Source organism: Podarcis liolepis, assembly GCF_965112155.1.
Source record: "Podarcis liolepis genome assembly, chromosome: 4".
Classification (NCBI taxonomy): domain Eukaryota; kingdom Metazoa; phylum Chordata; class Lepidosauria; order Squamata; family Lacertidae; genus Podarcis; species Podarcis liolepis.
In genome coordinates, this window is record NC_139558.1 from 38318810 (window position 1) to 38456680 (window position 137871).

At 42.0% G+C, this 137871-nt stretch overlaps 1 protein-coding gene across 1 annotated transcript; it reads right to left on the reverse strand.

The window, feature by feature from the left end:
- Window positions 1-26473: 26473 nt before the first annotated feature.
- PNPLA4 (patatin like domain 4, phospholipase and triacylglycerol lipase) lies at window positions 26474-95134 on the reverse strand (the record flags this gene model as incomplete). Its single annotated transcript, XM_083500590.1, is given in 13 exon segments — window positions 26474-26503; window positions 26506-26559; window positions 26563-26597; window positions 38375-38408; window positions 39159-39206; window positions 39208-39295; window positions 39493-39501; window positions 39503-39579; window positions 42101-42287; window positions 88551-88620; window positions 89609-89744; window positions 90801-90959; window positions 94988-95134. Coding segments are annotated over 13 exon segments (1074 nt in total).
- Between the last annotated feature and the right edge of the window lie 42737 nt (window positions 95135-137871).

Sequence of the window (137871 nt, forward strand, 5' to 3'; positions counted from 1 at the left end):
GGGTTGTGGTGCTCATCTCGCTTTATTGGCCAAGGGAGCCGGCATACAGCTTCTGGGTCATGTGGCCAGCATGACTAAGCCACTTCTGGTGAACCAGAGCAGCACACAGAAACACCATTTACCTTCCCACCGGAGTGGTACCTATTTATCTACTTGCACTTTGACGTGCTTTCGAACTGCTAGGCTGACAGGAGCAGGGACCGAGCAACGGGAGCTCACCCCATTGCGGGGATTCAAACCGCCGACCTTCTGATCAGCAAGTTCTAGGCTCTGTGGTTTAACCCACAGTGCCAAATGGCCTCTAGTTCACTCCAAAAAGGAATAATCAACCAAGTGATTAAAATGGTTGGTGTCTAAATGCTTTCTGCTCTGATGTGTCTTTTTAAATGAGATGATGGCTCCACACTACAAGATCGCAACTCTGCCATTGTCCCTCCCAACCTGCAAAATTTGCCTTGCTGCCCAGAAGGGCAAATATTTGCAAACTCATCTGCTGGCAGAGCTGCACAGTTCAATTAGCAACACAGAAGCTCAAGCCACAGTCCTCAGAAGCATTAGGATTTACATGCTAACCCTCTGGCATAAATTTAACCCAGCACTTCTCCTCCCCTATGGAGTTGTTCAGCAGCTGCCATTAGAAATAACATTTGCGATACATTTAATCTATAAGCCATGCTGAAAAGACTATTTTATGGTCTTCTGTGCCTGGAGCGCTATTTCCCAATGATAAATAGAGCCTAGAAAGCAGAATAATTAGTGCATCATAATCTGACAGGAGGATTACTGCTGTGACCTGTAGGCATCAAGAGATTCACTGAAACATGTAGAATCGTTTTAATTCCTTTTTTCAAGTTCCACAGAAGAACTGGAAATGCCGGCTCAAGTGCTATTTATATTCCTGAAAGACACGAGTTCTAAATCTAGCTGTAAGAAGCCCACATATATATGCCTTCATTGTCAGAAAGCTCAGTTAGCCAAATCCTTGCTTGACTTTTCATACAGAGTCCCATGGAGCTTCACATCAATGGAACCCTATAGGAATAACGTGCACATTTATACAAATGTCTGATTGTCTGAATTATTTGAATACTTCCCTGCTGATTGGGGGGTGGGGTGGGCTTTTATTGTATTGATGAAGGCATGTGGGGCATTTGGAAACGTTATTTGATACCGTTGTGTTGTTGAAAATTTAGAAAACCTCTCAAAAATTTAAAATTATCTGCCTAAAGTCTTGTCTCTCAGTGGAGCTGGACTAGTCAAAATTGTGGAATTTGGAATGCTACCATGGAGAATAAATTAGCACTTCCCACTAATGTTTCTAAACAGGGACATTTCCTCTTCTAAAAAAACTGGTGCAGAAAAGAATATAAGGGGCTTATTTTTATTATTATTATTATTATTTATTGAATTTATATACTGCCCTATACCCAGAGGTCTCTCTGAGCTCAGACATGTCCCTGTATGTGCTTTGTTTCTGACCTTTGACTTACTCCTTGATTCTGACTCATGGGCTGCTTAAAAAAAATAAAACAACAGCAACAACACTTGTATGCCACTTAAAATTTCAACAGAAATCTTGAAGCAATTTACATATCCTCCCATTCCACCCACAACAACAGTAACAAAATGACAACTCCTGGTTCAAGCCTTCAGTCCTGACTTCTGGCATGATTGTCAACCAGGCATCGATCTGGATCTTGATTTCCAGCTTGCTTTCCCGCTAAGCCTGTCTTGTTCTTCCACATTCTGGCTTGTTCCTGGTTCCCATTTCTTGGCCTTCCTCAGACTGCTGCCCACACCCCATCCCTGATGTCATGAAACCAGCTCCACACAAATAAAATGTGGTATCTTGATTGATAGGTGGGCATAGAACTGCTTACTTGAGGGAGTTGAGAGGAGTGCTTTTCTATTTGCTTTTCTGTTTGGAACGATCTCTTTGACACATTGTAATTCATTTTTGTATATGAAGGCAGTTAAAGATACTGTACATAAAAATTGATTCAGCCATCATGAAGGCATCATTCAGAGACCATAAAAGATGATCATAATACTTCAGCAACTAAAACTCATCTCAACACATTAAAATACCACATTTCCATGGTTATATTTATAATGCATGAGAAGGTTAACTCTCAAACTAGTTTTTATTTCCACAACTTCAAGCTGAATGAGATCTCTTCCCAACAAATATCATATAAGCAATATTGAGAGTTCTCATCTTGCTTTTTTTAAATGTTCTCACAAAAACACACCAAAAGAAGACTCAGGAAACACAACCATGGAGAAAAAAGGTTATTGTTTTTGGCATCCACCTGTCTCAGGAGACAATGGAAGAGTGTGCTTTTGGAGGTGAGGTCAAAGTGTTAGAAAGTTGCAGCAACTGCTGTGGCTGTAGAGACGGATCTGGGATAGACATGTTTTGTTGCAGCTGGGGCAGATGAAGGTTGTGTTGCTGCAGATGCACCATAGCATTTCTTCTCTCTGTGCTCCTCTCACAGTCATTCCTCCTCTGGTCACTGCTATAGATGCACAACAGATGTCAGACATCTTTGTAACTCTGCCAACAGGCATGGTGCCTAAAGCCAGCTCCCTGGAGACCACGCCCTTGAGGATCTTGCCATCTTCCATTCTGTGGGCATGACCAAGCCAGAGTAGATGTTGCTGAGACAGGAGTATGAACATGCTGGGAATGTGGGCTTGGGAGAACACAGCTTTGTTTGAAACTATGTCATGCCATGTGATGCCCAAAGTCTCCCTGATGCAGAGCACATGGAATGTGTTGAGGCATCACTCCAGCGGTTGTAAGTTGCCCATGACTCCCTTCCATAAAACAGTGTTTTCAACATGCAAGCCTGGTAGACCTGCTGCTACAGTTATCATTCAGTACTTGTGAACATAATTCCCCACTGGCTCTAATGAAGGCCTCTTCTTATATATAAAGAATAGTTCAGTTCAGTTATTCACAGGCTTGAAGTTAAGCACAAAATTGGTGCAATATAAAAATCTACTTGCAGTAATTTATTTTATTCTTTTACTCCCAGTAAAAGAAATTAAAGAGTTGGGGTTGTTTGTATAACCAGTTTTGTTTTAATTAAATTTGCATATAATCCTACATGCATATAATCCTATATTTTAGATATTTCAACTAGCAAAGCTATCTGCAATACCATCATAATGTCCTTCAATGCTGGTATAACTTTGCTCTGGTGCACCAATTTATTTACACTTCATCCTGAACACTCTGCAGCTAGAACAGGAAATCAAAAGAACAGGTTGGAGGTCACAACCCATTTCCACTGAGGCCAGCGAGATGGTGAAGTCAGATCCAACAGAACATTTTTCACTCTGGCAGTAGACTAAAGAACAACTTACATATTTAGGGCATCTTTATTAATCTGAACTATCCACTATTTCTCCTTTTTCACTGGAAAGTGCTTCATTTTAAACTCCCAGAATCTGGTACATCCCTAATTAAGAAAAATTCTGCTATGAGGATTACTGATAATTCAGAGCACCCAAACACACTCACACATATATATTATCAGCAGATGCCTGTTTTCTGTTTTTACTAGCACACGTCTTTACTTTTCCTTTGAAAAAAGAACTCTGTGACTTTCTGTATTTTCAAGATATAGTTTCAAATTCTTCTGCTTGACAGAATTATTAAAGCCATTAATATTGTTAAAAGCAGCAGTGTGGAATAAATTATCTCCCTTATCTTTCACGAGCTAAAAATGGGCACATAGATCTGATTCCTCAAGGAATTAGATATATTTTCTATTATATTTTATTCTGCGAATAAATCCTGCACAAAAGAATAAGAGATTGAAGTACAATTTGTAGTTCAAACATAACCATTATTATACAGGGTGTGTGTGAAATGAGTTGGTTTGGCTGAGGTCTAGTTGGAAAAACTGGAGGCTGAATGCAGTTATCTTTCTTCCATATTCCCTAAGGCTGTGTCAGGGTTGGGCCATGAGTGCCAAGACCCAAGCTGGAGCACCGATTTTACAAAATTTGCTCTAGCTTTTTGTAAAAACCATGCCTTTTCATTTCTCACAAGGCAGTTTCCATTTCAAGAAAGAGAGGGGTTTTTGTTTGTTGGTTTTAGAACAGGGAATGTTCTTGTTTAAATCATCAGTGGCAGCTGGTAACTCACCACCACCTTCCAACATCCACTCATTTGGTGGGTCCAGCTCGGCCTATGTAATACTTTTCCTGACTCTGGGTGGATTTAAGAGCACTACCATCCCTATAATGCTTAAGGTAAGGTAAAGATAAAGGGACTCCTGACCATTAGGTCCAGTCGTGGCAGACTCTGGGGTTGCGGCGCTCATCTCGCTTTACTGGCTGAGGGAGCCGGCGTACAGCTTCCGGGTCATGTGGCCAGCATGACTAAGCCGCTTCTGGCAAACCAGAGCAGCACACGGAAATGCCGTTTACCTTCCCGCCGGAGCAGTATCTATTTATCTACTTGCACTTTGATGTGCTTTCAAACTGCTAGGTTGGCAGGAGCAGGGACCGAGCAACGGGAGCTCACCCCGTCGCGGGGATTCGAACCACCGACCTTCTGATCAGCAAGTCCTAGGCTCTGTGGTTTAACCCACAGCGCCACCCGTGTCCCTAATGCTTAAGGTAGTAAAACATAAAAAACAATTCTTAATTACATTTATATCCCACCTCTCCTCCAAGGTGGTATACATGCTTCCCCTCCTCTCCATTTTATCCTCACAACAACTCTGTAGTGCAAAAGCTAGGCTGAGAGTGACTGACCCAGTCTGTTTCCTGACTGGGTGGGGATTTGAACTCTGGTCTCCCATGTTCTAGTCCAACATTTGAACCACCACACCACACTGGCTGTGTCTACACTACCCATGTGCTCATTAAGTATCTACAGTTCTTATATTTCAACATCCCGAATACACACAAACATGGTTCTTGGAAACAAGGTGTAGGTGCTTCTCTTGCTTATGACTAAGTAGGCAATTCCCCATTGATTTTTAAGCTACTGGAAATGTGATGTGTGTGCATATATCACTGGGTAACCTTGGGTCAGTATCAATACTGACAACTGGGAAACACTGGCCTGCAAGCTCTCCAGTTGGAGAACAGCCATTACTAAAAGTGTCATGGGCTTTGAAATAAAAACATTCCTTCCAGTAGCACCTTAAAGACCAACTAAGTTAGTTCTTGGTATGAGCTTTCGTGTGCATGCACACTTCTTCAGATACACAGCACCTTAAAGACCAACTAAGTTACTTCTTGGTATGAGCTTTCGTGTGCCTGCACACGAAAGCTCATACCAAGAACTAACTTAGTTGGTCTTTAAGGTGCTACTGGAAGGAATGTTTTTATTTTGACTATGGCAGACCAACACGGCTACCTATCTGTAAATGGGCTTTGAAGACACTCAAACTCAGGATGCAAAGGAGAAACATTCTAAGAGGAAGGCATGCTTGGCAAATCCACAGTGTGATCAACTCCTGCCCAGAAACCAATGTCCCCACTGTGGAAGGATGTGTGGATCCAGAACTGGCCTCCACAGTCACTTATGAACTCATTGTTTATGGAACACAATCTTACTCGGCTACAAGTAATAGCCAAAAAAGAAGAAGAAAGAAGGCATATATCTACACAGAAGTGTTATTGAATTCAATAGAACTTACTCCAAGATAAGTGTGTATAGGATTGTAAGCTTGGTGAATACAACTGAATACAGCCCTCAGTCTCCCCTCCCCTCACTATAAAGAAAGTTGCCATGATGAATGCATACTATGGTAATTGCCAGTGGCCTGGGGACTTGTGGAGGAAAGGAGGAGATGCTAAAAACATCAACAAACAGATTTTCTTTTACAGCAACACACCAGTGGTTATGCGTAGCTCTAAGCTCCTAATAAGAATGCATAAGCATCCTACTGTTTGACCCCCAATGGTCTGTGGAGCCTTTGTGAGCATTCCAAATGAAGGCTTAGCAAGATCACACTGAGCGCTTGTAAAGCGGGCCATTGCTGGGGCCTTCCCATTTCCCCAAGGCTGAGAAACACACCTTGGGCAGGGTAAAGGAAGGCAAGAGGTGTATCCAAGTCTTTGATCTTTACTGCCACTGGGATGAAGATCCTCAGCAGAAAGCTGGCAACTATGCACATCATTTCTCCCAAGAAGGAGGCCCTCCAAGGGCCTTCTTCATGGTAGAAATGACACATAGTCCAAGGGCAATGCAAAAAAATGGAACACTACTGGAAACCGCAGCATGCCCACTCTTTCCCTTCCTTTTTGGCTAAGTTCCTGGCCTTTGGAGCAGGGAAAGGGGGAGGCCAAGATTGCTCTCCAGACTTAAGTTTGCCTGCTTGTGATCCCTGAACAGTGTGCTCACTTTTGCTGGTACTTCTACTTACCAGTATCTCTAGTATTCAGAATGCATTATATAGTATAAAAAAGAATTTCTCTTTGATATATTATATAGTAAGACCATAGTAAGACCCTTTGCTGCTGTTTTAACTGCACATTTTATTTTCATGGCCTTATACTATACTGTGCAACTGAGAGCATGATTTGGCCCAGTGAATTTATTATATTAGTGTAAAACTATTATTAACAGAGGGTCTTTTATTAATTCCCTCTGTAATCCACATTGTTCTCTAGAACAAGATGGGTCCGTACATGGTAGATGATTCAGGGAGCAGAAATATATCTGTGTGAATTTTAAATAAAGATTTTAATGCAAGGGTTTATTATGCATGATTTATTCAGCTCTGTTTTCATACATAAAATTAGCATGACTTTTTAAAGGGGGGTGTAAAAATGACAACTCCCAGTCTAATTTAAGGTCAACTCTTATGTTCTCAAGTGGTTCGTTTGCTTTTGTGTCAGGGATATCTGAATTAGAATGAGTTCTGGTTGCAATGCACTGCCCTATGCCCAGTGTTGTTTTTTCCTGGGGGGGATGCATACCCTAAACATTTTATGAATCTTTGTATTTTTGTCAATTTACTGTACCGTATTTTTCACTCTATAAGACGCACCAGACCACAAGACGCACCAAGTTTTTGGAGGAGGAAAACAAGAAAAAAAATATTCTGAATCTCAGAAGCCAGAACAGCAAGAGGGATCACTGCGCGGTGAAAGCAGCAATCCCTCTTGCTGTTCTGGCTTCTGGGATAGCTGCACAGCCTGCATTCGCTCCATAAGATGCACACACATTTCCCCTTACTTTTTAGGAAGGAAAAAGTGAGTCTTATAGAGCAAAAAATACGGTATTTATTTTTCCCAATGTCTACTATAAAATGGTGATTTTCTTGAGTCAAAATGAGAGCATCCTAAACAATTTTTAAGGGAAAAAAGCACTGCCTATGCCTATCTCTTGCAGAGTCATTATATGTGGAAATTTTGCCCAGTGCTGGTTTCAGAAATCTAAACTCCTGTAGGTCTACTTAGTGTTCCCTTTTCGGCCGGGGCTTTTCCCATGCCAAAATTCAGTGAGTGCCACAACAGAAGCAAGGATAAAAGACAGCCTGCAATAAAGTCAGGTTTCATTGCATATTAGCAGAAGGGGGTATCAGATAATATTCTATGCCATAGTTCCTTTATGATTCATGCTGTCTAGAGTGATTATAGATCAACGCAGTGTGTTCTCGTGCAATTTGTTCCAAGTGAATCAGCATGTATGAGCAAGCTCCAGGATATTCATTATAAGTTTTCCCCCCAATATCCACAATCTTGAGCTTGCCTTTTTTCAGTCCAACAATCCCATTCCTTTCTGGACAATCTTTGAGAGCGGGCGGGGGGGGGGGGACACACACATGTCAGTGTCGGGTGGGGCCAAAGACAAAAGTGGATGGAGCAATGAAGCTAAACTTCACTTTTGTACAATAGGCTAGTTTCTACAAACACACCCTGCTTTATCCTCCCTCCAGGCATTCTGAGAGTCTGAGGACACATTGCAGCCAGGCAAAAACATTTGAGGAGAGTTTGAAGCACCACCAACGTGGTGAGTGGCCTGGGGAGAATCGAAAGGGGTAGATAGAGAGTCCAGAGGGCTACAATTGGTTCTGGGACTGAGGTTCCCCAGCCCTGATTTAAAACATCAATCTTAAAGCAATACTTTTAACAATGAAATGGAGATTGGAGTAGTTCTCAGCTACTAGCAACCAAGACCCATTTCCATTTTCGAATCCTATTTGTTCCCATTTCTGTGGCACTGTTTTCCCACTTCCAGATTGATCATGTATGCTCCGAAGTAAGTCCCACTTATCTTAATTGAACTTTCTTCTGAATAGACATGGATAGGGCTGGAGACTCCTGCACAGCTATGGAAGCAATCTTGAGTGCATATGATCTTCGGCAAAGTTAAGCAATTTCAAGTCCCATTGATTTTAGTAGAGAGAGTTAAGCATGTGCTTAAAGCTCTTCAATTAAAATCAATGGGACTTCAAAGTGATTGATTTTGCCTGGAAAAAGCCCAGTATTAGCCACCTGTGATTCTCCTTTGTAGTGGAAAGCTCTCTGCTTTCTCGCATTTGTTTCAAAACACAATGTAATGTTCCCGAAATTTGAGATTCCACATTATCAGGAGTGGTGCATTCACCTCCATCCCCTTTCTAGTTATGTAACTGTAAACAGAATGCCAACTCATGTAACAAAAGAAGGTGGCGGAAGAGTTGGGCGTCCACAGATTGGTACAACAAAGCAGGGGAATTCAGCCGTCAAAGAAGAAAAGGATCAATCAATGAAGTAACGTCCTGTCTTCTTTTACAGTTTATTATCCTGGGCGTGCGCATTAAATATAACTCTGTGACCCCACAGCTCTCCACCCATTGGGAGTGAATGCTTGCCCTGGAGATGTTGGTGTACCCATGTAGGCTTCACTGCATGATTTAGAAACAGCCTACACATGTAGAAAATAAGTCCAGTCCTCATGCAGAATACAATGGGGGGAGGAACTGCAATGCCACTGAGTGGTGGGGCCAGGGAGCATGTCTCCAGCATGCAGTGGTAACTATGTGACAGGGAATGCCTGAAGAGGGCTACGGTTTTGGTTCAAGTGCAACCTTTCTGACAAGGATCATATCTGCTGTTTTGCTACATCTAATCTCCATGTAATACACATCACTGCTAGCTCAGATTCTTGTTCTCTGTTGTCTGCACTGTTGCTACTGTTGTGCATGCTACGAGTAAGAAAACAGAAGCATGTTTGAGGTTTTTTCATTGGTTGTGCGTGGGTGGGGTGCTTTTTAGTTAGGGGGCTGAATCTTCTGTTGTTGTTTTTTCTTCCTAAATTTGTCTACTGCCTGAAGAGCTCTGTGAAACCTGAAAACTTCCATTTTCTTTCATTCTTCACTATCAACAAGTGGGGAGAATAGGCTAAGCGTGAGCTGATAAATTTCAGTGCATAGATTCTTCCAGGCATGCAAAACCATAGAATAAATAAGGGGAAAGTTTACATTGTTCTTGCTAATCCAGATTGCTTCCATTTTAAATTGGGCTTTAAAATTCAACCTCTCTTCTTTGCACCAAATTTCCATATAAAATGATATTCAAGTATCCCATTTTCTTCTTACAGCATTTATTATTGCTCTAATAGCAGGATTCACTCAAGCTACATGTCTGGTGGCTTTATTTAACTCCTTGCCTTATTTATGGCTGCTCAAGGAAAAAACCCATGTGCATTGCAAGGGGAAGCACATCAGCCCCAACCTCTATTACTGTACATTAGCTGTGCCCCTATTACAAGCAGGTATGTGTTCAGCAAGCATGAGGAGAGTCCCTATGCTCATACCAACATATATAGATAGAGACCTCTCCTCATGAACGGGATCCAGATTGGCCCAGGATTCTCTTCATGTGAAAGAGCTCTACATGTGTACATCAGCATGCATGCAGTATGTTCATGGGGTCCCTTATCACACTAGTCACATAATAATAGTAATAGTAATACAGTGGTAACCCACAAGACGAATGCCTCGCAAGACGGAAAACTCGCTAGACGAAAGAGTTTTCCGTTTTGGAGGTGCTTCGCAAAATGAATTTCCTATGGGCTTGCTTCGCAAGATGACAATGCCTTGCGAGTTCCTGTGGGGTTTTTTCCCTTCCCCCCCTTTTTCTAAGCCGCTAAGCTGCTTATCAGCTGATCCAATCAGCAGATAAGCCACTAAAAGCCGCTAATAGCGCTAATCCGCTAATCCGTCAATGGGCTTGCTTCGCAAGACGAAAAAACCGCTAGGCGAAGAGAATCACAGAACGGATTCTTTTCGTCTTGCGAGGCACCACTGTAGTAATAATAATAATTTATACCCCACTCATCTGGCTGGGTTTCCGCACTCTGGGCGGCTTCCAACAAAACACTAAAATACAATAACCTATTAAATATTAAAAGCTTCCCTAAACAGGGCTGCCTTTAGATGTCTTCTAAAAGTTTGGTAGTTATTTTTCTCTTTGGCATCTGGTGGGAGGACGTTCCACAGGGCGGGTGCCACTACCGAGAAGACCCTCTGCCTGGTTCCCTGTAACTTGGCTTCTCGCAGCGAGGGAACCGCCAGAAGGCCCTTGGCACTGGACCTCAGTGTCTGGGCAGAACGATGGAAGTGGAGATGCTCCTTCAGGTATACAGGGCTGAGGCCGTTTAGGGCTTTAAAGGTCAGCACCAACACTTTGAATTGTGCTTGGAAACGTACTGGGAGCCAGTGTAGGTCTTTCAAGACCGGTGTTATGTGGTCTCAGCGGCTGCTCCCAGTCACCAGTCTAGCTGCTGCGTTCTGGATTAGTTGTAGTTTCCGGGTCACCTTCAAAGGTAGCCCCACGTAGAGCGCATTGCAGTAGTCCAAGCAAGAGATAACTAGAGCATGCACCACTAGTCAAATTTACAATTGATGGGTGACAGGGTCAATGGACATTCCACCAGCAGGGGATGGAGGCTTGCTCACATAGTCCCACAGCCCCCATACACATACTTGAAATGTATGAAGGGGTTAATCTGAACCCCCTTTTGTGAGATTTTAAAATCATAGGTTGATAGCAAGAATCTGGATCCAGTGGGGGGATTTTTATCAAGACTATTGCATGGTGAGAAGAATTAACCCCCATCCCACTTCTCTCACACATCATACATTTAATATACGTTGTAGTTTGGCCCACAACACAGTGCTGCCCAGTACACACTGGGAATTGTAGGGCAGAAGAGAGGGAGGTCAAAAGTGCAGGGTGCCAGAGCTAGTGACAGAAACGCTCAAATAATTCTCATTTTGACCCCATTCTCCTCCCTGTAGAGTCGTACGGTGGCAACACTAATGCTAAGAAGGAGGAAGGTGACAGCCAATTCCACCCCCAGGACTGGATGAAAGTAAAAATGAAGAGAAGTGGGAGGGTGGCTGAGGTTGGTGTTCTATTCATCTTAATGGTTCGGTTTCCACTGTCTTAGAGGAGGCCAGACACAAGAAATAGGGAGAAATGTTGGGCAAGGCCAACTTTGACACCCTCCCCACAGCCCTCGCAGTGCCGGCTTAAGCCTTGTAAAAAAGTTGTTGAGCTTTGGGGAGGAGGTGCAAGGCTTTGACAGGGTCCTGGAGCCCTCCCTACTCCTTCTCAAAGCTTGGTAAGCTCTTGCCCAGCTTTGGGAAGCAGAGAGGAGGACTTTAGCACCCTGTCAGAGCCCTCATGTCTCCTTCCAGAAGCCAGGCAAATACATACTGGGCTTTGAGAAGGTGCCTCCATAGCTGCTCACCCACTGCTGCTACACCACTTGCACTGCCCTAAATCTGCCACTGACAAGGACTTGTGTGGTTAAGGATAGAAAGTTTCCTATACTGTCTTATATGAGCTTATTACTCTTGCTTCTGTCCATAATATTTTAAATATTTATTAAATATTAAATATAAATTTAAAATATTTTCAAAAGCTTCTGAAAATACATTCTACAATTAGACCTTTCATTTCTCCATTTAAATAAACAAACAAGGCTGTCCTTAAAAAGATAGGTGTTGTACCAAACAGAATGTTTTTTTAAAACAGAAAGGCAAATAAATCCTAGAGAAATGCGCCAAACCGCTTTCGGATTAAAACAGAAGCTCTCTTAAAATGAAAACATTTCCGTACTTCACGGATTTCTACCGCTTTTGTTTCTAAAAGTAATGATATAATTATTTGCCTGCCTTGATTTGCTCTTTATATCCTTTATGTTCCCTTGAATGCCTGCTTTACGAGAGTGAGTTTTCATGTATCTGAGTAAGATTAGGCACAGATCTCATAAGTACATCACCATGACAACGGACTACAAAGGAAGCAAGGTTCAGGGAAAGCATCTCTGAAAAGGATTCACATATTAACCTCTCTTCAGCTAAGGAGAAACAGAGTTGCTCTGTGCATTCCGTATACAGATACGAACAGCCTGCGATATACTTGTGCTCTCCATTCCACATGCATTTTTCTTCCTGTAGGCCTTTTCTGTATTCTGCAGGCTTCACTGAGGTAGCTTTAGGACAGTTATAATATTCAGTTAGGGAAGCCACAGCTACATGCCTCAGGTTTTTATTGAGACCATTATATTAGGCCTACTTTGGTGAGTAATGCCAAATGCTTTACTTACCATTATCTCTCCTGTACAGGAAAAGAAAAATGAAAACTAATAGACTGCCAAAGATGACCTGGGGGTACCCTTTCAACATAAAAGTTCCAAACCTCTAAAAGCCTGATAAGCTTAAGCGTTTTCTCCCTCTTAGAAGTCAGGACACGTGTCATATGTTACAATGGGAAACTGAAAATCATCTGTCCCTTTGCAGGAAAATTCATATTTCTAGCCTCATGGCTACTGTTCAGATATTAAATCAGTGCAGCTTTTTTTTTTTAAAAAAAAGAAAGGTTTTATTGGCTGAAGAATACACAGAGTCTCAGGGAAGATATTGACATGAGCAGCATTTCCATACTAGATGCAAGGCAGGCAGAGGAAGAGGGATCATCTGTTAAACCACTCTGGAAATTTTAGCTCTCAGGTGAATATGCGTCTCCCAACAACTCAGCACCCTTAGCAAACTACTGTTCCCAGAATTTTGGGTTTGGGGATTTGACTGTTTTGGGTTTTGACTGTTCAAAATGGCACATTACTGTTTTATAGAGCAAATGTCCATAGCCTTTTGTTCTACCAAGAGGCATTCAAGACAAGTTGGGGCCAGCCATCCTTGTTTATGTGCCTGGCCTATTGACATATAAGTAAGAGATGAGAGGATAACATCTAGTTTGGCCCAAATATATTTTCCGGGGAGACACATAATTGTGAAACAAAAGAAGGCAAATGACTGATAGGACCACACAAGCACATTCCTGCCATAGCAATCAGTTGGGCAGCTTAGTATGAAGAAAGAAACAGACAGACTGTTCTTAAGCCTTCCCAAGATAATTTTTTGTTAGGTTCAAAGCAAAAATCAAACCCATCCAATATACTATTTGCACCACAGATCATTCCTAACCCTACTGGCCCACTGACTGCATTCCAAAATCTCTTTAATCCTTGAAAGTTATATTTCACCCATGACATGTCATGAAAATAATTAGAGAAAAGTGATTGTTTTCTTTATTACGATCAAGAAACCCAAAATAAAGTTGCAATTAAAGAATTACGCTATCCCCAGTGAAACGCTACAATTCCGCCTTAAAGGATTCCTGCCAAAAAAATGTTATACATGCCAATATATATTTATAGGTGTTTGCCAATGACTTTTCCCTCCTCACTGCAAGCCTGCTTCATTAATTTATTGGATGAGAAATAAATATTTGATGTGCAATTAACTGGAGATTAGTATGGAACTTTCCCACAGAAACAGATGTTCGGTGCTTTCCATGGCTGAAAAGCATTTTACAATGAAGAAAAATATAATGATATTGTGTCACTTCTGGGCAGGGGAAATTGTTCAAAACATTCAATTAGTGAATAAAATGGCTGCTCATTTAATACTTTGGAGGTTGATTAATTGCTGCTATAGAGGAAAGACACCAGTTGCCATGTGTTCACATAAAATGGGTGCCAAGTGCCCATCTACTGGAAATTATATTGAGGTGTCCGCCAGCTTAGACAACACCACTTTAAAGCCCAGTTCATAGCTTGAGTGCCATGGTAGTTGCCAGAAAAATGAACTCTATGAGCACTGCATTTGTGAGAAGCTGCTCCCTAGCAGGGCTGACCATATCATTCTGCAAAGTGAGGTGGCTGCCTCAATGACAGATACTGGAGAGCAGGGAGCACTGGTGAGATGTTGAAGGGCAGAGCTCTGTGAGCCCAATGGCCTCCCTTACTCTCTCTCTCTGTGCTAGTGTGTTGCTTTCAGGTGCAGTGAAGGATGCTGTCATGCCATTAACAGTCATAAAGTAAAATTCTACTGGTTTTCTTCTGTCTGTGGAATTGCAGAGAGGGCATTTCGTCTGCCTTTGGCCCAAAATGTCTTCTTGTTGTTGTTTAGTTGATTAGTCATGTCCGACTCTTTGTGACCCCATGGACCAGAGCACGCCAGGCACTCCTGTCTTCCACTGCCTCCCGGAGTTTCATCAAATTCATGTTGGTTGCCTCTATAACACTATCCAACCATCTTGTCCTCTGTCATCCCCTTCTCCTTGTGCCCTCAATCTTACCCAACGCCAGAGGTTTTTTTTTTTCTTCCAGAGAGGCTTTTCTTCTCATGAAGTGGCCAAAGTATTGGAGCCTCAGCTTCAGGATCTGTCCTTCTAGTGAGCAAAATGTCTTAGCCCAGTCTTAATTCCAACAAGGACCACAGATTTGTCCAGTTACATATATTTAGTGCTACAGCACATGATTTAAATGCTAAAGGTCCCATGTTAAGCCCCAGTATCTCCAGGCAGGGCCGGAATAGACTCCTGAGGGAAATCTTGGAAAGCTGCTGTTAATTAGGGAAGCAAGATGGATCTCCATTCTGACGCAATATAATATAGCTTTCTATGTCCCTACACTCTTTGTATCTATGCTGGATTATAATATCAATTATATAATGATTTGTAAAAGTTTTCATTGGCTGACACATCTACTGGATATCTTGGCTCTTCTATACATAAGAAAAAAATCCATTGGCTATTAACACCCTTCTGGAATTTCCTTTGCGATGCTCAGTGCTAGTTTTCTAGAAAAAGGGGTGCCGGAACTCACCATGGATGTCACCCTTGTTCTCTTATAATGGTGCCCACCTGAGAGGTGACAGAACTGAGTTCCTATGAGATACCCCTGAAAAAAAAGCCCTGGTGATGCTAAGGAAAACCAAGAGGAAAGCACTGGATTATTTGACACGGCATATCCCAACAGCATTCACAACTCTATCATTTAAAAGCCATATGCTCAATGACAATCACAATTTGGGCGAGGAAGTAGTCACTCGCAATGAATGATTTTGATCTGCATCACAAGACAGCATCTTACAGAATGAACAGAAAACCTAAATGATCTTCATTGTGTGTCAACGAGATAATAGTAGCCAAGGCAGATGTTGTTCTGACCTCTATTTACTGGAATCTGACAGCTAGTTTAGGCACCATCTGCCACCCTTTGGGGATATCCACTTGGGAGTATTAAACTGCTGATGCATCATTATGCCAGGTGTCATCACTGGTCAGGTGCATCATTTTGGGTGCAATGAATGGAAATCTCCTTTTCATTCACTATTGCAGAAGACCTTGCATTTCACCGGGCTACTCCTCATTAACTCAAGAAACCGGAGACTTTTCTAAAGGTAGAAGTGGGGGGGGGGCAAAGAAATAAATCTCTATACTGCTTACTGTATGTTCAAGTCATCTGTTGCCACGTTAAGACATGTGGTCTGAAGATACTACAGAAACCAGAACTGAGAAAACCAAAAAGCTACACCTGTGCAGAAGTCTAAGGTGGACCTTTGGATTAGATTATTAAAGAGGTATTTTATTATAAAATATACATTAAAAACCTCTGTTTTCTGAGAAAACAATTTACCTATGATGCAAAACAAAGACCACTGGTTTGTCCATGAAAATAATCCCCTTGGGGTTAAATAAAGTACCAAATAGTCACTAGGCCAACGTATTACTCTGACATGTCCATCTTTTGATGCTGCAATGGGAACCCTTTGAGGAATGACAATACAAAGGTGTCTCTGCCACACAGACTACAATAGAAAATATGGGTGAAGAAGAGATAGTAGATAAAGTAACAGTATCAGCAAAAGGTAAACAAAATGAATTGTGATACCAGGGAAGTGAAAGTTTGAAGCAAAGGAAGAGTATAGGTTGCTATTCATTTGCTTGGTCATGAACAGCTCCTTAAGAGCAGGCGCACCCAGAAGAGTTTGCAGGTTTCTATGGCTTCACCTGGACAGCATCATGGATTCAGGTGACAAAATATCGTACCTGCACAAAATAACAGGATGAATCACACATTACCCACCGTAGGATTACACCTTCCTCCATTGCATCTTTGAATACTGCTCAGGCGATATTTGAATCCAGTTCTGGGTCACTGCAGTTCTGAAGCAGTCGTTGGAGATAATTTTAAACCTTGAATTGCTGCGATAAATACTCCTTTGTTAGTGGTGTGGGTTTCATTTGCATTTAAACATTTAAAACCACACTCTCATGCAATCCAGCTCAGCTTTTGCATCGCTGAAGGACTCTGGTAACAAATTCACATGAGTCTGGTGCGCTTGAAACAGAATTAATTTAGTGACGGCGAGAGAACCAATGCATTACTCCTGTGACTAAACAATTGCAACAAGTTTGCTGTTTACATGGGCTTATATACACTCAAGGAAAAAGAGAGAGCCAAGCTATTTGCAATTTACTTAATTCTGACACACATGTTAAAGAATCTGAATTACATTCGCTTCTGGACCATCTGTTTCTTAGCTTCCTCTTGGCTTCCTTACACAGAGAGAAACTAGATATTCAATTGGTACTCCTGAACATCTGTGATTTTGTAGCTGAGGACATATTTATAGAGTTGAATGCATGAAAGGATGACACTAGTTTTCAAGGCCTCATTTATGTTAAGCTGAATTTAGTGCAGAAGAAAGGTGATAGGTTAACACCACTAAAGCTATGCCGCCGCCCCGCCCCCCATTTCCCCCAGTCATGGCAGGAGCAGGGAAAGAACCCCATTTAAAACACCAAGATTCCTCCTTCTAAGTCTCATCCCTTTCTCCCACTTTTCATCAAGTGAATCACTATTTCTGTTTATGAATCAGTCACGAGTTATTGTAACAATTTTTAGAAATTGGGCCAGTACTTGAAATGTTATGTTGATTGAAAGAATTATAGAGCCTTGGAGACACACATAAGGGTTTTTAGATGCAATTTAATTTGTATTTTATTTTTTTAAAAAAATGTTTCATCTGTTCCTCTTTTAATAGAAAGAATGAAGATGTTCTTCATCAGCTTGCCGGTGGTGAAAAGAGAAATGGTCTGTGTGTGCGAGAAGAAGCCTTAGGCTAACAGAGAAATATGGTTATTTTCATAAGGGATAGGAAAGAGAAATCTCCAAGATGAGGGAAAAATGATGTTGACTGTTATTCTGTCTCCTTTATTGGGCAATTCAAAATTCATATGATAAATTATCCAGCTTGATAAGCCTGTGTTAAGTTATTCAAGATAAGTTAAGTTACAGCTGCATATTTAGAAATATTTTTCCAATTTTCTCTAATTCTGTGCAGAGTGATGGACAAACACACACACAGAGGCACTTAATATGCTTTTGCTTCTCAAACACTTGATTTGTTTTTTTTATTTCTTGCTGTATATCAATTAATCTTACGCTTCCACAAATACAGAACAATTTATGAAGGATGCAAACAATGAGATTTTCCTAAGGACTTTAATGCAGGCAGAGATGAATTGGGCCTCAGATGAGATCGGAGACCCTCTGAATCACCCTACTAATTAGATTGCTATTACTTTACATCTGCTACTGTCATTTTAAATGTTACTGATGCTTTAAAACTGATCTTGTTGCTTCAATTGAGGTGGCTATTTACTAGCCCTACTTCTCACCTTTGCACAAATCTTTCACTTTCAAGACACACTTAAACAAAGCAGTCATACTGGATTCCTAGCATCTTGGGGAGAAGGATTCTAGGCTATATAGCTCTCTGATTAGTATATGGAGGTGAGATGGTGCCTCCTCTTAACTACAGTGGTAACTTGGGTTAAGTACTTAATTCGTTCCAGAGGTCCGTTCTTAACCTGAAACTGTTCTTAACTTGAAGCACCACTTTAGCTAATGGGGCCTCCTGCTGCTGCTGCACCGCCAGAGCACAATTTCTGTTCTCATCCTGAAGCAAAGTTCTTAACCTGAAGCACTATTTCTGGGTTAGTGGAGTCTGTAACCTGAAGCGTATGTAGCCTGAAGCGTATGTAACCCGAGGTACCACTGTACTGGTTTTTTTGGGGGGGGTTGTTTTGTTTTTTTGCTCTTTCTAAGGCTCTGTTACTTGGAGACTTAAGCAAGTTAAACAGGAAAAAAGGCTTTAATTTACAGAACAAAGTTGGTAAAACAAAAGATGTGTCAGGAGATGGAAAACTTGCAAGAAACTGTGTGTGTATGTGTGTAAATAATATGTATACACACACAATTTAGTGGATGTTACAGATATAAGACCAGGGGATCACCACACCCCTCCAACTGGTTTGGGATTCTTCTTTTTGTTCCATCCCCTCCTTATTGAAATGAGACCCAAGTAGAGTGTTACCAAAGAATTCTACTTCTCCTGTCTCCAATTTAGCTTTCCAGTTTTTCTCTTGTCTGTATACAGTGGTAGCTTGGTTTACGAACTTAATCTGTTCTGGAAGTCCGTTCTTAAACCAAAGTGTTCTTAAACCAAGGTGTGCTTTCCCATAGCAGCGGGGGACTCAATTTACAAATGGAACACGTTCCTCTTCCAAGGCAAAGTTCACAAACCAAAACACCTACTTCCAGGTTTGCAATGTTCTTAATCCAAGTTGTTCATAAACTAAGCTGTTCTTAAACCAAGGTACCACTGTACTCCCCATGGTGGCATGCAAATGGGGGTGCGGTGGGTGCGGGTCACCCAGGGTGTCATCACTGAGGGGGCGTGGCCACAGGGCCTGGCCTGCAGTGCGCCCGAGCCGCACATCTTTCCTGGGGAGTGATGTGGTGGCTCGGGCACCTGCAGGCTCCACGCTGCCCAAAACAGCACTGTGGGGCTTGTGGACTCCATGGGGTTTCCACACAGTGTGCTCTTCCCCTCTTGCCCTGCCTTGTGGGTGGCTTGCCCCACTCCCGGGTTCAGGGCATTTACGCCACCCAGGGCACCCGAACTCACTCCCAAAAGACACTAATCACTGTCTTTCAAACTAAGCTCAGAGACTTCCTTCTCTGGCTACAGATATTTTCCTCAAAGTGGATCTTATGCACAGCACTCAGGAGCTATATCCCTATCCAGCTGAACACAAAGAACCTGCCATATGTCCAGATTTTCCTGGATATTACTGGAATTTCAAAGGTGGAATTGATGACCGGGGGGGATTTCAGAAAGGCGGTGCTTTGTCCTGGATCTTAGGCAGGTCAACCAAAAAATCGTGGTTCAACAACTTTGTCTTTAAAAAGCTCAAACAATTTTGGAAATATGGCAACCCTAACCTAGACTCTCCACTGCTTTTCTTTTCACTCCCAAAGTTCTGTCTCCACCCGCTCTAACTAATCTGAGTGAGCTTTCCAGCTCAGCACTTTGCAACCTCTTCTACTCTGGTGGAATCCCATTGCACTGCATCATCAGACTCTGGTCTTTCGGAGTTTTCTGTCAAAGCAGGCTAGTATATGCAGGCTAGTATATGCAGTAAGTGTGTGTGTGTGTGTGTGTGTGTGTGTGTGTGTTTGAGAAGGAGTATTCAGAAACATTATACCTCCGCCCCATCTGTAGACTGAACAACACAGTCCAGGAAAATCCTATTTTTCTACTGCAGGTGTCGGTTAGCCATTAGGCCCTAAAGATTCATACTACAATGTATATCTGCAGCACTGACATAATTTTCATACAAAGCAACAAGTAACAACACTGTTAGCCTTTTGCACAGGAATAACTCCATCTGAAGGTTGTGTTTCATGTCAAAGCAAATATTGAGATTGAGCCTGGAGTAGTTTCAGCGGCATTTCATTCAAATCCATCCTTGAACTTTAAATGGACCTCAACTCTCTAGTTGGTTCCTAGGTTGTGAATCATTTGTGCTTGGCTTCAGTTGACTGACAATAGCTTAAGTACATCTGGCATGAAGGAAAATTATTTGCCAGTTTTGCTTTATAGCTATATACTCACAAACTGAGGGAGGTTAATTTTCTTCTGCAAGACACTCATTAATATTCCAAGTGTCTCATCCACAAATTTGACAAGACAAACATGGCTGGTCACCTACTATGCTACATGAAAGAGGCCTTCTGGAAGCTTGGGGAAGGAACCTTACTGTGAGTTCTGAAGCTTCTGACAACATAAAATGGTGACAGAAAATATATTTTGCACTTCAAAGCAGGAAGGTTCAACCTGACAGGAGATAGTGAGGAGGCCTGAAACTTGGCCAGAAAGCTTTCAATTTGCCTGACACTTCTCCTCATAAGCGGTATATGTCATTTACCTCGTTACTGTTTTTGCTTTTCTTTTTAAAGATTTTGTTTGCATGTGAGGCCAACATCTTGCTGAGTCAGACTCAGATATGTTTATGCAAAATGCTAGCATACATCTTCCTCCAGGACAAGAAATCATGCTGGCAACAAGTAACATTCTTCCTTGATTAATGACTGGAAGATGAAAGGTGACACACAGGGTTTTAAATGCTCATCAAAGAAAGGGATGTAAAATCAAATATTTATTCATCCTGCTTAATTATTATTTTTAAAGCAGAGCTTCCTTAAAAACCTATGAGCTTCCTGTGACTCAGAAACTGCACATGGTTTCCAAGATTGTTCTGGTCTCTGAACAAGCAAGTGGAAGGTAACTAGCCAGGAAATGCATTAGGAGATCATACATGAGAGATGGCCATCAAACCTCTGCTGAAAATCTCCATTAAGGAGAATCTACCACCTACTGAGGAAGTCCATTCCACTGTCAAACAGCTCTTACTGTCAGAAAGTTATTCCTGATGTTTAGTCAAAATCTCCTTTCTTTTAACTTGAATCCAATGGTTTGGGCCATGGCCTCCAGAGCAGGAGAAAGCAATTTGTTCCGTCCTCCATGTAACAGTCCTTTAGATATTTAGTTGTATTGGCTGCAATTGTGTAAGCCAATTTATTAGCAATCTCCACTGCTTCCTGCTGCCACTCATTGGTGTCTACCTCCTGGTAAGCTTTGTAGGGCACACCAGGGTAGGCAGGCAATCGCTGGAGGACACCAGACCCAGATCCTTTCAAACATGGCACTTAATTGTCTAAAACAGTAGCACCTATGGATCAGTCTCTCCAACTGCTTTGTTCATTTATAGGAATTTGAATGTCTTATAAAGAATAAGACAGTAAAATTGAAATGGGTCAGGTAGAGATGCTTTTTGAAAAAATTGGGGTTTTTTAATTCTTCATTTTTTGCAAGATTGCAGATTCAGAGTCAACAAAAATGTTCACACAATTTATCTTCCAATAAGGTTGCATGAACACATCCCCCGAATGGGCCTAAAAGCACATGATTCATGGAAAAAATAGATTGTGATTTGGCTGTTTATTCAGGGAATATGCTTTTCTATACATTTGATCCAGGCCTATTTGCACATTGGGGGGGGGGGAATATCTATGCAATTTAATTTCCCAGTAAAAGTGTCAGGATTTCAGCAAAACCAGCTAGAGGAAACAAATTAAGAACACATTTTTGTTTTCTATTTTTCCACCTCCATAACTATATTCTCCCTACTCTGACAAACAATAGACATTAGAGAGCCTGCAATTCGAGAGCAAGAGATTACTTGCCGTATTTTAGTTTAACTATCTGATTTATTGCCAAAATGATGCATGAATGCAACATTATGCTTTGTACAAAAGCTAAATTTGATGCTCCAATTGACTGCCAATCTTGAATGAGTTCAAAACGTTTCATCCAAGCTGCCACTAGATTTGCTTGTCGTCTCTTTGGATTTTGACCTGTCTCATCAAATAGAGCAAGACTGATCTCACACATGTCACTTACATTGTTGTTGTTGTTTAAATATTTTTTATTAAAGATTTCTTGGTTTACAAATATGTGCAATCTCTCTTTTTTCAAGTTACATTTTCTACAGATCAATTTCATTTGTTGAGACATTAGTGTTACATTAGGAAGAAAAGGGGGAAACATGTGGAGCCACAATCTCATGGCTGGTGTGCATGTGTGAAAGACAGTGGTTTTAAATGTGCTTCCATCAGTTATTTAAACTGATTCACAGATGTTTTACAATCACATTTCAACTGATTTGTCACCGGGAACAAGGCATAGATGTTCTTCTGTAAATGCATCTGCAATTCTCCATCTTCTCTATAAGTTGTGTGCATTTTTACAAATTTTGTTTGCTCCTCATTCTTGTCACAAACAAACTGGAATTTCAAGAGTTCTTCCTGATATCTCAAAATGCTTCAGTGAGAAAGAGGTGGCAGCATTGTTCTGATTATGAAATAAACAAGTCATCTATTTCACAAGTGGAGAAATACCCCCATCCACCTCTTAGCTCTTAGGAACCACAGCAAGCTGAGAAACAATATTCTTTTCATGAAGTAGTCAGGAAAATCCACCCTCTTGTTTTCATTTCTAAAACTGTTGTTAAGTGGAGAAACATGGTTTCTTTGTGAAACGGACTGAAATTCTGTTCAGTTACTGAACAAAAAAATGGGGTTCATTGCACTAAGAGGTTTCATTACATGAAAAGGTTTTTGCATGTCATGGGCAATTCCATTTATAGACAAGTTGTGAATGTCTTCTCCCTTACCAGCTAAAGAGGCGGTAAGCGTATGGAGCCAAAGAGATAAGAGAATATACAACCTTTGGAAGACAACTGAAGCCAGCCCTGTATAGGGAAGTTTTTAAATGTTTAATGTTTTATTATGTTTTCATATATGCTGGAAGCCACCCAAATTGGCTGGGGCATCCCAATCAGCTGGGCAGGGTCTAAATATGGTGATGGTGATGGTGATGGTGATGGTGATGAGGATGATAGAATAGGACATCCCTATTTTCATCAGAGAAATGTTGGAGGGTATGTTACTTTCAGGTAAACATGTACAAATTGCATGCACAAAGTTAATTAGCACCCTGCTTGTGAGCTCCTGAAAAGGGGCATCTGGTTGGTTATTGTGTGAAACTGGACAAAAACAGGCATTTGGTCTGATCCAGCAGGACTTTTCTTGTGATTACTTAAAATGCAGCTGCAATTCAAAGAGGTGGCTGAAAGAACTGGAATTTTTCAGCCTAGAAAAGAAGGGATTCAGGAAGCTTTGTACTGAGCAGGTATTGTACCAAATGTATAAAATCACTGGTGGATTATTTTTTTAAAAAAAATAATAATCAGTTAATAGCCATCTGTTATTTACTCTTTCAAGTGAATTTGGTAATGCACACAAAAAGCCTGATGAGATCAGTTCTCAGCAATGAGAGACTGCATGCAGTTTGACAGTGAATAATCAGGTGTGAGCATTTCCATGCAGTCCATCTTGAAACGAATGCCCTAGTCTTGGAAGACCATTGTTTTCGGACTGCAGTAGTCACCTTTTCAGTAATAGAGGTCACTGAGGATGCATGACCTCAATGATCTTCCTACACTGCTATCTGCCTATTGAAGATCAGGTCAAAATCAAGGTCTTTACAGCCTTTTTAAAAAGGAGGCCAAGCTGCTTAAAAGGAATGTCTTGCACTGAAGTCATGACCTACCACATTAGGACTATTCTTTAGAAACTATGGAACTGTCAACTACATAACAGAAATCTGAAAGAACAAAGCAGCATGAGGCATTATTGACTGCTTATTCAACACAAGTTGTCATAGTTTTATACATCACCGCTGCCACACCTCAGAAAGTCCATTTGTAAATTTGCCCTTTACATCAAATCAAATTCTCATCGTTTCAATTTTCATTTCAGCCATTTTAAGAATGCAGGATACAGCAGGGGTCGTTTCATTTCAAACATATATAGCACATATCTGGAAAAGGCAGAGGAAAAAGCTACAACCAAAGTGATAAGAGTTTGGGGCATTCCTGCCCCAAGAACGATGCAACTTCTTAATGCAGTGTCACTCCAGGTCAAGGTGGCATTCAGGGGAAACCTGCAGTCAGTTTTGCAGTTACTACAAAAAAATGGTGTGTGGGGAGTGGGAAATCTACCATGGAAACAATTCACCATTTCCAACAATAACTTTAAATACCCCTCCCAAAAAAAACTTGCCTTGGTTTTTTTTTAGGGGGTGGGGGCTGAATGCTCTTACTACAGAAATTGTTCTAGCCTCTAGCTTAGTCTATCTCCTTTTCTCTTAATCATCAATGCGCACTGTTTTACAATGTTTCATCAATCCTTCTATGGGTGCTTGCATCAGTATATTTTTGTGTGCATGTGCCCTTGCATGCATGGTTAAAACACTGCACCAAATCTGATGATAAGATTTTGTGTGGTGTTTTATCAGTACATGACAACTTGAGTAAAACGTTACCCCAAAGAATTTTGAACAGGAAGAAAGAGGTGAAGCTTTAGCAAAAATAAAAAATAAAAATGCATGCATCAATTCTAGAATTAATTTTAGAAATTCTCCTGCTTAAACGAGCATTCAAGAGAAGCAGAGCAAAACAACATGGAGATGAAAGGAATGAAATATTCCTAAAGTAAGTCCCATTTCTATCATTCCCAAAATGCTAAATTGTGGGGGAAATTAACATACATATTTATAAAAGAAATCTCTCTCTCTCTCTCTCTCTCTCTCTCTCGTGTGTGTGTGTGTGTGTGTGTGTGATAGAGAGAGAGAGAGAGAGAGAGGGAGAGAGAGAACAACCCTGGACCCAAACTACAATGTAAAGTGAAAAACAGTCCACAGCTCTACTCATTGGCTGTACACATTATTCTCCTATGTGTGTACACAGAGCATCTTTGTATTGAGTTCTTTAAGTTCAAACCAGCTATTGGAAACAACTGAATGATTGATAGAGCACAATCTGGCTAGGTTTCCCCAGCCACTCTGGGCAGCTTCCAACAAAATATTAAAATACAGCAATGCATCAACATTAAAAGCTTCCCTAAACAGGGCTGCCTTCAGATGTCTTCCACAAGTCTGGTAGTTGTTTTCTCTTTGACATCTGGTGGGAGGGCATTCCACAGGGCAGGTGCCACTACCGAGAAGGCCCTCTGTCTGGTCCCCTGTAACTTGGCTTCTCACAGCGAGGGAACCGCCAGAAGGCCCTCAGAGATGGACCTCAGTGTCAGGGCTGAACGATGGGGGTTCAGATGCTCCTTCAGGTATACTGGACCGAGGTCGTTTAGGGCTTTAAAGGTCAGCACCAACACTTTGAATTGTGCTTGGAAACTTATTCATAATCCGTTAAATTATATAATCTGAGCAAAATCATTCCTTTTGTGCCCCAAAGATGTGATGGTCAGAAGCAATGAACACACTGAGACAGGTCCTGAGGACTACCTGGGTCACAAAATGGCAGCCTCACTCAACCAAGAAGGCTGATTGGCTCCCTCCCTGCTAACCACAGGAAGCCGGGTCTTCAGACATTATACCGGGAGAACAATTGCCACTGGAAACTTAAGCCCTGCATGACTCCTACTTCAATTTGGGCAAATTCCCTCCTTTGGGGGAACTTTGTCAGCAAATATAAATAAATTTAACTGCCACCTTTTTTTCTGCAAAGAATTATACGTGACAGAATGCAAGAATTAGTCATTTGAAGCACTGCACTACGCAAATCCAAATGTAGAAAGTTATGCAGTTTATTTGAAGAACAAGATGTACTAATAGCAAAATCCATATGCATAACAATTAAAAGATATGCAATTAAGCTGTTTTGTATCCTACTGCCTCTTTATAATTAGAGTTCATGCTTCAGAGTACACAGGGGGAAAAACAATAAAAATGAAAATGATTAAGTCAATTAATGGGCACACAAACAGGATTACTTGCAAAGAACGTGAGTTTGCAACTCTGTGTAGAAAGGGTATATTTTCCAGCCACAAACTGAACATATATTTAAAATCTAATTAATGTCAGCAAATCATCTTTGAGCATTTCCATGGCAAGAAAAATAAAAACCCTTTGATTTTCTTTCTTTCTTACTGCCCTATTAAACAGATTCTCTTACTATGCAAGCACAATTCCATTGCATCCAAACCTGTTTACAAATTCCATCCAATACACCTATATATAAACACTTGTTTGACAGCGACAGATGCAATTCCTATGGCATTCATTTTAGATAAACAGAAATTGTGACAGCAATCCCTTGGGCTCTGTTGGAGTGTTTGTAGCTTTGCTCTGACAGCCATCAGACTTTGTTAATTTCTGACACACATAATCTATTCAAACCAATTTTCCTTTAGTAAAAAAAATGTATGGCATCATCATATCCTTCCTGGTATAGCGATACCATCTTCTCCTGGCTTCATGGGAAAAGAGCCTGGTGGAGTCTTGCAAAGTTCTCTAAGGAAAAAGACAAATGAAGGATCAGGACCATTTCTTTTGTTTGGGCTAGTTTTCCTTTGAGGTAAAATATCCTTAACTATAGTAAGTTTTCGTGAAGGGTGGTATCCAACACTTACTGTTTTATTATCATTATAGGAGACGGGAAGACAGAAGTGACTAGAGGGAAGTGGGAACATGGTCATAATGGTGTGTCCATTAGTGCTTCCAAGCTTCTATGGTTGGATGAGGGCAGTTGTAAATTCATAGCCCTTGGTCTTCTAATTTTAGGGTTGCTGGATTATTATTTTTTTAATGATAACCAACATCCGTAGTATACAATCCTTAAAGCTGAAACCACCCCGATCTTTCTGGATGGCCTGATTTTACTGCCATGCTGTTACTGTGGTCACCCACTTTACTTTTAGAGGGAAATATGTGATAAAGCCCATTTGCCATGACTTGAGCTACTTGGAAGAAGGACCAGATATTACCCAATCTCTCAGACAATTAGCCTTCTGAGAAGTTACCTTATCCAATCTTCTAGCCCTGGGACTAAGAGGCTGTATACTTTCCAGTGAGGGAGATTCGGCTAACTCTCTCTCCTCCTGTTCTGTCTTTTCTTGTTGTTCGCCTCCCGAGTCTGTCCAACTCCCGAACTGTGACCAGGTCAGTACTGCTCTCCTGCAGTGGAGCCCCAGGATCCTGGTTCTGAGCAGGGAGAGAGAGGGGTTCCTACCACTCCTCATCAGAATAGTACTCCCCAGCCTGATCCCTGACAATGAGTGATCACCAAAGCAGAACAGTCTCATTTGCCTGCTCATGAATGAATTGATCAGTATCCGCCAGTGTCATGACTGTAAACGAATCTGGACCTGGATTTCTAACCTTTGGGGGCCCATGGGAAGATTTGTGATGTTTAAGAGAATGCCATGAGAACCGCCCCCTCTGGTTGGTTCTTAGGCCCCTCTCCCTGGCCACTTCTTCCCCTTCAGTCCCACCCCCACCTTGCAACACACAATTTGCTTGACCATGGAATCTTGGTAAAAGCTGGGTCTGGTGGATTAAAATGGATCCTCTTAAATTTGCATGATTTTAGAAAGAGTTCTCCACCATAAAATCAAAGCTTACACTGGTACACAGTACAAGAAAATGCCACAGGTGTGCTTCTTGTCAGCACCAAAAAACCCAAACACTGATCTTCATATATCATGATTTTTACATAGGAGGACAACAAAACCACCAAGAATACAAATGTGGACACAGAAGTGAACTATAATCTGATGACTGTTTTCAGGAGGTCCTACGTAAAAATTCTGATTTATAAAGGTCCATGTCTCACATCCATGTTTTTACACTATGGCACTGGTAGAAAGCACCAGTTCTACACTTTTTAGAGTAATGTCAATGGGGGCAGATGTGATCTGTGATTTGATGATGGATGAGCAGGTGAAATCTGTGCAAAAAGATGCAATTTCAAAAACAAAACAGCCAACCCACACATTTTAATGGATTTAATCTCTCTCTCTCTCTCTCTCTCTCTCTCTCTCTCTTTCTCTCTTTCTCTCTTTCTCTCTTTCTCTCTCTCTCTCTCTCTCTTTCTCTCTCTCTCTCTCCTATCTATCTATATATATCTATCATCTATCTATCATCTATCTATCTATCTATCTATCTATCTATCTATCTATCTATCTATCATCTATCTATATCTATCTCTCATCTGTCTGTCTGTCTATCTATCTATCTATCTATCTATCTATCTATCTATCTATCTATCATCTATCTATCTATCTATCTATCTATCTATCTATCTATCTATCTCTATCTCTCATCTGTCTGTCTATCTATCTATCATCTATCTATCTATCTATCTGGTATTCCATTCTTTCTCCTGACTGGTGGGGTCATTCTTTCCTCTTCCTTCCTCCCCAAAGTCACACCATTTCCCTTCCTACAGCATCTCGGATTGCGTCTCATCTCCCCCCCCCCCCCAGGTCCTAGTCTGAGCCTTGAAAAGCACACTGAGTTGAAAGAGGAAGTAGGAAACATAATCAGTCTTCTGAGTGTCTCAGCTCTATGTACTTTTCAAATGGGGGATAAAAAAATCCTAACCATCCTTGCCACCTAATAACAAAAGGAGCAGTGAGGTGGGCAGGGACTCAGAAGATTAGCAGCATCATAGGTACCATACTGGCAAACCTTCATTATAATATAACTAGACTCTTAGGTTTTTTAATTGTCGCTGTTATTTCTAATCAGAACAGTCTGTTCCTAATAAGACAAAGTCAGCCCTTAATCACTGGTGTTGTTTTGAGTGAGTGCAACGTCTTGGCTTCAAATTAACATCAAACTTGTAATGCCATGAACATACAGAGTGCAAATATAGCAATAATATTTCAAAGATGAAGACATTGTTTTCTGCCCAAACTCTTGATCTTTTTGGATCCAGCTCATGGCTTTAGGTACCCTTTGGGATTATTTCACTTCAGTTCTGTGTATATAGTCAGTTCAGAACACCACACACCAAGCCTTGCATCTTCCTTGTGCCAGCATGTGAGTGACTGAAGGGGCTTCCAGAAGGAAGTTCATGGTAGAATCAGTACTGCCTCACGTATGCAAGTTTTTTTTGTATACAAATCTAATAAATAAAACAATAATAATAAGGTAGAACTGGTACTGCCTCTTGTTATTTGCAGTGACAACACCACCACAACATCAAAATGCCAGCATAAACATTAAAAAAAAAAATCCAGATTCCCCTTGTTGCAGAAAATTCAGTAAGTAAAAATAACCTGTTATAAAATCTGAGGTCAGTGTTGGGGTGGAAGCTCATTAGCACATTGTCTTCGTATAATGATATTTCCAGTGGGTGGTGTTTTATACTACACTCCTACTTCCACCCAAACTCCCTGCAGCCATTTTGTTTCTTGCAGCCCAAACAATACAAACATGTCTATTTCCGCCAATGGCAACTTGCTAAGGCACGTTCTAATTTCAGCAATCCAGTTAGGCGGAGCTGTGCTCTTAAGAGCTTCACATAGTAGAAGTGAGGGATTACCTAAGACACCAATCAAAATACATGCATGGGGCTCAAAAAGCATTTTGATACAGAGGTCTTGTGAAGACCTCTCCATCCCTCTAGTGCAAGCCTTAATCAGATAGGTAGATATCACTCTTGCACAATGTCAGGGGTTCAGGAGCAGAGGCGAGGGCTAGGGAGGAAACAGAGAGCGAGGGGGAGGAGGCAGAAGAAAAGATGAGTGATGACGACGACCCGAGATCTCCGAGTCTTTCCAGTGAATCAGAAGATTCACAGAAAGGAGCACCAGTAGCCAGGGCAAGGGGGGAGACTAGGGGGACACCCCAGGAAGATAGAGCCAGAGGGGACTCAGAGGGGAGCAGTTGGAAATCGGGACCAGCGTCACCGCCAGAGAGCAGGGAAGAGGAAGGGCGCCAGGGATCAAGCGCTGGCAGCTCACAACAGGAGGGAGGGCACGAGTCAGGAGTGGCCACACCTCCATCGGGGAGCGAAGAGACGGTTAGACGGAAGGTGGAAGGTTGGGCGCGCACGCCAAGTTCAAATACACAGGAAGGTGACGCAGTAGGCAGCCCGGAAAGGGAGCCAGGTCCTAAAGCCCGGCGCAAGGAGACAGGAGGGTCCGGGGGGTCAGCGTCAGAAGAATCCCGGAAGGAAGAGACCCCGGGGGGCAGAGGGACCCAGAGAAGAACAGTCAGGCGGAAAAGGTGGAGCAGGGCTAGGATATTAAGTTGGTGCACAAGGGGCGGAGACTCAGACGGAGCTTCGCCGATCTAAGCATAAGACGTAGAGTTGCACGCAGCAGCTTGAGAATGGAAACTGTAACTCAATAAAGACTTTTATTTAATGATCGCTGGCTAGCGTGATCCTCTGTGAGCTAGGATCTAGAAGCAACTCTGACAGTAAGCTCCGTCTCTTAAATTGTGGGCATCCACGGCCTCGCGGAGAGGAGAGAAAGCGGGTGCCTACTAGCGAGCTCACGAACGGCAGACAACATGACGGCTGAACAGCAGATAGCGGAACTCAGAGAAGCAGTGTCACGACTGAATGCCGAGGCTCTGGCATCCAGGAAGAGAGAGGAGGACGCAGCTGCCGCCTACAGGGATCTCCAGGTCAGGTTGGAAGTGGTTACGAAGCAAGGGCAACAGACACCCAAACCAGAGGGGATTGGGTTGGGGAGACGCACAGGCGGTCTGGTCTCTCACTTCGATGGGAATTTGCAACAGTACCCCAACTTTAGAGCAGATGTAATGTGTGCACTGCAACTGCTGCACAAAGACTTTAGAGATGAAGAAGAGAAGGTGGGGTTCATCATGTCCCATTTGCATGGAGACGCCAAAGCATGGCTGCGCAATTTGTGGAGAGATAAGGATCCGGCGCTCCAAAATGCGGATGCCTTTATTAAAGCGATGGATGGGTGTTTTTTATCAAGCATTGACGTGGATCTTGCCCGGAAGGAGGTGCATGGACTAAGGCAAGGGAGGGCCAGCGTAAGGCAGTACCATGCCCGCTTTTTCGCTTTGGTCAGTGCCCTGGAATGGGACAGAGATTCGGCCCCTGTAAGAGACCTGTTTTGGGAGGGATTGCACAGCTCGGTTAAAGATGAAATTGCGAGGGGGGAGAGACCCCGAACCACGCAGGAGATCGTTCAGAGGGCGCTGGCGGTGGGGGTGCGGCTGGAAGAACGTCCGTGGAGCAGGGACGAAGGGCGTGGAGGGCGCGAACCAGCCAGGGGCTCCTCCTTCCTTCCCAGAGAAGCAGCGCGTGCGCAATCCACGCCTCCGCCAGGAGGAGGGGCGGAACCTATGGAGGTTGGAGGTGCAAGGGCTCAGTCAGCAGCCAGAACCCTAGCACCGGCGACAGTGAAAGCGAAGCCTCCTAGAGGGAACAGGAAGTGTTACATATGTGATGATCCCCAGCATATGGCGAAAGAGTGTCCCCGGAGGCTCCACAAGCACACTGCAGCCTCAGCAATGGTAACTGCAGCAGCGCAGCAAGCAGAACCACAGCAGGGAAACGACGCAGTCTGGCTGGAGGAAGAGGCACTGGGGCCCAGCCAGACGTGTCAGTGAAGAAGTCCCCAGAGATTTTACAGCCCATGGACCCCCTCCCGCCCAAACCAGTAGTAAGGCTCACCGCATCTCTCCAGCTGCCCAATGGAATCACCATGGACGTGCCAATCACCATTGACTCAGGAAGCAATGCGGACTTTATAGGGCAGGACTTCGTCGACCGGCACGCTATACAGTTGCTGCCTGCCACACTGCCCCTGCAGGTTGTCACGGTGGATGGCAGGGAGCTGCTAGGGGGGCAAGTGGTGAAGCAGACGCCACCAATGGTGATGCGACTTGGGAATCACAGGGAAGTCATCAGCTTCAACGTCACTCAACTATCGGACACGCCCATTGTATTGGGCATGAGTTGGCTGGACAAGCACAGCCCGACGCTGGCTTGGTACCAGAGGCAGCTGACCTTCGGCTCTTCCTTTTGCGCCGAACACTGCATCGTGCCCCGGCAGGAAGGAGGGGAAGAGGAGTCACAGCTGCAGCTAGGCACGCTGCAAGCGGTTCCCCACAAGTACGCAGAATTTTTTGAGGTTTTCTGCGAGAAGGAGGCAGACAGGCTACCCCCCCACAGACCATATGACTGCAAAATTGACCTGCTGCCGGGGGCGGCGCTGCCCAAAGGGAAGCTGTATTCCATGTCTGAGGACGAACTGCAGGAACTCAAGGAGTTCATAGATCATAATTTGGAGCGCGGTTTCATCCGAGAGTCCAAGGCAGCGGGGGGCAGTCCGGTTTTCTTTGTTAAGAAGCGGGACACGCCCCAAAAAAGACTCGTAGTGGACTACCGCATTTTGAACAGTGTGACCAAGCCATCGGACTTCCCCATGCCCCGAATCGACGACCTCCTCGCAAAGGTACGCAAGGGCAGCGTGTTCACCAAGTTGGACCTGCGAGGGGCGTACAACCTCATTCGCATGCGGGAAGGAGATGAGTGGAAGACAGCCATGTTCACGCCCCTGGGCACCTACGAATATAGAGTTATGCCTTTTGGATTGCAAAATGGCTCCCACGTTTTTCAAGCTTTCATGCATCACGTGTTGGCGGGGCTCCTCTACAAGACGTGCGTCTGTTTCTTGGATGACATCCTGATCTTTTCGGAATCGCAGCAGGAGCATGACAGACACGTCAGGGAAGTGCTGAGCAGGCTACAGCAACATAGGCTTTACGCCAAGCTGGAGAAGTGCCAATTCGACGTGACGGAGGTGGATTTCCTGGGCTACAAGTTGTCTGACAAAGGGCTCGCCATGGACAGTGCCAAGGTTCGAGCAGTGTTGGATTGGAAAAGCCCACGCAACCGGAAGGAGGTCCAACGGTTTGTCGGCTTCGCGAACTTCTATCGCAAGTTTATCAAAGGCTTTGCTATGCAGACAGCGGCCATCACGGACACGCTCAGCTCCAAGAAAAAGAAGTTCATCTGGACAGAGCAGGCGGAGCAGTCCTTTCAGGCACTCAAGCGTCTCTTCGCGTCGGAAGAGCAGCTGCTTCATGTCAACCCCAGCAGGCCGATGAGGGTGGAGACAGACGCTTCGGACAGAGTCGTCGGAGCAGTCCTGCTGCAGAAGGACCCGCAGGGGGTTTGGAGACCGGGAGCGTTTTACTCGAGGAAGCTCAGCAAGTCCGAACAGAACTACACCATCTGGGACAGGGAGTTGCTGGCCATTCATGCAGCCTTCAAAGCGTGGAGGCACTTCCTGATCGGCGCCAAGCACACGGTGCAGGTCTGCACAGACCACAAGAATCTGGAGCACTGGCGCACGGCACAGTTCCTGAACCAGAGGCAAATACGTTGGGCTGAGTTCTTTGCGAACTTCGACTTCCGAATAGAGTATGTCCCGGGGGACACCAACATCATGGCGGATGCTCTCTCCCGTAAGCCACAGTATCTGGAGGAGGCAACGCCAGCGGCCGCCATGCACATCTTCGCACCGACAGTGTGGGCGTGCGCTGCGGCAACAGTTGACCTGGAGGCGGTGTGACGAGCGTTGCAGGATGACTCCTTCGCGCAAGCAAAGATGGCAGAGGTGCACAGGGGCACGGCAGCAACCGACGAGTTCCAGCTGTGAGATGGATTGCTCATCCGTAAAGGGGCCATCTACGTGCCGGGAGACGAACTTCGCGCCAAGGTACTGCAGCAGCTGCACGACGCGCCCACTGCCGGGCACTTTGGCAAGGAGAAGACGATGGAATTAGTCGCCAGAGACTTCTGGTGGCCCGGAATGAGAGGGGAAGTCGCGGACTACGTGGCGAGGTGTGACACCTGCCAGAGGGCCAAACCAGTGCACAGACCGCCGGCCGGACTGCTGGAACCGCTGCAAACACCGTTCGAACCATGGGAGAGAGTGGCCCTGGACTTTGTCACGGATCTGCCCAGCTCGAGGGGCAAGACGGCTGTGCTGGTGGTGGTGGACTTGTTCTCCAAGATGGCACATTTCATTCCGTGTGCGAAGGTGGCCACGGCGGAACAAACCGCCAAACTATTCATAGATCACGTGTTCAAGGTTCACGGTCTGCCGCGGTCTATTCTGTCCGACCGAGGGCGACAGTTCATCTCGAACTTCTGGCAGAAGCTGATGGGCTTCCTGAACGTCAAGATCAACCTGGCGTCGGCGAGACACCCGCAGACCAACGGGCAAGCGGAGCGGGTCAATGCCATCATGCAGCAGTACCTGAGATGTTATGCGAATCAACAGCCTGCGACGTGGGTGGATTACCTGCCTCTCGCCGAGTTCGCCTACAACAACACGAAGCACGTGTCCACGGGGGTCACGCCGTTCTTCGCCAACAACGGGAGGCACCCCAGAACCTTCCCGGGACTGGAAAGAATGGGGGAGGGGGAGCCGCAGACAGCAGATGCGTTCGCGTCGGAGTTGCAGGAGGTCCACGATCAGCTGCGGCGGCACCTGGAGTTGGCTAAACACGCATACAAGGTACAAGCGGACAAACACAGAAGGCTTGGCGAAGAGATCCATGTGGGAGACTGGGTCTGGTTAGCGGCCCACGCAGTGCCGGCCAGGTCGTTGGCGAAGAAGAAACTAGGGCATAAACAACTGGGGCCCTACCAAGTCGAAGAGCAGGTCAACCCGGTGGCTTTCAGGCTGGCGCTTCCGGAGGGCTCCAGGATGCATCCGGTGTTCCACAGATCGGTGCTCACTCCCTACAAGGCACCTCACAGGTTTCAGGAACCAGGAACGGCACCGAGTCCGCTCCGAGAGAGAACCGGGCACGGGGGAGTGGCACAGGAGGAGTGCATCAACGAAGTCACGGAGATTTTGGACTCCAGATGGGGGGAAGAGGGGGTAGAATACCTTCTCGCCAAGGAGGGCACCCCGGCCAGTGCCAACAGCTGGGTGCCGGGCTACGCTTTAGACGAACCTCTGCTCAAAGAAGAGTTTCATGCCCTCTTCCCACATAGGCCAATGCCAGCAGACTTTTTCGACGACTGGCTTTTCACGCCCACGCTTTCAGCCAGCACGTTCCGGGGGTTCGACTCGGACGAGGAACCGACACGAGATGCCCGTTCTCAAGAGGGGTCACCCTCGGGATCTGCTTCAGAACCCTCGTATTGGTGGGATGATCGACCAGAGGAGCAGTTCCGCAGAAAGTGGCTGGAGGGTCCAGGACGAGCAACGTCTCCAGAAGGAAGCGAGGGAGAGACGGACATGGACGTTTTCGGGGACGACCCGGGTTTCGAGCATGGCAGCACAGAGATGGAAGCGGAGGTGACCGTCGTCGACGAGAGCAGGGAGGAAGAACCGGAAGACTTCAGATGGAGGCCCGCCACGGGAAGCGAACTGTACCCGACATTCGTCCCCTTGACACGGCAGCACCCAGCTCCCGCACCGGAAGGAGGGGAGGGGGGAAGAGGGGGCTTCGAGGGGGGGATGGATGTCAGGGGTTCAGGAGCAGAGGCGAGGGCTAGGGAGGAAACAGAGAGCGAGGGGGAGGAGGCAGAAGAAAAGATGAGTGATGACGACGACCCGAGATCTCCGAGTCTTTCCAGTGAATCAGAAGATTCACAGAAAGGAGCACCAGTAGCCAGGGCAAGGGGGGAGACTAGGGGGACACCCCAGGAAGATAGAGCCAGAGGGGACTCAGAGGGGAGCAGTTGGAAATCGGGACCAGCGTCACCACCAGAGAGCAGGGAAGAGGAAGGGCGCCAGGGATCAAGCGCTGGCAGCTCACAACAGGAGGGAGGGCACGAGTCAGGAGTGGCCACACCTCCATCGGGGAGCGAAGAGACGGTTAGACGGAAGGTGGAAGGTTGGGCGCGCACGCCAAGTTCAAATACACAGGAAGGTGACGCAGTAGGCAGCCCGGAAAGGGAGCCAGGTCCTAAAGCCCGGCGCAAGGAGACAGGAGGGTCCGGGGGGTCAGCGTCAGAAGAATCCCGGAAGGAAGAGACCCCGGGGGGCAGAGGGACCCAGAGAAGAACAGTCAGGCGGAAAAGGTGGAGCAGGGCTAGGATATTAAGTTGGTGCACAAGGGGCGGAGACTCAGACGGAGCTTCGCTGATCTAAGCATAAGACGTAGAGTTGCACGCAGCAGCTTGAGAATGGAAACTGTAACTCAATAAAGACTTTTATTTAATGATCGCTGGCTAACGTGATCCTCTGTGAGCTAGGATCTAGAAGCAACTCTGACACACAACATCTCAGTATTTTTAAAAAATGTGAAAGAAAAAAATGGGAATAATTGAAATGAATATTCCATGCTGCCCATCTCCCCCACCTGAAAAAGCATGGCATGATAACTGAGAATGATAACATTCATTATTGCACATTTCCAGGATCTTCTAAAGAAGTGTGCCTCTCCAGGCAGAGGAATACTTGCACACATGCCAAGAACAACAACAAAAAAAGCAGAGGGGCAGGCCAGATTGATTCAAGTGGGAAACAAAAACCATCCAGATACATTCTATCAACCTCTGTCTCATTATTGTGCTTGTCTTCTGTTGATCTATCATCCAAGTGCATGCCATGCAGTCAACTGTTTATTTGAAATTACATGAATCTAGGATCTGCTGTCACTAAACTTCAAAATTTCCCTTTGGAGATGCTAATCAGATATAAGATTTTGCTGCACTTCCAAATGAACCTTTTTTTGTGTGAAGAACACCTTGCTTCTTTACCCCACTTTCCCTTCTCCATCCTCTCAACGCCATTCTTAAGGTGCCCCTGAAAGTGTTTATTACCTATTGAGTGCTGCAAGCTGTGTGAATGATTCACTGGAAGCCATCAGAGCGTAACAAGAGCTTTTATGATTTGGTTGCCAACAGTGCCAATAAAGCATAATGAGTTTAGCAAGATAACTGACTTCCTAGGCGGCCAAAAATTAGAACTGACAGACAGGTCCAAATCAGAGGTCAGAGCCCAGAGATGGTGGTCGTATTTATATTTATTTTATTGTTATTTTGACTTTAAAGTTCAATAGATACCCTTAAGTGGAGCAGTATATAAGCAAGACAAGCAACAGTCTATCCCACACACATCACCGTAAGCTAAGCTGAATGGCAGAATCTCCTACATCAGGACTGCTTAACAACTCCCCAATGCCTCTTCTCTTTGTTTACAATCTGTGGCTTCTTGACATCCATGTGATCAAGGACAAAACTTCCAGAGCAGAATGAGAAAGGAGTCCTCCTGCAGGTTTAAAGATCCAAAGCTGCAGGAGGAGAAGTCTTCAGGAAGGGATGGTGAGCATTAATGGGCCAGCAGGGATCCAGCTGAAGCTAGACAGGGTGACCCCCCAAGAAGGGAAAAGCAGCCTTGGGTGTTTCAAAACTCCCCACCTGTGGCTGCAACAGTAGCAGGGATAGCTTAGCTCTCCATTTAAGATGCTCTCTCATCCCTCCCCCCCCCCCAGAAATAACATTTACTCTGCTTTCTCTTGCTGCACCAGACCCTCAAACTCACTCCTTAATAATTCATAGGCTATTGGATTTTGAGACATTATTTCTCGTAATCCACACACATATATTACAAGCAGGAGCGATATTGTGAAATAGGGTGTAGTTAAAATCCACTTAAAAGAGGCACATGAAGCATGAAGACTAAGCTTAATGGAATATACACCTGCAAGTAAATTCAGGTATCTAAATCTATGTAACTATGCTGCGCTCATTCATTTTAGAGGGCCCGGTGTTGCTTCATCAACCACACAAAGTATAAGCGGATGGGTAAATGAATAAAGGTCTGTCTTTCTCATCCTCTAAACCATCATTCAACAGAGCACTCCAGCCTTGCAGAGGACCATTGCGACAAAATCCCACTTTAAAAATACCATTCGTATCTGAAGATTAGCAGGCCAGGTTAGCTACAGGGGTGTCAAGAGTTATGCTGTGGCTAAAGGGGCATCTCTTCTGATTAAGTAGTCTATATATTTTTCCTAACTAAATCGGGAAGAAGAACATACCTTCCAACAATTCTAGATTCAGGTAGGTAGCTATGTTGGTCTGACGCATATAAGGGTCTGGTGACCTCTGTTTCAATGTATCTGAAGAAGTGTGCATGCACACGAAAGTTTATACCCAGAACAAACTTAGTTGGTCTCTAAGGTGCTACTGGACAATTTTTTTAATACCCTCCAACATTTGTCAAATGAAAATAGGAACATCCTATTCCATTCCCTTCAGCATTTCTCCGGCAAAAATAGGGACATCCAGGGCCTTTTTTCAGTGGGAAATCACCAGAACTCACTTCTGGCACCACTCAGGTAGGTGTCATTGCTATTCTAAGAGAAAGAGGGTGATGTTCATGGTGAGTTCCGGCATCTCTTTTTCTAGAAAAATAGTAGTGAGGACATCCTATTCCATGCCCTCCAACATTTCTTTGATGAAAATAGGAGCGTCCTACAAGCTGGATGAGCATTGTGATACATATACTGTATTTTTTGCTCTATAAGTCTCACTTTTTCCCCTCCTAAAAAGTAAGGGGAAATGTGTGTGCGTCTTATGGAGCGAATGCTGGCTGCGCAGCTATCCTAGAAGCCAGAACAGCAAGAGGGATCGCTGCTTTCGCTGTGCAGCGATCCCTCTTGTTCTGGCTTCTGAGATTCAGAATATATTTTTTCTTGTTTTCCTCCTCCAAAAACTAGGTGCGTCTTATGGTCTGGTGCGTCTTATAGGGCGAAATATACAGTAGATGTCTCTTGCTTTCTTGGAATGATTATCAAGCCCTGTCTTGGCCTTTTGTTAGCATTTTGTTCTGACATAAGAACCAGTTCTTTTACGCACTTACAAAATCACAGGGGGAATCATTATTTTTAAAGGAAATAAAATAGGGCCAATTGTGAGCATTGCAGAAGCATTTAGATCACACAGTTCTTACTTTAAACAGGTCAGCAGTCCTTCTTGAAGCAACATAGTTACTCAACTGAACTGAATGACGAGTTCTCAGGACACAGTTAATAAAGAACCAAACACATAGACCCTGGAGACAGTCGTTCATTTCCATTTATAGACGTGATCTGCAGCTCTCCTACCTTAACAAGATCCTCCCTGGAGGCAAAATTTGAAAGCAAATGATTTTTTTCCATTTTTAGCACTAGTGACTGATACAAAGAGCCGATTTTCTGCTATCTCATGAGCATTAGGAGGAAGAATTGAATCAATGCAGCCCCTACAGAAAAATAGAATGATAAACATTAGTCAGCCTTAATAATTAAACACCATCTAAATAATTTAGGAAGGATGGAAAGTGCTGTTTCTCCACAGTTATTACAAGACGCCATCCACACAGAATCCTCTCAGCAGCATTTCTCTGGGGCTTTACATGAAACCAAATTTAAGAGGACATTTGTAAAAAGAAATACCCACCTAAGTTTTGTCATAGCTTGGTGTTAGTGGTCCAAAGTATAGTTTTCTAGGATCTTCTGCAAATTCATAGGTATTTTTGGTACACTCCTGAAAAAGACCCCTCCCCCATAAAAAATATAGTCATGTACAATGCTATTTTTCTATTCATTTCTTACAAACCCTCGAAAACATATTTCTGAAATAAAAACATTTGTACCATAATAAGCATAATAAGCTAGTTGAGTGGGAAAGATTAGGCAGTTTTTGTATTTGTTTTTATTACCATTGAATCCACATTTCTTAGGACTCTCGTGATCAAATTAATCTGAAAACACACACAATTTCATTTCTGCTTACCTACAAATCACTACCTTTGTTTTAATAAAATGTTTAGTGACACCTGAAATTCTAGTCAGCCAAAAGACCATGTACTGAATGGGAAGCTCTTATCGGATCCTTCACAAGCAAAGAACATCGTTGAATAGACTGAAAGAATCATGCAGATTTAAATCACAGAAAGCTGTGGGTGACAATTTTCAGTTATTTTTAATGCCACAGACTAGGAGTTGTAATTTACTAAGATGAATGCTCATTAAAATGCAAAAACAGCTTAAACAGCTGCAGGTAGCATATGGGCAATACCCACGGCAGTGGAAATTTAAGAGAAAATTAGTTAAACAGCAGTGATTTCCCACCACTTGCAAAAGCCTTTGAAAGGGTGTGACCAAGGGTACTGGCAATGGCCTGGGGAAAATATGATACAGAGAACCAAGGGTGGTAGTGTGTTTTTCGGATCACATGGCAGGTTCAACAGATGACTCCTGATCAGATATAAACTGCTGTTGGGCTTCAGCGAGAACCAGCAGCAGTAGCACTGAGATAACTGAAAGAGGAAGAACAGAAACTTTGTTGTACAGTACTGCGATTTAAAGAAAATGGCATTTGCCTTGAACTGCGGAGTCACAAACATTGTTAACACGTACTACAAGCAGCACGTTCCACAGAGTCACTGAATTGCTGTGTTGTTAAAAAAATACACTTCTAATTATAGATGCCGTGTTTAGCAGTTCTGATTTCTGAAGCAGATACTGAAGTTCCACTAGTGCAGATAATTATCATGAACCCACTTCGTGTCAGATTCATTCAGATTTATATTCTGTTCCAGGGGCTGGTGGATTGTTAGGGTAGATTTACACTGAGAAGTCGTATTATCAGGATGTGAATCGAAATGTTCCTTCAGATGTGCGTCCCATTGAGCTTATCAGGCAGAGTCCATGTTGGCATGCCTAAACGCAATTTCCCGCAGTTCTTTAAGGGAAAGATATACACAAGGGGCAGCTTGTTAAGCAGCTTTGCTACGGAGCATTTGAGCGAGGAGGAAAATGTCCGCCCTTACTACAAGCATTGTGTGGTGGTCAATGGAACACCACAGTGTGCAAGCGAGCAGTTGGATGACTGGATAGCTATGATCACTGGCATCATCCATACAGTTGCAGGTTGATTGCTCTCCATCATCTCCATCAGTTTGCAGGTCCAGCTGGTGGCTCACACTAGAGAAGGAGTGGGACAGCTTAGGTTCTAAAGATGTGGTTGGACTACATCTCCCATCAGACCGAAGAGGAGCCACAATTCAACAATATTGGATGGGCGGCAGGCTCTCCATCCCTGCTGGCTTCCAAGTACAGTGGTACCTCAGGTTACAGGCGCTTCAGGTTACAGGCGCTTCAGGTTACAGACTCTGCTAACCCAAAGAAAGGACCTCAGGTTAAGAACTTTGCTTCAGGATGAGAACAGAAATTGTGCTGCGGTGGCGCTGCTGCTGCAGCTGGAGGCCCCATTAGCTAAAGTGGTGCTTCAGGTTAAGAACAGTTTCGGGTTAAGAACAGACCTCCAGAACGAATTAAGTTCTTAACCCGAGGTACAACTGTATATGCAAGGTTGTGGGGCAGAAAATGAGAAGAATCTTCAGAAACAAAGTGAGAGGTTTCACACATTCCTGCTTCTAATCTTCCTGGCTTCTATGAGTACCTTCACACCACTGTGAAGATCTGTGATCCGCACTGAGATCTTTTGATGATGATGATTTTATATATATATATATATATACATCATCATCAAAAGATATATGTCCTAGATAGCTTTGCTTTCTTAGTTATCTCTAGCTACCAATTAGGAAAACTGAAAATGACAAATCATTAATTACCAGGAATAAGCAATTACAATTACTAATTACTAATAATGTTTTCATTATTTTTACAAACAGATTGCGCCTACATTGTCCATTGTCACAAATACTTACTTCTGCATACATACTACAAAGTAACCAAGTAAGAATTAGAAAAGTAATTGTACAGGTCAAAAAAAAATTATTCACTGTCACTGCCCATTTCCCCACATATAATCTTGCAACACACAATATAGGCAAAAGGGTGACAGTAAAAGATAAGAGTATGTTTCATAAATCTATCACTGCTCCAAAATGTTTAATTTGGAATATGCTAGCAAAAGCATGTAGCTGCACTGTAGGTGCGCAAGATACTGGTCATATTATTATGATTTCAGTTGATAGCATCCCAAATGAGTAGATTTAAGCTATCTTTTAAAGATTTGCAGGTTCTTTTTCAATTACCTCTATATTTTCGGGCACTGTTAAAAGAACAGTGGCAGTCACAGATCCTGAAGAAGCTCCTGCAAAGGCCTTCACAACATCCAGTAATTTCTTGCCGTGTTTGGAAAGAGCATATACTGCCCCCAAGTGGTATATCTCTAGAAACCCAAAAGCTGCAAAGAACAAGCTGAGGTGATTCATTTTTGCTCTGGAAAGAAAGTTTAGGAAGGATTGTGAAAGATTTTTCACACACCCCCCCCCCCAAAAAAAAGAATTTTCCATTCTGATGTGTGACATAAGGCTTACAATCATCAGGACATTTTTCATCTTTAAAAGATACAATTAAGTTCAGCTTCCAAAAATAATTGGAAACTTGCATTAATACCTTTGAGGCTCTTGTCAGAGGTGCTTTGAAATACAATTTAACAAAGTGTTGCATTTTTTTCTACTTCTCTAACTGTAACTTTATTTTCTATCTTTAAAATTCACTCTGACAATTTACTTTCATATTCTACTGTAAGAGTTAAACCAGTTCTTACTCATATCTTCAACCACTTAGCTGCTTATTCAAGCAGATGTCTTAAACAAAAAAATAAATAAATATGTAAATACTTGCAGTCATTACCCAAAATATTTCGGAACAATTGGTGCTGGCTAAAATGCTTACAATCCCTAGCTACTCCAGTAATTCAGCTGGTCATTCAATTCCTTTTAAGCATTTATATTGAACAACTAAAGCTGCAATTGCATATAAAATTTCCTGGGAGGAAGCCCCACGGAATGCAATGGGACTTACTTCCAAGTAAAGATACATATTGTATAAAGAGCCAGTGTGGTATAGTGGTTAAGAGCGGTAGTCTCGTAATCTGGGGAACCGGGTTTGCGTCTCCGCTCCTCCACATGCAGCTGCTGGGTGACCTTGGACCACTCACACTTCTTTGAAGTCTCTCAGCCCCACTCACCTCACAGAGTGTTTGTTGTGGGGAAGGAAGGGAAAAGAGAATGTTAGCCACTTTGAGACTCCTTAAGGGGAGTGAAAGGTGGGATATCAAATCCAAATCCAAACATATTAGGGGGCTGAATGTCAAATCTATAGAGAGATGTAGCTTCTCACCCATGGCCCTATTTTCATGATAATGTTTCTTTGAATTAAAAAATGCTACCATCAGCATCTTGTACAAAATTATAATGAACGTTTTCTTATTTAGATTAACTGGAAGACAGAAAAATTCTAGTCTCTGTCAGTATGACAACAAAATGATAATATGGTAACATAAGGGTTTCTAACAACTTCCATCTAGAAAGATCGGAACCTTCATCTAATAAAGAAATCAAACATGCTGAGTTGGAAGAATCAATTAAAACTGATCCCACTTGCTGCTAAATATTGCATAACTGGCAGTGCAGTGAAACACTAAGCATGTTTACTCAGAAGCAAGTCCTAGTGAGCTTAGTGAGACTTCTCTGAAGACAATGAGGTTCACTTCTATCTTTATGCATTGATCTCTGAGAGGCAGCTTAGGGTTTCTGCATTTTATATACCAGCTCCATCAGCCTTCCCCAATATGGTGCCCTCCATATGCAGTGGCCATTAACTCTGGGGTTGATTGCAGCATGGAACATCTAACCTTTTCAGCTGTGTCAATAGTGAAATGTCCTTGTGTGCAGGTACTGGCTGTCCATTCATAAGAATGAAAAGCAGCCAACATATAGTCAACATTAGTTGGATCACAACAAATAAAATGAAGTCACAGGCTGGAAGTAGATTTTGGGCAGCCACCAGAAGTACCTCTCTCTTCCTACTGATAGTGATTACCAATACAAACCGTGCGATGTTACGCTGTCATATTTCAATTTCCACCCAACAAGATGGGACAGCAAATTATGTGGAGTGGCAGTGGGGAAACTCATTTGTGCAATGACAAAGCATCATGCATTTCACATCAGAAAATATTAGAATAAGAGGAGGAGTCACAGAATGCCCTTCATTAAGGCACAAGATCCTCTACTTTAGCTTAGAACAAAAATTGAATGGCTGGCCAGAAAGAGCGAGAAATGGAGTATTTTGTGGGGGCGGGGTCAGATAAACTCAAAATAGCAGAAAGTTCAAAAACAACACATTCATCAAAAAAAATTTCCTGAAATGTCTGAGCAAAAGTATTGTAGGTCTCCATAAAGTCATTGCATATTCCAGAATTAGGAATATGCAGTATTAGGTTGTTGGAGCATCTATATTTGCTTGCAGTACTATTACTATTGCTATTAATTAATTAATTAATTAATTAAATTTGTATACTGCCCTATTCCCATAGATGTTTCTCAACATAAACTTACAGTATAAAAAAATTGGTGCAGATGTACTTTTTCATTAGATTAAAAAGATGGATGAAAAGGTTGGCATTCCCTATTCTAATTCATGTGAGTTCAAATTACCAGCAAAGAAACTTGGATTAAGGCAAAAAATATAAACTGTGATGGGAGAGGGGAGGAAGGGGGAGAGGGAGGCAGCGTTTGGTTTACGCTTCTCTCTAAGTCTCCAGATACCATTAGCTCAGAGAATATAGCAGTCTACAAAAGATATGTAAATCTAATTAAGTATATCTTTATATTTCCTGTAGTGAAAGCTGCTGCTTGTATTACCAAAATCCACTAGAATAATAAGCTTTAAAAAATATATAATTTTCCCGATGTAATCCACTTACCGCTCTGTCTTCTGCACATTTTTTTTTCCAATCCAAAAGTAATATAAAACAAATGCAGAAATTAATCATTTTGGGCTGCATTGTGTTTTCAAGATTAATTGTCTGGAATTACACTAACAACATTAGGCAAGCGTGGGTGCTCAACCGCATCATGACTCTCCAAGTCTCACCAGCATAAATAAAGTCAAAGGCAATGGTGATAAATGTAGGAATCCCTGGCAAATGGCCGTCCAACTTCTGTTTAAAAACTTCCAATGAAGGAGACTCCACCACCTTCCAAGGTAGTCCAGCTCTTACCATCTTACCATCCTGATGTTTATTTGGAATCTCCTTTCTTGTAATTTGAATCCATTGGTTCGGGTCCTACCCTCTGGAGCAGCAGAAAACAAGCTTGCTCTCTCTTCTGTGTGGCCGCCCTTCAGATATTTGAAGATGGCTTTCAGTCGTTTCTTCTCCAGGATAAACACCCCTAACTCCCTCAACCATTCCTCATAAGGCTTGGTTTCCAGACTGTTTATCATCTTGGTCACCATCCTCAGCATACGTTCCAGCTTGTCAACATCCTTCTTAAGCTGTGATGTGCAGAACTAGACACAGTACTCCAGGTTGGGGAATCACAATACCATTTATTTATTTATTTATTTATTTATTTATTTATTTTGTACATCTTGTAGCCTACCTTTCTTCCAACCCGGAATCCTGTGGGGGTTGCCTATGTGGTTCCCAGGCAGCCTTTCATCCAGGCATTGACCAGACTAGACCTGTTTAACTTCAGCAATGCTTAGGCCTAAGACCCCAAAGCTGATGTCCAGGCCCAAGAGAGGCAAGCTTTGCCAGCAGCTCTGTTAAAAGGGTACAGATGGGGCTAAGACATTTAAAGGGGGTGAGCCCAAAAAGTCTGAACCTACAGACTTTATCCTGACATGATCCATTACATTCTATATGATATAAGGTTGTTGGAATCTCCACTCGGCCAAGCTGATAAAGCTCATCTTCCGGCCGAGTCCTTCAGAATCGCCCTCCGACGAATAATTAGAGACCTGAGCCTCTGATAAGGCCTCGGGCATGTTCCCCCATTCAGCAGAGTTTCAAAGCAGCAGAAGTGATGAGATTTATGGCTACATCACTATGCTTTATTTCTTACTACGCAGACAGCAAAGAAATATCCATCCTCTATGAAAGCAGAGAGCAACTGAGCAACAAAGGAACAGGAAACCCACTAACGTCACATCCGTCTCCCTTCTCCCATGAGACTTCCAACAGCCTGGACTGCCTCTGGAATGTAAACAGAGTCCTGTGACTCTAAGCAGCTGCTCAGTGGCAAACAGAAACTAACAAAGCTAACACCTTGCTGAAGCTAAGGGTCCGGGTCTGGTCATTGTCTGCATGGCTGATAACCATTGAAAGCACCTTCAGGTACTCTGCCTTGGGTTCCATTACAGAAAGAAGGCAGCGTATAAATGTTAATCAAGCAATCAAAAAATAAAATGTGCCCCAAATTCACAGGAAACACTTCATCTTGAAGTAATGAGCAAGCATACCCTTCCAAAAAAATTGCAACATTGTAAATAAGCACAGATGTTGATTTTTTTTGAAAAAAGGAATGCTGATATCGCTTATCATTTTTGTAAAAGAACCCAAGAAAGATCAGCTTCCAAAAGGAAATGAACCATTACTCTCTTCCATGTAAACACAGTTGAGATCAGGGAGCAGAAAATACCACTGCTTGTTTCCACCATTTTCCTAGCTTAATTAAGATGAAATATTTATATGACATTAATTAGTTACAATTACTTGGAAGCATGCTCTTTTCTAAACAGAGTTGTACAATAAAGCACTATGGAAATCTAGAATTAAACCCAGCCAAGTAGTCAGTCCCCATGCAAAAAAGTGTCTGTTGCTGGGCTGTACCATTTCTTTAGAAAATGTGGTGAATTGGAAGATGCAAACATTCATTTCTTTCACCTGCAGTTTGAAATGATAGAGTCCATCACCTCCTGCCCACCCCACCCCCACCCTCACGTTTAACAGCAGTATATTCAGTCAGGGCGAAAAGCAACACTTATGAAATTATAATTTATAAGTTAATAGGCATGATTCTTGAGACAGACTGCAGACTAAATTAACCATGTAACAAGCAAGTAAAGCAACATGTAAGAGAGAGGTAATGGAATAATATGAATATTTTATGTGGACAGAAGGGGGGAACGAAAGAAGACCAAAAAAAAGGAATTGGAAATGCCTATTTTAAAACAAAAAAACAAAGACTGCAGAAATATCACAGGGAACAAATTAAAACTTCATGTGCTCTGCATGCGAACTGCAGCCTATTAAGCTATGAAGATAAAAGGAATTGTCAACGGACAAACTGAGTAAATCGGACCATAGTTAGAAAAAGACCAAGAAAAATATCCAAAGGCTAACCTGTCAATAAGGTTCAGTTTGTACATTATATTTTTAGCTGTACAGTCCTGCCTCGGGGTGGATAAACACACATCTGAAGCCACTGCTGTCCTGACTGAGAGTGCAGATTCTTCTGCCTGCTTTTACAGGACAACACAAACCTATTCTGGTTCTCTCACGATATAGCTGAGGGAAATGCCATGGTGGGGACATAGAGCTGTGCCCAACAGTCATCCCATTAGTGCAATAATTTTTGCCTGTAGGAGGCTCCCTTGCCCTCTCCCTCTCCCTCTCCCTCTCCTCATGCACCTCCCTGTTCCCCTCAAAAGAATCTGTTCTGGGGTTCCCTCAACCCTCTGGAGCAATTCAGGGGGAGCAGTGGCGTAGCGTGGGGGGTGCAGGGGGGCCGGCCGCACCGGGCGCAACATCTGGGGGTTAGGGTTAGGGGGCACAAATCCACGGGTTAGGGGGTGCAAATCCACGGGTTAGGGGGCGCAAATTACTTGCCTTGCCCCGGGTGCTGACAACCCACGCTACGCCACTGAGGGGGATAATGGGGGAGGACATGCAAAGAGAGGAAGCCCAGTTCTGCAGGCAAAAGTCCCTATAACAACAAGGTAGCTTTGCTGGATACAACCATGTCCCTACAATAGTCTTTCTCTCCACTGCAAAGTGAAATGTTGAGAATCCTTGTGTGGTGTCCTGGAAAAGAGGAACCAAGAGCAGCAACCTTAATCAGGATTGTAGTGGCTTCAGAGTTTCAGTTCATTTTCATTTCACTTTTAATTTGTATACCACCTTTCTATAATAAAAGAATCGTAGAACTGTAGAATTGAAAATGCTATACCAAAGACAATTTGTGTATAGGTGAAGAAACAACAGAATATACAAGAAAGGTAAATCATCTTACAACAATCCAATCCAGTACAGATAAGTGATAATAATAAACTACAACTTAAATAAACTACTTATATCAAATAAAATAATATTCAATAGTCCATTAGAATATAATAGTACACAATTAAATTAACTCTCAAAATAACAGCAAATAATAATTTAACAGAAATTCACTTTCAACCATTACAATAATTCATTACTAAATTATAATCAATAAAAATACAGTGGTACCTCGGGTTACAGACACTTCAGGTTACAGACGCTTCAGGTTACAGACTCCGCTAACCCAGAAAAGGTACCTCGGGTTAAGAACTTTGCTTCAGGATGAGAACAGAAATCGCACAGCAGCGGTGGGGTGCCAGCGGGAGGCCCCATTAGCTAAAGTGGTACCTCAGGTTAAGAACAGTTTCAGGTTAAGAACGGACCTCCAGAACAAATTAAGTTCTTAACCCGAGGTACCACTGTAACAGCAAATTTACAATGTACGAAATACAATACATGTGTGCTTATTCATTCCAAAGAAGGACCATACATCTAAAAATGTACATAAGGGTTCTGTACCCTCCTTGAGTGTTTGTGCCTAGTTTGAATGTGTCCTCAGACTCTTGCATGTGACCTCCTAGAATGGAATGTAGCCCTCAAGCTGAAAACATTTATCCACTCTTGTTTTCTTGCTAAAGGGATGAGCCGCAGCAAGCCTAAGACTTGTATATGGATACTGCAGTTGCATGTAATGGTAAAACCATGGTTTAGCATTACAGGACCAATCCGCAGCAAACCAAGGGCAGCCATACTGTCTTCTACTCTAGCAGAGCTTGGAAGCTTTTGTTTACTTTTTAGACTAACTGCAGCTTGTTGGGATATCTAGATCCAGAAAAACTGCAGTTAGTCTTAACTATGGCTGGTGGAAGCAACCCAAGATCAAACCATAGCTAATGAAGCTGACTAGTTTTCACCAGCCCTTGCTAATATAAACCCCCACTTGAGATGCTATAATAAGCTTCTATTAGTCTAAATTGGAAGTGAAAGTTCCCAAGCGCCTCTTTGTGCTCATATTGTGGGGCAGGGGCGCTAACCACATCTTGTCCTCATAATGTTAAATCACAGTTTAGTGTGATGTGTGAACTAGGCCACAGTTTGTTGCAAAAATGTAGCAAAGAACAATTTTTTAAAAAGATTAATCAAGACAAATTTTCATTCTGTCAGTCTGTATTCACTCCAGAAGTACCCTGGCTGATATCTTCAATATTTTGACAAGGTACCGAAATATAAATTTTAAGCTCATTGATACAGGGGGTGCAGTGGGGGCGGAATTCAAACTGTCAGAGTATTTTAATAAAGAAAACTGAAACCTAATGTAGACATCTGACAACAACTCTGCAGTACTGCAGTACACTCACATTTATTGAATAAAATTACCATAAATAAAATTAAAAAACAGCTTCAACATAAAATAGAAAATTGGACTTGAAAGAGAAACTGAAACATTTGAATCTGAAGGTTTTTCATCTAATCCAACAAGTCCAGTATTTGAATACCCTTTGCTTCCTAGTAAGCATCTCAAGCTCTTGTTTAGAAAATGGAAGCTAAATACTTTGATCATACAAATCATCATAAATCCAGAAAATATGTCCACCATCTGTCCTTGGAATGCACCAGGATGGATTTACTGCAACATTTACTTAGTAAATCATGGCAAAATGAAAGGTGATAAACGAAATGAAACAAAAAACAGAAACACAAAGATCAGGACTAATTTTGTTTCCTTGCAATACCCATCAAAGAGAGAATTCCCATCTTCAAAAAGATATTTATTTACTTGTCTAGAGTGCAGCTTTCGCCAATGAATTCAGTCAGAGCAGTTAGTCAAACAAAATATTTTTGAGTAAGAAAGGTCAAAGATCACTTGACCACAACGGCAGACTTCTCTTGAACTGTGACTCGAGGCAGCGAAAAGCACAATATTGCCTGGCAAAACACCATTTCTAAACAAGACCATTTTCTTTCAGAGCAATCCTATCCATGCCAAATGTTGGCTGAGGGGAGCTATGAAGAAGCAAAGGGACATCTCCACCAGCAGGGAGCAGTCATTCTGAAGGCTCCAAATACTCTCATGAAAACTCTGTGGGCAAAAATATAGTTCCACCAGTGCTTCCATGGCACAGCCAAATCTGGAACATTCTAGAGTTTGCTGGATCCATCAAACCTTTGCTCCTCAACTGTACTGGGCTCCTTGAGTGTGCCAGCCTGAAGCCAACGTAAACTTTCTTTAAAAGGTGAGAGGTGTGGGGGGAGGGGGGAATCTGGCCTCCCATACTAGGAAGGTTTTGGAAGTGGCAGATTGTTCTTTACTTAGGATTGTTCTGATATTTAGTCAGGAGATTTGGACTAAACATTAGGAAGAACTTTCTGACAGTCAGAGTTGTTCGACAGTGGAACGGTCTCCCTCAGAAGTTTGTGGACTCTCTGTCCTTGAAGGTTTTTAAGTAGAGGTTGACTGGTCATCTGTCATGGATGCTTTAGTTAAGATTCCTGCATTGCAGGGAGCTTGATTAGATAACCCTTGAGGTACCTTCCAATTCCACAATTCTATGATTCTATGATTGCAAGATGATTATGTATTTGAAACACCTTGAGCACACACAAAAAGCTAGCTATTGTCTATTGAGAAGAAAAATGTTCAGTAAACAGCATCGGGACAACATTCCAGGATTTCCAAATAGTGATCAATTTCAAGGAACATCTAGGAAACAGCAAAAAGAAAAAGTTGGCAAGCATTGATAAGAGCCTGCCAACAGCTTTCCTTCAAAGACCTGAATTTCCACTTGGTTGATGCATTAAAACATAAGCTCTTCTAATAAACCTATTGAGACTAATTTTCTTGCCTTCAGCATACTCTGAAGAAGTTCTAAAAATACAAGACAATTGCATTACCATTTAAAACTAAGCATGACCCACACAGGTTACTCAATACCACCCATCTGGCATATTGAGCCAGCTTTTTTTTTCTTACATAGAATTTACGTGAAAGAGTCAATTAACGCCTAGGCTAGGGTAATTGAATAAAATATGAAATGCGGCTGGGGGTGGAAATCAAGTTGCAGACGGTGGTGGGGAAATAGGCTGGAATCCTATACATATCTATTCAGAAGTAAGGTTTATATTACCTAAGGTTTTTATATATATATAACTGACAAATTCGATTTGTCAGACATATGGAGAGTTAGAAATCCAACTGAAAAAAAACTTTACTTTTTTCTCAGAGGCAAGCCAATCATTTTTGAGAATCGACCACCTATGGATATTCAGAGACTTGGTTCCTAAAGTGCTAAAAACTGAAATTTGCCCTAAAACTTGCTCTGACCATAATGCAGTTTTTGTGGAACTGAAAATTTTCTTACAAGGTTCCTTCAGATGGAGAATGAATGACGATTTGTTGAGGAGTACTCCAATTGTAAATAAAGCCCCAAAAGCCCTGAAGGATTATTTTGAACTTAATGTCAACCAGGGAATGGAAACTAAGGTTATTGGGGATGCCAGCAAAGCAGTAATGAGAGGATTCCTCATTCAACAAAATTCAATTAGGAAAAAGACACAGAATGAGAAAAAAGATAAAATTTTGGAACAACTAAAAGACAAAGAAAAGAAGCTTAGAGGAAACCCAAAGAATTTGCAGATACAAAAGGAAATTAAAGCCCTTCAGAAGTAAGGTTTATAGAATTCAGTTAGATTTACTGCAAGATAAGTTTGTATAGGATCAAAACCCGACAGTCCAATCCATGCAGAATCCCATCCCACTCAACTGGAGTGAATCAAGGAGACTCACTTCTGAGTAGACATGCATAGGATTGTCCTGGAAATCTAACTGAACTGATTGGGACTGACTTCCAAGTAGGGTTGTGCGTGACAGAGCCATTAAAACACAAAATGCTGCAAATATGCCTGATAAGGCTGGACCATTATTTCCAATAAAGGGCTTTTTGTGGGGGCAGGGGAGCAGAATTCTGAGGCACTTGTTTGTTTAACTCTCCCTCTGTGGGGCTGCCAACTATTTCCCTGGTGCCCACAAAAACTGTGACCCCACCCTTTTGCTGATCATGATGTGGTTCTCTTTTTCTGCCTTGAAAAGTACACAGAGACTAAGGAAGAAGTTGAAAGAGTGACAGTCCTTCCCACTTTCAACTCTATGCACTTTTCATGGCACATATTAACTCTACTGGAGATGAGATCAAAGTTTTCGTGTCCACATGGATGGGAAGGAGTGCTGATTCAGAACAAGGGAGAGGGAACTGAGCAGAGGAGGTGGCAACCATGGAACTTGCTCAAAAATCCATGGTCCTTAAAAAGTTGGGCATCCCAGTTTTGTTTTTTAAGTGACACACTTTTTCATCAGTGTTCACTGAATACCTTCCATCTCATCTTCCATCACATGGTGCCTTGAGTGTTTTGTTATTGATTGCATTGCCTTGCCTAGACACCTATCGCCATATCCATTATCAACCATGCATTCTGAACATGTGAGACCTATTCATGCAGCAAGAGAGGTCATGAATACCCTAGAACACCAAATAAAAAAATAGCAAAGCAATCAGGCAACTCTTTTGGGTTTTGTTTTTTAAAATCAACAATCTTGAAGCTGCAACAAATTGCTAAATTTGCTTCCTAGCAAACAGGCTTTCTTTACCCCCAAAACTGCAGCCTGTATTCTGTGTTGGGCTATTGTACAATGTTTTGCCACAGAACTTTTACCATCTAGTATTTTTACAGTGTATTGCATACACACCTGCAATGGCCCTAAATGTTATCATATCATACGGAATAAGAATAGAATAGTTTTCTGCGCATAAACAAAGAATTCTTATAAGAAATACCCAATACTATTTGATTTTATTTAGGTGAACACAGTCTATCGTAATCCATATACTAGTATCCTGAAGATAGGTATGTATGCACACAGATATGCTGGCATTAATTTGCAAGTACATGTCATTGATAAAAGGTAGCTGATTTTAATGATTTTGAATCCTGATAGATGGCAATACTTGTATGTTTATTAACAGGCACTTTTGTGGGATTTTATTGGGATGTGTTTCAGCATCTTTCTACATCCACTTGCCTCATCTGCTATAGCTATACATTTTATTTGCGAGCCCATGCACTAAACCCTGTCCTTGGAGCCTCCCCCCCCCCCAAAGAAAGAGACTAGACACCAAGGTATGGGTTCAAATTAGGCCACAACTTTATTGAACTTCAGATGTAGGAAACTTGACCTTGGCCTTGGAAGGTTTCCCTCTCAGCCCACTGGGACTGAGGATGTACAGGGTCAAACAGGTGCCGTGTGAGGGAACTGCAAAGCATGAACTTACACAGCGTGCCCACGCACTGTACCTAAGTTGGGAGTTTGACCTACTTGCCACCGCTCTAGGGCCAGTGACTCCCGCAATCACCCTTTAACGGGCCCTGCAGATGCCGCTGCATAGGGGTGCATGAGATGTTCTCTACCCCAAACTCGAAGATAGACTAAAGGATACCTAACAAGGCCCAAAAAAACCCACCAAAGTTGTGACGAATTGCTACGAGGAAGGCAAAACCTGCCAATGCAGGGAAAATTCCTTCCCAGTTCTGAATACAGCAACCATCTTACGACCATAGCAGCGCCCGCTGACCTGGAACTCAAAAGGTTAAGCTGCAAAAGAAGAAAATGGTGACAAGAAAGCCAAATTTATTATTTAGGGAGGGTTGGGTGGGTGATCCTGAAAAAGAAGGAAGAAGAATGAGCATTGGCCGAAGGATCGGCCCCAGTACCTGTCCCAGGCCACACCCCTGCCTGCAGCCCATTGGTGGGCCAATTACACCCTGTTCCCAGGTGGGTGGCACCCAGCCAGGCAAGCCCCGCACGGCGTCGCAAACTCCGCCCATCCATTGGGAGGAGGTGAATGGGAATTATCACATTTGTATCCCAACCTTCCTTGGAGGTGACCAAAGTTAAAATCCATCTCAATTTATTCTTGGATCGCTTCCTCTGAAAGGAAAAAAAAAAAGGTCCACTTAGACAGCTTCACACCTGAGCAGCCACAAATATTAGGATCCACATGCAGTATGATCTAGACAGGTCTACTCAGAAGTGCTCTGGAGTTCAGTGGGACTTCCTACTAGGTAAGTGTGTAAAGGACTACATGCACCACAGAGGCTCTAACACTTTACTCTGAAAGCTACTACCCACAGTGGTGTTTACTTCCAGGTAATTGCTCAGGAGCAGAATGTACCACTTTAAAAATAATAAACTACAAAAGCAAAACTAAACTATTCCCGTGAGCAGCATAAACAATATAGTTGGGAATGCGTATTTTGCCATTTTAAATATACTGCACAGATGCTAAAGAGAATATTACATTATTTTTTCTTAACCTTGGCTTGCCTCTCTCCCTGCCCTCCAAAAAACCTGGGCTCCATTCAACATGAGAACTTCCTCGGGGAAACACAATATAGGGGACTCATCATATATAAGATTTCTGCCTGCCAAACATCGTTTGAAGGCAGTCCTAAAAGATGTGGCAATACTATCAAAACTGTGGGAAGTGGGATTTACTACTGTGTTATGTGTAGGAAAGGTGGAAGTTTGAGGGTCCTGCTCCTTATTGTTTTTTGTATTTGACTGACAAGAAATATAGAAAAAAAGAGATCTAGTGCCAATATGCCTTGGTCTTGTACACAGCAAGTGCCTATTAGTGTCAGTCACAATTTGTTCTTAAGGCATCGCTAACAAGGCCCAAAATGGAGCCAACAGTCTCGAGATTTAAGGCATCATAATTTACTACTTATTTAGCTAAACCACCGGGCACCTTTGTACAATTCTAACAAATCTAATGATCTTGGCCAAGTAACTGAATTTAAATCATCATCACCATCACATTGATCTAGCACACGGTAGATCTGGCAAAGCACAGTTCCCACTTGGCAATAAGGTGCCTTCTCGGTCTCTGAAATGCAAAACCAATGTTTTAATCTGCTTTGTGACAGGGAAGGTTGGAAGGTAGTTGGGTCTGAATTTCAGGCTTCCTCTGAATCTGCTGCTATGGTTCTTCACACTTTCTATGTGTGGCCTCCAGCCTATGTTCTGAAATGAAAGAATTTCTCCCACTACTAGTTCAGCAACTTTAAAATAAAAAGGTGGCCAAAGGGCCTGGTGCTTGAAGCCAGCTCCCTGTCCAGCGCATCCTTGGGTATCCTGCCATCTTCCATTCTGTGAACATGACCAAGCCAGTGTAAACATCGCTGAGACAGGATTGTGAACATGCTGGGGATAGTACATCTTTGTTTGAGACTCTGTCCTCAAATCTTCCTGATGCTGTGCATGTGGAAGACATGGAGGTGTCACTCCTGCCAGGTATAAGTTGCTCGTGATTCACTTCCATAAAGCAGAGTGATCAACACGCAAGCCTTTCAAACCTTTACCTTGGTATCGGTCATTAGCATCACATTCTCCCATACCCTTTTGGAGAGGTGAGCCATTGCAAAATAAGGATTTGATTGGTTTTATTTATTTATGGGATTTTACTACTACTCATTTTGTGGCTTCCATACTTGTCAGCACAGAAATATTTTCATAATTCAAACAGTAGAGCTTAGTGTCTGCCCATATGGTATATTTTACAGTGCCATTATTTCACTCCTAGTTTCTATAGTTAACACTTCCTGGCAGGAATGAGAGCTTGGGAATTAAGTTGGAATAAAAAAATCTGCTTGGCATTGCTTTTGGCGGCCAAATATTACAGCACTAAGCTTATTTAGGTCCCATGAACTTAATGCAAATGTCTGCCAAAAGTAGCCGAGCATCGTTTCCCGCACTTAAAAACTGCTATAAAATGGCAGATTATACTGGAAGGCCTTTGACATTTTAATGTGTGTTTACAGGGAGAGAAGTATTTTTAGATCAGGTTTCACCTTTGAGGTTTCATAAGCAACTAAGCAGCAAAACCATCTCAGTATTATTCCACTGTTTCAGTATCAGGATGGCAGGTAATGAGATAGTATAACAATAAGCTTATGGCAAAAGATGATGGATTGTTTTTCAGACCACTTAATCCACCTGGCTCTAGATGGTAACAAGGCATTTTCTTCCAGCTTACAATATCTGAAAGAATATTTTTCTTTAAAAATGTAGTTAACTAGGTTCTTTTTGCTTCGGCAAGACAGTTACAGTGAGTCAGGCGCTGGATACGGGGGCTCTACTATCAATTTAGAGCTCCACACAAATGAAGCCCATACTATCCTCTGCAAATTAGAGACGGCTTTGTGTATTGATATTTCCTGGGCGTTTTTTCAGGTGGAACTCACAGGAACCCAGCACTTCTCGGGGGTGGCCATTGCCATTATAAGAGAATGAGGGACATGCTCATGGTGAGTTCCAGCACCTCTTTTTCTAGAAAAACTGCACTGGGTATTCTCTAATTATTTGTGCCAATCATTCATCTGCATGGACAAGCTCATCCAGATTTGTGCTCGTCCCTTGGCTAGAAAGCAAGGGTCCAGGCAGTTGTCCCACACTTTCTGGACATGGGGTCCAAGCGGTTTTGCCCTTGTCTCACTGCTTTCTCTCTCAAAACCCACTCTTTAGTGATAAATCTGAGCAAATGTCAATCTAGAGAAAATCCAGTTGCACTGATTCAGCAGTAAAGATTGGGTTTTGAGGGGGAAAGCAGTAAGAGAAGGGCGAGCCTGGATGAGCCCAAAGAGAATATGGAAAAAGCCTTGTTTGCAACTTCAGATCATGGTAAAGATGACAACTTTAGACCTATATTCTTCCTTTCCTTGAAAGGTGGTGGCCATGCCATTTCAGGCATTCCTGAATGGCACATCCTACCTTAACCTATTATGAGTGGAAGCTGATTGAACCTAGACCTGGTCAATTGCCTAGGAGGTCAAATGGGTAGCACCTAGGAGATTTCCCTGCTAATTCTCCTTGACCTCTCAGTGGCTTTCAATACCATCCACCATTATCCATCTCGAGCGGCTGTCTGAGGGGTGGTTAGTTTCCAGGCCCAATTCAAATTGCTGGTTGTGATCTCAGGACTGCAATACCTCAAGGACCACCTCTCCCCATATGAACCGACCCAGACCCTGCACTCATCAACTGAGGCCCTTCTTCATGTGCCTCCTCCACGAAAGGCCTGGAGGGGCAACACAAGAACGGGCCTTTTCTGTGGTGGCTCCCCATTTGCGGAATGCTCCCCCTAGGGAGGCTCGCCTGGTGCTTCTGTTACATATCTTTAAGGTAAAGGTAAAGGGACCCCTGGCCATTAGATCCAGTCGTGGCCGACTCTGGGGTTGCGGCGCTCATCTCGCTTTATTGGCCGAGGGAGCCGGCGTACAGCTTCCGGGTCATGTGGCCAGCATGACTAAGCCGCTTCTGGCGAACCAGAGCAGTGAATGGAAACGCCGTTTACCTTCCCGCCGGAGTGGTACCTATTTATCTACTTGCACTTTGAGGCGCTTTCGAACTGCTAGGTTGGCAGGAGCAGGGACCGATCAACGGGAGCTCACCCCATCACGGGGATTCGAACCGCCGACCTTCTGATTGGCAGGTCCTAGGCTAATCAGCTGCCTTAGCACTTTTCAAATGACAGCTACACATGCAGCAAATGCCCCTTTCCCCTGACCTACACCCATTCATTGTGCCATCAGAACAGTGTCTACACACTGTAAATGCAATTGAGGGGAAATGCAGAAAGCAAGTCCTAGACTCTGTGGTTTAACCCACAGCACCACCTGTGTCCTGCGTACATATCTTTAGGCACCAGGTAAAAATGTTTCTCTTCAACCAGGCTGATTAACACTCTATGGCTTTTAAAATGTGCTTGTGGGAGGGGGTTTATTGGTTTGTTTTCGTTTTTTTGTTTTATTATGTGTTTTGTATTCTCATGTTGCATTTTTTTTCTGTTGTGAACTGCCCTAGGATCTTTGGATGGAGGGTGGTATACAAATTTAATTTATTTATTAATTAATAATTCTGCACAATTATGTAATTGGCAGGCGGTGGCACAGTTAGCATGACGCTGCTACATTAGCTCTTGTTTCAACTACTATATTCTTATCCCGTTGTTTTTTTTTAAAAAAAAAAACTTTGCTGCTAGGTGTGTGTGACTACAAAATTCTGATGTACCTGTGACATAGCACCTGCCAGGTTAGCAGAGCCATAGGATTAGAACAACATTATACTCATGTGTTCCTCAGCATTCATGCAGCACATTTACAACTCTATTCTTTTCCCCATGATGGCTGGTTCTCTTGACAAAGGTTAAATTTATCTTATTTCCCCATCATTTTTGGAAGTGCTTTTACTGTTTTCTTTGTCATCTCTGAGCATCCAGCCACTGTTTGCTCTTACAGTTTACCTGCCAAAGTTTATGACATTGCCTTTTACCTGAAATATATTCTCTCTTGTAGTTCAATATTTACTGGCATTATTTCCAAACATCTTTCCTGGAAGTTTCTTACACTCTCCTTGTGATTTCCAACGTAGTGCAAGTGTGCAACTTAAACCTAAAACCTGAGTGTTGGGAGAAGACCCTGTGGAGCAGATTTTGGGGATCTGCATGAGCCTGGAGAGGGGAAGAAAAAACAGATGCAAATGTTTCTTCATCCCACAAACACATAGACGTCTTGGGGGAGTTGCCTGCTGTATTAAACTTTTAGCACAATGTTATGTAATTACGTTTCATGAAATCAAATACTTTTAGTATGACATCCCACGATACTTTGGGGCCTGGGGGGGGGGGATCAAATTTCACCTCCATGGTGGGTTAAGATACTCTATAATAACTTACTCAATCACTGACAGCAATTGACAATTTATTGCACTTTAATGATGCCCAGAAATTTCTGCCTGAAGAAGGCCAGCTCATACCAGATAGGGCTGGTAGTGTGTCTGGCTGTTAACCAGGAGGTTGGTGCTTCGAGCCCAGCCAGGGACGACTATGGCCAGGATTCCTGCATTACATGGGGGTTGGACTAGATGACCCACACATACCTTCCAACTCTACAATTCTATGATTCTATGAAATACAAATCCAGTCTGCACATGAGCACCAGTCAAGTACAGTGGTACCTTGGTTTAAGAACAGCTTAGTTTATGAACAACTTGGATTAAGAATGCTGCAAACCCAGAAGTTGATGTTTTCCTTTGTCAACTTTGCCTTGGAAGCAGAACATGTTGAGCGTGTTCCATTTGTAAATTGAGTCCCCAGCTGCTATAGGAAAGTACGCTTTGGTTTAAGAATGCTGTGCTTTAAGAATGGACTTCCAGAATGGATTAAGTTCGTAAACCAAGGTACCATTGTAGTTGAAAGGCAAGTTTCCAAATTAATTGTTTACAACGACTTGATATGGGAGTTCAAATAATAACTTTAAAATTAGAACAGTGAATTAAAATAATAGCGTCCTCCCAGGAATTCAGCTAGGCGTCATGCTAATTACCACTTATTCGCAAGTTTGAAGTCAAGGCCTGTTGGCTTTGTAAATGTAAAAAATCTAATTTTAACACTTCCCATGGTACCAAGGGAAACTTAGATTAAAAGGGTACATTTCTGCTGCCAAGCATGTTGTTATTTAACAGACAAATTAAAACCCTGGGGAAAGCTCCTATCTCCTCTCAGATTCTGATTAGATGTAAGTGTTTTTAAATGCTGATTTGGTATGCTAGAGCCTACAGGCAACAAGGAGGGAAGGAAGATAGAAACAGAAAGATACAGAAAGACCCTCACAGCTGAAGTCTGGATGTCCTGAGGCAGAAAGGAATATATTCATGTGCCAAGATCCCAGTGGTGGCACAGGGTGAACACTGTGCACTGAGACAACAAGAATGATCAGTATTAGTACAGTTTTAATTTCTAATTAAAGGCTACACTTTCAATAAAGCAAAAATGTTTAAATGAACCAGTGTACGTGCAACATACGTGAACAAAAGAGCTCTTATGGGACATAGAACTCTTTGAGAGAAGGAAATGGGTCTGATCTCTACAAAAACAAAGCCAAGGTTGATTGATTCCCCCCCCCCATTGTTTTGTTATTCGATTGCTAATTATTGTTCCATCACAAATGACGTTGTGATTCATGTTTTAAAATCAGGACTGTGAAGAAAGCATTGACCTAATAACAAACACCGCCAAGTACTGGCTGAAGACCAGTGTGGAGAGAACCTTATCACTTTCTTCCCTCACTTTGTGTCCAACTGTTTGGTAAAATTCTCTTCACTGCTTGACATGATCCTATGCAGCCAGCCAAGTGGTTACATCCACTTATCTGTTTTCACAGATGTTTGGGACCTAGGGAGAGTGGTACTACTTTGCTTCTGGCTGTCCGATTGCATTTTATCGTGGATCCGGGTTTTTAACAGTTACTTTTTAAGACTGTACTTTTGTTTCGATAGTTAGCCACCCTGGGAACCTTTGAGAGGAATGGTGCAGCACAAGAACAAGTAATACTGGAGGTTTGGTATCACGGATGAAGCAGGAAAGCTATGTCTGACTGCAGGTGGCCAGAAAACAGAAAACAAAAAAGGCCTCGCTTGCTCCTGTGTTTTCAACACAATTTTAACATGGGGGGGGGGGGACCAGCAATTGAAGCTTTCCACTGCTTCTAATTCCTGCACATATAACAGTTATTGGCACAAGTTGGTAGTAGGGCACAGTTATTGGCACAAGTTGGTGGTAGGGCCTCACATGACAGAATGCATATATACAGTGCTTTTTTCTATATATATATATATTTAAAAAAGTTTAGGGGTACTCTCATTTTCCTACTCATATTGAAATACTGCCACTTAATGAGGCCAAACTTAGATTCACAAAATGTGCCCGCCCGAAAAAGCGCTGTGAATACACACACACACACACACACACACACACACACATATATATACACACACACACACCCGTGTGTGTGTGTGTGTGTGTGTGTGTGTGTGTGTGTGTTCTCCACATAGAATGCTAAATGACAGAGACAAGTGTTTAAACTAGGGGTGAGGTAGCCTGGTAAGTACTGCAGTGAGGTGTAGATCATCAAGTTCAACAGGGGGTCTCCATGGTTATTGACAGGTGGCATTAGGTGATGTCATCTGGGTGACAGGTGGGCATAGTTTACATAAACAAGATGGCACCATGGACCCCGTTCCTGGTTTCAACCATCATGTGAGCCCTTATCTGCAGTTAAGCATTTGAAATATCAAAATTCAGAGTGGCACAGATTCTTCAGTTTGGTGAGAACTGGTAAATGGTTAATTGTATTGCTTGTTCTTTGTTTATTTTTAAATCATGTAACTCCGAGGGGAAATATGCCGTTATAAGATACTTGTACAAATACAATAATAATTTAATTAATTCTAGGTTATTTTTGCAGAAACAAAAGAAACACAGTGGTAATTAAAATATTTGATTTTCTACCTGAGTCTGACTCTGCATTTCCCAGCACAGGTAACACACACACACACACACACACACACACAATCCAGACCTATCAATTTTATATAACATGCTATTATCATTTGATTTATGCATGTGATTTCGTAACATGCAATAAATAAATGCAATCAAGTTAAAATGAAATACTGGCACATATATGATAAAAATAATTTTATCACAAACTGAGTAGCATTAAACATTTCAGGATGGCACTTATGAAACGGATGTATTTTCAGTGACACATATTCTGGATTTCTCCTGCAGAGGGCAGTGTAGTACAATAAAAGAATGCAGGGACCAAGCAGTGCAATTTTCTCCAGGTTATGCAATATACCAGATACCTTTATACTACACAGAGGTGTAGAGGGTTGACTCTCAGTTCTTTTCTGTTTCACAACTTTATACTGCTAGCTGTAGTGAAAAGACACTCAGAGGCCATTCACCTTTCTACTTTCTACTCTCCATTCTGTGGAGAGTAGATCTATTGTGATCTATTTGGAGAGAAGCATGAATCAATCTTGTCTCTTGACTGTGTGGCTGTGCTGTTTTCAGGAGGATGCTAGACCACCTGAGCAGGTAAAACATTGGGATGGGGAAAGGCCATCAGTCTTATCCTGATATGTGAACAGCAACTGCCTAAAAGAACGATTACAAAACCATGTTTTGTAAGGGGGAAACCATTTTTTGACGCATTCTTCTTAGCTTCAGTGTCAAAATTCATCCCCTGCTTATTTCGACTTCTGCTAAAACAGTGTGAACTGTTCCTGAGCATGAACATTATACTTTTTGGGTATCACATCTATTATTTAATTAATTAGTTTACCTATGTAAAGTTAAAGGTAAAGGGACCCCTGACCGTTAGGTCCAGTCGTGACCGACTCTGAGGTTGTGGCGCTCATCTCGCTTTATTGGCCAAGGGAGCCGGCGTACAGCTTCCAGGTCATGTGGCCAGCATGACTAAGCCACTTCTGGCGAACCAGAGCAGCGCACGGAAACGCCGTTTACCTTCCCGCCAGAGCGGTACCTATTTATCTGCTTGCACTTTGACGTGCTTTCGAACTGCTAGGTTGGCAGGAGCTGGGACCAACGAGAGCTCACCCCGTCGTGTGGATTCGAACCACCGACCTTCTGATCGGCAAGTCCTAGGCTCTGTGGTTTAACCCACAGCGCCATCCGTGTCCCATTATATGCTGCCAATTATGAAAGCACTTCAAGGCGATTTACAATAACACCCATTAGAAATTGCAGGTGTTGGAATCCGTCTGTCTCAAGAGGCAATGGAGTGTGCATCCAGGGGTGACGTCAAACTGCTGCGTTAGTAGCACAGAAGGGACCTACACCAGGCATAAGCATGGACAGCATGAATGGAGGTCCCGGGCTGCCCAGATGACAAGACCTCCCTCTCTTGGCCTTGCAGATGTGGTTCAAATGAAAGCAGAGCAATATGTTTGGTGACAGCTTGGCAGCTGCTTTGCATGCAGAAGTAACTGTTTTTCAAGCAACTGCTTTTCATGCAGAAGGCCTCAGGTTTGAGGTTCAGTATCTCCAGAAAAACTGAAACCCTGGATAACCATGATCAATAACTGTGGACAATCCTGAGCTAGATTAGTAGTCTGACTCAGAATAAGGCGGCTATCTCTTGCTAAGTTTCTGCGTCCCCATTCATATCTGCTTAAATGTGAGAGGAACATGTCACACAACTTTATCAGATTCTCAGATTGCGTAGACAGATATGGGTCAAAGTCTCTTGCAGAATTTCTCCTGCAGGAGACTGAGCACATAGGGTGATGTGCACCAGGATGTTGGGGGCAAGGTTCTGTGTGCGCCCCTGATTCACCTTCACATGTTCAGGTAAGCACTTGAACGCACCTTATGTGTTACATGAGAATATCCCTCCTTGAGCCAGGACCAGGATTTTCTTGATCTCAATGCCAGTGCCTTTCAGTTCCAGCAATTTTGTATTCTGAAGACGTGAGAATCATGTTTGCCCTACTAGATCTGTCACACAAATCATAGTTTTCTAAAGCTGCCGCATTCCCAGTTTACCTTTTCTTATCAGAAATCCCAACTGTTTGAGAGAATTAAAAAGGGTTACGTGGCAACTTGAAGACCTCTTACTGAAAATCTCCAGTGAACAACCTCTTAGAAGTCCATAACCCCACTTTAAGTGCACTAGATGTGACTCCTTAAAGAACCTTAAATTGAGCAAGGGAATAATTAATCCAAAGTAAATAATCATGGATAAACACTTTAATTGAAACATGACAGAAACAAAATCAATTAAACTGTATTATATAAAAATTAAGCCTACTAGGTAAATATCTACTCTATTAATCTCTTATGAGGGGAAGATTCAAGTTTTATTACTGGTTCATCATGAGAAGAGGCCTATGAATGAGTAATCTAGCTAGGTTTTATTTCATGCTAAGGATTTTGTATTTATTTCAATGGAATCAAACACTTTTCAGACTCTTGTGCTAACCTATAGTCCAAATCTTTATGAAGTGATGATGAAGTTTTGCCTTTCACTATGGCTGAAGAGGGATGAAGCATTTTCACTTAAAATATAGCACCCGTATGACAACATTTTGAAGAGATCAATACGATATGGGAAATGCAGGTAAAAAGCACTTGTAGCATGCTTCTGCTGATTAGCTGACAGAAGAATTTTACAAAGTCACATGTTGCAAGACAATGTGATATAGTTGATAGACTGCTAAACTTTGACTTCAGTAATCCGGATTTAAATTCCTCCTCAGCTAAGAAGCTCATTAGGTAGCTTTGGGCAAGTTACTGTCAACCTACCTCATAGGTTTGTTGTGGGGATAAAATGAGATTCGGCAGCCGGGATTACCCTAAAGTATTCAACCCTGAGTTGTGTGGAGGAGGGGTGGGATGCAAAAGCGCTAAACAGTAAACATAATTCACGGACTGGAAGCAATGGGTTTGGCTAGTTTTAGAACTTCAAACTACCAGTATATTCTAACAAAGTAGCAAGCAGGATTTATATCTTGCAGGCATATTCCCTTTGGCTTTACTAAATTTGTTGAGAGAGAGAGAGAGAGAGAGAGAGAGAGAGAGAGAGAGAGAGAGAGAGATCACTTTGTATCCATATTTGTGTCCCTCTTTTGTCTATAATACAGTGGTACCTCGGGTTACATATGGTTCAGATTACATATGCTTCAGGTTACAGACCCTGCTAACCCAGAAATAGTACCTCGGGTTAAGAACTTTGCTTCAGGGTGAGAACAAAAATCGTGCTCCGGCGGCACGGCGGCAGCAGGAGGCCCCATTAGCTAAAGTGGTACCTCAGGTTAAGAACAGTTTCAGGTTAAGAACGATCCTCCAGAACAAATGAAGTTCTTAACCCGAGGTCCAGACCAAGCCTGTGCCCTTGTAAGGCTGCAGCTTGTAGAAGAAAGGACTGCTGAAGTGGTCAAATCATCTCTTTGTTAAATTTATAGCCCAAGCCAAGCACCCAATCTACATTAGTTGGCCATATTGCCATAAGAATAACTAGCTTCCAGAATGACTAGGTAGGTTTTCTCCTAGCCCTCCAAACTTGTCTGGAGACCATGTCATTTTTTTGTAGGAAGGAGAACAATAGGCCAAAATCTAGCATTTGTTTAGGTCTGTGCTGAAGCTGGAAACTGAAAAGAGACAGAGCATTGGACTTGCCACAGTCTAATACAGGATTAAGCAGGCTTTAGTCTATTCATTACAATGGGCTTAAACATTCTTAATTTTATGTTGGGTTGTGGTCATTCTCCGTGTACAATGTACCTTATTATGGAGTGGGTCTTTTAAAAAGTAGGAATTATGTGGCTGCCCTTTCTGTATTCCTCCCGCAAAACTGAATTTCAGAAGTTATGTAATTACTTCCAATGTCCCATCTGTCTGCAGTCCTGCTGGCTGTTCGTGGACAAAAACCATTAGTACCCTAGAAGAGCAGCAGTGAATTTAAATATTTCATTTTTGGAGAAATTGTATCACAGTGCAACAGAAATGCCAAAATACATGTAAACCTGAAAGGTCTAGAATATAAGCATAAAAAATAATATGCTGAGTAGAATGATGGACGTTTGAGGATCTGTAGCCCCAGAAGTCTTCATTTCACAGTTTTCCTGACACCATTAAAAGAATAGCTTTGCTGCTATCTGGCAAAGGTGCCTTTTATTGTTTTTCTGTTGCTTCTGGGCAAATAGATTTGTAATTAATCACCAGTTTTTCCTGACGATAACTTTGTTCTTTCCCTAAAAATGAAAAGATCATTAATAATCAAGGGGAGTCATTCCTGTTGAATTCAATGTAGAGTTATAGAGGTCCTCAGTTAGTTTAATTAGTGTGCAATAGTGGCAATGATGAATAAAGTGTCATCTTCAAATGTCATTCTGAAGTTGAGCAGATAACTCTGTTGAAAGGAAAATGGTAATTATTATTTGCATACTTCTTTGCATGTGTTTTATGGAGGGGGGACCTATTCAGGCCAACCGTGTGGATTTTAAAACAATACGTTTAATATGAATATATACATTACATTTTTGAAATAAAACGCTCACTTTATTTCTAGCACTGTAATTTAGTATTTTCATGTGATGCGCTGTGATATTAGCTAGAGAGTGGTTGGGCTTGAGGGCCACATTGCCTTCTGTGCAACCTTCCAAGGGCCACACAACTGTGGTGGGGGCCAACAGAGGCAAAAGGGAAGGAAGCAACGAATGTACATTTCACTTTTGTGCAGTAAGCTAGTTTGACACACACTCACACATCCTTCTTTCTCCTCCAAACGGACTAGCAAGAGGTGTTTTCACAGTTCAAGGACACTTTTCCAAACACCTGGGGTGCAAAGCAGAGCTGGTGAGAATCCCAAAGAACTGGGGATGCTAAATTTCACACAATCATTTGAATTGACTAGCCTAGTCTTTGGCTACTGTGGTAGGGATAGATCCAAATCACAGAGCATGGTGAAAAGAGGAACCCTCAAAACAGTTTGCAGAGAGAGCTGTTCAACAAATCAGAGGAGATCAGCCTGGAGGAAGCCTCACAGGATGGAAGTGCATTATTCCTTCCTAGATTTGCTTGCTTCTACCAGCTCTGGCAACCCAAGTCAACCTTGGGAATCAGTTTGCAGATCCCCCTTCATTTATGTTTCTCGGTATCTTTGTGTGACTTTACATGCACTATGGAAACATCATTTCCCCCAGTCTTATGAAGTAGTAGCTCCCACATCAATTCCCTACAGAAAATCATGCATCGCCTATAGGGAAGATACATGAATCCCCCTTTTCACTCAGTTTATAGAACTATGATATGTGACTCACTTACACATCTGCTTTCACATCATGTGCAAATATTATCTTTAATATGAATATTTTAAAAAACTGTCTTTTGTTTCCCATCATTAGTCTCCTCGTAAAAGCCTGAACCAAGTCTCATCCATCTTAAGAAAAAGAGCCATGTTGTGAAAGAGAACATTTTTTCTCAGAAAGGGGACAGGTTTTACCAGGTGCTTCAGCTAATTGTCTGAAATAATGAGACACTGTCTAGGAAGAATAAGTTATAGAAGAATGGCTCCAATTAACTGATAAAGACCAAGGTGATGATAACAAAGGGAAGCTGGCAACAGAAATTTCCTGTTTGAAAACTTATCCGAAAAGGCTCTTTCAAATATCACAAGTTAATAGCCATGGCTTAGGTCTGCCAACAGCCAAAAGAGTGAAAACACTACTAACCTAATAAAAAAAAAAAGTGCCAGGATAGAATAACTTTTTATGTCCTTCATCATTTGCAGACACCACAAGAGTCAACAAATAATTCCAGAAGGCCTTCCCTAGTCAGTGAGAAAGATTTCTGGATGGTTTATCAACTACTTCAACATAGAATCTTTGTCAACCATTTTATCCATTAGCTCAGTTGGCCTAGAAGTATGAGCTGGGTTTTTGTGGGTTAATTGTTACTCCTCTCCACAACCGCCTCTTGTACTGGTAGTATCTTCCTCTCAGAATCAGGTGCCTAGGAACAAGAGTTTGGAAGAGTTTTCCCTCCAGTTTGACCAATCCCAATTAAATCAAGGTTTCTTTTCTGTTCCCAAACACTATTTGTTGTACCAAGGGGACAAATCTGTAGGAATACACACAAACACAAACACAGACACAGTATATAATCTCCAACGTATAAAATGCAGTTTGCTGCAAATATAATGTGACTTGTAACTTGGCCAGTTTCACACAGATTGCTGTGCATGCCCATTGTAAATTCCTCTATGACAGTTTTCTTCTTCTTCAATGAATAGCCATTCATATGTTTGAATGGTAGAATACAAGCCAGTTCCTGATGCCGAGAAGTTGTCGTAGAAGATCCTGTCGAGTTTAAGGCCAATTTCTTTAAACCACAAAGCTCTAAAGGCAATAGACACTGTGTCTTTCATACTAGCCACCATTAGCATTGCTAATTTTGCCATTTGATACTGTGTTCAATTGATCTCTGGACTGAATGGTGTTATGTTTACACATTTCTCCATATTATGTTTTCTTTACCACCATGTTCCATTTTGCCATGGGAGTTCAGACCTGTTGTGCTCAGCTATAAATATTTGACCCCACATTCTCTCATTTGTCTGTTTTCCCCTGCTGAGCCATTGCCTTGTCTTATAAAAGTCAGTGGGTTTGAGTGAGGCCTGTGAATGATAGCCTGTCAGGGGCGGCTAACCTTGTTGATTTACACAGCATTGCCCCTCAGCAGGTAACATCCTGGAAAAGCAATGAGTGTGACAGGTTCAGAACAGAAAGGGCATGTCTTGTTATTACAATAAAGGAACAGTGAACTTTTCTGTTGTCTCTTTGTGTTGTTTTCGTTTTGTTTTATCTTTGATGGCTATCAGTAAACAGAGCCAATGTCCCTGGTTACCTGTCCTGGGAGAAATTAAGCTTCAGCCTGAAAACATGTGAGCTCCTAGTTAGATCCTCATGTCTTTATGTGAACATTTGAAGGATCTTCCTAAGCATGTTCTGTTGAACTTGCTTAGAAATCTCTTCATGATCAGGAACGCTTGTAAGATGGTTTGCGTGTCGAGGTCCCCAAGCCACCCCTCAAATAACTCACAACACACACATAATTTTTGTTTAAGGTTTTTGGCATAATTTTGGCCACAACTTTATTGAAATACATAAATGTGAGTGGTTGCTTAGGCATTGGTTAAGACTATCTGTCCCCCTGCCTGGGGACACAACTGACTTCTGGACACCAATGAAAGTCTGTAAGGGAAGACTCCTTATTGGGTTAGCAACACAGCCAAGCAACACAGTTGGAGCGTCCCTCCTCCCTGGCTGGCAGGCAGGGAGGGAGAGGAGCTGCTTCCTTTGAAACCCGGGAAATTTAAGGTACATCATCAATAAGGGACAGCCTAGGGGCACAGCCCTGGGATAAGGGACTTTCCCACCAAATAAGGGAAGGTTGGCAGCTATGCTCCAAGTGCCCCTATTTTCCAGGGATGTCCCTGATTTAAAGAAGCCATCCTGGTTTCTCATTTGATCCCCGAATGTCCCACTTTTCCTTAGGATGACCCTATTTTCACTGGACAAATGTTAGAGGGTATAAAGTTATCCGACCCCTGAGCCATCTGAAGGCAATCTGTATAGGAAAATTTCTTTTAATGTTTAATGTTTTATTCTGTTTTTATATGTGTTGGGAGCTGCACAGAGTGGCTGGGGCAACCCAGTAAGATGTGTGGGGCATAAATAATAAAATAATCATTATGGGATGGGACGTCCCTATTTTCACTGGAGAAATGTTGGAGGATATGTAGGTGGCTTTTGAACAGTTCAAGCGCAAAGAAATAGAAGGTGCTACTTTCCTGTGCATAAGCTAAGTGCATTTGGCTACTCATTGCCACTTCAAATAAACTGGGAATGAGGGAGCCTAGTACAAGGAGACAAAATAAGGAAAAGGAGGTGGAATCATAAAATGCACAGGAACTCAAGACTGGGGGAGAGAGAAAGGGCAAAGCCTGGACGAAGGCTTGAGAACAGAAGAAAGAATTTCTGAGTGCATTGCTGAAGCAGTCATTGCAAGATGGCACTGACCCGTCTCTGAAGCATACTCCCATGCCACTGACATTCTGTAACTTACAAAGTAAAAAAGCAACAACTGTGGCAACCACACCCATTTCTCCTGAGGACAAGCACAGTTTGGTGGGCCAACCTCTCATGCGCTAAAGCAAGGGGTGGAGCCAGCAGAAAGAGCCTGGGAAACTGGCAGCAGGTGAGTCCCAGAGAGTGAGGAAATGAGATTTCCACTATAGAAGGGCCCTGCTCTTGATAGTCAGGTTAGGAGCATGCCAGCAAATGCCAAGTGAGACAAGCTGGGAGCCCTTATATGGAGGCTGCAAGGCAAGGCGGTGTAAGGCAGTCCCATCTCAAAAAAATTCCCAGAAACACCTGGTCTTATGGACCACCCAAGAAAGGGAGGGGGTTCTTTGAGACAAGGAGAAGCTCTGGGCATTCCCCTTCTTTTGTTTCCATTTCTTTATTTTTCATTCACTACTTAATTAAAACAGAAGCAGCACTCTGTAGCTGGCATTGAAAGCCCACTGCTACCAGATTTCATGAATTACCTCACTTAGGGAAAGCAATAGAGGGACTCCCTTTTCTGTTCTGTGGTGGAGGGAGTGGGAAAATAGTTGCAGTAGGAGAAAGGTGTTGATGAAGCAGCAGAGCTGATTCTCTGACTTGGTTAAACATACAAAGACTTTGTAGAAAGCTCTTTGGCTTGGAAATATTATGTCTAATAATTGAAGGGGAAGACTTGTGGAAAATAAGTTGGAAGCGTTTGATATCAACAGTGGGAATTTTTTCTCTCTTACCCATATTTCATCTGTGTGTAATTTCTCTGACAGTATACTCTTTCATCCTAGTCAGAGTTAATACAAGCTCTACCGCTGTCTACCAACTTTAAAAAGTTGACTGCTGCTAACACTGTGTGTACAGACACATCTTCACCCAACAGTGAAAATGATTGTGTTTTCTCCATTCCTTGAAGAAAATGTGTCAATCAGATTTCCCTTGGGTTTCTCCGTATACTGTCTAGACCTATAGGAAAAGATTACCCTGCCCTCCTCCAGTTTATTCACCTCTACATCTTCTTTCCAGGAAGTGGAATAAAATGGGGGGATATTAAGTGGACTAGGAGCTGGGAGATCAAAATTAAAATCACCACTCTGCCATAAAGTTCACTGGGTGACCTTGGACCAGTCACTGTCTCTCAGCCTAACCTACCAGACAGGGTTGTTGTGAGGATAACATGGGGAAGAGGAGGTCCATGAATACCACCCTGAGCTCCTTGAAGGAAAGGTGGAATGGATACAAACTCAATAAGTAGTAGTAGTAGTAGTAGTAGTAGTAGTAGTTGTTGTTATTTATTTGTACCCTGTCCATCCGGTTTCCCCAGCCACTCTGGGCAGCTTCCAACAGAGATTAAAATACATTAAAACATCAGTCATTAAAAACTTCCCTAAACAGGGCTGCCTTCAGATGTCTTCTAAATAATAATAATAATAATAATAATAATAATAATAATAATGTTAATTAAAGAAGGTTAATACAGCAATAAAAAGTATATCTCCAGCCTGCCTGTCCTGATTTTGAAGTGGGGTAGGGTATGTGTGTAGCCAGGTTTAGAATCATGATGCCCCATTGAAAAATCATAGGATGGGGAGTAAATCAGAGCAATTTGGCCACACCTCTGTGATCTCATTGGCCAAACCTCTGTGAACTCGTAGCCCCACCAGTTTCAATGGACATCAGCCTTCACTGTGCGCAAGTATAGACACTTGCAAAGTAATGCCTACAAAAGTGCTTTTAGAAAACCCCAATCCACAGTGCTTCAAAGGCTGGAGTGTGTACACAGGCTTAGAAGAGAAAACTCGCTGGGCTAAAAATAGAAATATTCCACTAGAAGGAACATTGGTACTCAAACCACTTTTTCTTTGGCCAGCTGTGATTTTTGGCAGAAACAGGAAACATGCACAAATGTTCGTTTATTAATTCAGGATTTATCACAAATACCTATTCACAAAACTCTCTATGTGTGTTTCAACCACCACACCCAGGTACTGCTAGTATCTGGCAAGGAAATAATGAATGGTTCAAAAGCTGCCTTGCAGAATTAAGGTTTAGTCTTCCTTCTGCAATACACAAAATGGGTGAGGAAATTCAGAATATAAAAATGTGTAGATTGAGATCTGATACACACTGTAAGAGCTCATGTGTGATCTGTCTTCTTTTTGGACTTCTGAAAAAAAGACATCTCCCACATCTCCTTCATGGTGAGATGTGCAAATTATCTTGAGTGGAACATAAAAAATCAGATAGGTGAGACTCTTGGAGCTCCTATCATTGTTTCATCATAAAAACAGCCAGCATATTGGCAGATGTACTGCATATATGCAATAGAGTAGTTGGTTATGAAATAAGAGCATTCTGCAGGGGGCGTTTCATAATGTGGACCTGCAGCAGTTACAGGGCATACGATTCAAGCGAGTGTTCATACAGGCCAGAAATAATATGGGAAATATGACTTAAGTGATTTCTAAGTCTACAGGTCATCTTGAAGTGTGTGTGTGTGTGTGTGTGTGTGTGTGTGAGAGAGAGAGAGAGAGAGAGAGAGAGAGAGAGAGAGAGAGAGAGAGATGCTATTCCCAAAGAAAAGAGTGGATATTTGCCTATGGACTGATGGTGATCTGAAACAGGAAAAGGGGTTTTAGTTCGGTGATCTGATATTTCCCCCTAAACTTAAACCTAATGCAGATCTTTCTGAACTTCCATTGTCCCTGGCCAATGGCTATGTTGGCTAGGACTGATGAGAATTGGGAGTCCAAAAGGCCCCTCATTCCTGCTATAGAAGCGATGTAGGATAGGCGTTCACCCCATGATACAAAAGTGTAAGTGGGAATGCTCACTAGTGTCACCGTCCATAAAGCCATTGGTAATGCAATTAATCCCAACAAAATGTGTCCACAGCAGAGCCAAACCACTAAGATTCAACAATGCAACAATGACTTGGGGCATGCTGACAATTCCATTGCTATGGTGAATATATAATCTGTTTTTCACACTGGCACTTTCCCAGATGAGTCAGTTGAAATACAGGAGGAGGCTACTAAATCTCTCAAGGGGGTTGATGGTCTTGCAGAAATGAGATGCCAAGTTCTAGTCAAAACAGCATTTTCGTGTGTTTATGTACAGGAGGTGTCCTTCAGCCAAAAAGTCTTGATTTCTAAACAGAATAATAAATGCCATGTGTCCAACTTTCCCTACCACATTTCAGTTAACCTTGTTAAGCAGGTTAGTTGGAAAAATACTGGTTTAATATATCACAGGCAGTGACCTGACCAAATGACCTATGTTGCTCAGATGAAGAATATCCGCTTTCTAGGATTACTAGAGAGAAGGGCAATAATAATAATTAAAAACTTTACAGCCTGTCCACCTTTTTGTCAGGCTGCTGTTGCATTCCTGAGTGCCAGAAGCTCAGATGGAGTGCAGGTGAAAGTGAAAATGCCCACATTTTTATTTATTGATTATGTGGATGATGCTTGCACAGCACCCCATAGCATAAAGTTTTCTGGGCGGCTTGCAACAGATAAGTATGGAAACTTTATAAAATATAAATATATAAAATAAAGCATAACATCAAAAGCAACATAAATACAAGAAGAAAACAAAGCTCACCGCAACCCCAAAGTTAAAACACATTGCTAGAAGAAGAAGAAGAAAGAATTGGAAAACTATGAGTATTCATGGCTAGGGGTGGGGGACAAGGAGTTTAACTCTTTCTCTTTCTACCACAGTTTCAACAACAACAACAAAATAATGCATTTCCTAGGTTGCCATTTGCATTTCAGGAAAAACTTCCATTTGCAGAGCCACAGCAGGGATAGAAATAAACTTCCTTTTCCCGCTCTTTTGGTATGAAGGATGCTCAGGTTTCCCCACCACTGCCGTTTATATAACAAAGACTGCACCATCATGTCTAGCTTGGCTTTTGGTTGAAACAGTCCCATAAATGTCAATGGGGAGCTCAGGGAGATTGTGCCCATGGGCTCTTCTGTTTCCTCCTTCAGAGCTACATTGAAGAATGGATTCTGAATAACTCTACAGTCAAATGCAGCCACAAGCACACAAAGCTGATTTTATCCTGACCAATCCGGTGGTCACCAACATGGACGTAATGGTGTCTTGAGGTCTTATGCAATGCCCACAAAGCCTCTGATCTCTCTCCACAGTCAGGAGAAGGTGAGGGTGCCTACCCTTTTCTCCCTCAAGTACACAGGAGGAGGAAACTGGAAGGAGCTTATAAAAGTTTGTTACAGTTATTTGGGAAATAACATCAGGAAAGATCAGGGAACTTGCAGGGAATACTTGAACAGAATGTAGAGCAATATTGGACTGTAGGCGACAGAATATAATTTCAGATGACAGGCAAAGTTTAGGAGCCAGCCAAGTTGTGGAACAGCAAATCAAATGGTGCTTATGATTGGTGGGTGGTGATTTAGTTGCTATAGACAGCCTGTGGGGAAACACGGGATTGTTCCCTTTATGAATAAAGAAAGTCGGAAATCATTCCTAAGCAATGGCCCTAAGACCTTGGTTTCGATGTGCAAAACTCATAGGAAGTGATACATGCGTTGCTGAAGGGAAGAAAGCCAGCCCACTCATAGTCCTGTCACTTTATCCTAAGAAATCCTCTAGTGTCAGCTTTGAACCATAATAAAGAGAGACTTGGGAGCACTGCCCATATAAACAGTGCAAAGCTCATAAAAAAAGGAAAGAACCGTAATTCCAATCACTGCCTGATCCTTCCTTTCATTGTACTTCATTTTAAACATTAGTTAACTTTCATTCTGTCGTCCTTTATGGAACAATGACAGCATGGTTTGCACTGCAATGAAGCTTTTTGTCTTTTTATTCTGCAAGGGCAGCAAGGAAATCTGACAACTCAAATATGCATCCCCTCTCCCTGTCTTTCTCCCAGTCCACCCCCTACCCCTACCTCATTCTAATATCTAAAGCATCTGAAAGGAAGTGATGTCCATTGAAGAAACTGGAAAAAGACATTTCTACAGTCCAGCAGTCAGGACTGTCACCATCACCCTTGTCATATTCATACTTTAATCCTTCATAGAAGGCTTTATTTTTTGGCAGCTCCAGTGTCTGGGTCCATAGTCCTCCTTGTCTCTATGCACTTTTTTGTTTGTTTTCTTTGAGAACCCATACAGTTCCCACACATCCAGGAATTTGCTTTAATGTGCTCCAAAAAGCCAAAATAACATTGGATCTTTAGAAATGTGTGACAAATGCCAGAAATGGTGAGAAATGGCATTCAGGTGCAGAAATATACCAGTCAGGTAGAATCTTGCGGGGGGGGGAGAGAGATAGATGATTATTGTATACAGAAACTTTGCCAGGCTGGCATCGTTTCTGTCCACAATTTAATGAGCCACATCCTAACACAAACAAAGCAGTGTTGTTTTTAAACAATTTAAACATATAATATGCTATAACAAACTAGTCAGAGATTTGCAGTTCCTTGGAATAGCTTAATTCCATTTGGCAAACAGTTAAAAACTGAAGCACTTGGTTAAGCCCATAATTAACTATGGCAAAGCACATCAGCAGATGCTAGGAAACCCAGCCGGATGGGTGAGATTTAAATAATATATTATTATTATTATTATTATTATTATTATTATTATTAGTGTCCTTGAGCTTGTGAATGCATTTTCTGCAATTCTAACAAGTATCTCCTAAGCGTTTGTGATGAGAAAAATCTACAAGTTCTGAAGTAATCTCTTGTAGCCAAGTTTACATACATTAAAGATGGCTGCAGTATACTGATTGCCTCAAAGGACAGTTAAATCTTGAGAGAAAGTTTTAGAGAAAACTCAATTCATGTTTCCCAAGAAACAAAACAAACAGGAACATTACTTTTATTTGGTATGGGAATTTTGAGGACATCCATCAAACTAACAAAGTTAGTTGCTCTCGTTGTTGTATCTGAGAATTATGCACACAGACGTGCATAGATAATCAAATATCTACTAGGGAAATTTATTGTTTTTCTCTGTGCAGATGACAATAATGTGATACGATGTGGGGAGGGAGCAAACGTAAGTTCTGGGTTCCCAGGGTGCTTTCAACGAGTTCTGCTCACGGAGATGCAAAAGGAATTTAATTATTCCCAACTGCTCATTTCATGCTGGGGCATAAAGGCAGAAAAACAGAATTGGAACTGGTGGATGAAGGAGGAAATGAGCTACTTAAAGAAGCTATACAACTTCATCCAGATTTCAATTCTGCCATGACATGTTTCTAGAGTTTAGTTGATGTGTCACAAACCTCTACACCCTCTGCACTTTCTGCTTTATTAACTATCATTACCAAGATGTGAAAAATGAGGAAATTCAGAGATAAGCTACAAAAACATATGTTACAGTTGGTGTTGGCAGGAATTCTTGGTTTGCTTTATTCAGGAAAAATTGTGACGTGCTGTTATTGAGCAGGAGTTGGGTGGAGGGAGTCTTTAATAAGGACAAATGAAATATTGTTGCATAAATAATTATTTTGTCTTTCTTTGCCATTTCATGTTTTATATTATAGTGTTATATTATAGTGTTTATATATGTTTTATATTATAGTGAAGGTGAAGTGAATCATTATGCTACTCTATACTAGAGTAGTTATTTTATAATGACACCTTTTTTTATTTAAAATATTTGTATGTCACTTTCCCATAATGCTCAAAGCAATTTACAAATGAAACATGCATGAAATGCATGTACAGTACCTCTGGTTACGAACTTAATTCGTTCTGCAGGTCTGTTCTTAACCTGAAACCGTTCTTAACCTGAGGTACCAATTCAGCTCATGGGGCCTCCTGACTTTTTAAACTGCCCACTAATTGTCCATTGAAGTTCCCAGGTGAGTTAATGGCTAGGTCATTATTTCAGTTCCACTGAATTTGAAAGAAGTAATAAGAATGCTCATTGACCTACATAGATTCCATTCAAAGTTCAAACTCTTCATAAGTGTAATAAGATGCCTCCTTCAATGAAGACACATTGTCTCTTTCTCTCCCTCTCTGCTGTACTTTCAGAAGGGCAAGTCCAGACAGGAACCCGCTGCTTTAATAGCCATATATTTGATGAAAAGATGGATTAGTTCTCAAACAGAAGAGGTGGGTGAGCATGTTCTAACTGTGGGTGGCGTGGTAATTAAAAGTCATGAAAACTACACCCTCTGACAGATCATTAGACAAAACAGTATGTAGAAAATGTCTTGTCATGTCTAATTACTATAGCTGCTGTTGTACCGGGACATCGACTCCTGTGAAACCAGCAGGAATGACTGGTTTTAAGGAAGATTCTCCTGCTATGTTTACATTTATCCTCAGGTGTGATGGAAAACATTTGAGTCTGATCTGCATCTACAGCTTGACTGGGGAAAGATTTAAAATGTTAGGATAGGAAGGCTTATGTAAGGATTAAGATAAAGAATGGAAACAGCTGAAGGATGTTCTTATTTCGGTGAATATAGCTGATATCGGAAAGCCAGGAAAGCTTTATATTGAAATCAGAAACAGAGCACAGCTGTCAACGTTTCCCTTTTTTTAAGGGAAATTCCCTTATTCCGAATAGGATTCCTCACAAGAAAAGGAAAAGTTGACAGCTATGCAACAGAGATAATTAACGCAGGATGGCAGTGGTTGCCACAATCTGTTGTTGCTGTTTAGTCATTTAGTCGTGTCCGACTCTTCATGACCCTATGGACCAGGGCACGCCAGGCACTCCTGTCTTCCACTGCCTCCCACAGTTTGTCAAACTCATGCTGGTAGCTTCGAGAACACTGTCCAACCATCTCATCCTATGTCATCCCCTTCACCTTGTGCCCTCAATCTTTCCCAACATCAGGGTCTGTTCCAGGGAGTCTTCTATTCTCATGAGGTGGCCAAAGTATTTGAGCCTCAGCTTCACGATCTGTCCTTCCAGTGAGCACTCAGGGCTGATTTCCTTAAGAGTGGAGAGGTTTGATAGCCACCAATCTAGACGGCATTAAAAAAGAATTAGACTCCTATCTTCTTATAGGAGATAAGAACATAAGAATAGCCTGCTGAATCAGACCAAAGGCCCATCTAGTTAAGCCATGATAGCTACTTGCTAAGTATGCTTCTAAATAACAATTGCTGGAAACCACAGAGAAGGTTTCTCCAGTAGCATTTGGTTGGCCACTGTGAGAACAGGATGCTGGACTAAATGGGCCTTCGGTCTGATTCAGCAGGCTATTATTATGTTCTTATCTTCCATAAGAAGAAGGGAGTCACCTATCACTAGCTGCTGATACAGCCTGAGAAATTGGACAGGAGTCAGCTGAACTCTTTCCCATTCGCGGAGGTTTTCAGATGTACTACACCCACTTGTAACATTCAGACATGTTGCCTCCTAGTTAACCACATGCATCTCCCTCAAAGCAATTATATTTTAGGCGGCTGCTGCGGCAACCACATCCCTTGACATTAGATAGTGAATTACTGCCAAGTTAGGAAGAGCATTATCAACAAAACCATGTGGCTAATCCATAATTCCCTATAGCTGCCTCAGAATTAATCTTTATATTATTGTGTCAGTAAATTCACTGCTCCCTCCTCGATGGAATTAACACCCCAAGCATAGAAATGCATCGAGTGTTTTATTGATCTGGAATTGTAATATGCTTAAATCCTTGACCCCACAAACATGTGTGCCCAGTCTAATAATAATAATAATAAAACTATCAGCACATTTTAGTCATTTGAACTGTGCCAGAGCACAGTCTCTTAACATTGGCAGAATTGCTGGGAGCTGTGGATGGCCCCCCCTTAAAGCAACAGTGGCTTCTTTAAAGCAGGTAGACATATGCACCCACTTTCATCACCACCCCCCCAGCAAGTTTAACCAAAGTGGTGGGAGCGGAAGAGGCTTTTCATGGGATGAAAGAATTTGTGCAAAGAATCTCCTATTCCAGCTCACCCCTTTGGAGGTTTAACTTTGAATTTCAGTTTCATTTTTCCATTGAGATTATTAATATTGTCCAGGCTGAATACTGGAGCCTGAGTCTTATGCTGTCAGTTCCATTTAAAGTAACAGATGCGTAAGTTTTTATATTTGGAATATTAAATTCTTTACACCACATTACTGTAAGAAAAGAAACTCCATATTTCCATGAAATCCCGCTACCATTTTGTACCACATTCCCTTTAAATTATATTCCCATGTAAATTAACCAAAGAAAATTATACAACTGACTTAAGAAAATTGACTTAAGAAAATGTTCACATTTCTTTGCTAATGCTTAATGCTATATTTTGCAGAAAGGTTTCCTCTGTGGTGTAAGGATTAATAGCCATTGCATCCGATTTTAAGGTTGCAAAACGTAGATGCCGAGACATGAGGCATTTACTGTATATCTGCTGATGATAAGTAATGGTACAGAACTGGAGAGGGTGGAAAGAATGGAAGCAAATTGAAAGATCTTTGATTCTCAGTTACTGTAGTCACTTAACCTTAAGCTTGAGAAGGGCAGATATAATTGACAGCACTTGGTGGTGGTCTCTTAGGAGCATTAAACTGCTAGAAGTTGAAGCGTCATGGAGAACTGCAGTTCAGTGTCTTTGTTGTAACCTTGTTTTATTCCACATCTGTATTTCCTTCCTTTTTCCAAAAATTAAGGAACAAAATATATAGCCACTATGGAAGATCTTGCAAGATTTCTTATTAAATCCATATCTAAGTGAGAGACAATTTCTAATTCAGTGATCGCTAATGATGCCCAGAACCCTCCAAATAGGCCTAATTTGATTCAGAATTTGGGCCTTGACCGAATCCAGTGCACAGACCTATTCTAGTAACTAGGGCTGCCATACGTCTGGAATTTTCCAGATATATCTGGAATACAGCAGTGAGAAACAGTGTTTGGGCAGAAATCAATGAAATGTCTGGGAAAATCCAGATGTATGGCAACCCATGTCAGAAGTCCATATTTTGGCGAATTTCCTTAAAAATAGCTCAAAAACTTAATGGATTTTCACTTTGTGAAATATGGCAACCCTACTAGTGACCCATATAAAAGCTAGGTTCCACTGCCAACTGTCATAATGGAAAAACTTCACAGGATGCATAAACATTTCTTAAGCAATTGCACCTCATGGCCTTCAGTTAGAAGTAAACGTTCAATATTTTTCCTAATGCAAAGCAAGAATATTCAAAAACATGATAGTTTAACATTTAAATGTCTTCTCACAATGTTAAAGTTAGGCTTGATATCAACAATTGGCCCCATTGGAACTGAAGGTTGGGGACAGGACTCAGAAGGACTCCTAACTCTTTGACCCCATGGGGAAAAGCAACTGAGTTGAATAACATGGAGGGGGAATTGCAAAACCACTGTTGCTATTCCCAATAAAATGGCATGGGTAAAATGACCTACTAATGTGACCTATGCTGGGGCCAGATAAGATTCCCTTCAATAAACAGACTTCAGAGGTTATAACTGCTGAATTTTCATGGAATAAGTCCTATTCAAATATTGCAATAACCCACATGTTTTCTTTTTTAAAAGTGTGAAGTGTGCGTAGAGTAGTAGCTGACCTTTAAAGCCCTAAACGGCCTCGGCCCATTATCCTGAAGGAGCTTCTCTACCCCCATCATTCAGCTGAGGTCCAGCTCCAAGGGCCTTCTGGCATTTCGCTCCCTGCAAGAAGTGAGGCTACAGGGAACCAAGGAGAGGGCCTTCTCAGTAGTGGCGCCTGCCCTGTGGAACGCCCTCACATCAGATGTCAAGGAAATAAACAACTATCTGACTTTTAATGTTTGATGTTTTATTGTGCTTTTAATTCTGTTGGGAGCCACCCAGTGTGGCTGGGGAAACCCATCCAGATAGGTGGGGTAATAATAATAATAATAATAATAATAATAATAATAATAATAATAATATCACCAAGAGAAACTGAGAAGTACATTTCCATCATCATGGATGCTATTATTATTATTATTATTATTATTATTATTATTATTATTATTATTATTATAGCTTCCATGCTGATGGAAAAGTACTTCTCAGTTTCTCTCACTTAGTGATAACTTTTCTATCCATTTCTAATGGCTCACAAAATATACTACTTATGTAACAGCCCACTGGTTTCTGCTGGGGAGAAAAACACTTGCATGGATAGGAATGGGCCAGGGCAGGGACCTCCAACATTGCAGGTCTTGTATGAAGGAAAGGCCCCTTGCCTCTCCGGAAAGGCACTTTGTGTGTCATGAGAGCCACCAATATATTTTTGTGTTGCAACCACTGGGGAAAATTTTTATTGACAGCTCAATGCAGCGTGTGAATTAGCCCTCGGTTCCAGCAACCACAACATTCTTTGCAATATAATAAATTATTTCATCAAGTTATTTGGGGGCCAGATGAGCTTTAAAAAAACCTGAATATGCACATCTGTCATAAATATAAGAAACAAATCCAATTTATTGTACTTAGCTGTTCAACTAATTATGGAGCTGTACTTTTTCCTGGCCGGGACTATTCTAGTCTTGCTTCAAGATATTGATTATCTTGTTGAATATTCATTCTAATATCTCACTTGCTACTATGTTTAAAGGATGGCACTTTTCATCTAGAAATCCAGAAATCTCAGTGGTTGCCACAAAATAGACTGTGTTGACTTGTTTTTTCTACATTCCGCCATTTTATTTTTCTGGATTAACGCTTCCTATCAGGATCTTTAACAGAAGGCTTTAAAGAAGAAGAAGAAAGGATGGTTGATTCTTCATAAATACTAAAAGGTTGTTTTAATCTCAGCTAGAAATCTCTGATGGATAGTTTCAACTTAGCAAATTGCAAAATGGGAGTTTAAGCTACTCAACAAGACTAAAAGTTAACCTTCTAATTTGCTCCTAATCTCATTACAGCCCCAGAGGATATATTTGCCATAAAGGCAATTGAAGTTTTTGAACTTATCAGCAGGAGGATTTAAACAATCTTGTGGTGAGCAGCGTAGAGTAGCCATTGTGAGAATTTTGAAAAGGGTTTCAGGTTTAAGAGGAATGCCTGTATTAGTGTGTGTTGAACCTGCCACTCAAATTCTCATTAGTTTCAAGGTCAAATGATCTGACACAAATAATTTCGTGCACAACTGCCCTTTCTTTTGAACACTGTAGGAGTTTGACATCTGTAGTCTCTTTGAGCTGCCTTTAAAAACAAGAAGGAATTGGAAGGTCATTAGCAATTTGTAGTAATAAAATGACATTTATTCAGAAAAAAACAAACAAATCATAACTCCCCTACCCAAATCAGCATTGCAAAAATTCCAGCACACACAGAAACCAAAAGAGCAATGTGTTCCTCAGCAGTGAGAATCACTAGCCTCAGTTTGTAATAACTACTGTGTCAAATATAAATATTAACTTTAGGAAATATGAACTATAACGGTTTTCTTTCTTTCTTTCTTTCACTAATATTTTATTGTTAAACCAGAGGGGCTTAACAATCCATCTCTCTTCACAGGAAACTCTGGGAATTGTAGTTTTGTGAGAGGAACAGGGATTGCTTAGCAATTCTCAGCACCCTTAACAAACTACAATTATTTGGAGGAAGCCATGACCATTTAAAGTTGTATTACAGTGCTTTAAATGTATGCATGCTGTGAATGTAGCCTTAGAAATTAAAGAATTGTCACAAAGGGAACAATGGAATGGAGGGGTGGCCACTCTCTGCACCATAGGTGTAAACAAGACTGCAACAGATTGCATAAAATGAGCATTGGGTAGGGCTTTTCTGATATCCATGCTTTGACTTTCTTTGCCAAGTCTGGCTTCAATATTACTGACATTTTGGAGTCAAGCAAAAATCTTATAATAACTTATTCCAGTGGCAGATTATTAATATAACCGGTTTGGGGGTTTGGATGAACTGAAGCAGAATAACCTTTAACGAGATCAACATCTATGAGTACTTGTGGGTTATTGCTTATTTTAAAATACTATTTCATAAAATATTTCAGTATTTATCATCTTGAGTGCATCACAGAAAGGTGATTTGGGGGATGGAATAAACAAATCAAGGTCCTTTGTTGTTGCTTTCATAATTCCCATAGGAAAACTCTCCATATCTAGGAACACAAGCAAGGGAAGGTGCCCTTTTAAAATGTTGGGTTTGGGGGGGGGGTTATTGGGTTGTTTTTATTTTGATTATGTATTTTGTCGTTTTATATTTTGATTGTATTCTGTGAACCACCCTGAGACCTCCAACTAAGTATAGGGCGGTATAATAATAATAATAATAATAATAATAATAATAATAATAATAATAATAATAGACTTTCCCACCACAGGTGAATAACTCTAGACTAGTCCAACACTTCAGTGTCAAGGCGACAATCTGATATCCCTCCCTGGAGGCAGCTGTTGTCCTAAAGTTTGGTTCTTGAAGCAAAGGCATTTCTAGAAAGACGTTTGTGAAGAAACAATGGACCCAGAAGCAGAATTTTTGGACTTCCACAGCTCAAGATTTATGGGGGGAAATAGAACTGTGTGTGGTGGAAGCTGACACAATTCTTCTTTCCAGCTAGTGTCCCTTGTTAACATTAAATACAGTTACAAATATGTAGGTCAAAGGAAACAGCAAACCCAAATGGGAATTTAATATTGAATTGAACAGAGTGTGTGTGTGCATGTGTGCGCACACACAACTTATTTATACTCCACACGAAATGCCAGTATCATATAACCTTACTCGCAAAAGCTGCATCAACAGAAATACTGTGCTGCAAATCCCTCTTAAGTTTACAATATGGAGTCTGGTTTGCATTTCACCTCTGCCAAAAGGGATAAAACAATCTCTCTCTATTCAGATTCTGTAATCATAAAAATAAACGTACTTAGTGAAAATAAAATACAAATCATGTATACAACTATATAATAAAAGTTCCTATTCCAAGGAGATCAGAGGCATTGTTGGTGTGTTGATTTTTTTAATTTTTTCTTCCATTGCAGTTCTTTTTCTTTCCCTCTTTTTTTTTTTTTTTTGGCTTTGATATGCTCCACTTTTGTAATTTTGTGCTGCAGAAGAGCCGTCATAGCACACAGTATACATCATCGACTTCTAGAATAAGCTCTATTATATTTAATTGCCTTTTTCATTGGCTTTGGAAGCTTCTCTAGCGTGTGTATGCGTGTGTACACGCTATCGTTTAACAAATCACTTCTTGTTCCATTTCAGACTAACCTTCAATTTCAACAGAGCAACCAGGGATTTGAAGAACTACTATATGTCTAGCTAAGATCTTGTACAGCTTAAACAGGATTTTTCTTCCTTCCTTCCTTTGAATAGCAGTAAAGGAAGCCATTTCACAAACCGCTTTTGAAACTCCCCTCAGATTCAAAGATGGCCTAATGAGTCCAGTATCCAAGTTCATTGTATATTAATTATCAGCCCAATTTTCTGAGCTTCATCTTCAGGAAATGGGATGGAGGCTTTTATCACTTTAAACCAATATGAGCCACGTGCAAGCTCAAATTACAGTTTGTGACAGAATATTGAATTGTGAAATGTTTTGTAATGTCTTTGAGTTCCACGGGCAACAAAGTGAATCTGAAGAGTCCCCCACTTTCCCTCTCACTCACTGGATTCTAATTGAATCAGAGGATCTGTACTGTAGTACAGTGCAACTTGAAGCCAGAATTCAATCTGGGCAGACCCAGTATGAAATAGAATAGGCCTGAGGAATAGGCCTATAGCCCTCCAGGTGGTGCTAGACTACAACTCCCCTCATAACTACAGTTCACTTGAGCTTAGAGAAAAGGCCTAAGAGCGAATGATGAGAGCTTGAATCCACAACATCTGGATGGTCATGGGTTCCCCAGCCCAAATATGATATAGGGTAGACAACTCCAGATGTTGTTGGTCTACAACTCCCATCATCTCTGACCATCAGATGGTGCAGATGTAAGCTGAAGCCCAACAACATATACTGTAGACATCACCACTACATTCCTGATGTAGTCGATTGGGTGTTGGACTCAGAGTGGGAGGCCTGGTCATGAAATCCTCTTTCAGCTTGAGAACTCTTCAGACAATCACTGCTTCTCAGGTAAACCTATGTAAGGATAAAATGGGGTGACCCCCCCCCCATATGTGCCAACCATGAGCTTCTAAGAGGAAAGGGAAGATAACAATGTAATAAAATAAATAACCTGAAGCTGGCTGAAAATATGTAGCTAAAATAGAAAATGATAATGCATATAGTGATGACGAGTGGATCTGAGTGGATCTGAGTGGATGCTTCTTATACGTCCAGAGTAATCTGCAGGTCATATTCCATTTACATACTGAAGTGGGTGTGAGATCATCCTTGTTGTCACCCTACGGAACTGTCTTATGTAACTCTGTGCCAGTATCATTTATCAAAGAGCTGTGCCAGTTGGTTTTTCAGACATGTTGACAATCCCTCATGGTAGCAAATAGGTATGGTAAATCCTTGAGGAGGAGAACATCTGGGTCCAGTCAAGACTCATTTCAAGAATAAGTCTGGAAAAATGTAAGGGGGAGTGGAACCGTTAACTACATTGGCATTGACATCAAACAATATATAAACTCCTAATATAAGGTTAAAATTGGATTGCTTTCACTCATATAATAGCCACTCTGACATTTTTTGTGACTTTCCACCTATTGCAATGGCTTGGTGACAAAACATGATGGAACTAAAAAATGGGGCCATTAGATTTTGGAGCAAGTTCAAGCTTTTTGCTGACAAGCCATTGCATTTCAGAAAGGGTGAGCAATATGAGCTGCCTAAATTGGCTAGAAAGTGCTTATGAGTGGTGGAAAAAGAAATCCTAGTAAACAAGCATTCTGTCCTAATAAAAGGCATTGCTTTGGGGAGTGAAATGTGCTAAACTGTTAAGGTACACAGTGGAAAGATTGCACTCTCTTTGGCCATGCATTTTAAAGATGGTGTGCTGCCTGGTAATGATGTGCTGGACTGGTGTGTGGCAATGGTTGGAGTGTTGGCCTAGGACCTGGGAGGCCAAATCCACACTCATCCATGGAGCTCACTGGGTGACCTTGGACCAGTCACTGTCTCTGAACCCAACCTACATCACAGAGTTGTTATAAGGATAAAAATGGGGAGTCTCTTTTATAGGTCTAGGTATCTCCTCCCACATTCTGCTTAAATGGCAGCATTCAATGAAATGTTTGTGCTAGTGCAATGATTAGTGCCGGCACAATGGGGTTTTTTTTTCCAATGAGGATAACCAATCTATGTGAAGGGTTGATTCCTTTGTGTACTTGCAAAGAATCTATTCTCATTGCACAGCATCCTCTTAAGTGAACCTAACAGTATCATATAATTCCAGGGCATACACTTAGTGCATGTGCCCACTGAACCAATGTCTTCAGTAACAAAAGTGACACCAAACGTTTCAAGTAATGCAAAGGATAGCATTTGGTACGCACTTCACATTACTATTCAGAGCCCAATTGTGCAAGATCTAATGGAATGGTTATTAAATACAATCACACCCACTAATGTCCACATAATGTATGACTTTTTTATCCCTGAGCAATAGGATTTATGATCCCTCAGTAATGTTGTCTTAAGTGCCAGCAATTCTTTTCTAAAATAGCCTCTTTCCAGCATTGTATGAAGACATTACACTGATATGCAGAGCATTAGAATTCACAGCATTGGTTAACTCTTCCGCCAAATTATTCTGATACGTAAGTAACAATGTGGCGATATGATTTATACTCAAATTAAGCTTCCAAAAATTATGCACCATTAAGATTTTGAACAGTCCACTCAATCTTGAACAATATTCTGATATTCATTTTGCTACGTCTCGTATTTTCTGTCTCTGGACACACTTAAGCAGTTTAGCATTGGCAGGAAAATATTTTGTTTCCCTTTTGCAACTTGGCAAGCTGATCAAATGTGCAGCCAAGAATGATATAAAGAACCTCCAACTGTCTCTGTTCAATTTGTCATTCTTTCATCCATCACATTTCAAGAAGATGGATGATCAGACTTTTGTTTTTCATTAGATCCTAACCCAGATCATTCAAATAGGGAGGTGCTGATGCAGAACAGCAACATCCCTGCGGTGGGTCACTGGAAAACTAAATTTCCTGCTCCTATCCAGTGAGAGAACTTGGGTTTTTCAGCTGTCAGAATAGTGTATATTTTAATGAGGTGCTTGAATAAACAAAGCTACAGGGGGTTGGGTTTGTGTGTGTCTGTTAGTGTTCATTCACTCACAGCCAGCTTTTGTGTTATGTATGCATACAAGGACTCATGAAGATGTACATTCAAAACCATGTATGTTACACTTGCTAAGGGCACTTTAACAAGTACCATTTGCACATGGCATCCATATTATGCTGGAATTGGTTGCAGGAGTGATGTAGAACCTTTGGCCTTCCACGTGTTATTGGACTCCCCATCAGCCCCAGCAGCATGACAAGCTGAACATTTGGAGGGCTATAGACTCCCTACTCTGTGCTAGTTTAGATCTAGGAAAAGGGCATCAGCTTATGCTACAAAGTGTTGTGCATTACATGGGTGAAAGGGTGAGCATCCAGCTCTCTGCTCAGCTGCACCTTCTGCATCCCCACCCACTTCCTCAGGGCATCAGTTTATAAGGCATGGGGAAGGAGCATGACCCTTAGTGGCAGCGATAGAATTTTGTCTACTGAGTGGCAAGGGTAAAAGGGTTGTAGCTCAATGAGAAAGAACGCAAAAAGTTACAGGTTCTATCCCTGGACATCTCCAGGTAGAGTTAGGAAAGGTTCCAACTGAAAACCTTAAAAGGGGAGTGGGGTTATTGGTTTGTTCTTGTTTTTATTATATGTTTTCTATCCTGTATTTTCATGTGAGCCACCCTGAGATCTACACATGAAGGCTGGTATACAAATTTAATAAATAATAAAGCTGCTGTCAATATTGTCTATATACAGGGCTAGATGGAGCAAAGACTTGACAGGCAGCTCCCCATGTTACTAAGCTCTTGCATTTCCACAACAGCCACAGCATCAGCAAAAATGTTGAGTGCTCTAGTGACTTCTTCTTGTTCAGCTGCTACTAGTCGCTTCCTGCCTGCCTATCATGCTCATCTTCTGAGTCTTTCAGTCTAGAATCATTCTAGACCAGGGTTTCCCAAACTTGGGTGTCCAGCTGTTTGTTTTTTTTACTACAATTCTCAATATCCTGAACCACTCATCCTGCTAGCTTGGGATGATGGGAGTTGTAGTCCCCCAAAACAGCTGGAGACCAAGTTTGCAAAACCCTGTAGACCAGCCTTTCTCAACCTGTGGGGCCCCAGATGTTGTTGAACTACAACTCCCATCACCCCTAGCTAGCAAGGCCAGAGCTCAGGGATGATGGGAGTTGTAGTCCAACAACATCTGGGGACCCACAAGTTGAGAACCGCTGCTGGAGACAGATAGCAACATGTTGAAGGCAAGGATAAACTACATTGCAGATTGAGGAGAAATACATTTTTGTGCCAGTTAGGTTAGTGCTGACTCAGCCTCTAACTCCCTACAGATAGAACATCTTCTGTAGCAGAAGAACGCTTCAGCCCACAGCCCACCTCACCCTGGAGCTGTCCAAAGTCCTGCTCTCTGCTTGGACTTGACTTGGACCAAACATTGGACCTCCTACTCCCATAGAACTGGATGCTGTCAGGATGAGGAGCTGCTTTTCTCCCAACCTCTCGTTTCTAATTGGCTTAGGGAAGTATGGGGGAGGGTACCATTGGGCCCTGGTGATATAATCTCATCTAAAGTGGACCAAAAAGTGCAGGGACTGGTATTGGCAGGGATTCCCTTGGCAAGCCTTTGGTTCAGACTGATCCAAGCTGGGTGAAGATGCCCACGTGATGTAGAAAGGGGGAGGCTTAACTGGCCTAGTTCTTACTTTATGCTAGAGAGATCTGCACCATGCAATTTGCGTTCATGGTTCACATTTTGCTGTTCATTGTGGATCCCTGGAATTAATAAAGTTGTGGCCCTTTAGTAATCCCATTTCTGCCTCCTGCCATCATTCCAGACTGTGAGAGCCTTGGTAATTTATCAACAACTACATCAAGGATGTTTGCGTATAAGCCTACAGTTTGCTTGTAGTTATTAATATGAAAAGAACAATGAGCCATTGTTCTTTTTAAACTATTTTGAGTCACCCCATGGACCCTGAGGGCCTGGTGTTTGGAGTGGAAATATTGTGGATCTCTCTGCTGGTGTGCATTTGACTTTAAGCAAAAGCAGAGAACTGTCACACATAAAAACATTCTTTAAAATCTTGTTGGAATCTCTATAGATGGAGAAAACAAAAGGCTGTGTGATCAACTCCATGTGCCCCAAATGGCTTTGTATGTCAAGGATGCCTGACAGCTGTCCTCCCCAGCCCCCAGCCCTGCAATACATAGTGTATAGAAATCCAATTTTGAAATATAGAGAAGGGAGGTCTCATGAAGAAAAATGGCAAAAGGTGTCATGACATATCCGCAGGCCCTTGCTAACCATTAAAATATGCCTCTGGATTGCAGCCAGTGATTTCCCTACTGCACATTATAGATATTAACATTTCTGTCCCACCCCTCCCATATTCCCCAATGTCAGGCCTATCCTGGCTAATCTTGAGGAAGTCCTCAAAATCCAGTTTAATTCCTATTTTGAAATGTTACATCCGGCCAAATCTTCAATTTGAAAGAAACATAAACATCTGGGTGCTTGCCGATGAGAAAAACATGAAACTAGAAGGCTTGATCCAGATACAGCCATGAGCACAAGAATGCCATGCAGAGCCTGTGCCAGCAGTGGTCATTGTTGGGCATCTGCTGAGACCTGTATCCCAGCAGGTGGACCTCTGCCAAATCCTAGGGTCCCCTTTTCCCGCTGCTGCTCCTATTTGCTATCACTGCCTATTTACTTTCCCTCTCTGAGCTTGCAAACAGGGACAATAGCATGAGTCGTTACCTTGGTTGAGTACAGAGGGCAAAGGTGAGTGTATGGGCAGTGGTGACTGTGGTGAGCAGAAGGAGGTCCCAGTTAAAGAGGGAGGCATGGAGCCAGCTGGCCTGAGAGCTCCCCAAACCTGGAGGTGCCTTTGGTGCTGTGAACAAGAAGTATCTAATCAATTGTGTTGATGTGGATGCACATTTTGTATCTGTGTCAAGATGGCAAAGTTGCAAATACTCATTCAGAAATAGATATCTGTCAGGTGTGGGAGTCAGGAGCGGGTCAGCAATAGAACACCTGGTGTCAGTGAAGTTAAATATTTATTCCAATAAGTCAAAACACCACAGGCCTAGTGATCACAGCAACTCTTCTCAGTAGGTCTTGCCTCCTTCCCCAGCAGCCTCTTTGCTCCATCCTCTTCGTGTTCTGGGAGACCAGCAGACCTGATCACAACAGGAGGGGGAGACCCCCCTGGCTTCTTTAGCAACCTCCCTCATCTCTGCCTCTTTGCCCCACTCCTCTCCAGCCTCCGCTTCTGCGTCTGATTCTTGACTACTATCTGCCACAGTCTCTCCCTGCTCACTAATCCCTGTTGCCTCTTCAGCTTCTGACTCCTCCTCCAAGTCTGCACCATCTTTTCCCTCTGACCACTCATCATCGTCTCACAACCAATCCCCTGGCTCTGAGCCTTCTTCCCCTGGGGATGCCATTGGGGTTCTCCAGCTGGTGTCTCTCACCACTCCTCAGCATCCAACCAGTCCATGACAATATCCATTATGTTTGTGACTTCCAGGGGCCCATGTGCCAGTGGTCAGCTAAGCCAGATACAAGGACTAGGCAGAAGCAGAGGCAAAAAAATGGGCAGAGCAATGGATGTAGCCTTTGTACTGTAGGCTACATTTAAGCAGCCATGGGTCAGAGGTTTCCACACAACCACAGCTCCATCCAGTAAAGCAAGGGACATAATCACAGTTTGACAATTCCAGCCCAGCGAAAACCAAGGAGGATATGGAGCAAAGCCAGTGGAGAAGTGGTGTCTAGGAAGAGTTTTGAGGGCTGGGTAGGGAAGTTGAGGAGCCACATTTCACACACATGCACACACGCACACATCTCTCCCCTAGAAAAACACAGAACACAGGAGAAAAGAAGCACTTTCTTGACATGGAAATTAAAGGAGCTCTGAAACCAAAAATGCTCAGTTAATTCTTACTGCATGTGATATGTCTTCCACAACCAGTTGTAATTCTTTATCTAGATCAATCAGCTTCTCTACCACCAGTACCTCCATCTTGCCTGGATTAAGCTTCAGTTTGTTTGCCCTCATCCATCCCAAAACCACTTCTAGGCACTCGTTCAAGTGTTCCACAACCTTAAATAAAGAAATAATAATCAGCAATATAATTTTCTCAGCTGAATCATTATCATTCTAAACCTGAAGAAAGTGTAATCCCCTCTCCTTCTAACATAAAACAGTCACAAAGTGAAAGATTGTCCTCCGACTTGCATTTCACATAAACAAAGCAGTTTCAGCTCCGAGCTACTGAACTTCTCACACATAAAATATACATCTGGTCTAAAACTGTCACACACTGGATGTTTCACTGCCTCTTTTTATATACCTTGATTCCAAAACTCTAAAACAATGTCAGGCTCACACTGGAATAAAATTTACATTCCTTTGTGCATAGCAAATTAAATTTCACTCCAGAACAAACAAGACTGACATTTTCAAAAGGCCCTTTTCTTTTGAACACATATATGGATTACACTAATTGGAGTCTTGTGAACCTCATATTCTTAGCGCCCCGTCAGTCAACCTATCCACTTTCCTCAATAAACATGCCTTTCCATTTACAAATAAAATTAAATCAACCTCATTCCCCATAGCATTCAATCAAACTTACAAAGATAAAATATCATACGCCCCACTCCTCTTCTGCCTTGCTATGTTCTGTGAAGTTGTCAGAAGCAAAGGTGCTTATGGATTCATGTCGTGATATTAATTCAGCCCAATATATCCAGAAGAGCAAGGGTATATTTTAGTCTATTTTTAAAATGAATGACGTGCCTAATGAGGAAAGGAGAGCTAGATTGAAGCATGGAGGACTTGAAGGAAATACAAAAGACCTGGAAACTTCTTTTGAGTCACTTCCCAAAATACACTGAGTTCAAATGGCTGAAAATAACTTTGGCAACATCGCTTAGATCACCATTGTTGATCACTGACCTGGTCTGCATGCCACACTAAGCCAAACCATGGTTTAGTGCTAAGGAGCAAACATGAGCTCCTCCTTCCATCCTGCTGCTCCTGCTCACTCCCAACAAACTATGAGCTCCAACCAAAGTTTGTCATGGGATTACCCCTTGTGATCTGCCTAGGGGAGATCTTGCACATTTGCTCATTCACTCAGCAAGAGTTTGGCTTACCATTATGTGCAGGCTGGGCCATAGTGTGTGTCACTTGGAAAACTCATTATCATATGGTGCTAATCTCACTAAGAGATTATTCCAGAGAGCTGCACAATAAGAATAACTGAATCATAGACTCTTATAGCATAGAACAGGGGTTGGCAACCTAAGGCCCATGGGCCACAAGCAACCCATGGGGGTTGTTTAACCGGCCCATGGACCCCTGCCTTCCACTCGGGGACCCCCGCCCCCCACTTGGGCAGCTCCCATGTGCCATGCTAAACCATTGTGGAGCAGAGCAGGGACCGCCTTCCACGACACTGGCTGGCTTTCCATTGGCTGCAGGAAGCTCCTGCAGCCAATGGGAAGCTGTGCATGCCTCCTCTGTGCCAGAAGGAGTGCCAGAAATAGCGTTTGCACATCTGTGCATGCACGCACACTCTAGCCCACCACGGCATCTGCGGGACCGTGAACCGGCCCAAGCCACAAAAACTTTGCTGATCCCTGGCATAGAACCACAACACTGAACGTGAATAATAGAGTTTAATGGAAACACTATATTTCTACAGCCAATTCTTCAACTGTTGTTTGAGGTGGGCCCAGCTTTGTACTTGAAACATCAGACATGCACTGAATGCCTTTCTATTCTTATAGGGGCCGTAGAAGTGGCGTTGGTATCCATTTCAGGCAATACCATATCCATTTGGGGCGAGACCTCGCCCCAAATTGGTGTGATCTCACCCCAAATTCACACTGGTGCCAGCGCTACTTCTCCACCAGCAGCAATTGCTTCAGGACACACAGTGGCACAGCGGGTGGTGCAGGGGGTGGCAGGTATGGCAGTGCTGGTGGCAGTGGCGGCGGCAGCAGGGTGACGCATCCTGCTTCAGGTGACGAAGCTGGATGTGCTGCTCCTGCTCACAATCACAATGAGTGATTTTCCTGGCAGGGATGGGTTCTTGAAATGGGATAATGCCTCTTTCTGGACTGCATGGAAGATAGAAAGATGTCTGTGCATAAGGCACTTGTATGTCTGGAATTCAGCCAGCTGTATAAAGGTGAGATTCTTGCTCTCCTCAGTTTTGCTTCCCACCCCACTTTTGCCTCTGGCCAGAAATGACCCACTGGGAGGGACAGAGCTACTACTCTAGCTCCCTAGCAAATGGGTCACTGTTGCTTACAAGGAGTGAGAGGGGAGAGGTGGTGAGTTGGCCAGTGCAGTGCAAATGCATTGGCAGGAACACCGCACTGTCCCTGTTGATGAATTTGCCCCATGCCAACCCCACAACCACCTTGGGCCTCCCTTTCTCCCTCCTAGTAGACTACAGGGACCTACTTGCTGAGAAGCTAGAGCAGCAGCTATTTGTCACCAGCAAGCTGCTTCTGCCTTTGGTACTTGCTCATCACAGGCCTGCAGCTTCCAGCAGGCTGCCCAGCAGGCGATGTGATAAAATGGAGGGTTTCGTTGTCAGCTTCTGAATCCAAATCAAGTTTGAGGAAACCTCTCTGTACATTTGTTAGCTGTAGACAATCTTGGCTCAAGCCTGCAATTTAAATGCTAAAATCTCTCTCATGTTTTAAACTATATTTTAATTTGAATTGTTTTCTAGGCTATTTTTGCTTTGCTGCTGCTTGGCTTGGCTAATTGCTAATTTAGAAAAAGTGATATTTCACTTCAAAACATAATTAGTAACCTTATGTTGTTTCATTAATTTGTCCTCTAGATTAAAATTGGTTATTTATTTATGAGTCGCCTTTTACATACATCTTGAGGTGCTTTACAAACACACAATGAAAACAGCTAAAATAGTTTAAAAAGCAGTACATACAGTGAAAATAAACTGAAGGTATGTTTTAAAACAATGCAAAATGGACACCTAATGCTGAGGCCTTTTCATTCTGCTGGCCTTGTCATCCATCCATCCATCCATTCATTCACTCATTCCAGAAACTCTGATTGTCTAAAGATCCAGGAACATAATGTATCTTTCAGCTGTTGTGTGTTGTCAGTGCCACAATACCATTTTCTGGTGCCACCACTAGGTGTCTGGGAATGAATCTAATCTTTGCTATTGATGGACCAGAGGAGAGTTTCAAATGCTAATCTCAATGCCCAGGTAGGTTCATATGGATGAATGTGGTACTTAAGATAATATGATGGTGTTGGAAATACATTGGATGGTAGTTCTGGTTCCTGATGATCTGTGACAAGTTCTGGTGGGAATCCTGTTTGTGAGTCACTAGTTCACTAATCCTGTCAACCAAATTCCTTTATTTACATTAAAATGTATAGGCCACATTTCAGCTGACAAAACACCCAAGGCAACATACAATTATATTAAAGAATGCAATATGAAAACAACTTATATTACAGAAGCTGAGAAAAGCAAACATTCTTTGTCACACCCTTCGCAGAGAGAGGGAGAAAGGATCCAGATTTTGCAGAGTAAGGTGGTTTTTCAAGTAAGCTCCCCCAATTCTCACTTTTTATTGCACCTAAAATGGGTAAGGACCCCCTCCCCAAAAAGTTTCAGTATCCAAGGAATACTGTACTCAACAGCAGTATGCAATCCATAGAAATGAGAAAAATATACAACAAAAATCACTTTGCTATCCTATAAGAAATCAAAGCATAATAAGCCAACAGAATTCAAGCTAATAACAAGCTAACATAATTCATGGATCTGTTTCGCATGCAAGGCAGTACCAACAATATATCAGCAAGGAAATAAAAACTAGATCACTCCATCAATTACAGGTTAAATTATTACAAGCAATTTACAAATAAATATGTGGGTGCATTGACTTTCTGAAATTAATCATTTCCCCCACTCTTTACTACTTCTCCAGGAGTTTTCCCTTCAGACTTGGTTGTTCTTATTCTCCTTGGTGCTTCTTCCTACCTTTAACTGTTTCATTCCCCTCTCAGACACATTGTCCCTTTGCTGCTGCTCTGCTTTCACATTTTTATCCAGTCAGATCCCCAACTCTGAAACGTTTTTCTCTGCCACTTCTCTGAAGTCCCAATATGGGTTGGTCCATTTCCTCATCACTAGAAGAGCCAGAGAATTGTGTTTCCCCGTTCTGTCCTTCATATTCTGTAACTTTCACAGGCAAATGATTGGCATCCTTCATTTGTGTTGATGCATGAATATGACTGTTAATAGTCCTCACTCTCCAAACTATATGCTCACTGGCTCACTGGCTTGAAAGGCTGTTTCAGAAGCTTTTGAAAGTCTGCTTTCATCTTAGTAATCTCAAATCATCCGGGACTCAAACTGTAGACTCTACGAAAGTTTAGAGGTTGGCTTGAAAAGCAGCAATATTCATTAGGTTTGCATCGCATAAAATATTTGAGGAAGGACATCCTGAAAGGGAACCAAAGGGACTGTGCATGTGTAGTGAATTTTTCTGACCGCTAGGTGTCATTACATGCCCCACCATAGCAACACAGCAAAGTTTTCATGGGCAAAGATGGTGGAAGCATGAGCAAGTCAGGTGGAGTTTGTGATCTCAGAAGCAGTCTGTTGATAAGATAGAATGAAACATGATACAGTACAAAAGGGATTAGTGTCATCTTTACCTGTATGCTTTGATCCTGGACTCAAATTCATTTATCTCTCTCTCTCTCTCTCTCTCTCTCTCTCTCTCTCTCTCTGTGTGTGTGTGTGTGTGTGTGTGTGTATCTCCTATCTGAACCACAATTATTCCATACAGATACCAAACACACAGTTTAAGCTATGAAAACTCTCATTTCCAACTAATTTATTTTCATTTATGTGAGCCATCCAACCCACGGTGGAATCCACTATCCTACGCTATTTTATTGAGTGAATTGGGTAAATTGGCACCAGGGTGTAAGCCAGTTTAAATACATTGGCCATATAAAATATAAGTCTCAATAAGTTGGATAAAAGCTGTGGCTCTTTAATTAACCCACCATGTGTGCCCTTCTCTTTATTCCTGGCTGTAGGGGCAAATGCCTTTGTACAAAATCCAGACACAAAATTTTACAAAACTCAGAGTATTGAAGAATTCCTCATTCACCGGTTCTACTTCAGAAACAAAACCAGGTAATTCAGAACTTCAACATCCATGGAGAAATTTCTAGGGATGGGGAGAGTTTCAAAATTCATCTCTGAGACTGTGCAGAGGTATAGATGTACAGAGCTGTACAGAGGTTACGGATGGGAGCTGAGGTCCAAAACATCTGGAGGGCACCAAGCTGATCTAGTCCAACATTCTTTACAAGAGTCTGGCACTTGGGAACCTATCAGAAATTGGCCATGCCCATTAGCCCATTGGTGGATTGTGGTCTACCTTCTTGCTTCTGGTGTGTATAAGCCTGAGGGGCCTTGACGGATACAGACTTGTGGGAAGAGGTTGTACATCAGTGGTATGCATGCTTTGTGTCCAAAGTGATCTGGGTTCAACCAGTTCCAGCATTGGGGAAAGACTCCTGTGTGAAACTCTGGAGAGCAAAAGTATAGACAATATTGAGCTTGCTGGACTAACAATAAAAGGCAGCTTCTAAGGTTTGGTTCATTTGTTCCTGCAGAAGACTTCAAACAGCGCTATATATATTTTTAATGATCTGAGGAAAAAACGAAAATTGATTGGCTTTAAAAGGAGCACTTGGCAAGTTATGCAATGACATAAATCTTGCAGTGGTGGCAATTTCTTAGTGGTGGAAATCACATATTGGGGAAAGTTATAAAATGTAATACGGAAAAAAACACAGCAAAGCAGAACTTGTGCTACAGTTTCTGTCATCGAAGCTTAATGGGTAATGGTAGCACTCAAAAATGAGACGCAGCCTTCCACTCCATCCCTGCATAAGCCTGTAAAACAACTCTTCCATGCTTCTCTGAGGCCATGAACTGTTAATATTATGAATGTCCTCTATATTGTTTTCTTCCTGAAGTCTGTAATATTCTTGTAAAATAAGTCAGTAAAATCCAGCATTTATTTCTTATCGCATTGGGATGAAGCAGATGCAAATAAAAATAAAATGCTATTGTATGCCATAACTGTAGAATGGGGCTTTTTGGAGACATAATGCTCATAAAATGGTTTAAATGCAAAACAGTGCATGCATTTCATTTGCATTAGCAAACCTCCAAATGCTAATCTCAAGAGATAAGTGAAATTACAGTTGATTGCATCCATAACTGGCTGTTATGCAGTGTTTCTCAGACAATCAGGAACCCAGCAGCATAACATGGTCTCGTACAGAAGCTATTCAGGGGTCAGAAAGCAAAGCTTTATGAATTGGGGGAGAGGGAAAAGATTATGAAGGATAAAAGGATGATCTTCCATATCAGGTTTTATGGCATCATATATTGCATGGATTCAATCTAAAAGATTATGCTATCCATATAGGCAGCATGGAAGGAGAAAGCAATAAGGCGGTCAACATGTGCCTTTCTGCTTTGTATGACAAAATGAAGGGAATGTGACACCTTCCTGAATGAGTTCACGTTCTTGTTATGTGTGGGGCTAGGATATGGGCTGTTTCTATTTTTTAAAAAAGGAGGGAGAACCAACATGCATACTTCAGCTTATAATTACAATGACAGAATCATGGAGATGAAGAATAACATGCTGGAAAGCTCCCCACAATATTTCTAGTCCAAAGGTTGCTACTGGTCCAGCGTTCTGAACATGAAGAATGTCTGCCCTAGCTTTTTACTGATATCCCTTAATCAAGGAAAGTGCTTCAACAGCTTTCCTAGGCAGCCGATTCTGTCGTTGATCTTTAAAGCAAAGGTGGAACCGGACAATGGGAGCTCACCCCATCATGGGGATTCGAACCACCAAACTTCTGATCGGCAAGCCCTAGGCTCATGGTTTAGACCACAGCACCACCCGCGTCCACACATTAAATCAATTAACAGTGGAGGCTAGTCCATTAGGGCTAAGGAGGAACTGCCCCAACAACCTCAACCAGCCCCCAACATGCCTACCTTCTTTCTTATAACCAGTCCTTGGGATGGGATTGCCTTTCAGCTTTCTCTTCCTTTGTCCCAGTGTTTCTCTTTGTAGAGCTTGGCAGGGAGGAAGATAGGGACAAAACTAGAATTAGTTGACTCTGCCTGTCATTGGCTCTAGCTACTTTTACTATTGGGATGTTGCTACCCCTTTCCTCCTTCCTTCTTTCACTACTGGGAGAAAGTTGAGATGCTGGCCTGCCACTGCCAGCAAGAGACAGCCCACAGTACACCCCCCCCATGAGTGTTGAAGAGCTGGGTTACATAGTTCCCAGCTGGAGACTGCATTGGACCAATTTTTCCTCTTGTCTGCCTCTTAGGCTCTCTCTTGTGGGCTCTTTCTTGCTGGTGATGGTAAGCTAGTGACTCAACTTTCACCAAGCAGGGAAAGAAGGAAGGAGAGGAAAGGAAGCAGCAGTGATTGGAGCAGGACTGCTCCACTGATGGCTCCATCTGCAACACCCAAACATCTGGCAAATGCCTCCAGCATGGAACCCCATGTGGTGAGGCAGGGTCTCTCCTTCTGTCAGTGGTAGGCTGATATCTCAACTGCATAGACACAATGTAACTTTCAAACTCTTCTATTTAAGAGATGGGCAGCTTATTTTGCCTAAAAGTAATGAGGCTATTCTGAAGCAATTTGCCTGTGGATTTCAGCCATAGTTTCTGAGGATTTCAACCTTATGAACATCCTATTGAAAAGGTTTGCATTGAGTGTTGACCTTTGTGCATCTGATGAAATTTGATAATATCAATCAAATATTAGTCTTGAGGAATTAAGTTTATTTGCACAAAGCAAAATACAAGCTTTATTAGGAAATTTTTTTTACAAGAGGCTATGAAATGGCTAATGCAATCATCCAAAACAAACCTTAGCATGTTCAGATGGCCAATAAGTGCATTTGTAAATGTAAAAGGTTACAACCATTTAAATATACAGGATTGGATCGAGCTGATGAAAAGCTGGCCCTATTTAAAGTTCATAGTGAAAAGTCCCTTTAAATATGTAAGGGGCTCTTTCCGGAATATTTCTTGTGGCAGTTTCTTGTGACAATAGGAACAATTTCATGGGCATTTTGATTTTTCAGTCCCTGCATTGGAGCTTGCATGGGAGTTACTTAATTGCTTCCATTGGTTTCTGTTGTTATACTCCTTGAAATAGTCTTTGAACAACTCACTGGCCTGTAATAGACCTCTGGCTCACCTGGAATCGTTAGGGCAGAGGAAGTTATCCCCCCCCCCAATAATTATGCTTGCCTGACAATTAAAGTTTTGGCACAGGTCTTTGTTCATCCACCCACAACGTCTGGAGATGTCTGGAACAGGCCTTTTTGAAATGTTGTTTAGTTTTCACACTTGGATGGTTTTAAGTCCCTTATTCCTTTTTGTGTATATGTGGCTAACGGATGTATTCATTTGCTTCTTGTTCTGCCAAGCAACAGAAGAGAATGCAGAGCAGAAACAGGCTGGAGCCTTCACTGGTTCAGGGCCCAGATCATTCCTGTTTCTTATAAGGACCTAAGAAAACTTTAAGCCAGGAAGCTTCACCTCTTTCATGCAAGGAACCACAAGATGTATAAGCAAGAGATCTTGCCAAAATGACATCTTCAGAGCAGCATTCTACAGCATTACAGCTCTAGTTTGTTATACTAATTAGAGCCTCAGGTTATGCACGGTTTTTAAGAGTGTGGATGTAAATTTTGCTCCAGTTCTTTTGGAAGATGTGACTTTTCAAGTCTTCATTTTCTTCATCTGTTCAGGATCAAAAGTTATTTTGATCCCGAACAAGTATCTGTAATGTAATCTTTATAAGAGGTTGTGAATCATTCTGAGTTTGCAGAATCTAAACGATAACATTAATTTTCTTTTTCAGCCCCACTTATCTTTGGTAAGCATAGCAAATCGTCTATTCCTTAAAAAAAATAAAAAACTGTTGATGGGATCACTTAATCTATAAAACCTCTCAAAAATAACATGATTTCATACCTGGTTAAAATGATCTGCTAGCGCTACTTTTTAATGGGAGGAGGGCAACTTTGAAACATGGATGCTTTGCTAGTGAATACTGTTGAGCTGAGCTCAAAATCAGAATTTATCCAGGACGCTACTGCACTGATGCAATAGACCGTCAGCTACAAAGTCTTGTTAGATGGTAGACAGTTATGCAGGCTGGTTTAAGGTATTTTGCTATGCTAGTCAAGGAACATTATTCATTCTTTCCTGGCTCAAAGGACTGCCATACCCCAGGCAGCATAACATTTCATATGAATTATCAACAGTTGTGCCACCATCAAAAAGCACAAAATAATCTACATAAAAAGGATTACTCAAAAAGCCAAATGGCAAATGATAGATTGTCACTTATATGCATTAAATAAATTTAAGGGGGGGGGGTAAGATTTGCCTTGTATTCATATCGCTGGGTATTTGCTGTAAACCAAGTGAAATGGGTGGCATTCAACTCTATTCCTCCTCAGAGTAGACCAAATCAATGGACATCACTCTTCTGTAGCTTATTGGATTATTCTTGGTCAGAACTAGACAATGCAGGATCTCCTATGGAAGTCACCCAAGGAGATGCAAAACAATGTCCCTTTTCTAAGATGTCTTGACCAAGAATGATCAACAGTTCTGTTAAAATAAAATGAAAACTCTCTGATATCATGTACTTCATACATGCCCACACTTCCATCTCTATTTATTCTATACATACATACATACATACATACATACATACATACAGTGGTACCTCGGGTTAACAACTTAATTCATTCTGGAGGTCCATTCTTAACCTGAAACTGTTCTTAACCTGAGGTACCACTTTAGCTAATGGGGCCTCCTGCTGTCGCCACGCCACCGCTGCACAATTTCTGTTCTCATCCTGGAGCAAAGTTCTTAACCTGAGGTACTATTTCTGGGTTAGTGGAGTCTGTAACGTGAAGTGTCTGTAACCTGGAGCGTCTGTAACCCGAGGTACCACTGTATAACTTTTAACACATTGAGACACATGGAGGGAGGGTTTTAAAACTCTGCTCTCGTGTGTGAACTTTGTTCTCGCGTGTGAACATTCAGCCTGATGAAATCACCAAAGCTATTGTGACTGTGAATACAATAGTTTTCTCTTATTCCTAATTCATTCTTGTCTGTTTGCTTTTGCTCTTTAAAAAAAAAACACCCTGAAAATAATGGAATGACATGACAACATGCAGAAAGGCATGCTTTGCCAAGTATCCTATTCCAAACTTGTAACATTTGGTTTAATTTATAAATGGACATTATGCCCTCTTTAAAAATGTTTTGGACTGCTTCTGTGAGAATTAGTGAGAGCCTAATGTCATACATTCTCAAAATGGATTTATAAACCCGACCTACAGGTGAAAGCCACTTCATTTGCCTTTTTACCTGGCAGTTGGGAATCATTTATGTTGGGGTGGGGGAAAACAAAAAACAAACAAACCATTCTTTTAGGAGGCGTCATGGGGATAAAGTGTAACTTTTGCTTGTACATTCATTCTGCTCATCCAAAAATAATCTGTGGCCAGATGGCGAGGTTGAAGGAAAGCGACATATAAGCCAGAAAAAGCAGACTGACATTGTTTCTATAAAAATATGGGCTACATGTAGCAATATAAAGACTTCTTTGTTCAACGTCGACTGTAGACTGATATCTGTGGGGGGAGTTCGGATGGTTGAATGGCTCCAAAGTAGCACGGATCTTGTAGCTTGATTTTAACCTTGCTTCCTAAACATCTTCTGTCAATGGTTGCTGGGACTCATTGGTACAGGTAAGGTGGAAGTCAGAACCAGAGCCAATGGCAAACAGAACCAACTGGTTTTGTCTCCATCCTCCTCCCTGTTTAGGATCCATGCCAACATTTCTATTTAACAGATATAAAACTGAGGCAGAACCTGAACCATGCGATCATCATCTGAGGTCCGGAGGGTGGCATCATGAGAACAGGTCTTTTCAGTGGTTGCTTCCCGCTTGTGGAATGCTCTCCCTGAAGAGACTCATCTGGCACCATCATTGCATGTTTCCAGGCACCAGGCAAAAGCATTCCTTTTTAATGTCATCCTTTGATTGACTGCTGGTTAGACTAACGCTGCGGCTCCGCATATTAAGAATGTGCATTACCAGTTCCATAGAATAAAATGTGTTGCCGTATTAGAATCCTCCTTTTTAAATTACATATGTGAAATGTTTTTTCTCAAAAATAGATGTATTTGTATTGTAATGAAAACTTGCTTAAGGGGAAAAAGCATACCTCTTCCACACTCTTATTCATAAACAAGACTTTGTAGTGTTTAGACTCAGTGCTTCAACTTTTATTTTTATGTTTTTGCCTTTTCAAATCCTGCAGTGAACGCCTGTCTGCCGGCTGAGACCCATGCATAATTTCCCAGTGTGCCCCAATCTTCAACTTCCAGGAAGATTCAGAAACTGGAGCAGGAATTACATTACTTGATTGTCAGATGTTCTCATTGTACTGGCCTCAACCATACATGAACTTCTGTCGCCCTTGAAGTTTACAAGTTAATGAGATCAGTTATATAATTGAGAAGATATAAAAATGACAGAAACAGACGGCAGTAGAGCTTCATGTATGTTGGGCAGACCAGGAAGCCAACTGGAGTGAAAAAGGCACACTCAATTGCCTGCAGGGTTCTTGCTAGCTACACTTTACTAGTTTAGTTGTTTTAGAGCATTTCAGTCTTAAAATACATCAGACAAAAATTGTTTAACCAATTTATTTGATTAAGTTGTACTACTAACTACATTTTGACTGGTGCATCAATGATCCTTTCATTGACTGACAATGAAAACTTTTTTTGGAATGAATTTCCTGGACTTATTTTAATGTGTGTTTTAGCAAATGTTACATTAGTTCTTATCTGGGCTGTCAAGTAATTAAAAAATTTTAGTTGAGTAATCACTGCTGTTTTAAATATATTTTAAAATTCTGATACAGACAGTCTTTCTAGATATTGAAGGTAGGACTTGAATAACTTACAATTTAATTAACAATATTAACTGCCTGTATTAGAAGGGAGGGAAGGAATATCAATTCTGTCTTTCTCATTTTGTATGAAAGTAATGTACAGAATCTAAATACGCACGAAAAGGTTGATGTTCAGTAACTCTCAATTAAAATGGGCTCCCACTGATTGATCGGTTAACAGCTTCAACTGATAGCTCTGCAGATAAAACCGAGAAAAGCTAGCAGGCTTCCCCACACCTGCCCAAGATTTTCCAAATCAGATCCTGAACCAAGACTACCAGTTTATACTGGAGAATAAATTGAGAGATTTTTGTGATGGCCAGTGGCTTTTCACAAATAAATGTACTGACCTACAGCTCAGGGTTCAGTGTATTTATGTGTAAGCAGCGTATGTGTTTATTGCAGGCCCAGGGGCAGTGACAGCGTTTCACCAGTGAAGTTGAAGTGCTCAGGCAACAAATAAACACCAGGAGGCATGTTGGATTCAAATTGGCCACAACTTTATTGATTACAGATGGAACAGGTTTGGCATAGGCAGTGGTTTACTGCTTCTGGTGAATCATGGTTATTCAATGGAAAGGAGTGGTGTGGCCCTTCGGTGCCTAAGCTGGGCATGTGGACAGTCACTGCAGCTCTCCAAGATCCCTTAAGGGGGTCCCACTATAGGATGGGGGGGAGCATCTAGCCCAATGCCTCTTCCACCCTGAAGTTGTGGTGATAGTTATGAGGTAGAAAAAACCCACATACCCTGCCCATCTGTCTATAGGAACTGCCTGGGACCCAGCCAACCTGTTTATAGGAATGTTCCTCCCTGGCCCTGAAAACAGAGACTGATAATTATCCATAGCAAGGTTCAAAAACTGGGCTGTTGCCCTCCCTTTTGGACAGCCCTGAAACCACAGTAAAATAGGGAGCGTGGGGGGAAAGCCAGGGAAGAACTGTGGTGCTGAGTGCAGCACAGCCTGCCTTTTATTCCCTTGGAGTGGACCCAGATGAGTGAAGTTGCCACTCCAGGGCACAAACTCCAGTCCCTGCAGAAAGGGGTAACAATGCTTCACTTTTTTATTTATTACTGCATTTCATTCAGATGCCTTTGCTTCATCTGTTATTTGAGAAAAATCGGCTGAAACATTATTTTCAGAGTCAGTTGTCCCACTTGGACTGCGATTTATTTGGCAACAGATTTCAATTTTGTATAATGTAAATCTGTTGCAACCATTCAGTTCCAAGTGCCACACCAATTTATTTATTTACTTTAAAATGAGCCTCCTTCACCGCTTCTTTTTCTGTCTTACCCTCTTTTGCTACCCCTTCCTCTTGCACTGGTCATTCCCTAATAGTCACTTTTAATCTATTAACTGGAGAATTTTTCTGTATCTGTATTTCATCTTTCTTTAAATCAAGTATGTATTGGGGCAACCTTTCTGCTTTTCATGGAGAAAATGTCTGATCAACTGAAGTCATTTATCTTGGGTTATAAGCCATTTACCATACCCCTGAAGAAACAGTTTGAGGCACGATTAAGAGAGACATCCCGAAGCCCTTACTTTGACCTAAGTATTTTTGTAGTAGTTTCAGGGTAGGAGAGATATTTTAGCAACACAAGTTCAACTGAGTACTATTTTTTGTAAACATATATTATATTTATTAAAGATATCTAAAACCTGCCCTTCATAAAATACCAGGGTGGGGTACAAAATACTGAATAAGCTTCAACCATGCAATAAACACAGAAACTAGGGAATAAAAATCATTATAATAAACACTCGGCCAGCTGCTACTGCACATGCTTACTTGGGAGGATAAAGGAGGTACTTGCCTCACCTTTTGACGGCTCCTGAGTTATTCCAGGTGGTCTGACCTAACCCAGGGAGATCTGGGGCTGCCTCAACCCAGTTTGGCCAAAGCCCAGGACAGTCTGAATCTTAAACTTAGGCCAAATTCAATGTGCATCCCTAGTAAACTTTGCAGGGGGTTGGACTAAATGACCCCCAAGGTCCCTTCCAACTCGACAATTCTATGATTTTATAAACATAATATGGAAGAAGCAACCAGAGTTCATTGTCTGGTGACTTCAGTGAGGGCAAATTAGCACTGGTGATATCAGATGCACGTCAACCTATGACTTTAAGTCCCAGCAATACAGTGTGGATAGACAATATATATACATTTAGATGCTGTTGTTGTCTTGGCAACAGTGTTGAGTTTCCTCCCTCTGTGAATGCTGTTGTGCCTTTTCCATTTTCCCTCCAGAATTGTTGAAAACACGGGGCTCTTTTCAAGGGGTGAGAAAATGTTTTCAAATGCAAGCTCTTGGGTTAGCTCAGCTCCACATTACTCTTTCAGTGGGTTAAATTATGACTAGGCACATTTCAATTTTCTACAGCACAAAGCAATTGTTATTTGTTAATATGTTCTTTTTTTGGTGGGTTGGAGCAAATGAGTTTTATTCTTTTAAAGTGGGTGCTTAATGGTTCACATACGCTTCAGATTACACATTATGAAGGGACAATCAAAAAGAAAGGAAAAGGAAATCTAATTTGTCTTATTTCCTAACTTGCTGTTACTTAAAACATTTCATTTCATGAAGTTTAGAATTAAACAATCAAATGATCCATTCATTCTGCAGAAAAAGGTCTTTTGCTGAGCAGACCACATCAAAATAGATTCCTTTTTTTGGGGGGGGGGGTTCAGGGCTCCTTGAAACCCATGCAACTTTTTCAAATAATGAAATGGCAACCATAAAATGGAAGTGTTAAACTTATAAGCCAGTTGGCAAAACATCAAACAAAGCATTTCAAATACTTTGTTCTTTGTCTGCATTGTTGATGCTACCTTTTTAAGCTCTCAGAAAGATTTGGAATTTTATTTAGCCCCCCCCCTTTTTTTAATTAACTCTCTTTTTTCAACAAATGGCTCCTGAACCTGGAACAGATCACACTAGTTGTTAGCGAAGAATTAGGTGTGTGAGGTTTTATGTGTTCTTTTGTGTTATGAATGTTGATATAGCAAGCCCTTTTCTTTGAAGGGTTTTCCTAATCACAGCAGGACACACGTAACAGGTTTTTTTTATAAAAAAAATCTTATGAACTGGAAAACAAAACTGCAGAGTGCCAGTGATGGGCTTGGCTTTGCTTTCTTTCTCTTCTGGTCTGTCAGGTCACAGGTTTATTTAGGGCTGTGCGTGTATGTTTGAAAACATTAAACCCAAATGAACCAAACTAGGCCCTTAAATCCCAAAAGCAAACATACTTGAGCAGAAATTGTCTTTGTCTTTTGCAACACTTATCCAAGTTTACGAACCAAGACATGTGCTGACAGGGTAGACTTTTGTGGACAAGTAACTAACTGTTACAAGGATGAATCAAAAGTGATGTATTTGCCTAAGCAAGGTCAAGCTTTTGCAAACACACGTATACACCCACGTGGAGATCTGGGAGACAATGCAGACAGCAGTCATTTGAGTTGGAAGAAGCTGACATTCTGATGTGAAATGGCACTGTATTTCTGCATACAGTGTCAGCCCTGAGTGGTGCAAACATATTTGATTGACAAGATCATTGTTTACACTTGATGGAGAACAATGAGGGAGACAAAAAGAGCTCTTTTGCTGCAGGAAGCTCTAAAAAGTCTGCAGAGCCTCGTCTGTTTCTACTTCATGTGGGTTTTCCAGAAACTTCAGGTTCTCAAGAACGCTAGATGCAATATAGGAACTGGCTTGAATGGCATTTTATTTATTTCAGGATGCCTTCTCAGGTCATTCGGCATATTCAAATCACAGTGGTTTTCTGTGAGGCAAAAGCTGCAGGAAGCATACCTGATAAGCCCCCAGGCTTTCATTTCTTGAAGGCTGTACACAGTGGCAGAGCACGGGCTGCCAGTACACAGAGGGGTGGGAGTGGGAGGGAAACGGATAGAGCATGCATGTACACTCAATGCCTAATGGCTTCCATGCCACCCAGAAATAAGAAAATAATTGTTCCGTTGTCTGGAGTGGTCTCTTCCTGGTTTTCATGGAGAAGCCGTTTTCAACGGAGCCCAGTGACAGCAGCACACAGCTGTATTGAGCTAGCACTGCATGTTGAAATTTTGTAAAGATAAAGGGACCCCTGACCATTAGGTCCATTCACGGATGACTTTGGGGTTGCAGCGCTCATCTCGCTTTATTGGCTGAGGGAGCCTGCGTACAGCTTCCAGGTCATGTGGCCAGCATGACTAAGCCACTTCTGGCCAACCAGAGCAGCGCATGGAAACGCCGTTTACCTTCCCGCTGGAGTGGTAACTATTTATCTACTTGCACTTGATGTGCTTTCAAACTGCTAGGTAGGCAGGAGCTGGGACCGAGCAACGGGAGCTCACTCCATTGCGGGGATTCGAACTGCCAACCTTCTGATCAGCAAGCAACCACTTCTGTGGCACGCACACACCCCACACACTACAACACTGGCTTCATATATTTCTCCTCCTCCTCCTATAAAGGTAAAGGGACCCCCGACCATTAGGTCCAGTTGTTGCTTAAAACAAGTAATACTGCTAAAGTAAAGGGGACTAGCTCTAAGAAAACAGGATTTAAGCATTTTACCCACTCTTGGCATAAAAAATAAGCAAAACTGTTCTCTGTCCCATGACTTGATAGGATTTATTTCTGAGCTGGCAATCAAACATTTCTTCAAAAAAGAACACTTGGTGTTGTATACTGTGACCCTCCCTGAGATCTATGGATGTAGGGTGGTATACTAATACTAATACTAATACTAATACTAATACTAATACTAATACTAATACTAATACTAATACTAATACTAATACTAATAATACTAATAAATACTATTGTGTTCACATATAATTTACATGGAGACAGAGCTGTACAGAATGGTAGATTTCGATCACATCCTACTTACCCCAGAAAATAATGTGGATTCTAATTCTGAGATAAATTCTGTGAGTTAGAGCCAGACTTAAGTCATGCTTAAAGTAGTCCCACTAAAATCAATGGGACTTAAAAGTTAGTCATAACTAGACATGGTGGAGAAAATAAGTTTTGTCTGCAGTTTAATGAGGCACTACCTAATTTGCACTTCCTGAATCAATATGAGAACCAAAACACCTATTCTTTTAAATCCACACTTCTCCAAATTTTGCGATGGAGTTCACCAGTCAAACAATATGTATAAATAGAAATGCTTGTATTATGGCGAAATGCGCATAAAAATGCATATATTAGTGAAAATAACATAAAAATGCAGTATATAAAAGGGAAATGCTTGCAAAAAAATGTATATATTAGGCAAAATTGCATACAAACATTAGGAAAATACAGTAAAATGCTGATAAATTTGCATGAGGATTTTTTAAAGACACATAGAAATTGTTGCAGAGAGGTGAAGAACTGAGACAGTATCGAATGCTGGCAAAACAGGATTTCTACTTGCTTTTCTACCCACCACAAACCCCTAAAATGATTTTGAGAGTACGCAGGGGGGCTGCAGGGAACAGGAGGAGAGGCCGTTCTGTTGCATGCATGGAAATCCCTTGTGCCAGTGGAGCTGCAATGTTGGATAAGGCCCCGAATGCAAGATTGGAAAAATGAGAAACTGAGAGCAAATGAAATGGGTGGACTTGTCCCTAGTCATGACATCAATCAATTCCAAATCCAGCCCTTTGAGTAAATGTGCCCCCATGATAATCTCCAAAACTGATCCCATATGCACCAGAGAAATCCTGTGAATATTATAACAGAATAACAGAAGATGCAATCATAGGTCTGAAACACAGAGCTTTGTACCGTCGCTGGAGCCATGTTCAAGCTGAAGACCTACAAAAAATGACAAGCTGACCTTATCTGAAGAAAGCTGACATTGCTTCTTGACATTCAACATCTTATGTTCTGCTGACATTTCAAAAGCTTTATTCCTTGGAAGGAAGGAAAGCTTTCTAGTATCTTTCCCTGGTTTAATAACTATCAAATAACACCTACCCAACACTGTTTTACTGTCATGCAGTGGTTTTCAAATGGCTTATTTTGATTATCTGAATGTTGCCATTTACACTTCCTGGGAGACATCTGAGAAGGTTACAGAGAATTGTTCCTGGGCCAGATCTTATAAAATTCGTCTAATTACAAAAGCATAAGTAGACAGCTGGCAAAGATTTGCAAATTTTCAGTGTGTTTCAATATAACTAGGATTTTATTGCTTCTAGTCCCCCCCCCATACAATAACAGCATTTGTATAGAACATATCCTTTAACTGTTTTAATTAAACAAAATGCTTGAAGAGTGCATGGTCTGACCTAGATTATTTGTTCCTGTTTTGCAATTTCCCTACTATTCTTCAGAAATGCCAGACACAGGAAGAAAAATAATAATGAATAAACCATTGCTTAAAAACAAAGCTGGTTAATTTGCTTAATTTGAAAGAATTATAAAGGGAATATTATTTGCAGGTCCTGGAAAGTGGCCAGTCATACTTTCAAACTGAAAAGTTTTAGAAATTGCAGATTTCCAGTGTAGAAAAAGAACTGAGTTGTAAAGGCGCTTTCATTTAATCAGCAGATATGGCCCCTGACTATGAACATTTTTGAAGAGTTCATCCTGACACCTCTCAGACATAAGATGGGCAGTGAGTAATTGTACCAAAATCTAGACCAGCTAAGTATATTTTAATGCCAAAGTGAATTTTCATGAGGTTTGAGGAAGGAGTCTGCAAAATATCCCAACCTTCTACTGTTTTGTGCATTTTCTCAATCATTTCTGTAGTCAGGATTTCTCCATTTTGTGGGACCATATGTTTACGACTCATGAAAGTGACTGCTATGATGTCACACAGCACAATGGAGGCCATAAGACTTGGTTACACAATAACAGCCTTCTTCAGGTGTTAAAGCGGGGGAGAGTGAGGACAAACCTGTTGACTCTGCACCATCCATTGTGTCCTCATCAGTGGTTTCATGGCCTTTCATGTGTTAGGAAAAGAACTTCTCCAGATGACAGCTTTTTCTACTTGTGCAGACCTCATGTGTTGTTTAGAACCTGGAAGATCACTGTACAGGGAGCCTACAGAATGGAAGAAGATTGCCCACTGCAGAAGTTCAGCCCCCAACATTTGAAAGATGATAACAGTGGCAATGGAGGTGTGATGGAAAGGGCTTATCCCCTCTGTATCTCCTACAACATTCTTTAGGCCCAGTTATTGGCCCTGTTTAGTGGTTTGAGCCTGAGCCCTTTAGTGCAGTAAGCAGAAGGTAGACCTAGAATTTATACCTGGCCTGATCAATCCAGACACCTAATATTGCCTGCCATTCACAGCTGAATGTGCAAAACTATTATTTTCTGCGACTTGATGGGGAATCTTAGGTTCCTAGCTCAAGACCTGGATAACTTGGCAATATCCCAGAATCTCAAAATGAGCTGATACCGTTTTCTTTCCCCTTTTCATAATAATCCATGCTTCTTATTGTTGAGTACTTACAGCTTCTGAAACATTTCACAGAAGCACTTCTTTTTTCCTATCTTATTTCTAGCACCATTTACTAATAGTTGTTATTCAATGCCAGTAGCCCACCAAATTCACAGTAAATGGTCTGAGGTTTGTGTAGCCTATAGAACAGAATCTAGAGTGGCTAGCCAAACCTATGGTGCCATTTTTAAACCAACAAGGTTGAAAGGTTTAATGACTATTTAAAAAGATTACTGGTTAAAGCTGTCTAAAATATATGTCCTATGTGGCCATAATTGTAGGCAGATGTTTAATGGAAATTCCATGAGATTTTAGAATGAAGGGCAGTACTTGGGTGTCTTTCATACTGTACATTGGCAATGGAACCCTGGCACTGATCCTGTTTTCAGTGCATGGGACACTCAATCAATCAATCAATCAATCAACCAATCCATTAATATGTCTGCAAGAGAAGTGTGAACTCAAAGAGGAAAATAGGTAATGTGACCAGAACAGCAGTACTCATAACAACAGAAGAAGAGTTTGCTGAACTGGACCGATGGCCCACCTTGTCCAGGACCATTTTCACAGTGGCAAGCCAGGTGCCTATGGAAAGTATGGAAGCAGGACCATAGTGTAACAGCACTCTACTCACTTGTGATTCCCAGTAGGTGGCATCTAGAGGCATATTGCCTCCAATGCTCATGGAAGTTGATTGTTGGAACAGAAAATATTTTTTGTTAAAAAAAGGGGGGACACACAAAAATTCCTGATAGATATTTGTGTCTGCTTTCCCCAAATTTGCCCATTATATACATTATCCAATTAATTCCCTTTCCCTTCTCCCAAGCAGCTCATCATGCCTTCTATATTGTCTTTGAAACAGCACTTTGAGGTAGTCCTAGCTGAAGATAGCAATTTGCTTACAGCTACCCCACTGCAATTTGAAGCATCTCAGCTCAGATCTTTAGGGTTACAGCATTTTAAATGAGAGGCCAGTGAGGAGCAATGTGGTAGATAAACAGCTGCTTGCCTGCCAGCTTACACCAACCAGGGGCAAAGGTGAGACTCACAAGTATTTTTCTTTATTGCTATGCCAACTCCAGGCTGGCATAGCTGAGGAGCCTAATAGTCAGTCCCACTGACTTTGGCTTTGGATCCAGCAGATTGAAGCTGTCAGCCTTCCACCCCACCCACAAACACCCCACTTTACCGCTTGCTGCTGGTGCTGGTGCTGGGATAAGTACTGACAATAGATTTCTACCCATTAGGAGTCCCACAACCAACAGCAGTAGCACAGTACCTCTGTGGCTCCCCTCCTATGGTGCAGACTGGCAGAGAGAAACTTGTCATCTTAACACACAACCTAAGGCATCAACACACAACCTAAGCCATGGTTTCATGGGGTGACTATTCTCTTCCTCCACATAACTGAGTTCATGCAGAAGATAATGATTGAGAAAGGGCTTAAACAAGGATTTGAACTAGGGTTTCCAGCTTTCAGCCTCAACACTCCAGCTGCCATTTAATCCACTGTGCAGTTGCTCAACCTCTGTTTTTGCTGCCTACCTGAAACTCAAAATGCTGCCTGCATAGGAATGAGGAGAGCCTAAAGTACCTACTGTCATATGTGGCTATATTTCACTATGCTGGGTGGCTAGTTGAGTAGGTCTGCTTGTTGCAATTTTAATATCTTTAGGCATTTTTATATCTGTATTTAGAATATTCGGAGTAGTTCATGTTCACATGTGTTATTCCAATGACACCTATAAGTGAAGTCAATATTATTCCTGAACTGGAGATACCTGGCAGATGCTGGGAAACAATGGCTCACAAAAGGCACCTGGAGATGTTATAGTTACAGATTTACACTTCCTGAAACAATATATGCACTGACGCTGTTCTTTAGGATTCACACTTCTCGGAATTTTGTGATATGGTTCTCCAAGCAATGTGTACTGAAAAGAAGTTCATATATTCAAGTAAAGCATCATAAAAATGTATGTGCTGGTGAAAATAATATATGATAATGTATTATACTAGGAGAAATGACTGCAAAATTGTGCATATTTGGCAAAATGACATACAAAAATTATGTATTCAGAGAAATTCACATTAAAATGTTGGTGAATTTTAATGACTATTTATTTGAAAAACATTTGCACATTGATGCAGAAATGTGCAGAAGGGGATTTAGGATTGGGAAAATGAGAAGCTGAGAGAAACTGAAATAGTCAGATTTGTCTAGCCGTATTAGAGCTGAGGTAAAATTTGAAAAGGCGACTTCAGTGCTTATACTCTTTGCCACTATCTGATTTTTCTTTCCAAAAAGAATAGCTGATAACTGATCAGGATATTATTTTCACACATTTCACAAGAAAAGAAAAAGAGATTAATGTAAATGGCTAACGATAAACTCATATTTGCTGTTCCTGTACAGATCTCATTCCTCACCCCCTTAACTAAGCTTAAATAAGAAACTGGTCCTCACAGAGTTACAGTTACCAGAGTAATGGGGAAATCAATCCCTCTTCCCAATAAAGACTGGGAATTGTACCTCCTATTGTTGCTTAAGGGTGCTTATGTTAGGGTCTCCTAATAAGTCTAAGCACCCTTAAACAACAGCTCCCAGGATTCTTGGAGGGGAGCCACGTCTGTTGAAAGTGGTATGATACTGCTTTAAACATATAGTCCAGATGGGGCCACTATTTGCCCTGTTCCAGCGTACAAGTATGAAAGCAGACTCTCTCATGAGTATTCCTAGGATTCTTAGTTCAACCCAATGGCCTGATCAAGTTCTATAACACAGTCAAATAACCAGTAATAGTGCCAATCAGCAGTTCAGCAGGAAGAAAAGAAAACTCGGTATAGATTTCCCTTCTACTCCCAAATCATTAGTATTGCTGATTTTTCTAACTGAAGCTATACAGACACAGACTTGACTGTTCACAAGCATATGGATCAGAGTTACAATGTGACAAAAATAAAAACAGCATAAAATATGAAGAGCCAAACATTTACATTTTTTCCATATCAGAAGTACAGTGTCATTTGTTCATTCTAATGTAATGTGTCATGCTCTTGGACAGATAATTGGACGGCCATGACGCATGGAATACTTGTGTCAAACATTGTGTCCAAATGCTGTCCGCAAAGATGATCCCACGAAACAGCTCTAACAGGAAACAAAAAGGCAAGCTAAGAAACCGGAGCCAAATCTGGAATGTATCATATTCCATCAGGGGGCAAAGCCATTTACAAGGTGTCTCCTCTTAGCAATGGGTCTGCTTTACATCAAATTAATAGAACAGCTCATTTTTTAAAAGTGGTGACCATCTGCTTTTCAACTTCATAGGAATAGCTACATTCAGTTCTGTCATCTTGAAGTTTCTTGCCTGACAATTATTCACATGGCACTGCCATAGCATCTTTTAAGAATTTTCCTTTTCCTTGTTAGTAGCTTTATGATTCTTTTGCTCTTACTTTTTTGGCTCTATATATGCAATATACTTTCTATTCCAAGTACGCATTGTTTCACTAAAGTCCTGGCACCTACTAGATTGAACATTATTTTTATACATGGCTGTTACAATTCCATTAGCCTTGAGCTTTTAGGTCATACTGCACTCAGGAGGTCTCATTAGGATCTGAAAATCATCAATCAGATTGAGAATGGCTGCTTGTAGCAGCACCCCAAGTGTGTATTTGGACCAAAAACAGAAACTAAGCTGTCTGCTTGGAAAATTGCATAATCCAAGCAAATCTGTTGTCTTTTAAGTGTCCTACAGAGCATAAAAGCTAACCTTTATATAATGCAGTTTTACAAAGGTTAGTGACTATAATAACGGCTGCCAAAAAAAAATACCGAATATCCCAACATATGCTTTTTGTTAGTTGAGTTTTAAATGGTGGGCTAATGCAGAAATAAGTTATAAGCAGAGTCAGAAAATGGCAATCACAACATTTAAACACAAGGTGGTTTGCAGCCCAGAAATTTTGCTGTCCACTATACTGCCAAACTGAATAATGTTCTCTGCGGGAAATTGAAATATAGTCAAAGGAAGCTTAAAGTGTAAGTGTGATAGGTCAAATCAATTATCTGAATACCTTATGCCAATATGAAAAGGTACACACACTGCTCTACAAAAGTCTCTGCATTTTGCAGCCAATCAGAAAAAAATCCTGTGAATAAATTCATACTTTTGGGCCTCCCTGTCTTCCACCCAACCAGTCTGAAAGGGCACCAACTGCCACTAGTCACTAAGTGTAGTGGAAATGTATAATAAGACAGACTATAAGCAGGGAGACAATATACAGCCTTGTCGGAAAGGAGTACAATTAGGCTGTATATTGTCTCCCTGCTTATTTAACTTATATGCAGAATTCATCATGCGAATCCCTAGCCGGAATTAAGATTGCCGGAAGAAATATCAACAACCTCAGATGTGCAGATGACACAACATTGATGGCAGAAAGTGAGGAGGAATTAAAGAATCTTTTAATGAGGGTGAAAGAGGAGAGCGTAAAATATGGTTTGAAGCTCAACATCAAAAAAACGAAGATCATGGCCACTGGTCCCATCACCTCCTGGCAAATAGAAGGGGAAGAAATGGAGGCAGTGAGAGATTTTACTTTCTTGGGCTCCATGATCACTGCAGATGGTGACAGCAGCCATGAAATTAAAAGACGCCTGCTTCTTGGGAGAAAAGCAATGACAAACCTAGACAGCATCTTAAAAAGCAGAGACATCACCTTGCCAACAAAGGTCCGTATAGTTAAAGCTATGGTTTTCCCAGTAGTCATGTATGGAAGTAAGAGCTGGGCCATAAAGAAGGCTGATCGCCGAAGAATTGATGCTTTTGAATTATGGTGCTGGAGGAGACTCTTGAGAGTCCCATGGACTGCAAGAAGATCAAACCTATCTATTCTTAAGGAAATCAGCCCTGAGTGCTCACTGGAAGGACAGATCCTGAAGCTGAGACTCCAATACTTTGGCCACCTCATGAGAAGAGAAGACTCCCTGGAAAAGACCCTGATGTTGGGGAAGATGGAGGGCACAAGGAGAAGGGGACGACAGAGGATGAGATGGTTGGACAGTGTTCTCGAAGCTACCAGCATGAGTTTGACCAAACTGCGGGAGGCAGTGGAAGACAGGAGTGCCTGGCATGCTCTGGTCCATGGGGTCACGAAGAGTCAGACACGACTAAATGACTAAACAACAACATCTCCTTTATGTGTCTTACTTTAAAGCCTAAATGTTGAAATCTTTTAAAAACTGAAAACAGAACCATCACCATCATGTCAAGGCTTTGGCTTCCATTATTTTTTTGAGGTCAGAACCAATGTCAACTTGTCAAGACTTCCTCTTCCATCATTTTTTTTTTTTCAGAACCAGATTATTTATGGGATGAGGGAGGAAATCCTTTCTATCTATAAGTTGCTCAATTTGGAAGGAATGAGTGTTTGTCTTGGTTAGTTGTGAAACAGAAGACTTGGCAAACTAAATGGAAAACTGGAAGATCCTGAAATATGGCTTACATTTCAAGTTGCTTTAAGATGTGTTTCCTGACTCTTCAAGATGTGTCTTCTTGGGTGAGAATGCACTGGATAAATTGGAAGTTCCAAATTACATTGTCTATCAGTTATCAGCTTCAATAAAAACCATAGGAAGTCTGCTATAGTGGACTTACCTCTGAAGTCAAATAGGATTGTGAGATGAATCACCGTCTGTAAATGCAAAGATCTCCATATCTCATTTGGGGAGGGTTCCCTTATGAAGTCATAAGAATGATTCAGTTGTTCAGATGCAAAGATATTTCAGATTTATTAATGTACAAGCCAAAGACCATTAGCTGTAACTTCAGATTAGGTTCTTCATCTTAAATCAATTTCTGCTAAAAGAGCACTAGAGAACCTTTTCTAAAATGGACAATTGAGTGTGGGTGTTGTCCTTTGTACAGTGTGTGTACAAAGAAAATCAGTAGAATACACAGCAGTGCTATTTAAGGGCTTATCTCAAAGTCAGGACCAAGCCATAGGTAAATGTTAGAGATGAACTTGTGTTCAATTAGAGCAGGCATAGCCAAACTTGGCCCTCAAGCTGTTTTGGGACTACAATTCCCATCATTCCTGACCACTGGTCCTGTTAGCTAGGGATTATGGGAGTTATAGTCCCAAAACAGCTAGAGGGCGAAGTCTGGCCATGCCTGAGGGTCAGAGTTAAGGGGGTTGCAGAAGCACATTGGACAATGTTGTCCAGGAAAGGCTCAAACCCAAACATGAAGCCCAAAACCACTTGAGTGGTTTGATAGCTCTGTCTGTAGAGGAAGGGACTGCATGGTATTCTAAAGACACTGTATCCATAACCTGTCTCCCCCCCCCCAGTGCTTCCTCCTCCTCCTCCTCTCCCATTATTTCCCAACTTTTCCCCTCATCTGCCTCTTAGCTGTGACCTCCCTCAAACCCCTGCATCTGAAAAGAAGGCATCTGCCAATACTTGTCATAAGGGATATCAGTACATTGGGGATACAATTTCCTCCTTATTCCTGATGAGGTTGATTCACTGATCTCTACTGCTCCATTCCAGCTCACTGGAGTCACCCCAGAAAAAACCAAATCAGATAAGACATCTGAGCAACAAACAGTCACTCCTTGAACGTTGTCCAGGAAAATCCAGGAAAGGCACTTCCACAGTCCCTATGACCCATAACATAGAGCGCACCCCCCTTCCCACAGCTGTGGATTGTGAGTCCTCTACTGCTTGAATTTACATCTGGGAGAGTAATTTGTGTTTTGGGAGGCCCCTTAGAATCTTGGTGCTGCCATGTGCATGAACATGGTCTACACTCCTTAGCACATGGTAAAAATGTGCATCCACCCAACATTCAAATGTTAATGTTTCTAGCTTAACGGCCATCTGTATAGGCTGGACTGAGTTCAAAAGAGGTCTTCTCCTCCAAACCTTCCTGGAAAATCCCAATGCAAGAAAGGGTTTCAATAAACTTCAGAATGAGTTCTATTATTATTTTCTCATTGCATCATCTGTCTTGCAGCCAAAGCCAAAGAGAGACCGCTGCTAGCAAAGCTGGGATTAATTTATTGTGCTTTTTATCATATAGGCCAATGCAACATGACTGAAGGCAGTTGGCTGTGGAAATGACCTTTCCAACATCCCCCCCCCCCGAGGTTGGCTTGTGCAGTGCTCAGAGCATAGCTATATGGCAGCTGCCTCTTTAAAAAATCCAATGAAGACACAAAAGTGTACAGCACACTGAAATATAACAGCAGAGCAAGAGAGACAGCGACCATTCAGGCTATTTGTCTGCATCTCATTGATGGTGAATAGGACTGGCAGAGAATTCAATCACAAAAGCAGCTCCCCAAAATCTTAACCCAGGAGCTTTTCTCCATGTAGAAGAAATGTATTTGCATCCATACTATATGGAGCTTTTTTATGTACATTTTCTAATTATAGGCAGATGGGAAAACAAAGACTAAAACTGCAAATGATTTATTACACCTGAGAGAAGTAACCTACATCAGCCACTGCTCATAAGATTGTGAGATCGCCCACTATACAATGAAACGATTATTTGACTGTGCTCTATAGAAAATAATCATTTGCATGGATGTGTTTAATTACCTGACTGCAAACATAAATATTGAAAAGAAACCTTCAATGTAGTAAAATGTTGGCACTGGTAATGATGGTCTCCATCCCAAATTATGCTGCATCTTCTACATGCACTCTTGAAGATTTTGTATAAAACATTTAACATGCATAGTGTACTTGAGCAAGAAGCTTACATATTGATTTTGAGGGTTTGCAGCAGCATTTAGGTAAATGCTGCAGAAAGATGCTATTAAGTTTGGAGTTTGCTGAATGCCTTTTATATCAAACCTTTTTGTGTGGTGTCTAATTTTTTTGCACTGTTTTATATAGATTTTTGCAATTCTCTGTTGTACATTAAAATGAATTTATTTAAAATCTTTTTTTATTATTATTAAAATAGAACTTTATTGAACACTCAACATCAACCAACACATCAATGCACAATAATATAATATATACAACCTACATACACATATCTTACAAAGAAAGAAAAACAAAAGAAAAAGAACAAAACAACAAAAGACAAAAGACAGAATAAATAAAATATACTTCTGATTATTCTCATTGTACTGTTTCTTGTTTTGTTGTTTTACCCACAGTGCCTTGTTATTATTTTGTTTTTCCAATTCTTTACAAAAAGTTCTATTATTTGTCACCAATATATTTAAATTTTATTTAAATCAAGTACGCCAACCTTGGCCACCTTGCCATGATAAGGTGAACTCAAAAACCTACATCCATCAACATTCCAAAGAAATATTCAGGTACTCTAAGAAAAAGAATAAAAATGGAAGCCCCTTCTGCAAAGAAAGACGTTTTATTTTTATTTTTTTAAGAATCTGAAATACAGGTTTTTGACAGCACTAGTTTGCATGCAGGTTCAGTCCCCAAATATCCAGGCAGAGCTGGGAATGTCCTTTCTCTGAAACCCTGGTGAACTGTTGCTCATCAGTGTAAACAATATTGAGCCAAATGGATAAACCAGACTTCATATAAGGCAGCTTCCAAAAGCAGCTAATCAAAGATGCTTTAGAAAGAGGTGGGAGGAAATATTTCACAAATAAATAGAGTTCAGAGCAGTTAATTCTAACACAAGCCCGATGGCACTGGGGATCAAAGGCAGGAAATTAAGAAACACACTAAGGTCAAGAGTCTTGTTTTGGAACTAAAATGCTGACAAAAGAAACACAGTAAATATTATTTTTAGGCTACAGCTTGAAACGTAAAACAATCAATTGCTGAAAAGTGCTGTTCAAAGATTTCAGTCAAAATCATTGAATCTAGGGATTTCAGAGTATCAATTTGAGGCTCATTGTCCATCGAGTTAGGAGGCTGACACCTGCTCCTTCTATTTGACTTTTCAAAAAGAGAGAAAGGAATTGAGGAATTTGATTTCTGTGAATTCCGTTGTGGACTGACCTGATGTGCACATCCCAGGCTAATGTGTCGATTGGAATATCATTATCCGTCAGATGTTGCACTTTTCTCCAAATTTTGCAGCTCTCGGCGAAATGCACAAACACAAATCCCACTGTCTTAACATACATATTTTAAGATTAAGATTTCCTGAGACCTCCGGGTACAGGGCGACATAGAAACTCAAAGAAACAGGAGAAGGAGAAGGAGAAGAAGAAGACTGATATAAAATAGATCTGTATTCTGTGATAAAATTGTAATGTAGATTTTTTAAAGGAAAGATTAATATGGAGGCAGACTGGAGCAGACTTATTAATAAACATGTAAAACAGATGTGGACAGGAATTGACTTATACCTCTATCCCCTATGCTTCTCCTTGAGACAGCTTGGGAAATCTGCTGGCTGAAGGTTTCGATTGAAAGACAGGCTAGAATTATTACATTCTTTAAAGGACCTTTGTAAAGAGAGCCAATGTGGTGTAGTGGTTAAGAGTGGTAGTCTCGTAATCTGGGGAACCGGGTTCGCATCTCCGCTCCTCCACATGCAGCTGCTGGGTGACCTTGGGCCAGTCACACTTCTTTGAAGTCTCTCAGCCCCACTCACCTCACAGAGTGTTTGTTGTGGGGGAGGAAGGGAAAGGAGAATGTTAGCCGCTTTGGGACTCCTTAAAGGGAGTGAAAAGCGGGATATCAAATCCAAACTCTTCTTCTTCTTCTTCTTTTGTCTTTACTGAACATTTTAGAACTTGTGTGCTGAGGGAAACTCCTCCCACTCTGAATTCTCAGCCTCAGCCCCTGAAAACAAAGAGCTGTCAGGGTCACATGACACAATTCATGTTTCTCAGGAGCTCCTGCCGTAGAAACATGTTCCTCCTCCAGCCTCCTGATGTTGCCATTCCACGATGGGATGCAGCAAAGGCAAATACCACATGTGGCAAGGTCATTTGAAACATTTACCAAATTATGGATCATTAAGTATTGACTCAGAAAATTTAGCCCTAGGCCTTATTTAGAGATGCTTAACCCTTGGAGAATGGCCTTAAAAGATACATTCAGAATTATTTAAAAGTATTATAAAATGTCATACTATTTTGTACATATAAGAAATATATCCTGACTGACTAATACTGATCCATATTTTGGTAAATGTATCAAATAGCCTATCGCTTTTTTTTTTGTAAGATATGAAATGTCTTCATAAATGTAAGTAGAAAATGCAGTCATATATAATAAATTAGACTAATTGATTTTTAAATTAACTTGAAGCCTATGCAAAATAAGGTGACAGATCACATACTTTCCATTGAAGGAATTCTGGCATCGCTACACCAGATATGCCAGGGATCACCGATTACCGATCTCCAAAGACTCATCTAGTTTGGCCCTGTATTTCCTGACGTAAAAGCAAAAGGTTGTAGCGGGGGGGGGGGGGACCCATTGTATTTGCAATGCCATAAAAAGGTATTTATATTCATCTCTTTTACAAAGAAATTATCTATGTAATTTGAAGTCAGCGATAATAGAAAACATTTTAAACACTTGCACTGTTTTCCTAGAAACGAAAAACAACAACAGCATTAAATTCTAATTAAACTGCCATTATAAATCATGTTGCAGAAACAACAAAGGGCAAGGGATTTTATAATAACCTATATAACAATTTGGGTTTAGCCAGTGTGCTTTAGGGCACCATTCTGCCAGAGCACTTAACATTTCTAATGCCTGTACAGCCATTTAATTTCAGTGCTCAGTTCATATTATCAAAGGAATAATATGATCCTCTTCCTTCTCAAAACAGTTTTTCTGGGATCCACTGGGAACGTATGCATTAGCAGTTAGATTCCCCCTGGAAAAGAAAGGAGCCTCCATCAAAGAAAAATTACTCCCAAACTGGTAGGACTTCACCTCCTCAAGTTGCTCTGCACATGGAAGGCAGTTTGTTCGGATTTAGTTAGGTATGAATTTGTCTTTCCTTTCTGTCACTTCACAGGATAAAATGGCTAGGAAAGAGAGCCTGGAGACTGTAAATAAGTGTTAATTAGAAGTTAAAGATGTTAAACTGTTAAAGAGGTGTTAAAGTGCAAGTAATTAGCTCCAATTAGATGTGGGAAGCATTAGAACATGGGTGCTTGGTAATCTGTCAGACATACATGGAAGGTTATACAATCCAACATTTATAGTTCTGAATATCTGGTATTTCTTATTAGCCATAAACTTTCATTAGAGCAGGCTCACTATTCAGCAAAAGTTATACAAATTTCACGCACATGCTGGATAATATCTAACCTTAGTCACACCCTGAGTAGATTCACTGAAATCAGTGGACTTAAATCTAATCTGCATCCATTCTGGCATGTCTGGCATTGGATATTACCTGTAACTTTTGTTTCACGCTATTTTATTTTATAATTGGAGGGGGAGACGTCATAGAGAAAATACAAATGTGGGATTTTGCGAGAAAACTCTGGAAAATTTGACAAATTTGTTTCAGATCCTGTTCTTTAGCCTGATGTTCCCCCTTTTCATTTTTATTTTTTTCTTCAAAAATATCATTTCATTACAATGAGTAGACTGCAATTCTTTAATAGGTATAATTAAAAAGAAAAGGAGGGGGAAGGGAAAATAGCATTGTCAGATTTCATTCCTTGAGACCAAGGCATAGTTCAAAATGGATAGAGGTCATTTTCAATATTTTCAATTTCCCCATACTTATGATAGCCATGGCAACTGAAGGCAATAGTGATTCCATCTCTCAGCATTTTGTTTTAGACCATTTTCCTGCTAAATTAAATAATGTACCATCTCTGTATGTGAATGATTACAAACATTAGATAACCTAGCAAAATTATTATCTGTTCCCATTGTACTATAACTCCTGTTATTTCCTTGGTAACTTGTCGAGAAATATCTTTCCAGATTTTTCAGCCTTAAACTTTCTTCTATGGAACATAATGTCCCCCTTTTCAATGTTTTTAGAGTTGCTTAGTTTCTACGGCTTTTCATTACAAATTAACTCTCGCTGTCTGCTTGTTCTCAAAAGCTGTCCAACACATCTGTCAACAAGCTGGAAAACCTGCAGCTCACATATCTGATCACATTTCATAAAGAAGACAGACCATTTGACTCTCAGGTGACTGCTGGTAGCTTTGATCAAGACTTCTGTGCCATCAAACTCTTTTTTCATATTTAGTTGAACACAGCTGAGCAGTCATAATGATTTCTGCATTGAATCCAGGGCTTTCCCCGCAAGTACATACAAATGAAATCAGTGTTAGATTAACCTTCATGCTAAACATGCTATGAAGCCAATTAAGGGACCTTATTCTAACATACACATGCAACAGATGGGGAAATTGTGGCTTGAATTCAGTGGTCTTCCTCCACTGATGGAAGGCCCTTTGATCCAGCAGAGGCTTCCACCAGCTGAATGGGGAGGCAGGGTATTTTTTTTCTAACTCCCCCTGAAGCCCCTACATGCACACAAAATCTGCTCCAGTGTAGTAGACAGACAAGTGTGAGAAGTAGTATAGGGATCTGCAAGGAGAGAATATACTGGATAAAACCCTGCTCTGGAGGTAAAGGTAAAAGGTAAAGGACCCCTGGACGGTTAAGTCCAGTCAAACTAGACTATGGGGTTGCGGCGCTCATCTCACTTTCGGCCGAGGAAGCCGGCATTGTCCACAGACAGCTTTCCAGGTCATGTGGCCAGCAGGACTAAACCACTTCTGATGCAATGGAACACTGTGACAGAAACAAGAGCAAACGGAAATGCTGTTTACCTTCCCGCCACAGTGGTAACTATTTATCTATTTGCACTGGCGTGCTTTCGAACTGCTAGGTTGGCAGGAGCTGGAGCAGAACAATGGGAGCTCACTCCGCCGTGGGGATTCAAACCGCTGACCTTCTGATCGGCAAGCCCAAGAGGCTTAGTTGTTTAGACCACAGTACCACTCCCGCCCCCTGCTCTGGAGGATAGGACTCTAATCAAGGGATTCATGTTACAAGAATGGTGACTCTGATCATGAAGAACGTTCTGACAGGAAGAGCTGTTTGACAGTGGTACTGACTCCCTTGGGAGATAGTTGGCTCTCCTTCCCTGGAGGTTTTCAAGCAGAGGTTGGATGGCCACCTTTCATGGATGCTAAAGCTGAGATTCCTGCATTGCAGGGGGTTGGACTAGATGATCCTCTTGATCCCTTCCAACTCTACAATTATATGATTCTATGATGAATAACTACTAACAGCAGAGGAGACATCACTGGTTACCACCAAGGAGTAAAACATGAACTAGGAAAACAGTGGCTAAAGGAATTGAACATCTGAGCATGTATAACTGAGTGTTGGATTATGCATTCAGAAAGTTATTCTGCTAATGTATCTCTCTGTGGATTCCTTCCTTTCTGACTCCTACTGAGCCTGCATCTGTTATTCTCAGCAAGTAGAGATAAGAATATGGGACGGATGTAAATATGATGCAGTTTGTTGATTAAATACTTGGCCTGCGTTTATCTGTTGGAACCCTCAGTATCAGGCAGACACTTTAATCAAGCAATAATCCTGAAACAATGGTGGTCTTTAGAAAAGGGAGAGAGATCAGGCCTGCCGTGTCCAGAATTTATTGCAAATACATCCATGTTAGACTTTGCCTAATAGCTTAAATATGATAATCGAGGAAAATATTTGTCATAACATACAAAACCACATCTTAAGAGTCTCTGGCTCTGTCCAGTGATTATGTGGATCCCCTCTGGAATCAATTGATTTCCCTTTGATAGTAACTGGTAATGTGCCTCATTGCACAGTTATGACATTCCCTGCAAGCAAATACATCAGCAGTGACCACAAACGTGCATGAAAGAAGCAGACAGATTGCCAGTTTGGTGTCTTATTTGGACAATTGGATTGTAGTTTAGCCAGTTTGAATGTCTCCACCCTTATTCGCATGATTAATTGGTTGCACCACCTACGTCTGGGCAGTGAGATATTTGAGTGTTCTCCTTCACAGTGCCTCTTTGTCTTCAGATAATAGAATTGTTATACTCAATTTACATTTACCTCAGACAATGTATGAAACAAATCTATTTGTGCTCCTCATTATAAGAACTTTAGGATGGCCTCCATTTAATGTATGACCCTGAAACTAGTACCCCAAATTACAAGGCAATTTTTAAATATGCACAGCCACAGCAACAAGGTGAATCCAGTGCTGATAAATATGCCAAAGTATTGAGGCACTTCTTGAAAATCTCATATAATAACTGCCCTTTGGTGTTCAAAAGGCTTATCTGTTTGTTCTTTAAAAATGTTCCAATACATAGCAAGAGGAATTTACTTATTTATTGCATTTATATCCCTCCTTTTCCAGCCATGGATGACATCTAGCTATGAAGAACATAACAAACTATATGGCATTAACTGTATTGGAAGACTATGCCAACAAGCCAGCAAGCACACATCACTGAAATCTGGAAGGAAAGAGGTGTAATCTCTTCCCAGGGCAGAACCAGGCTTCATTTCACCCGGGTCAAAGACCCAGTTTGGCACACAAAACCCATGCACAATTGCATACACACACACACTGGCTGGGGGCCTCAATGGCACCCCTCTGGAGGCTTCACCCAGGGGGGGACCCCTAGCTAACCCACACGCACACCGTAGCTATGGCACTGCTCCTATATAGCCAATAACTGAAAGAAAGCACCTTAGAGCAAATGGAGCAGTGGTGCTGAATAACAGCAAGTATTCAGAACTGCAATTGTAGGACATGTTCATTCTTAATGTGGAACTGCCATGGTCTGATCACTATGCTCTGAAAGCCAAGATTGACTTCCCACTCCTCCCCGTCTCGGGTGGCGAACCTATTTGGGCTCATCCGCAAAAACTGATGGATCCTGATAGATTCCGACAAGCCTTGCGGAACCCTGCTCCTCCTGGCGACTCATTAGATGACCTTGTTGAGGACTGGAATAACCGGCTCTTGGCAGCCATTGATGAGATCGCGCCTAAGCGCCCTCTGCAACCCCGTCGAAACCGGGCCCCTTGGTTTACTGAGGAGCTCCGGAAAATGAAGCGGGATCTCAGACGGCTAGAGTGAGTATGGCGACGGACTCGTGACGGAGCCTCAAGAACATCTTATAGGACGCTTATGAAAGCCTATGAGATGGCTATGAAAGCTGCTAAGAAATCTTACTTTGCAGCTCCCATTGCATCCGCTAGCTCTCGCCCGGCACAACTTTTTAGAATAACTAGGTCAATAAAGTCCTTAGGAGGACAACCAAATTTAAGCACAAATTTGACCCACAGCTGTGACGCATTCGCGAGCTTTTTTGCGGAGAAAGTCCTGTTGCTCCGCCGTGACCTCCCTGCCAATTTAGATACAGTGACTGAACTGGAAGCCCCTTGACTGACTTCAGGTCCAGTGTTGGACCATTTCAATTGGATACTCCCTCTGATGTGGATAGATTCCTCCAAGTTGGTAGGCCCACCACCTGCCTCCTTGATCCGTGCCCGTCTTGGCTGATTAGGGAGTGTCCAGATGTTGCGCGGACCCCCCTGGTTGAAATTATCAATTTGTCCCTTGACACGGGGACATTCCCAGGGGAACTGAAGGAAGCAGTGGTGTGTCCACTCTTAAAGAAAACTTCATTAGATCCCTTAGACCTATCCAATTACCTCCCAGTTTCAAATCTTCCATACCTGGGTAAGGTAATTGAGAGAGCGGTTGCTGAACAGCTTGGTAGGTTTCTGGAGGAAACATCGGCATTAGATCCATTTCAGTCTGGTTTCCGTCCTGGTTTTGGGACCGAGACGGCTCTGGTTGCCCTAACAGATGATCTCCATAGACAACTGGATCGAGGCGGGTCAGGACTGCTGATCCTTTTAGATTTGTCAGCAGCCTTTGACATGGTTGATCATGATCTTCTGGACCACCGCCTCGCAGATGTGGGGATACAGGGCATAGCCCGTAACTGGGTCTGGTCGGGGACAGAGGGTGGCACTAGGGAGGGAAATGTCGTCGCGCCACTCCTTGGTGTGTGGAGTGCCGCAGGGCGCAATTCTCTCCCCGATGCTTTTTAACATCTTTATGCGCCCCCTTGCCCAGATTATCCGGAGCTTTGGGCTGGGCTGTCACCAATATGCTGATGACACTCAGCTCTATCTGCTGATGGATGGCCACACCGACTCGGCCCCGAACACACTGACCAGATGCTTGGAAGCTGTGGCTGGATGGTTTCGTGGGAGCCGATTGAAACTAAATCCTTCGAAGACAGAGGTCCTATGGCTAGGTCGGGATGGCATGGGAATGAGGGACCAACTCCCTTCTCTTGCAGGGGCCCAATTAGTGCCATTGCCTTCCGTTAAGAGCTTGGGTGTAATCCTTGACGCCTCCCTTTCCATGGAGGCGCAAGTTACAGCAACAGCCAAGGCGACATTTTTCCACCTTCGCCGCATCAAGCAGTTGTTCCCTTACCTTTCCCGCCCTGACCTGGCCACAGTGATCCATGCAACGGTCATCTCCAGGCTTGACGACTGTAATTCGCTCTACGCGGGGCTGCCCTTGAAGCTGTCCCAGAAACTCCAGCGGGTACAGAATGCTGCAGCGAGGCTCCTCACGGGGTCTCTGCCATGGGAGCATATTCACCCAGTGCTTTTCAAGCTGCACTGGCTCCCGGTGGAGTACAGGGTCAGATTTAAGGTGCTGCTTTTGACCTTTAAAGCCCTTCACGTCCTAGGACCCTCGTACCTACGGGACCACCTCCCCTGGTATGCCCCACGGAGAGCCTCAAGGTCCATAAATAACAACACCCTAGTGGTCCCAGGCCCTAAGGAAGTTAGATTGGCTTCAACCAGAGCCAGGGCCTTTTCAACTCTGGCTCCGGCCTGGTGGAACGCTCTGCCTCATGAGACCAGGGCCCTGCAGGATCTGATTTCTTTCCGCAGGGCCTGTAAGACAGAGTTGTTCCACCTGGCCTTTGGCTTGGAGCCAATTTGATTCCCTCCCTCTCTTTCTTTTTTCTTTTCCTTCTCCTCCTGCGATGAGGCTATATTTTAATATTTTAATGTTCCATTATTTTAATGTTGTATTTTATTTTTGTTTTTAAGTTGTAATCATTCATCTTGTTTTTATTATTGCTTGTAAGCCGCTCTGAGCCCGGCCTTGGCTGGGGAGGGCGGGGTATAAATAAAAATTATTATTATTATTATTATTATTATTATTATTATTATTATTATTATGAAATTTCTGGTTCAAGAGTAGAGAAAACAGGAGGCGTTGTGTTCAGATTTCCGGGAATACAGTCGTACTTCTGGTTGCAGACACGATCCATTCCAGGGTGCCATTTGCAGCCCGAAAAGTCTGTAACCAGAGCAGTGCTTCTGCAAAGCACGATAGAGCACTTCTGCATATGCATGAAGCATGCAGAAGGCTTCTGCATATGTGCGAACCGCACAGAATGCTTCTGCGCATGCGCGCACAGTGAAACCCAGAATTAAACATTTCCCGGTTTGCCGCATTCTTAACCCGAAAAAACGCAACATGAAGCGTTTGCAAGAGGAGGTATGACTGTACTCCTTTGTGTGGCTGTGCCACCTGCACTGATACTATGATTCCTCTAATCTGCATACACTGGTGGGGGGATTTGGTTGATCAGAGACCAGCACAGTTGCTGTGTGACTTGCAGAAAACAGATTCAAAACCAGCGAAAATGCCCTGCAGATATCAAAGGACTAAGCACTGTGGAATTAAGTGATTTACTGCAACTATCACAGACTGAAAAAGAATCTTTGGTTTTCTACTTTTGAGAGAATAGATGCTAAAAATGTTCTGTTCCAGATAACGTTGTTTTCTCCTAGACCTGCTCCTAGCCGGAAGAAAATCTGTTCTCTGAACTCAAGAAAAGACTGAAGGAAACCAATTGCTTGAAGCAAACCAGTTTTAAACAAGAACCCACTACTCAGCAGTTATGTTTAACTAGAAGTTCAACCGTTAAGTTCCGTTCATGGGAAATGCTTTCTCTCTCTTAGGCACACAGGTGACTTGCACCTTAATAAACAAAAAGGGGGATTGTAAATCAAAATCATTTATTTATTTATTTATTTATTTATTTATTTATTTATTTATTTGCTGATTGAGCTGACTGCTTTTGAGCTAAATTCCATATTCTTAAGGTGATCAGCGTGGGTGGTCTTGGCATGCTTTTTCTGTTTAATTAAAGGAAATGTTGGCAAGAATAACTTGAATGCATTTCTAAATAGATGTATGAAAAGTCATTTTGGGGGAGGGGTTACTGGAACTTCACTGATGTTTATAATTATGATATTTTCAAGGATGAACTACAGAGCACCATATGGTTCATCATACCACAGCACACTGATATCAGACAAAAACATCATAACACATTCTCCCTCAACTGTTAGACATAGTCAGTTCTCGGTTAACAACATTCAAAGTGTTCCTTTTCTGGCTTGCTCTCCAGTCTGCTCAAGGAATAACTGAAACAGAGCCATAACCAGACTTTTCTGGACCCAGTGCAGAGAGATTTCTTTTTTTAAAGGAAAGTGTTTTGCACATTGACAGACAGGAAGGGGAGCTGAGCTTTTATTATTAGGAGCTTCCAAAAGATTGAACCTCATGGCCTTCCCCCTCTTTTGTGAGCGTGAGTGGAGAGGGAAAAGGAGGTAGATTGAGGTACTCCTGCTTCCCTATATGTTGCTGCAGACTGCTACAATTATACAGTGCTATTTTTCTAGAAAAAGAGGTGCCAGACCTCACCATGAAGACCTCCCTCGTTCTCTTAGAATGGCAATGGAGCCCACCTGAGAGGTGCCGGAACTGAGTTCCAGTGAGTTCTGCCTGGAAAGAAGGCCTGAAATTATACATTGCAATAAACAAAGATGATGGTATTCAATTAAGTTTTACTCAGAGTAGAAATTCATGGGCCTATCTTAGTCATGTTCATTAATTCCAATGGGTCTACTGAGTAAAAGTTGATTACCACCCAGGGCTGCCACCACAATTATGGATTAAGATCAGTAGACGCTATAAAGTAGTGTACTACAATTCTCAGCATCCATCAGTAGCCACTCTGAAGCAAGCCTAAAATTTTCATTATTATTATTATTATTAATGGGAAAAGCAAGCTGTATTTTAAAATCGGCATTCCTTAAACATGTGGCGTTAACACAAATAGAAGATTATCAGATTGTACATCTTTCAAGACGGAACTCAGCAACTAGAGGTTTGGAACTTGGTCATAACTAAACCTATGAAGTACCACCAAGTTCTAACAGTGCCCGTTGGTTTCTCAGTATGAATTAATATAAAATAAATATTGACAATTCTCTTGGTTCTGTTTATAATATTCTGGCTGTAGACCAGCACAGGCCTCCCATAGATTCTAATCTTTAATGCAGCCACATAGCAATAAAAGAGTTATCATTTTTCATAGAGTTCAGTCATAGAAGGATGAGGGGGAGACTATCTGATTATTGCAATAGAAGACTTTGCCTCTGGCAATACTGCCCTATATAAAGATTGCATTTTCAGTCAAATGACAGACAGTATCCATAACACAGACTATTTACCTGTTTGTGTGAAACCACGTAAGCCTTCAGACAAATTATGGTTGACACTGTGGCCAAGAGTCCATTATTTTGTCTGTTGTAGTCAAACAGCATGGAGCCTCTGGGGTTTGGCTCTTTCTTCTGGGCGGATGTGCAATGCTGTCAATTCTTTTCAAAACAAGAGTAAGATTAAACAGCAGAAAATGACTAAAACTCAAATAAGAGGCCATAAACTTCACAACCGGAGATTTATTACAGCAGCATTGTACTGAACATTGTTTCAAACTGTATGAGCTCTAAAAAGGAAAATTGTTTGAGCCAGTTTTCAGACAGCTCCCTTGCCTTGGCACCCTGACATCTGTGTTTAATAGAGCCACAGTTTCCAGTTGTTTTCGGAGAAAATACTGGAAAAAAGACAGAAGATGTTCTGTCTCGCATCTCTGAGCATGTAAGACTGGGAAGAAGAGGGTGACTTCATGGTGGTCAATAGTGACAAAATCATGGCTGTCATCAGTGCTTTTTTCTTATATATATATATATATATATATATATATATATGCTTTCGTAGATTTTCACGGGTACAGGAATGCAGGTTTTGGTGTCTTCGGGTGTCTTCCCGTGTAAGAGTTGGGGTGTCTAGGCGACGTTTCGACGAGGTCTCACTCGTCATCTTCAGGCTGGTGCTTTCGGCTTCTTGTTACTGGAACAGAGCAGGATCTCAGTGTTTGAGTTCCTATAAATACTGTTGAGGGGGTGTGGTGTATAGCCTCCAACGTTCTGGGCAGAGAGGAAGTTCCCAGGTTAGTGTGCCTTTTCTTCTTTTGTTCCTTAATTACTTGAGGGATATCTTGAGTGATTTCTTGAGTGATATTCTGAGTACCACTTAGGTGGGTCATTAAGTGTGGATTAGTTGCTAAAGCTTTCGTGTCTTGACCTCTTGAGCTTGTGAAGAGTTTTTCTGAGAAGATGGCTGTACTGCACTTAGTTGTGCTCTGGCTTGGCTTCGTGTATAGGGGCGAGCTGTGGTTTTGTGCCCTGTGCCAGCCAGATCTGCAATCCCTACACAGATCTGGCTAGACACCCCAACTCTTACACGGGAAGACACCCGAAGACACCAAAACCTGCATATATATATATATATATATATGCTTTCGTAGATTTTCACGGGTACAGGAATGCAGGTTTTGGTGTCTTCGGGTGTCTTCCCGTGTGACCTACTTGTGAGCTTCGATGTTGTATCTCTCTTCACACAAGTGCCCATTAATGAAGCCTTGACAGCCATCCAAAACAAATACAATCCCCCCGAATACATCCTGGACCTGACCAACCACTGCCTAACCAACACGTACTTCATCCACAATGGACAAAGATACAAACAGATAGAAGGAGCACCTATGGGATCACCCCTCTCACCGGTCATCGCAAATTTGTACATGGAACACTTTGAAACCAATGCTTTAGACAAGTCAGAACACAAACCCAAACTTTGGCTCAGATATGTTGACGACACCTTTGTAATTTGGCCACACGGGAAAGAAAAACTAGATAGCTTCCTCACACATCTCAACAGCCTACACCCCAAAATACAATTCACTATGGAAATAGAAGCCAACAACCAACTTCCCTTCCTTGACGTCCTAATCTACAAAAAACCTGATGGCTCCCTAGGACACACCATCTACCGGAAAAAAACACACACCAACCGCTACTTACATGCACAATCACACCACCACCCTGCACAAATAAACTCCGTAGCCAAGACTCTCATCTCCAGAACCAAACGCCTGGCTGACAAAGACCACTTGACAACTGAGTTACAGAATCTCTCAAATGTGTTAATCGCCAATGGATACCAGCAAAACAGGGTTACGAAGCTAATCCAAAAAGAAACACCCCCCAAAAACCAAGACACAGAAGAAAACAATGGCATGGCCCTCCTTCCTTATATCAAGGGCACTACAGATAAAATTAGCAAAATCCTCCATAAACACAATATCAAAACAACCTTTTGCACCAACCAAAAAATAGCCAATATCCTCAGAAACCCCAAAGATAAAATCCAGTTGGAAAACCAAGGGGTCTATGAAATACCCTGCAAAGTCTGCCCAGCCACGTACATTGGACAAACAAACAGACGAATAAATGCACGTATCGCAGAACACAAGAATGCCGTCAAAAAAGAAGAAAAAACTTCCTCTCTTTTCCAACACATGAAAGAAACAGGACACGAAATTAATTTTGCAGATTCCAAATTGCTCTTTAACATGGAACATCACCACAAGAGAATAATCATGGAAGCCATCGAGATAGAGAAACACCCTCACAACATGAACAAGCGTGACGACACGTCCCGCCTGCCAGACATCTGGAAATTAGCCCTCCCCACAAAAACCGACACCAGAACCAGAGGCACACAGAACGCCATCACCAATCAACCACACCAGACCCAAACCCAGACCCTCTCCACAGATAAATTACAGACACCATCCAGTAGCCAAACCATAGTGGCACCTCCGGATGCTACACCCCCCTGCAATCCCTACACAGATCTGACTGGCACAGGGCACAAAACCACAGCTCGCCCCTATACACGAAGCCAAGCCAGAGCACAACTAAGTGCAGTACAGCCATCTTCTCAGAAAAACTCTTCACAAGCTCAAGAAGTCAAGACACGAAAGCTTTAGCAACTAATCCACACTTAACGACCCTCCTAAGTGGTACTCAGAATATCACTCTAGAAATCACTCAAGATATCCCTCAAGTAATTAAGGAACAAAAGAAGAAAAGTCACACTATCCTGGGAACTTCCTCTCTGCCCAGAACGTCGGAGGCTATACACCACACCCCATCAACAGTATTTATAGGAACTCAAACACTGAGATCCTGCTCTGTTCCAGTAACAAGAAGCCGAAAGCACCAGCCTGAAGATGACGAGTGAGACCTCGTCGAAACGTCGCCTAGACACCCCAACTCTTACACGGGAAGACACCCGAAGACACCAAAACCTGCATATATATATATATATATATATATATATATGTTATGGGGTACTCATTTTCTCATTTTCCTACTCATATTGAAATACTGCCCCTCAATGAGACCAAACTTTGATTCACAAAATGTTTAACGGTATGTGTACCTTTGCGTACCCCCAGGAAAAAAAACACTGGCTGTTATCATTCCAGAAAGTTACTCTGCTTCCCCATGAATTTTTGAGTCTACAGGGTTCTTGTGAACAATGAGCACATTTGCATGCAATTAGAAGAGCTAACATCTGAAAGGACAATGGAGAAAATAAGATGCTGTTTCTCGTAGATTATGTCTCTCTAACCCCAGGCTGCTTGACAAAGGAGCCAAAAACATCAACCTCTTGGCTTACAACACTGTTGTAGCTAACAGAGGCTAGCTGGGGTCTCAGTCCTGGGTGAAGTCTCCAGGGGGTGCCACTGAGGCTCCCAGCTTGTGGAAGGCTTCCTCCGACAGCAGCCCCTCCTTGCAGCTCTGGAGTCTAGAAGCATCCTTCGTGTCTTTTCTGGTGTGGCTCTCGAGCTGCTGAGCACCAGAGGGATGTTAATTTAGGGTTTCCCGGGAACAGTCCCCGGATTTGTGAATAAGTCCCCGGACAAATTCTGTCCCTGGAATGTCCCCAGATTTCATCTAATGTCCCCGGGAAATGCAGCAGCAGCAGTCTCAGCAGCCTGGAGCAGTTGGCTCTGGCTGGCTTCAGGAGCTGCTCAAAAGTCCCCATATGATGGTGGTGCAGGGGCTCCAAGATGCAGCTTCCGGGCTGCCTCCACCTTCCCTGACCCCAGCAACTAAGCTGTGAAGGGAGGCTTCATGTTGCTTATCGGAGGGGGCAGGGATTTCTCAGTTAGGCAATGGGAAGCCTCCCTTCCCAGCTGAGGGATCCCTGCCCTCTCCTGCTTGCACGCAAGTAGGAATGGGATTAGGGCTGCTCCAATGGGAAAGGAGGCATCGCGCTGCCTGAGAGATCCCTGTCCCCTCCTGCTTGCACGCAAGTGGGATGGTGCTGCTCCAAAAGGCAGCGTGAAGCCTTCCTCTCCAGCTGAGGGATCCCTGCCCGCCTCCTGCTTGTACGCAAGCAGGAATGGGATTGGGGCTGCTCCAATAGGAAGGGAGGCGTTGCGCCGCCCGAGCCTCACCACCACCACTCTCGGCCCTCCTTCTCCGCCTTCCATGCTTGACCCACCACTCACCGCTTCCCTACCACCACCACTGAAGAACCAACAACTCAGGGGCTGCCCAGGCTCAGGGAGAAAGGAGATAGAAGCCTCGGAGGAAGGGGAAACATGTGGTTAAGGTCAAGGCGGCAGCCGCCCCTCTGCCACCACCATCGCTGCAGCATCAACGTCCCGAACGTGTAGTATTTATTTATTTATTTATTTATTTATTTATTTATTTATTTATAGTGTCCCCGGATTCATTGAAAAAAATCTGGTGATCTTAATAATTTCCAAAGGGAAGCAGGAAAACCATGCATACACTGTGATCATGCATAGAGCCTCATCTGCACAAGACATCTACAGCAGGTTCATACATGGCTTCTCCCAAAGAATCCCAGGAACGGTTAAGGGTGCAGAAAGTTGTGAGGAGACCGCTATTCCCCTCACAGAGCTACAATTCCCAGATTGGTTTAATAGTCGATCCTTCTTTCTTGGAAGTCTCTCCAGATGTGTGCTATAAGAGACAATGCCGCTCTGAAACACTTCCTCTTAATTCCCTGCAACATCGCAGCCTCCCAGCATTAGGGCACTGTGGACGCTGATGATCTCTTTCTGGGACTCGGATGGTCCTTGGTGCAGCCTTTTTCACCTACTGCATGCTGCTCTTAATTTTGATTGACTTACGGTGGGTCTGGGTTTTCAATTTGACTGTTTGGAGTTAATTGGCCTTTAGGGAGGACAGGTAAATGGCTTGGAGCACTCAGGGTACACATCCTGAGGCACGGGGAGGTGGGGGGCATTTCTCCTATTGCCAACAGGCTGAGGGTGGGCTACTTGGTCTGGTGCTCTGGTAGCTTGGCAGGTACCACCTGCTGAACAGTGGAGGTGGCTGGCACTAGTCAGGTCAAGCATCTCCTTTGCTCCTCTTTAAGGGCAGATGGAAACATGGTCGCCCATCATGCCAGCTTGTGTGATAAAGCTATTCTGGGGTGGTTTGGCCCTTTGCAGAGGACAGGAGGACTTCCCTCTCTGCCTGCGCAGGCTACAGCTGCCTGCACTTGTTGGTTGAGAGATTGGTGCAGGTCCTCAAGTTATATATTTAACAGATACAATCTTTCTACCAAGTTTGGTCTCTTAAATTGACTGTTTTTCGAAAGAAAGAAAGAAAGAAAGAAAGAAAGAAAGAAAGAAAGAAAGAAAGAATTCTTTGTTTCTCTTTTTTGCTTTTCATTCTTGGGTGTCTTTGCTTCCGATCTGATTTTCCATCCTTTTGAATTTGACGCTTATGCGCCTTTCTTATCCAGGCATGTCAAAAGACAGCTGGTTTCCATTCCATACACAAGTCAATTTTCATCACATGAAACCAGACCATGACAAGGCCCTTACGTTTGTAGACAGATCCAGTATTCGGAGAACAATCTCCTCAAGTCTGTAAAAGTGTGCAGTAGAATACCTATCAATAAAACAGGCCTGCTTTTTTAAACAGAGACATGTGTTACACTATCTGAAATGATAAATGCCCTTTTCTTCTGGAAGGTGTGTTGCTGTTGCCTTTTAATTTTGCATTACCCATTTGGGATGACTTCCTCACCAGCATAGTTTATGTCTGAGGTCACACAGTAGCCAAGCATGAGTATTCCTTCTAATTAACTGGAACTAGTCGCTTAATAATTATTTGTATGAATAATGCTCATAGTATCAAGAGCCCCATAAAGCTGCAATTTTAAAGTCCATAGCTATGGTACGGCCATAGAAAAGAAGGCTTAATTCATCAGAAGTTGCTGGAGGATGTTGCTAATGGGCCCCTAAGCCAGCCTTCCACAACCTGCTGTTCTCCAGTTCTTCTGAACTACAACTCCCATTAGGTAAAAAAAGGGAAAGGACCCCTGGACGGTTAAGTCCAGTCAAAGGTGACTATGGGGTTGCGGCGCTCATCTTGCTTTCAGGCCAAGGGAGCCAGCGTTTGTCCACAGACAGCTTTCTGGGTCATGTGGCCAGCAGGACTAAACCGCCTCTGGAGCAATGGAACACCGTGACGGAAGCAAGAGTGCACAGAAACGCCGTTTACCTTCCTGCCGCAGAGGTACCTATCTATCTACTTGCACTGGCGTGCTTTTGAACTGCTAGGTTGGCAGGAGCTGGGACAGAACAACGGGAGCTCACCCCGTCATGGGGATTCGAACCACCAACCTTCTGATCAGCAAGCCCAAGAGGTTCAGTGGTTTAGACCACACACAGCACCACTCCCATTAACTCCAGCCAGCATTAGCAGGGGATGATGGGTGTTAAAGGTTCAAAGCATCGTGACAACATTAGTTTGGGGAATGCTGCCCTGAACACTTATTGTGTGGGCTCGCCCTGAGGGAGTTTAGCTTCTATTGTACATCTGGTGGCTAAACCAATAGCAGTCAGAGAAGCCATAAGACCACCCTTTTTAGTGCACACACACTGTACTGTACCTTAAAAGCACATTCCAAGCACAATCGTCATCCCCACCCCCAAGAATTCGGGGCACTGTAGTTTACGCCTCACAGAGTTACAATTCCCAGCAACCTTGTGCTTTGAATGTGTGAAGTTATGGTGCGTACACAACCAATATCTGACACCAGAGCATATCAGGTAGTGATATTATTAAAAGGGTGGACAGATGACACTAAAGAGAAGGGGAAGGGAAGAAAGATTGTTCGGAGGAACACTTGACACTTGCAGCCTTCTATTGCCAAGTTGCATAGATATAGGAGGAGTGGCATGGTTAAGAAAAGAGAACCCCTTCCTATTCCAATTCTCTCCAGCCAGAGCTCAGCCAGCACAGATGGAAGGATTTTTGCTCTTGAAGGGTTAGTTTGTGTCCTAGATTCCATCCTCCTTCATCTGGGTGCAAGGGTCCTCCTTGTCTGCTCTATTTTAGCTTACCCTTGTCTGACTGTCACATTTTGTTTATTTGGTCATCGCAAAAATTGCATTACAGTACGAGCTCAACTTTTCAACTCACAAAGGGTGTGACACATGGTGCCAGTTTTGCTGTATACATTTGTTCCATATATTAAATCCAGCATTGCTAGATTGTTTAATGGATTCATCTCTCCCATATATATTTTTTATATTTCAGTTTCAGTGGTTTGCTATTCCTGAGGGACTGAACAACGAAGCCAGATGAGGCTGGACCAGAAATAAAACAAGACCATTTGCAGAGTGAGAATGTTTTTATTTTGAGGATTTGTTATTTTATTAGATACAAATTCTGTCAGAGGGAATAATACACTTTCCACATCTCTAAATCAATTCCTTTCACCCTTTTGCCAACTCCTGTGTGTGTGGAGAATTCAGTGCATGGCTTTAAAATATTAACAGAATTATTGACAGATTACCTTCAGCTAGAAATCAAAACAGAGAGAGACATATATTTCCTTCAGGACCAGCCCTATCATTGGGCAGAGGGAGAATTCCCTCAGGTGACAGATTCTTGGGGACTAACATTCCCCTAAACTAGCCTGCTGTCTTCAGTTGGAGTGGAGGATTCTGTCCTATTTCCAATGTTGATGTAACTGTAAGTCTAGTTAGCTTGTGCATGTGGAAGGAGAGGGCACCATCAGGTAGCAAAATGTCTTGAACCAGCCCTGCTTTGCTTTGCTTTGCTTTGCTTGTTTTTGTTTGTTCCAAACAAGTTCATT